The sequence below is a fragment of the Chiloscyllium plagiosum genome, chromosome 24 (genome assembly GCF_004010195.1).
Source record: "Chiloscyllium plagiosum isolate BGI_BamShark_2017 chromosome 24, ASM401019v2, whole genome shotgun sequence".
Lineage (NCBI taxonomy): Eukaryota > Metazoa > Chordata > Chondrichthyes > Orectolobiformes > Hemiscylliidae > Chiloscyllium > Chiloscyllium plagiosum.
Window position 1 is genome coordinate 42,442,779 of NC_057733.1, and position 119,289 is coordinate 42,562,067.

General features: G+C 40.4%; 1 protein-coding gene across 2 annotated transcripts; it reads left to right on the forward strand.

Moving 5' to 3' along the window:
• Positions 1-6,721: 6,721 nt before the first annotated feature.
• On the forward strand, positions 6,722-94,510 carry usp36 (ubiquitin specific peptidase 36). Of its 2 annotated transcripts, none has more exons than XM_043714918.1 (21): positions 6,722-7,353; positions 34,562-34,823; positions 36,767-36,985; positions 47,531-47,641; positions 48,722-48,824; positions 49,558-49,625; positions 52,041-52,111; positions 53,371-53,453; positions 55,083-55,194; positions 55,675-55,815; positions 56,591-56,691; positions 58,325-58,463; positions 63,103-63,696; positions 70,325-70,440; positions 72,157-72,628; positions 73,941-74,071; positions 75,972-76,171; positions 81,148-81,333; positions 84,253-84,365; positions 85,254-85,374; positions 87,803-94,510. In XM_043714918.1, the coding sequence occupies exons 2-20, from the start codon at positions 34,571-34,573 to the stop codon at positions 85,371-85,373; spliced, it is 3,333 nt and encodes a 1,110-aa protein (XP_043570853.1). In that variant the 5' UTR covers positions 6,722-7,353; positions 34,562-34,570; the 3' UTR covers position 85,374; positions 87,803-94,510. The 2 variants fall into 2 exon arrangements, with proteins under 2 accessions (XP_043570853.1, XP_043570852.1); XM_043714917.1 differs by lacking the exon at positions 6,722-7,353 and adding an exon at positions 7,649-7,879.
• Positions 94,511-119,289: the final 24,779 nt, after the last annotated feature.

Below are 119,289 nucleotides of genomic sequence, written 5' to 3' on the forward strand. Positions count from 1 at the left end.
AATGACAAAAAGTAGAGGACCCAGCACCGATCCTTGTGGCACTCCACTGGTCACAGGCCTCCAGTCTGAAAACCAACCCTCCACAACCACCCTCTATCTTCTATCTTTGAGCCAGTTCTGTATCCAAATGGCTAGTTCTCCCTGTATTCCATGAGATCTAATCTTGCTAATCAGTCTCCCATGGGGAACCTTGTCGAACGCCTTACTAAAGTCCATATAGATCACATCTACTGCTCTGCCCTCATCAATCTTCTTTGTTACTTCTTCAAAAAACTCAATCAAGTTTGTGAGACATGATTTCCCATGCATAAAGCCATGTTGATTAGCCCAAATCGTCCTTGCCTCTCCAAATACATGTACATCCTGTCCCTCACGATTCCCTCCAACAACTTGCCCACCACCGAGGTCAGGCTCACCGGTCTATAGTTCCCTGGTTTGTCTCTACCGCCCTTCTTAAACAGTGGCACCACGTTTGCCAACCTCCAGTCTTCCGGCACCTCACCTGTGACTATCGATGATACAAATATCTCAGCAAGAGACCCAGCAATCACCTTTCTAGCTTCCCACAGAGTTCTCGGGTACACATGATCAGGTCCTTCTGGAAGATCAGATCCTCATTTTAAAAGTAGACTCATTTTTGAATCAACTGTGAGGAAATGTTTTCAATTTTTCCAATCATCCCTTTCAGTGATGCTATTACATACTTGTGGAGTAGGTGGGCCTTGAATCGGGGCCTTCCAGTCCAGGTGTGAGGCTCTACCACCGCACTACAAGAGACCCCAATATATATTTTCCATGTCTCCCTTGTCAAGACCATTCATGATCTTGCAGACATCAAACAAGTCACCTCACCCTCTTCAAAGCTGCACTGAAAACCAGCCCAGCCTGCTCAATTTACTCACGCAAAACCACCATGAGTTTCCTCCAGGTGTTTCCACAGTCCAAATATGTGCAGGTTAATGTGTATTGACCGTGCTAAATTACCCATAGTGTCCATGGATGTGCAGACTAGATGAATGAGCCATGGGAAATGCTCAGGTACAGGGATATGGCGGGGGCAGGGGGTGGGTGGGATGCTCTTTGGAGGGTTGGTGCAGTTTCGATTGACTGAATGGCCTGCTTCCACATGAATTTTGGATTCTATGATTTCATCCCACTTACTCTGCATGGTATCCTAGAAACTGCCACAAATAGTTAGTAAGTTTGCAGATAACACCATAATTGGAGGTGTTGTGGACAGCGAAGATGGTTACCTCCGAGTACAACAGGATCTTGATCTGATAGGCCAATGGGCTGAGGAGTAGCAGATGGAGTTTAATTTAGATAAATTTGAGGTGCTGCATATTGGGAAAGCAAATCTTTGCAGGACATATACACTTAATGATAAGGTCCTGAGGAGTGTTGCTGAACAAAGAAACCTTGGAGTGCACGTTCATAGCTCCTTGAAAGTAGATATAATAGTGAAGAAGGTGTTTGGTATGCTTTCCTTTATTGGTCAGATTATTGAGTACAGGAGTTGGGAGGTCATGTTGCGGTTATACAGGACGTTGGTTCGGCCACTTTTGTAATATTGTGTTCAATTCTGGTCTCCTTCCTATCGGAAGGATGTTGTCAAACTTGAAAGGGTTCAGAAAAGATTTAGGTTAGATTACTTACTGTGTGGAAACAGGCCCTTCGGCCCAACAAGTCCACACCGACCCTCCGAAGAGCAACCCACCCAGACCCATTCCCCTACATTTGCCCCTTCACCTAACATTACAGGCAATTTAGCATGGCCAATTCACCTAACCTGCACATTTTTGGACTGTGGGAGGAAACCGGAGCACCCAGAGGAAACCCACGCAGACACGGGGAGAATGTGCAAACTCCACACAGACAGTTGCCTGAGGCTGAGAATTGAACCCAGGTCTCTGGCGCTGTTAGGCAGCAGTGCTAACCACTGTGCCACCATGCTGCCCAAAAAGGATGTTGTCAGGGTTGGGGGATTTGAGCTGTAGGGAGAGGATGAATAGGCTAGAGCTGTTTTCCCTGGAGCGTCGGAGACTGAGGGGTGACCTTGTAGAGGTTTATAAAATCATGAGATTCATGGATAAGATAAATATACAAAGTATTTTCCCTGGGGTGGGGGAGTTCAGAACTAAAGGTTATAGGTTTAGGGTGAGAGGGGAAAAATTTAATCGAGACCTAAGGGGCAACCTTTTCACGCAGAGGGTGGTACTTGTATGGAATGAGCTGCCAGAGGCAGTAGTGGAGGCTGGTACAATTGCAATACAAAAGGAATCTGGATGGGTGTGTGAATAGGAAGGGTTTAGAGGGATATGGCCCAAGTGCTGGCAAATATGACTAGATTAGGTTGGGATATCTGATCAGCATGGATGAGTTGGACTGAAGAGTCTGTTTCTGTGCTGTACATTTCTATGAGTATGAACTCATTCACCTTAGGAATTTGCAACTGCTTTTCCAATTTTGTGTGACATCAGTCTCTGGTTGGTGACTCACATGCAGTAGACCTTTTGGAATTTTGAAAATGTGGTGCCTTTACCACTTGCAGAGCACTGCAGTACTCCTCCTGCAAGGCTGCACTGGAGAGTAGTGGTGTGCTGCCTGCTGTACAATAGTGGGTGGCTGAGGGATCTACGAAGGCAGGATCATAAACCAGACCAACAGCTACAAAATCTGACAAGGGGCAGGATGAGGTAGATGAAAATCAGGAGGTGGTTATCCCTGTCCAGGCTTATGGATCTGACAGAGTCAAGCAGAAGAGGGTGGTTATGGCAGACCAGCTGAGGGGCAAGTGCATACAGTGAAGGTGATTCTTTGCAGGAGGTTGTCATCACCAGAAGCCTGCTAATTCAGAAAAAACTTTCAAGAACAAGGAAAAATCTGTCATTTATATCAGCCATTCTCTGGTGAGCAGCTTCCACAAGACTGAATTCATGACCCGTGGCCTCAGCAAAGTGCATAAACACGCCTTGAGAACTTATTCAAAATCCAAACCTTTCACATTTCTTGTGATCATTATTTTATAAGCTGTTGTGTTGTTTTGGAACTTTGGGGAAAAAAGATCAAAACAATGGCACTTGACAAAAGGCAGCGACGACATGGTCACTGAGGGAGAGAGAGAAAGAAACCTACACTCTTCACTGCCACAGCAGTGAATCTGCACAGTTACTGCCTTTACTGTTTGAGTTCATGTATCTCTGGATTTCGGAGTGCGTCCAGGGAAAATGAACAAACAGTGACATTCACAGTTGACCTTGGAGGAACCGGTGTGGGTGAACTCACAGCACAGGAAGAGATAAGTGCATACTTTTTAATAAGTAAGCTTGCTGTAAGTCTACAGTAGTGGGTGGAATGGGTTTTTTCTTGATGATATGTTTTATTGAGATCTGTCTCATGATTACATTTAAAAATATAAACCATAAGTACTAAGTTAGCTTGGAGCACTGTTTTTTAGAGCAAGAAGACAGTGCTATTTTCTGGGTCTGTAGATTGTGAAGGAGCAAAGATGGTCTTCAGTAGAATGATATGCCCTTCCTTTCGAATGTGAGAGTTTAGGGACAGTTTCCATTTTACTGATGATTATATCTGCAGGAAGTGTCTTTGGTTGCGAATCCTATCGAATTGCATGGATCAATTGCATTGGCAGTTCGAGGCAATGAGGAATTTATAAGAGCTGGGGGTGTGAGGATGGCAGTTATAGGAAGGGAGAAAAGCCGCAGATACAGTCAGGTAGATGGGTTAACTCCACGAAAGGTAGAAGGGGTAGGCAGGTAGTGCAGGAGTCTTCTGAAGCTATCCCCATTTCAAACAAGTATGCTGTTTTGGAAAATGTAGGGGGTGATGGTTTCTCAGGGAATGTAGCACGAACAGCCAAGTTTCTGGTTTCAAGACTAGCTCTAATGTAATGAGTGAGATATTAAAGAGTTAATTTGCTCTGCTGACCTTTAGGAAATGGGATGCCTCTGATTTTCAGGAAGATTGTAAGGAAACCACATTCCCATCTCTTGGCATTCAAAGCCATTTGCATGGCCATTTCCAAGTTATTCAAAAGCCATTTACATTTTCATTCACGATTCAGAAGTCAATAAGAACATTACAGTTGTAATTTGACTACTCCCGGTTGTTACAAAAAACGATTTGCAACAGATTTGACCATTAGGGGATGATTTGCATTACATTGTTTCTGAGGATGAAGTAATCACTGCATTGTGTCTTGAATGGCATGTGACTGTGGGGGAATGGCTGGGTGTTGTCTTACGGGCATTACTAACTGTGATGTAAAGATTTTGTACAAAGGAAGGACTGTTTCCCTTGTTCGGAGTGAACTTCCCTGGGCATGCCTCGCAATCATGGTGTGGAGTGTTCAGGGTTTCTCCAAAGCTTGTTCTGTACTGTGCTTAATAAAATTTGATTGTTGTTCACAGAAGTTGGTGTGTTGCCATTGTGTAAGAATCTCAGGAAAAAGAACTTAATGAGGGATACGTCGGGTTCCAAGCGATAGATTGTGATAGGGGACTCTCTAGTCTGAGGCACAGTCAGACGTTTCTGTGGCCAGCAGTGAAACAGCAGAATGGTGTGTTGCCCATATGGTGTCTGGATCAAGACATCTCAGTGAGGGTGCAGAATGTTGTCAAAGGGGAGAGGTACTAGCAGGAGGTCATTGTCCACATTGGTACCAATGACGTAGGAAGGGAAAAGGATAAGATTCTGAAGGGAGGATATAGAAAGTTAGGCAGGAATTTATAAAGGAGGTCCTCGAGGGTAGTAATGTCTGGATTACTCCCGGTGCTATGAGCTAGCGAGGGTTGGAATCGGAGAATAGAGCAGATGAATGCATTGCTGAGGAGCTGGTGCAGGGGAGAAGGGTTCACATTTTTGGATCATGCAAATCTCTTCTGGGGTAGAAGTAACCTGTACAAGAAGGATAGATTGTACCTGAATTGGAAGGGGACTATTATACTGGCAGGGAGATCTGCTCGGGAGGATCTAAACTAGTAAGGTGGGGGATGGGGGACCCAGGGAAATAGTGAGGAAAGAGATCAATCTGAGACTGGTACAGTTGGGAAAAGAAGCAAATTGAACTGTCAGGGCAGGCAGGAACAACACAGTGAACAAGGTAGGACTGATAAATTAAACTGCATTTACTTCAATGCAAGAAGCCTAACAGGTAAGGCAGATGAACTCAGGGCATGGTAAGGAACTGGGATATCATAGCAATCACAGAAACGTGGCTCAGGGATGGACAGGACTGGCAGCTTCATGTTCCAGGATACAAATGCTACAGGAAGGACAAAAGGAGACAAGTGAGGAGGGGGAGTGGCATTTTTGATAAGGGATAGCATTAAGCTGTACTGCTATCCAGGGAGGTTATTTGGGTTGAACAGAGAAATAAGAAAGGGATGATTTCCTTTTTGAGATTGTATTATTGACCCCCTAATAATCAGCAGGAAATTGAGAACCAAATTTGTAAGGCAATCTCTGTTATCTGTAAAAATAATAGGGTGGTTATAGTCGGGAATTTTAACTTTCTAAACATAGAATGGGACTGCCATAATAGTAAGAGTTTAGATGGGGAGGAATTTGTTAAGTGTGTACAAGACAATTTTCTGATTCAGTATGTGGATGTACTGACGAGAGAAGGTGGTTTGTCTATGGAATGAGCTCCCAGAACAAATGGTGAAGACTGGTACAATTACAGCATTTAAAAGGCACCTGGATGGGTCTATGAATAGGAAGGGTTTAGAGGGATATGGCCCAAGTGCTGACAAATGCGATTAGATTAGGTTGGGTTATCTGGTTGACATGGATGAGTTGGACTGAAGGGAGTGTTTCTGTGTTCTACATCTCTATGACTGCATCAACTTGTAACTTGAGTTAGTGAGATTGGGAAAAGAAAGGTGCCTCTGAAGAGAAAACATTAGCCTCAAAAGTCAAAAAGTAGTCCTCGAGATCACAAGTGGCTTAAATATACTTTTTAAAAACTGCCCAGGTAGCTGGTGAGGTTTTTCTGTCCCAATCGAATGAAGTCTTAAGTGTATTTCGATAAGTTTACCAAGATTTGTTTAAGTAAAATTCTGACAGGGCACTTCAGTACAATGCTTCACATGCCCTGGACAACCACCCTTGCAGGAAATGTCATTTACTGGAGTTTGAGAATAACTAGAGAACGGGCAGGGCTCATTGAGGTTCTTTGTGCAGAGGTGAAAAAATATTGTCATTAAGAATAGTGCCCATCAAATAAGGGGGTATAATGCAGATACATCTGGTTAGGGACAAGGAAATATTGTATGGTATAAACATAGAGAGGAAATTTAAATAAGTTTTGTGTAGGGTTAAAAAATCTTTTAAAGAAGCAATATCGATCAACGTTTAAAATACTCAGCACAAATATAACATGATGTAGTATTAAATAAATAAACATTGTCCAAGAGGTTTATAAAATCATGGGGGGCATGGATAGGGTAAATAGACAAGGTCTTTTCCCTGGGGTGGGGGCATCCAAAATTAGAGGGCACAAGTTGAGGGTGAGGGGGAAAGGTATGAGGCAACTTTTTCACGGAGGGTGGTGCTTGTGTAGAATGGGCTGCTAGAGGAACGTGTAGAGGCTAATATAATTGCAACACTTAAAAGGCATCTGGATGGTTGTCTGAATAGGAAAGGTTTGGACCGATATGGGCTGGGTGCTGGCAAATGAGACTAGATTGGGGTGGGATATCTGGTCGGCATGGATGAGTTGGACCAAACGGTCTGTTTCTGTGCTGTACATCTCTATGACTCAAAGGAATCTGCAAAGAAAGGACTGTCATTTGTATCGTTTATTTGACAACCACAGGACATTTTAGCTGATGAAGTATTTTCGTCAAATCAGGATCGTAAGAATTTTTTCACAATCTCTGGGAGTAGGGAGAGTAAATTTGTGCCATATTTATTCACATTAGTGTGTATTCATGAGACAGGTCTTCAGCAAGGTTGTTTGAAAAGCACAAAATTTGAACATGTAACTGAAGATTTATCCGGCTAAGCTCCTAATTTTTTTAACCACCCCTTTCTCATCAGACTCCACAGATCATATCGAAGCAACTCCGTCACCACGGGTTTTTGTTGTCTCTTGGGACAGACGTGCGCCCATTTTCTAGATATGCCACCCAACAATAATTCTCCTGCTCCTCGGATGCTACCTGACCTGCTGTGTTTTTCTAGCGCCATATCTCCAGCATCTGCAGTCCTCACTTTCACCCATCAATCATTGCTGTTTACTCCTGGCTTTCCCGGATGTCCACCAGCGCAGCTGAGCGCTGAGTCCATGATGTGAAACGGCTCTGCAGCGCTCGCCCCGTTAATTCTGACCAGGTAATCCTGACATTTTGTTTTGCTCCTTCCACTGCAATAGGAAATGAGTAGAGCTGCTGCTGCTGCAGTAGGTGCCTGTCTTTGTAGGTGAAAGCGTTGCTACATTGTAACGCAATGTTGCAGAATGTGGCGGAGAATAGATACACTGAGCGAGCGCGAGGCTTCCCGGCCTGCTGCCGGGACCCGGCCGCCACTGATTGGTCCGGTTTGTGGACTTGAGCTCCATTTGGGCGGGGTGTCCGGCGTACCCTTGTACTGATTGGTCCAGCGCGCTGCCGCTCAAGGAGGGGGCGGGACTGTGTGTGTGTGTGAGAGAGATCGGCGCTTCGCGAGGAAGCGGCTACAAAGTATCCGCCGGCCCAGCCAGGGTTCGCCAGGTCCAGCATCACTGCAGTCTGACTGTTTTGGACTGAAGCCGCCGGCGCGATGGCTAATCTTCACCCTCCCGCCGTCTCTTCGCGCTGTCATTGTGTTTGAGGCTGGAGCGGCTTGTGAAAAGCTTGACCGTGACTTTCACACTTGGCTGGTTAGTGCCGTGTTCCCGGGGCTGAGGGGGTTAGTGGGGTTTAACACGTGCTGGCTTGCTGCATGTCGGAGTCAAGCGTGCGCCTTTCGAGCGATTATGTAAGTCGCCGTCGCGCGTTTCCATCGAAATCAATACATTGCGCCCACAGATTCGTCCTCCAGAATTTGTACTCGTCAGCATTTGATTGTTTATTATTAGTTAGTTATCCGATGACGACGAAACAATCCTTTTATAGTTTTATTTCCCGATTGAGGCACTGAACATTTCTGAAATCGTTCGGCTTTTAGTTGTTTTCGTGTGTGTATTAAGCATATTTTAGGAGTAAGCAACAAAGTTGCAGACCTGTGAAAGACATTTCGAACCATTGGCTAATGGATATTGGTTTTATGTACTTGCACGTGTCGAGAAAGGGTCAAAAACAGCAACGCTCAATTTTTTTTAAAAGGAGCGGCCTACAATCCCGGACTAATCTCTTTTTCCGTTTGGCAAAACCGGTTTTTAAAAACAGAAAGTGCCTTGTTTCTGTTGATTGCACTCATGCACGAGTCAGAAGTTGGTGGGTTTAAGCAGCACGTTAGGCCTTAATTCTGTCGTTTAGATGACACATCAGTACAGCAGTGTGGGAGTTAATGGCAGAGGTGTCATTGACATGAGATATTTAGTTCAGGCTCCCACTAGCCTGTTAAGGTAGACGTGAATGATCCCAATGAACTAAATAATAGTTGGTTCTCAGTGTCTTGGGCAACATTTCACCCTCTATTGTTGCCTTCAAAATAGATTAACTGAGCATTTATCCGATTTATCTTACTGTTGTAAAAATGTTTGAGCAAACAGTACTCCATATTTATAGCTACTCTTCAAAATAATTTAATTGTATTGTGAACTGCTTTTGTTTTGAAATGTTGTTTAACGTTTTTTACATTTACCACTGCCAAGGAAGAAAGATCATTGTTTTCTTAATCACTTGAGTCTTCATATCAGCTTTCAGTAAGAGGAGCTGATTTGTAGAGTTATTAAATCTTGCAGCATGGAACAGACCCTTCGGTCCAACCAGTCAATGCCAACTATGATCCAAAGCTAAACTAGTCCCTCCTGCCTTTTATCCCTCCAAATATTTCTTATTACTGTACTTAGCCAAATGTCTTTTAAATATTGTAACTGTATCCATCACTTTCTCTTGAAGTTCATTCCAGACAAGAACTACTGTGTTTAAAAAAAAAAAATTCCCTCCTGTCATACTTAAATCTTTCTCCTCTCACTTCAAGACTTTTTGTCATATTTTTAAATATCCTAGGGAAAATACTTTGTTTATTTACCATACCCATGTGCTTCATGTTTTTATAAACCTCTGTAAGGTTACCCTTCAACCTCTGATGCTCCAGGGAAAATAGCCCCAGCCTATTTAGCCTCTCCCTATAGCTGAAATCATCCAACCCTGATAACAGCCTTGTAAATCTTTTCTGAACCCTTTCAAGTTTCACAACATCCTTTCTACAGCAGAGAGACCAGAATTGCATGCAGTATTCCAAAAGTGGCCTATCCAATGTCCTGTACAGCTGCAACATGACCTCCCAACCCCTACACTCAATGCACTGGCCAATGAAGGAAAGCTTACCAAATTGCGTCTTCACTATCCTACCTTCCTGCGACTGCACTTGCTCAGTTGATATAAAAGATTGGACCATAAAGCATGTTGGGAACCCCTGTGTCCTTCTGTTTTAATGGTTAATTCTGTGTCATACTGTGTCAGGAGGGCTCCTGGTTTAAACACTCAGCTGGACAGAATAGCTGATCACAGCCAGGATGGTGAAAGGATTTGGCTTCCTCCTGCCCGGTAAGGTAGGGAGGAATGATTGATTTCCATGTTGGTTGGCTCCTCTTAGAAGCTCCCCTACGACCCACCCTCCCATCCTGGCACTTTCCCCTGCCACTGCAGGAACTGTAAAACCTGTGCCCACACCACCTCCCTCACCTCTATCCAAGGCCCTAAAGGAGCCTTCCACATCCATCAAAGTTTTACCTGCACATCCACTAATATCATTTATTGTATCAGTTGCTCCCAATGCGGTCTCCTCTACATTGGGGAGACTGGGCACCTCCTCGCAGAGCGCTTTAGGGAACATCTCCGAGACACCCGCACCAATCAACCAAACCGCCCCGTGGCCCAACATTTCAACTCCCCCTCCCACTCTGCCGAGGAATGGAGGTCCTGGGCCTCTCTAGCTTATCTCTCCACGCTTCAGGCTCACTGCCTTTATTCCTGATGAAGTGCTTTTGCCCGAAACGTCGATTTCGAAGCTCCTTGGATGCTGCCTGAACTGCTGTGCTCTTCCAGCACCACTAATCCAGAATCTGGTTTCCAGCATCTGCAGTCATTGTTTTTACCTAGAAGTGAGAGAGAATGATCCTCAGATATTTGAAGCTGATGCACACAAATGTACAATTGAACCAAACAATATTTACTGCACAGAAAAGGCCATTCTGTCTATCAAGGGAACTCTGCTTTTCTCCACAGATACTTACTGACCCGCTGTGGTTTGCCAGCCTTATACTGTTTTATTTCAGATTTTCCTGTGTTGTCTTTGCTTTGTTTTTCCCCCATTCACCTTAAATCAATGTCATTTGCTTCTTGACTTTCCCACCGATAAACATTTATCTTCAGATACCTCGAGGGTGGCATGGTTGCTCAGTGGTTAGCACTTCTGCTTCACAGTGCCAGGGGCCCAGGTTCAATTCCAGCCTCGGGCGACTGTCTGTGTGGAATTTGCACATTCTCCCCACGTCTGCGCTTTACTCCCACAGCTCCACGATGTGCAGCTTAGGCAAAATTGGCCATGCTAAATTGCCCGTAGTATTCAGGGATGTATAGGTTAGGTGCAGTCAGGGGTAAATATAGGGTGGGGGAATGAGTCTGTGTGGATTACTCTTCGGAAGGTTGGTGTGGACTTGTTGGGCTGAATGGCCTGTTTTCACACTGCAGGGATTCTATGAATTCTCAATACATCAGTCAAATTCCACTTGAACTTCACAGAGAAGAACTACCCAGCTCCCCCCAATGTTTTGATGTACAGTGACTGAAATTGCTCCTTTCTGGACTCATTCTTTCTGTACCTACCCCAATGGCTATTTCTTCTGAAATTTTATTAGGCAGGAATCATTTTCTTCAATGGGGCTGGAGTAAGGGTGGGGGGAGAGAAAGGAAATGCTTTGCAGTTTTTTCATGCAGTTTCGTACTGGAGCTGTGAACCTATATGGCCTTTGCTATTGCCCATGTTTATTGATCTTATTTTTTTTGATCCTTGAAGTGGTACTTGGGAACTGATTTCCTCAATCACTGCAAATATTTACACTGGGTCACTAGGAGTTAAACAGGCTGAGGAGTTCATGGAATATGAGTATCTGGCATGAGGCTGTGTTCAGTTGTTTGTTCCATGTCTTATTCAGTTATTCTCCAGTTGGATTATTTTCATCCTCTGTGACATGTCCTCATACTCTGAAGAATGAGTAGTACCTGATTTATCTGGGATCTTTCATCATTGTTTGAAAAATAACAATGAGTTGTGTGCCCTGATTAAAGTAATGCAAGGCTGAAAAATAAGCTATGACAACACAAATGATTGAACTATATTTCAAAAATGGAGTAGAGCAAATAATTGAAGTCAGCTTTTGTACACTAATATTCCTTCCATTGTTCCTCAATCTCACTGTAATGGGAATGTCATTAAATAATTAATTGAAAATCACACAATACCAGGATATAGTCCAACAGGTTTATTTGGAAGTACAAGCTTTCAGAGCACTACTCCTTCATCAGGCAGCTGTGGGGCAGGATCATAAGACCCAGAATTTATAGCAAAAGATTAGTGTCATGCAACTGAAATGATATGTTGACCAAACCTAGATTGTTGTTAAGCCTTTCATCTTTTAGAATCTACTGCAGATTTCAAGTTGAATAGAAAGACTTGACAGCAAGCTCGGTTTGTTCAATATATTGAATCCGAAAACTTGCACTTCTATATAAACCTGTTGTAACCTGGTGTTGTGGGATTTTTAACTTTGTCCACCCCAGTCCAACGTTGGCATTTCCACATCATCATTAAGTGGTTGATTTCACATACTTTAATTTTTTTCTGGGCACTGTCAATCTAATATAATCATGTATGCTTTATTTTCCATTAATTTCCAGTTTTATTTTTAATATGTTATTTTGTCATTGGGACCCCTCTGCCAGTATCCACTTGAAACGGTTTGCCAAAGGGTGCCGAGACTCACCGAGATGAGTTTTGAGATGAATGTATGGCCTTGACTGAATGTTTTCCTCAGTGTGAGAGCTCAGGAGAGCAATAGTACATGCAAGCACATGCCTGCTCACTCGGTGAATTGCAATATTGGGACACAGCATCATACGTAACTACTACTTTCAAAATGGAATTCAGATTAATCCTGCTTTTGTCAGCAGTTAGTGGTGTTGATTGTGTTAATATGATGATTCTTGATTAAATATTTTTACAATTAGTAATCATTGCTATGTTAAATTTCTGATTTAACACAGTCTAAGGTGTTCACATATTGTATTCAGGCCCTCCATTTGGTAGCTTGATATTTTAATGAAGCAAAATAATTGGAAATTATTAAAGTGAAACAGTTGAATAAATTGTTGAGAGGCTTGTTTTAGCATGTCATTTGTCTCTGGTTCAGGGTGAGATTTATTTCAGATTTGTTCATTACGGATCCCTTCATGACATTTGCTTTGCCTTATCTCAGTTATTGCCTTCACCCTTGTGTCCTAGTTCAAACACTTTGTTCAACTTTCATCTCCTTCAGGGTCAAAGTTCTCCGTTGTCTTGAGCTTTCTGTCTCAGTGGCTGTAAGCAAATGCAAGTCGGTCTTGCGAACTGATTCTCTCCCGATCTCCTATGTCTCTATTCTTTTCTGAGAATCGCCTTAGAATATACTGCATATTGCAGCTGTGAGAAAATGCTTCACAGAGCCTGCAGGCCTGTGAAGAGAGCACAGTTAATGTTTGGGGCCTGATGAATAATCATTGATCTGAAACATTAGCAGTTCTGTTCTTTACAGGTGTCGCCTGACCTCCATATTTCCAGCATTTGTACTCACTCTGTATTTCAGTGCAAGTGTTGGTTTTTTAGGATGAGCTATTTAATCGCCCATTTTGAAAAGCATATTGGAATTTTTAGGAACCAGATATTCAGGGAGCCACAGAAATAGTTGACAGTTTGTTTAAAAGATGTGGAAGATGGGAATGTGTGCAGCTTGAACTGTTGCAGCTGTGGAGCATCATCTCCCCTGAGTCTGAGTGGCTGAATGTGACTTCTCATTTGTTATATGCTTCATTTTGACTGCCAGAGTATTCTTCATTATCCCGAAGGATTCTGTGGGAATTGTGCTTTGTGTGCATTTTGTCGGTCACTGACACATACTTAAGGCAGTTATACTTTATCAGATGTGACGAGAATACACACAAATGATTCCACTTGTGAACAATGGACATTCAAAACCTTAAGGAGACAACTTTGGATCTCACCTGTAATCTAATGTGTCAGTTAAGTATACTGTTACAAATAGACTCTCTTTGATTCTTATAGCACCTCAATCTCTTGTGTTCCTGCTATCTTCTTTTCTTGGTGACTGTTCTTTGACAGATGCTAAAATGGTATCAGTACCCTTTTTGTACTACTTGGAGATGTGAGGTGGTTACTTTAACACTCATGTGGTTGTTGTGGGTCAGCTTAAACTGATTGAATGCTCTGCCTCCATTCATTTTCATTGTTAACAAATATTGGCTGCTTCGTCCAAATAAGTCCCTGCTGCTTGATGTCAAGGTTATTTGCCAACTGTCCACAGTGATTAGTATGATAAATTATGATGTGAAGGAATAAAAGAATTTAGGCTAATTCTGCAAGAACATGCAGAGCATCGAGAGTATTGCTCAGGGGTGGATTGGTTTAATAAGATCTGATTAATGGTCAGTGTTTGATGGAAATAGACAGAAAATGCATATAGGCGATTGAGTTAAATTGACTTTGAGTCTGAAATGAGCAATTACATCGGTTATCGTGTTTCTGGAATTGGTTGAAATTTTCATTCTAAAACTTTGTTTTCGAGTTGATCATGAGCAATTTAATTGGCAAGATAACAGTTTATCAATGTGGAGGATTTCAGCTATAGGGAGGGGTTGAATACGCTGGGGCTGTTTTGCCTGCAGTGTCGGAGGCTGAGGGGTGACCTTATAGAGACTTATAAAATCATGAGGGGCATGGATGGGTATATACAAAGTCTTTCTTCCCTGGGGTTGGGAGTGCACAACCAGAGGGCATAGGTTTTGGGTGAGAGGGGAAAGATATAAAAGAGACCTAAGGGGCAGCTTTTTCACACAGAGGGTGGTACCTGTATGGAATGAGCTGCCAGAGGAAGTGGTGGTGGCTGGTACAATTGCAACATTTTAAGAGGCAATTGCATGGGTATATGAATAGGAAGGGTTCGGAGGGATATGGGCCGGGTGCTGGCAGGTGGGACTAGATTTGGGTTGGGATATCTGGTCGGCGTGGACATGTTGGACTGAAGGGTCTGTTTCCGTGCTGAACATCTCTATAACTCTGTACAATTTGTCGCTTGTTCACATTCACCTTGATTTTAAAAATGTATCCCAGTTTCGTAAGATAACAAGACGGACTCTCTGCAATGCTAAGCATGCTTGTCATCATGGGTCATGGTGTGTTGGGAATTAAGTAGAGGTATTTACACTGTGTGGTATAAAAAACTACTTAAATTGCCCAGATAAGTGTTGGGTTTAATTCTTGAGCTGTGTCTTTTGCAATTGGTTCCTCTGGTAGCCACATGTTTAGTTGTATATGCACTGTTATAGCTGAGTGCTTGGACAAAGTAGGGACATGGTAACGGGTGGAAATTGTACTATGCAAACCGGCATGTGAGGTGCTAGAACCCAAGGACTAAGAAAGAGAAGTAGAAAATATTGGCAGTGAAGAGAAAATATTTTCTCGTGATGTTGATGCACTGAATTGCCTTCAGTGATGTGACCTTATTATGGAGTTTCCTCCAATCCCAACTGCACCTTTTCACCCCACCTAAAGTCTGAAATGTTTGTGATTCTTGCAGTTGTAAAAGTGCCAAGGTTAACTCATTTTCCTTGGCACAGGGAGCAGGAAAGTCCTGTAGAATACCCACTAGTCTGAGGCTCACGATTTTTTGAAATAGAATTTTGGTCATTTTTGTACTGAGTCCCACTAAATTATTAGAGGGACAGTTTTGCTGATGTATTATTTTAATCAACTTGTTCAGCTGTGTTATAGCAAATCTCTGAGGCTAGTCGGACATTAACCTTACCTTCTGGCCTCTAGGTAGGAACAGCACTTCTGTGCAGTAAAAGTTTCAATCTTTGCTTGCACAATAGTGGCTACAAGATGGAGGGCAGACAGAAAATGGTCATGTGTAGTAGGACAGTGACCACCTGTGTTTCTGTCCTTATTTCAGTGAACTCTGTCTCCCACTTTTGTTCTCCACTGTACTTTTAAGATTACGTATGCAGTTCATCTTCGCTTGTTCCATGGGCTGAACATAACAGCCACTCTGGTTGTGAACATCCATCTTGTAGATTTTTCTCATTTACTCATTTCCTCAGTTTCCATAAGCCTGCCTAATATCGGAGATACAACTCCTGCTCCCTTGATTTCCCCATGCCCTTCCACATAAGCATATAACTCCTCTTGATGGCTGCTATACTAAATGATTTCGACTTTGCTGTAAAACTCTCTCTTGCTCTTTCGAAACCTACATTTTGTCCACCACCCATCACGTACATCTTTGTAGTCTCTTACTTCAAGGCCAGTTTTCCAGAATATTGTATTTGAATCATCTGGTACAGGCATTGTGTCATGTTTTTATGATGAATTGATGAGCTAGAATTATTATCAATATCTTCCAGGCCTGTGATCAACCTTCAGGGTTCTTCACCTTATGTGTAGTGGGACAGTTCTTGAGGGGAAACATCCTCTCAACACTTACCTTGCCAAGCTCCTTAGGAAAACAAAACGTTTCAGTGAATGACTTTTCATTCTTCTAAATTCCAATGAGTAAGACTCCCAACCTGTTTAGCCTTTGATCATAAGACAATCTCCCCACACCCCCTCCCCGAAGAAATTCCTCAAATTAAGTGATCTCTTTCCTTAAATAAGGGGAAACCACTCTTAGTACTTCATACATGGCTTCGCCAACATCTCGAACAGCTGATAAGACATCTCGACTCTTAACCATCAAGCCCCATGTCGATTTGAATATAAAGGCTAAAATTAAAAGTCTTCTCCAGCACCCTCAACCCCACCAGTGCTCTCAAAAAGCAATTTATATTGTGTAAGTGGTGGAATTCTCCTGCTTAATTATTTTGAGAAATATGAAAACAAAGAAAATAGGAGCAGGAGTTGGCCATTTGGCCCTTCGAGCCTTCTCCACTGTTCAATATGATCAGGTGACTCAGCCTGTTCCTGTTTACCTGCATATCCTTTGATCCATTTAGCCTTTTTTCTTAAAATTAAACAATGTTTTGGCCTTGAATGCTTTCTCTGGTAGTAAATTCCACAGGCTCACCACTCCCTGGGTGAAGGAATTTCTTCTTGTGAGACAATCTGGGAATTTGTTCAGGGAATGTTGGGAATGACCAAAGCTCGGGACCAAATGCTAGAAAATGGGAATGGAATAGTTGGGTGGTTTTTGACTGGTGAGCGCACAATAAAAGCCCTTTTTTTTTTGTGCTGTAGATCTCTGACTCTATGACTGTATATTTGAACAGTGTCTGATGTGCATTGACTATTCAAAATTTGTTGCTCTAAAAGCATTTATCTTCTTAAATTAGTGATTCTCACGCAAGCAGAAAATGCTGGAGAAATTCAGCAGGTCTAGCAACAGATGTGAATTAGAAACAATGTTTCAAATCTGGTATCACTTTTCAAAACTGGAGTTTCTCAGTTTCTCCAGCATTTCCGGCATCCACGATATTCTACTTTTCATTTCTGAGCTTCTCAAAATGGGGTCTGTGGAGACTTTTGTATAGATTAACCAATGATGCTGCTGTTTTTCTACTGAACATGTAGTAGTTCTTGAGGGATATTTCACAATAACATTGTACAACAATTATTTATAAATAGGATTAATTGTATAATTTATAATGGTTAATGTGGAAGAATGCTTGTTAATTTTTGTGTTGAACACTGTACAATTGCAGTTACCTTCTGGGATGGTTTGTTGATTGATTGGTACAAAAGTAAGTAAATGAATGGTGGCTGGATGGAATGTTTGGTATAATCCAGCAAGGAGTGAGCAGAATATTGTTACGGTTGTGCTCCACAACATGGATTGGCTCTCACCTGAAAGAGGTGGATACATGTCGAAATACACAGAACCACGTGATCATCAGGTGTTGAGCAATAAAAAGTTGATGCATGTTGGAGTGCTTTAGTCTTGAGCTGCTCTCCAGATTTTTGACCCTTTTGAGGGAGGGAAAAAAATAGATTTTAGGCCATTTTAAATTAGATTCACTCCAATGTGGAAACAGGTCATTCGGCCCAACAAGTCTTAATGTAGAATTTTGTGTTGCAAATGTTGGAAATGCTAAGTTGTTAAAATATTCACATAAAATAATCTGAAGCACATCTGTATCTTCACTTTTGAAGTTTTGATGGGAGGAATTGGTGTCCATGATTGATCCACTTGAGAAAGAACCCTTCCACCGAAGCAATCGTGACCTGCTGATTTAAATTGTATCAGTATTCAGAAACATTCTGATACAGTGTGTTTATATCTATCTGGTTAACTCGTCTAAGTTAAGTGGGTGTGGTGCTGCAAATAGATGAGTATGTGTTGACATCAATCATGAAGGACCAAAAATCATGCCATTTGATGTGACAAAGTATTGGCAACTCTCAGCAGATCATACAGCATATGTTATCACTGTCAAGATTAGAGTGGTGATGGAAAAACACGGTGGGAATTGATGAAGGGCTCCTGCCTGAAACGTTGGTTTTCCTGCTCCTCGGATGCTGCCTGACCTCCTGTGCTTTTCCAGCGCCACTCTAATCTAGAGTCTGTTCTCCAGCATCTGCAGTCCTCACTTTCGCCTTTATGTAGACACTGTGTGTAATGGCTGTTTCGGTTATGGTGGCAATGGCTGTTTTGGGACTGTGACACTTTATTTAAAGCTGGAAGATGGCTGGGTGAACAGCTTTTAAGTAAATAGACAAATAACAGTGATGCTCTGAAAAGCAGGAATGGGCTAAAAGGTTAGTGAACGCTGAGATATCAACTTTGTAAAGTATAACACAGGACTGCTTGTGTGCCAAAGAGTATAAACAGCAATTGGTAGACAGCCAAGCGATCCCACAACCAACTGATCAGGCTGAAGCTCTTACTGGAGGAGTGTGGTGTAAAAATTATGTCCCAATACATGTGTGAATCTAACCGGAATGGAGGTGTTGCTTAGTCCCGTGTGAATCTTCTTATCTGTATGTAACCAGAATGGAAGAGTATAAACAGCAATTGGTAGACAGAGCCAAGCGATCCCACAACCAACTGATCAGGCTGAAGTTCTTACTGGAGGAGGAGGCTACACAACCCCAAGATATCACTGCAGGAGTTCCTCAGGGTGGTGTCCTGGGTCCGAGCATCCTAAATCACTTCACATAGATGACTTTCCCTCCATCATAAGGGCAAAAGTGGGGCTATTTGCTGATGATCTCACAATGTTCACCGTTCACAGTTCCTCAGATACTGCAGCAGTTTGCATCCGTATGCAGCAATACTTGGGCAATATCCAGACATGGGCTGATATGTGGTACAAATGTTACATGTTGCGCAAGTACCAGACAATGACCATCTTCAACAAGACTAAATTTAATTATTGCCTTCAGGTGCTTGATGGCATTACCATCTCTGAATCTTCCAATATCAATGCCAGTTAACTAGAAATGGAATTGGACCAGTCACACACACAGTGAGAGTACAAGAATGAATCTGTAGCAACCAACTCTTCAGGCTCCTCAAAGTCTGTCCACCGTGCACAATGCACAAGTGAGGAGTGTGACAGAATACAGGGTGACCCTCCATATTGTTGGAATCGTTTTCCACGGTTTGTTACCCACCATTTACCATGACCCATACATATCACAGGGAACATTCCAGAACCAGAGACCAGGGCTGCAAGGAAGGCAAATTTCCCATTTAAATGAACTGTCTGCGGTTTTGGGCTTCCGTGTTAGGATTTGGAATGAATTCCCCACGGGTTCGGTAGGTACTATTGTACTTGCCCCTTGGCTGGATGAGTGCAACTCCAACAACACTCCTGAAGGTAACATGGTCTAGTTGCCTATTTGATTGGCTCTCCAACAGCATTTATTTCATCTTTCATCGAAACACAGTTCCAGCAGTCCCACCTGCAAGAAGCACGACAATAACTCACCAAGGCTCTTTTGACAGCTCTTTCAAAACTCTGACCTCTACCACCTAAAAGGACAACCGTAGCAGTTCCCCACCAAGCCACGCACCATCCCTTCACTCTCTCTGAGTCAAAGTCCTGGAACATAGTTCCTGAAGCATTGTAGGCGACCCAAAATGCTTTGAGGACTGTTATGGTTCAAGCAACCAGTTCATTCCTGCTTTCTAAATGGCAACCAGGACTAGGCAATAGTAAATCTGGCAAAGTGGAAAGATTATTATGACTTGGGAGTCTGGAATTAGTGGGAAGTAGACGATGGCTATCCTTCTGATAACGTATTGAAAATGAATGCCCGTCCCATAAATTTAATGCTGGAAAGAATAATTACCAGACCAAGCAGGATTACATTAAATTCAATTGTTCTCAGTGGTAGTTTTCTAATTAGTTGTCTAAGTTATTGTGTAAGTATGTTTGACATTTGTACATGTTAAGCAGCAGAGCAAAATTCCTCTTTAAATATACAATTGTGTCGGAAGTGTTTAATTGTTCTATTTTTACCCAAGTATTTTGATGTCATGGTTTAAGATTCTTTTGTTTTTGTGAAACTTGCATTAATTTATGCAAATAATTTCAAAATGCATAAGAAATATTCTTTCACACAGTCCAGTCCAGCATTCAAATCCTAATCCCTCACTCTTCAATGATCCGTTTTTGGACGTAGCAGTGATTGATATGACTTTTTTTTTAATGATGCATGATATATGCATGAATAGAAAACTCTGGAAATGAAAATGCCTTTTTTTCATAAGCTGTACTATTGTAATTTCTATCTAGGGGAGAGGGTTTGTAAGTTAGAAGCAACCCTGACGTACAGCAATAACTGACCTATTGAAACCTGAAAGATAAGACTACTCTTGCATCTTAAAGAAGAGGTTATTCTTTACCCAGTTTTAGGGAACGCACAGAATTTGTGCTGCCATTTGTTTTCACTGAGTTGTCATGTTGTTTGAAAAAACAAATTCAGATTAATGGTATGGTTACGTAGTATTTTTGCCATCCTCTCTGTTGCCAGGTTCCTCTCTGTTTGGAAATGAAGGACAATATTAGGTATTGCTTTAATTTTAAATAATATGAAATTCATCAATATTGAAAGAGCTTCGGGAACAGAAAATACAGGTCATTCTGATATAACGCCGACAGTTGTGTTCGTCTGTAACCTCACGCCACAGAAATCGTGTTGCAGAAGATGGCTAATAGAAAATTGTTGTACCCATTCAGAAAGCTTATGTTATCCAACAGCACCCACAATTCGTAAATCACGTTATAGCCAACTCACACTGAAACGCGCATTATAGCAGAACGACCTATGTCGGATATTGGAGTGAACTAAAAATGAATTGGGCAGGATGCAAATATAATTTGAGTCCAGTACTATTGCAGTCACTTCAGTTAGAACATCAAGAGAATTGGAATTGAATGAAGACCTGGAAAACAGGCTCAGTAAAAATGTCAAATAGCAGTGCACGGTTTAAGTCCTTTAAGCAAATTAATTCAAAATTAAGTCGTTGGGGAGGACACGTTAGCTTTGTCACATGTTAGATGTGTTAGTTAAAGAAACTTGCATGGTGCAGAATCATGCAAGGCAGAAGATGACCTTGAACCAGTTGAGACTGCAGCAACAGAACTACTGAATCTACACTAAACCCACTTTCCAGCACTTGGTCTATAACTTTGAATGTCATGTCATTCAACTATTTTGTAAAGTTTGAGGTTTCCTGCCTCAACTATGATACCAGAATCTATGATTCTAGATTTTCACTACTCTCTGACTGTAAAGGTTTTTCCTCAAATCCCCTCTAAACCTCCTGCCTTTCTCCTTACAATTGTGCCCCCTCATTATTGATCCTTCAGCTAAGGGGAATAGATGTTTTCTAAGTGTAACCCTATCCTGTCCATGCCCTTCAGTCTTATACACTTCTGTTATGTCCCCTCTCAGCCTTCTGTGCACTAAAGGAAACAGCTTGAGCTTATCCAGCCTCGCTTCATAGCTAAAGTGCTCCACCCCAGGCAACCTGTTGGTGAATCACCTCTGCACCCTTTCTAGTTCAATCACATCCGTCTTATAACGTGATGACTAGAACTGCACACAGTACTCCAGCTGAGGACTAACCAAAGCTTTGTACAGATCTAACATGACTCTTTCCTCTTATAATCTATGTCATGACTGATAAAGACAAGTGTCTTTGCCACCTAACTATCCTATTAATTGCTCCTGCTTTTGGGGAATCTGTGAGCAAGCACCCCAAGATCCGTCTGTTCCTCCGAGCTTCCTGGTGTCCTAATTAGATTAGATTAGATTACAGTGTGGAAACAAGCCCTTCGACCCAACAAGTCCACACCGACCCCCCGAAGCGCAACCCACCCGTACCCCTACATTTACCCCTTACCTAACACTACGGGAAATTTAGCATGGTCAATTCACCTGACCTGCACATCTTTGGACTGTGGGAGGAAACCAGAGCACCCGGAGGAAACCCACGCAGACAGGGGGAGAACGTGCAAACTCCACACAGTCAGTCACCTGAGGCGGGAATTGAACCCGGGTCTCTGGCGCTGTGAGGCAGCAGTGCTAGCCACCGTGCCGCCCATATTTCAATATTTCAATAGTTACTCTCTTGGCTTGTTACTTGTTCCAAGCTGCATTGCCTCCCACTGTCTGGGTTAAATTCTGCCTGCCACTGATTTACCATCTGACTAATCTGTCTGTATCCTCCTACATAGTAAGACCTTCTTCCTTAATGTCAACCACCTGACCAATCATTGTGTCATCCACAAACTAACTTGCTATTAATGCCCACGCACGTTCGCAGCACACGTGTGCACACATTCTCGTGCTCACACATTAGCTTCTCTTCTCCATCATTTATATATCACGAACAATAAAGGACCCAGTACTCATCCCTTGAGTGCGCCACTGAACACCAGCTACCAATCACACAAACAGCCTTCTACCACCACCCTGTCTCTAAGACAATTTCGGATCCAACTTGTCAAATTACACTGGATCACCCAAGCATTTGTCTTTTTTTTATGAATCTCCCATTTGGGCCTTGTCAAAGGCTTTGTAGTAATCCGTATCAACCTACCTGCAAAAAGGAGATAGTGAGGATAATGGATGCTGAAGAGTCAGAGTCGATGAAGTGTGGCACTGGAAGAGGCACAGCAGGTCAGGCAGCATCTGAGGAGCAAGAGAGTCAACATTTTGGGCATAACCCTTCATCAGGACTGGTTGTGCCTGAAACGTCGACTCTCTTGCTTCTCAAATGCTGCCTGACCTGCTGTGCCTTTTCCAGTGCCACACTTCATAGATTCAATCTTTCTGCACACCTAGTCACTCAACTCAAATTCAATCAAACTTTATTGGTATGACCTCCCTCTGACAAAGCCATGCTGGCTATATGTGGTGTAAAATTCCAAGCAGTGGAATGTGGTGAAACGGTTAAACATTATGTCCCAATACATGTGTGAATCTAACCGGAATGGAGGTGTTGCTTAGTCCCGTGTGAATCTTCTTATCTGTATGTAACCAGAATGGAATGTGTTTTTTAGCCTTGCTCTGCTCTAACCGAAAATGGAAGGTGTCGCTTAGTCCCGTGTGAATCTTATTATACACCTTCCCATGTGAATCTTCTTATCTGTATGTAACCAGAATGGAATGTGTTTTTTAGCCTTGCTCTGCTCTAACCGAAAATGGAAGGTGTCGCTTAGTCCCGTGTGAATCTTATTATACACCTTCCCATGTGAATCTTCTTATCTGTATGTAACCAGAATGGAGAGGAGCAAGAGAGTCAACATTTTGGGCATAACCCTTCATCAGGACTGGTTGTGCCTGAAACGTTGACTCTCTTGCTTCTCAAATGCTGCCTGACCTGCTGTGTCTTTTCCAGTGCCACACTTCATAGATTCAATCTTTCTGCACACCTAGTCACTCAACTCAAATTCAATCAAACTTTATTGGTATGACCTCCCTCTGACAAAGCCATGCTGGCTATCCCTGATCAAACCTTGCAACTCTAAGGAAATTAATTCTCCCCTTCAGAATTCTCTCCAATTGTTTGCCAACTGCTGATGTGAGACTGTTCAGTAATTCCCAGGTTTATCTTTACCATACTTCTTGGAAAAATGGAGACACATGAGGTGTTTTTCGGTGCTCTGGTAGCTCCTCTGTGGCCAGAGAGGAATTTAAATCTTGGGGTCAGAACCCTTGAAATTTCCTCCCTTATCTCCCATTGCAATCTGGCATACAATTCAGCCAGACCTGGCAAACTGTCCATTTCTAAACCTATCCAATGCCTCTTCACTCCCTGTAACAATTTACTCAAGAACTTCTCAGTCTCTCTTCCTGAATTCTGTACCATCATCCTCCTCTTGCCATACAAAGGCAGGTGTGAAGTTCTTGTTGAAGTTGTGTTCTCTGGCTGCGGGCACAGGTTGCCACCTTGGTCCCTAATGCACCTCACTCTCTCTCCCTGGTTATTCTCTTCTCTTTGATAGAATATCTTGGGGTTCTTCATGATCTCACCTGTCGATCTTTTTATGTGCCCCTTCTTTGCTCTCCTAATTGCTTTCTGAAGTTCCTCCCGCATTTTCTATGTTCCACTGGAATCTATAGTCTTTTAGAGTAATAAAGTCATTGCGCTATACAGCATGGAAACAGACTATTTGGTCCAACTTGTCAATGCTGACCAGATATTCTAAATTAATATAGTACCATTTGCCAGCATTTAGCCCATATCCTGACTTAACCCCTTTCCATTCATATACCCATCCATGTTGTAATTGTACCAGCCACCACCAATTTCTCTGGCAGCTCATTTCAGACATGCACCACCCTCTGCGTGAAAAAGTTGCCCCTGACGTCCCTTTCAAATCTTTCCCCTCTCACCTTGAACTATGCCCTCTAGCTTTGGACTCCCCTACCCCAAGGAAAAGACAGAACATTACAGTGCAGTACAGGCCCTCTGCGCTGACATCTGATGCCCATCTATTATTATCCATAAGCATGTCTAATGCCCATGTAAATGCCCTTAACATCAACGAGTCTACTACTGTTGTGGGTAGGCTGTTCCACATCCCTTCTGCTCTGAGTGAAGAAGCTACCACTGATATGTCCTCAATTAATTACCACTCAATTATGTCCTCTCGTATTAGCCTTCACCATCTGAGGAAAAAGGCTCTTGCTGTCCACCTTATCTAACCCTCTGATTATCTTATACATCTTGATTAAATCACCTCACAACCTTCTTCTCTCTAATGAAAACAGCCTCAGTTTCCTCGTAAGACCTTCCTTCCAGAACAGGCAGCATCCTAATAAGTCTTCTCTGACCTTTTCAAAAGCCAAGTATCCTTCCTATAATATGGTGACCAGAACTGTATGCAGTACCCCAGGTGCGGCCTTACCAGTGTCTTGTATAGCTGAAGCATGACCTCGTGGCTCCGAAACTCCATACCCCTATCAATCAACACACCATATACCTTCTTAACAACCCTATTAACATGGGTGGCAATTTTCAGGGATTTATGCTCCTGGTCACCGAGACTCTCTGTTCATCTACACTGCCAAGAATGTTACCATTAGCCTAGTACTCTGCATTCCTGTTACTACAACAGAAGTGAACTACCTCTTGCTTCTCCGCATTAAGCTGAGTTTGCCACTTCTCTGCATCTAATCTATGTCCTTCTGTAACTCACAACATTCTTCGGCACAATCCATACTCTGCCTACCTTAGTGACATCCCCAAATTTACTAACCCGTCCTATGCCCACATCCATATTGTTGATAAAAATGACAAAAGCAGTGGCCCCAAAACAGATCCTTGATGATGAACATTTCCCATCAACTACCACCCTCTATCTGCTTTCAACTAGCCAATTTCTGATCCAAGCCACTAAATCGCCTTCAATCCCGAAGCTCTGTATTTTGTGCAATAGCCTACCGTATGGAACCTTATCAAACGCCTTACTGAAACCAGTGTACACCATATCAACCGCATTACCTTAATCCACCTGTTAACTTCTCGAAGAACTCAATAAGGTTAATTAGGCATGATCTACCCTTCTCAAAACGTGTTGACTATCCAAGACCTTGGCTATTAACCTGATTCATGCACTTCATGATTTTATGAACCTCCATAAATGTTACCCTTCAGCCTCCAAAACTCCAGAGAAAACAGCTCCAGCCTATTCAGCCTCTCCTTGTAGCGCAAACCCTCTAACCCTGGCAACATCCTTGTAAATCTTTTCTGAACCCTTTTCAAGTTTCACAATATCCTTCCTATATCAGGGAGACCAGAATTGTGCATGGTATTCCAAATGTGCCTGAACCAGTATCCTGTACAGCTGCAACATGACCTCCCAACTCCTACACTCAATGCACTGACCAATAAGGGCAAGCATACCAAACACATTCTTGACTGTACTGTCTACCTGCAACTTCAGGATCAATGAAACTGCACTCCAAGGTCTCTTTGTTCAGCAACACTCCCCAGGACCTTACCAATTCCTGCCCTAATCTGCCTTTCCAAAATTCAGATCCTCTCATTTCTCTAAATTAAAATCTATCTGCCGCTGCTTGGCCTATTGGCTCACCTGATCAACGTCCCATTGTACTGTGAGGTAACGTTCTTTGTTATCCATTACACCTCCAATTTTTGTGTCATCTGCAAAATTACTAACCATACCTCCTGTGTTCATATCCAAGTCATTTATAGAAGTGATGAAAAGCTGTAAACCTAGCACCAATCCTTATGGCACACCACCGGTCACAGGCCTCCAGTGTGAAAAGCAACCCTCCACCTCTGCCCTCTGTCTTCTACCTTCAAGCCAATTCTGAATCTAATGGCGAGTTCTCCCTGTATTCCATGTGGTCTAACACTGCTAACCAGTCTACCATGAGGAACCTTGTTGAATGCCTTACTGAAGTCCATATAGATGAAGTCCACTGCTCTGCTCTCATCAATCCTCTTCGTTACTTCTTCAAAAACTCAATCAAATTAATGAAACATGATTTCCTATGCACAAAGCCATGTTGACTATCCCTAATCAGTTCTTGCCTTTGCAAATACATGTGAATCTTGTCCCCCAGGATTCCCTCCAACAAATTGCTTACCACTGATGTCAGGCTCAGTGGTCTATAGTTGCCTGGCTTTTTCTTACCATCTTTCTTAAATAGTGGCACCACATTAACCAACCTCCAATCTTCCAGCTCCTCATCTGTGGCTATCAGTGATCCAAATATCTCCGCGAGGGCCCCAGCAGTCACTTCCCTAGTTTTGCACACAGTTGTAGGATATGCCTGATCAGGTCCTGGGGAATTATCCACCTTCGGGTGTAGGTTTGCTCAATGAGCTGTAGGTTTGATATCCAGACGTTTCATTACCTGGCTAGGTAACATCATCAGTGGCGACCTCCAAGTGAAGCGAAGCTGTTGTCTCCTGCTTTCTATTTATATGTTTGTCCTGGATGGGGTTCCTGGGGTTTGTGGTGATGTCATTTCCTGTTCGTTTTTTGAGGGGTTGATAGATGGCATCTCGATCTATGTGTTTGTTTATGGCGTTGAGGTTGAAGTGCCAGGCCTGTAGGAATTCTCTGGCATGTCTTTGCTTAGCCTGTCCCAGGATTGATGTGTTCTGTCCTGGGACAGGCTAAGCAAAGACATGCCAGAGAATTCCTACAGGCCTGGCACTCTAATTACAACGCCATAAACAAACACATAGATCTAGATGCCATCTATCAACCCCTCGAAAAAAAGGACAGGAAATGACATCACCACAAACCCCAGGAACCCCATCCAGGAGAAGGGTATAAATAGAAAGCAGGAGACAACAGCTTCGCTTCACTTGGAGGTCGCCACTGATGATACCTAGCCAGGTAATGAAACGTCTGGATATCAAACCAACAGCTCAGCGAGCAAACCTAAACCTCAACCTGAGCTACAAACCTTGCAAAAATTATCCACCTTTTTGTGCACTACCACCTCTTGTAATATCGACATCTATAATACAATCCCAATAAGGTGATCATCCCTTTCTTATTTCTCAGTCCCATCCAAATAACTTCCCTGGATGTACTCCCAGGAATATCCTCCCTCAGTACAGCCATAATCCCTAATCAAAAATGCTGCCCTCCCAGTCCCCAAAATCCTTCCTTTAGCATCTATACCCTGGAACGTTAAGTTGCTAGACCTGTTCATCCCTGAGCCACAGCTCCATTTGTGCCTATTAAAAGCCCCTCTTTTCCTCCTTATCTAATGCTGAATATTTCTAGACATTGAGGATTGTTTTTGAAGACAAGTCACCTCCCTTCCACTGTCCTGTAGATTTCTCACCAGTACCTGTTCCCAGTCTACTTTGGCAAGATACTGTCTTATTTTAATCAAACATGTCTTCCCCAATCCAAAAATAATTTTTCTGTCCGGACTGTCTTTCTCCTTTCCAGTAACAAAACAATTGGTGTTGTGGCCACTATCACTAATGCTCTGCTGCCCCCCAACTCCCCACCCCACTGTGATCTTTCTCAGAATGAGATCAAGCACTGCACTGTCCCATGTTGGACATCCCACATGTTGATACCAAAAGCTCTCCTAAATGCATCTCAAAAAATCTGCTCTCTCTAAAACCTGGATATTAAAGTTGTTTCTTTAGAATTCAGCAAGTAAGTTAGACAACTGTAAATTTCCTTTTATTTGGAAGGACCAAATTGTCATCCTTGTCAGTATCTATGATATGGTCTTGTGGTTTTGTCTGATACTTGAAAACAGCATGTGAATGAATTTCTCTCATTGACTGTTTCTCCCTACCTTCCGTTATCTTTTCAGTGGTCTAATTTGAAAGATACATTTTGGCATCTCAACCCAGTTGCACATGGAACCTCCTGCTTGTGAAGATCTGTTTAGATGCTCTAAACCTTGATGCAAGTTTTTTTAGTTCATGAGAAAATTGTTGGCTTTTTTTTCCTCGGTTGATTTTTGAAGTATGATACTTCTGTCATTTATTGCCTCTTAATCATTAATCTGACTTTGAGAATGTGTATGGGATATGAGCAGATAAGGAAAGATTTAAGTTCTGAGTTTTGTGAAACGAGGTTCAGCTGAGCATGACTCAGATCAGCTAAGAACTTGCAGTTAACAATGGGGTGCTGGAGGCAAAGGTTAATAGGTTAACAAGGTGGAAAATCATTGATTATGTAGAGCCAGAGCCATTTAACATTCATTATGTAAGGTCAGTTTAACAAGGCGAAAAGTATTCATTATTTGAAGTCAGTTACGGTTAAGAACATTCGTTATGTAACAGCAGATGGCTTAATCTTAACAATCAGCGAGTGTCACCCAATCAATATGTATGTTGCATTATCTGAATGCCCCTCCCTTTAAAATGACTATAATTCATGAAGAAACTGCTGTTCCAGAGAGAAGACAGAACTCATGTCCCAGCACACATGGGTGAGCATTCTCTCTCCCTCCAGGGCCTGGAATAAATATGGAGGTAAAACTATACTGTGTCTCTGAGCGTTTTTCTTCGACTGAGGTGGAAAATGGGATGACAACTTGAACATTGCCTCCCTGTATGCTCTTGCTGTTTGTTTTTGATTTGCCAACATTTGAAACCGTCTAGCCTGTGAGATGACTGCTATTCTTAAAGAACTTCTGTGTTCTATATAAAAAGCGAATAGCTTTAAAGGAATTTGATACTTATAAGAATAAATGCAATGCCATTTCAGTGAGCATTGTATCTGGATTAGTTGAAGAATTGGTAATAATGGCTTCTGAGAATGGACCTTGCAAAATTGAAATCAAAGCATTTTATTGAACAGAATTCTACTGTGTAAGAAAGGATATGGTTTTCCTTGTGCATAGTTGTTTATTCTAGAGGTATTATGTCAGTGCAGATTCAGAACTGTAGTGAGCTTCCACAGACAGTAGTGTGATAAATGACTAGATTACCTGTTTCAGTAATGTTGATAGACATGCTGGCCTCTATGACTCTTTGATCTATGCCTCCATATGCTTCAGAGGCCTGGCCAACCCACAGCAGGCACCTCAAAAATACCACACATGTTCCAGCTGTGGTGCTTTTGCTGGTGAAAAAGGGTGACCCTTTTTGTCCTTCATGGGTGTGCCAGTCACTCAAATTCAGCTCTGGTGGGCAGAACATATTCTGATACAACCTGAACTGGATCTTTAAAACAATTGCATTATTCAGAATTTGGTTGTGGTAGGAGATTCCCAGGAAGACATTGGAACTGCAAAAGGATTTTTTCCAAAATTCGTAAAGAAGAGGTCATCCATCTCCAGTAACTCACTCGGACTCTTGACTTGTGACTGACCAAAATGAAGGTTCATTTGGGAAGCTACCTAATACCTCGAGAGAATTTGTATGCCAACGGTGAAGTTGAAGTGTTAGAGAGACTATACAGAGATCCATGCAACTTGCCTACATGACCCTCCAAGGACTACCTGTCCCACATTTGGCAGGGGCTGCAAATCACACATTGAATGAGTCAGGCATCTCATAAACCGATTGGAAGCATGTCGCCCTCAATCCTGGCCAAGAGGGGAAAATTATGCTATAAAGTCACTACAACATTAGTGAAAAATCAGCAAAATGAATTGTCCCACTCTTTTGATTATTGCAAGCGAAGTTCAAGGGCTCAGCAGTTCAGATTTTGAAAAAGCACTTCTGAGTTGGGGATAGATTTTTCCAGAGCTGGATGCAGAAGAGGTTAGAGTATGAAAGATTAAATGGAGAGGAGAAGTTGTTATTCCAGAATGAGATCTGACGATAATTGCCACACAGTTACAGTGGCATTCTTCTTGAGTCAAGGGGTTAAAGATACAACTGGGTGGGGAGGCTTCATTAACAGGCAAGGTGTCATTCACCCACAATGTTGGTGCAGTCATTAACAATAAGTTCATGAGTGCCAAGGGCCCTTGTTCTCCAGTACTTGAGCATCCTGGGGAGCTAAGTATAGAGAGTTGGTAAGATGGGGTGGGTGGCTGCTGGTCTGAGTTAGACAGGAAGGAATTTAGTAAGGCTAACCACCAGAGGGAATACTGTGCAGAAAGGAGTGGATTAGGCAATGTGAGGTTGTTGCTTGTAATGATTAATGTTTAATATCTTCACGAATAGTAACTTTTTTGAACTCCACTGTTGGCTCAGTATGAAAATATTCACACAGCTTTGATTTACTGTACTAAGTGACAAGTTATGTTGCATGTAATTCAAGTCCATGATCTGTTTTATTTATTTGTGGTAAATTGCAGACTGCTGTTGCATCCTGTGCATACCACAGTTGAGAAATTATGTTCTACATATGTACCTTCTTTGTAGTCAGGTCATTTCTCAGACATTCTTCTTATTCAAGACCCTTCTATGTTTTGGAAATACCCTGAACCTGTTATTTATTAAATGATTGAAGTATTAAACTTGCTATTGTAAATATTGGAAGATTTTGAAAATGAGAAATTAATGAAGTTCAGGCAATGACAGTACTGTCTAGATGATTAATTTACAACTTGATGTTACAACCTTTAAATGTAAAAGCAAGAATTTCTTTATTCCTCCTCCAACTCTCCCTGACATGTCAGTCTCTTATTGGTAGTCACCTGTTTGATATGGTTTACCTTGAATCAAGTTATTAAAATTCGTCAACCATTCAATTGTCTTTGCCTCACTTTTTCGATTTGGAAATGATTGAACTATTTCCTCATAGAGTAAAAAATTATTTGTAAGCACTGAGTACTCCTAAACTACATACACCCAGTTTAAACCAAATGCTTAGCTGCTAAATATAAAGAATTTGAACTCTAAGGTCCTAGACTTGCTACCAACATGAAAATCATTTTTTTTTTTGCAGAAGTGTAGGGTCAATTTGGTCTGATGAACCAAGTCAGGTCTGATGAACTTGGTGCATATTTAGTAAAGTGGTCACAATGCTAAACGCCCTCCGGTCATCCTTTTAAGAATGGCTGCTAGCCCTGGTGACAGGTGTTGCATTAATGTGTTACAGCAAACATTAAGTTAACTTCTGTAGGTGACACCTCACTTAGCCATGCTAATTTGTTTTCTCTTTTAAGTACTTCCGTTCCACTTATTTCAATCCTTCTGTGGAAAACCACAGAAGCAGTTAACAAATGTAATGTTTTGTGTGATTATTTTCTCCTTTTTAATACTCACCATTATTTGACTCCACCCCTCTTTTTAGTTAATATAATAAAGAACAACATACAATTTCTTGCTTTTTATCCTCAAAATGTATGTGTTTACCTGACATTGAAATTTATTTATCTTTTTTTCTACAACCGATACCATCGGGGAGAAGGTACAGAAGCCTGAACACACACACCAGCTGGTTTCGAAACAGTTTCTACCCTACTGTTGAAAGAATATGGAATGGACTCTCAAACTCTTAACATTCACCTGTACCTGTGTTTTGTTTTTGCCACTGTTTACCTATTATTTACTTATCTATGCTACTGAACTCTGTGATCTGCGGGATTGCTTGCAAAACAAAGCTTTTCACTGTGCCTTAGTACACATGACAATAAATTCAATTCAATTCAATTTTTTTGGTATCCGATTGACGTCATAAGTTTCTATGATTTCTAAATTGCCGACAACATTTGTAAAATCTGGATTTGTGCAAGCTGACCAGTCAGTCTTTTCATGCAGTCAGAATGAAATGGCTCAATCAAGTGCAAATGTTAATATATTTCTATGTGGGATACATGTTCTCAATCTGATTTGTTTGTCCGGTTAAAAAAAAACATCCATGTTACTGATTTATATTCATCATAATTGCTCTTTATTCCCATCTTCCAAAGAAGCAACAGATCCATTATATTTTAAAATTAATTGTTGTAGCTAATTTTGTGGTTAGTTTCTTAGTTAAAAGTAAATGGTGCTGAATCCTAAAGTAAAAATTGTATGAAAGTTTATTTAATATCTACTTTTTAAAAAAAAGTCACCACAGTCCTACCAGACAAGAGAGCTGGTTTCTCATTAGATAGATAATTGGTGGTGGTTTAAACTGAAGGTCACCATGCCTCGAGGGAGGTCAGGTTGAGAAGGAGATTGCTTCAAAAGACCATAGGAGCATAAATTAGGCCATTAAGCCCATTGAGTCTGCTCTGCCATTCTGTCATGGCTGTTGAGTTGTCAATCCCATGCTCCTGTTTTCTCCCCATAACCCTTGATTCTCTGGAACCTGTCTACCTCAGTGTTAAATATACTCAATGACCCAGCCTCCACACCCTTCTTTTAGATTTTAGATCCCTTCTTTTAGATTACTTAGTGTGGAAACAGGCCCTTCGGCCCAACAAGTCCACACCGACCTGCCGAAGCGCAACCCACCCAAACCCATTCCCCTACACCTAACGCTACAGGCAATTTAGCATGGCCAATTTACCTAACCTGCACACTTTTGGACTGTGGGAGGAAACCGGAGCACACGGAGGAAACCCACGCAGACACTGGGAGAATGAGCAAACTCCACACAGTCAGTCGCCTGAGGCGAGAATTGAACGCGGGTCTCTGGCGCTGTGAGGCAGCAGTGCTAACCACTGTGCCACCGTGCCGCCTTCTGTGGCAATGAATTCCATAGATTCACCACTCTCTGGCCGAAGAGGTTTCTCCTTATCGCCGTTGTAAGAGATCTTCTTTTTACTCTAAGGCTGTGCTCTCTGATCCTAGTCTCTCCTAACAATGGAAACAACTTGCCAACATCCATGCTATCCAGGCCATTGAGTATTCTGTAAGTTTCCATTAGATCTTTCTTACCCCCCCCCCCACCCCATCCTTCTAAACTCTGTTGATTATAGACCCAGAGTCCTCAAACATTCTTCGTGTGTGCCTCAACCATTGCAAGAATTGAACCCACACTTTTGGTGTCACTCTTATGATGTGAGTGCTTTAGAATAATTGAAAAAAATCATGCAATTAAGTATACACAGTAATGTGTCAGACTAGATTTTGAATAATTTTTGGTGTGCATGCTGAGGTAAAGACATTTTAAGTCCATTTTGTAAGTTTTGGTTCAATGAGGGAAAATGATAGTTGTGAAATATGTTTTTGGTAAATTGCCTGGATTGAACTAAATTATTCTGATAGTAAGGGGTGCCTGTGCATAAATTTCCAAACATACAACTTTTTTTGATTAAGTGCGAATGTTTAGATCCTTGGTTCATGAAGAGAAGTCTCATTTTTAAAAATGTTTTGTACCTTTGCACTTTCTGTACTATTTGGTATCTTCTGGACAAAGATGTGCACATTAGATGGACTGGGCATTCTCAATTGCCCTGAAGTGTCCAATGATGTGCAGTCAAAATGGGCTAGCCATGGTAAATATGGAGATATGAGGATAAGGAGGGGCTAGGTTTGGGTGTGATGCTCTTAAGAGGGTTGGTGCAGACTTGATAGGCCGAATGGTGTCTCTCTGCACTGTAGGGATTCTATGATTCTACCTACAAAAAAAATTTAGTTCAGACATTAATGTTTAATGGGGTTGGGGTATCGATCATTTTTCAACACCAAAGCAGAGCACAGTGTAGAATGCAATAGTTTGTGTCTGTATACCAGATAAATGTGGACTGTCTGTTATTTATACACTGTGAAAATTTGCTATCATTCTATTATTACTCTGGTCAAAAGGGAGTCTTATTGAGGAACTGTAGAGCAATATGTTCAATTAAAGTTGATGCAGTATGTCAAAAAAACTTGAAAGGAGAGCTATCTTTTCCATTTTGAGAAGATATTGAGAAATGTGCGACCACTGTCACGAAGATTTAATAAAAGACAAACAGATTAAATTCTTCGCCCTAAATTGGTGCAAGTCGTTATGTCTCCTCCTGACTCCTGTCTGCTGCTCATCTTGGTTAATCTTTGCGTTTCAGCTGCCCTAATTCATAGGCTGGGAAGATATTGCAAAGATGGAGTGCAGTTTCAGTGAAAGATCCTTCTGGAGAAAAATGTTACTTCTCGTTGAAATGAATATTAATTACCAAATTTTAAAAATTAACCTTGCCTCAGCTGAAATACCCTATGTGATAACTTTGGTTTAATGTGGCATTGATATAAAGGGAACAAGGTTAGTTCAACCTTGTATTGATTGGTTCATTATGCTGTTGGTGGAAGATAATTTAGCTCATGATATTTTCTGTATTACAGTTATGCACCATGCCGATAGTAGACAAGTTGAAAGAAGCCCTGAAGTCTGGACGAAAAGATTCTACTGATGAAGGTGACCTTAACAAATTGCTAACCGCTTCAGCAAAGAAGATTCTTCTTGAGAAAATTGAATTTGAGCCTGCCAGCAAGGGCTTTTCCTGTCAACTAGAAAGTCTGAAGAGCAAATATGTCATTTTGAATCCGAAAACCGAAGGTGCAGTTGGCCAGAAAAATGGTTGTTCCACCCCAACCAAAAAACAAGGTATGCATATCCAACATCCTTTATTTGCATTTTATTATCAAGTACACCCCGTGGTTCAGTGGGAGGGGATGGGACGTGTTACTACAGCTTTGTTTTTCTGAAACTGGTGTGAACTGATGATTTTAACACTGACAAATATAACTTCATGTCACTTACAATCATTTTAATAGTGTTAATAAGGAATGTCTCTGAGTAATGAAAAATTAGTATACAATGGCTAAATATTCCCTCTGTCTGTGGTTCTTTTTGTGATCCTTAGCCCTTGCTCATTATATCCTCTTGTTTTGGTTTCACTACATCAAACCTGCCTTTTTCTTGGTTTATCTGAAGGCTAGTCAGTGTCATATTCATTTGTTTGCTTTGTGTACTCTAATTGCCTGCAACCTTCAATAGCAAGCTTGTCCTTTGAAATTGGCGTTTTTATATTTCACGGTGTGTAGAACTCCAAATTAGTTAATCTGTGTCCTGAAATCTAAATTTCCTGGCTGTATTTCTCAATCTTGTACAAAGTTATCTGTAGTTTCACCTATTCCTTGCCTGAGCCCTTGGAAATTCTAACTGGTAGATCCAGTGGTATGGAAGGATAGGAATGCTAAACCTTTCAAAATTTGCACCTGCGGTTTTGCTGTCCTTTTCAGTCAGGTCCCAGCTGCTAATTTGTAATCCTGTATCCCCTGTTTGCAAAATGTATAGCTGGCTCTCCTTTTGTTTCAAGTGTCTTTTCAGTAATTTTTGCAAGTCAACTGCATTTGTGCTTAAATTTCTCAAATATTTCTGTGACATCATCAGCTTCCCCTTGAGCTGATATATTTAGCTTTTATTTTCCACTGGACTCACTCTTATTTTCTTCTGGCTATAATGTGGATCTCATTTTCAAACAAGCAACACATTCACCTTTTGTATTACTCCCAGTTGCTCACTATGGTGATATGTTGATACTGTATGAGTTTTGCATTGCTTGAATGACCACACTTCAGGCTTCAAGGGATAAGAACTTTTCCTTGTTAAATTCTACAGGCTGATTACAAGGGAAGAAGCACTGGTTCACTGCACTCCAGAACCAAGTTCTCTGATGCATTACATGCACGTTCAGATGTATCTGTGAAAATATTCCAAACTGAGACAAACTTATGTAACTTCAGTTCCTAGCTTTACTTTATAGTTTAAGTATATATACAACAGTACAAAAGTTCGTATGTTGGTCATCCATGTTAGCATTTGCTCTGGAAAATGTAAACAACCCATATTTATGCTTCTTAATGATTTCAGAGAAGGATAGCCTTTTTATTTGTTACCTATGACAGAGAGATTGGGTATTATAAAGTTAAGCATCATGTCTTGATATACGTCTTTAAGTTTAACTGATATTTTTGAGGTCTGCTGAGATGCTAAGTTTCCACTTAAAACATGATTTCCAAGGGTGGGATGTGTCTGTATCTAAATATTCAGCACTGTCAACTGGCTAGTTCTTGTACAAGGAGTTTAGACATTGACTTTTGTTACAGTAAAGCTCTCCAATTAATATTTGGAGTTTATGTTTCAAGTCCAGTGACACTTAATGCATTTTCCTAACTATCATCAGTTCTGATGAAGAGTCAGTTGACGTGCAACATTAGCTCTGATTTCTCTGCACAGATGCTGCCAGATGTGCTGAGTGATTGCAGCAATTTCTGTTTTTACTTTGATTTCCAGCATCTGCAGTTCTTTTGGTTTTTATTTACAGATTTAGAGTTGTTCTGTGATTGCAAATTAGACTGTAGCTCAATTTATAAAAACCTACTTTGCTGATTTTAGTTGATGTCAGCTTTCAGATCAGTACTTTTCAGTAGATGTGGAAGTAAAGATAATGTAATCAAAAGTAAGAAATTGGTCAGATATGCAGTTGAGTTTTCACCACTTTCTTTGACCTCAAGTACATTCTGCTTTTATTTGCTTGTTTTCAGTCTATGAAACCAGCAGCACTTCAAATGATGGGATTCCAGCCCCTCAGAAAGTACTGTTTCCAATGGAGAAGTTGTCCATGAAATGGGTCCGTGTGTGCAGAGTTGGTGCTGGACTCCACAACCTGGGAAATACATGTTTCTTGAACTCCACTATACAGTGCTTGACTTACACACCGCCACTGGCCAATTACCTCCTCTCAAAAGAGCACAGCAGGACATGTAAGTTCTACAGTATCTGAGTTCTTTGAAACTTGTGGTATTGCAAGATTCTGATACTCATTTTTATACTTGAAAGCTGATCTTACTCAAGATTTTTGTTGCATAAGCTCAGCAGTGTTTCAGTTATGTTTGTTGCTCATCTTGTTTGTACTGAGCGTATTCATCTCGGAGAAAGTGAGGACTGTAGATGCTGGAGATCAGAGTCAAGTGTGTGGTGCTGGAAAAGCACTGCTGGTCAGGAGAATCGACGTTTTGGGCATAAGGCCTTCATCTGGAATGAGGCTTGGGGGCTGGGGAGGGTTAAGAGATAAATGGGAGGGGGTTGGGCTGGGTGTGCAATAGATAGATGGAGGTGGGGGTACTGGTGATTACATCAGAGAGGAGGGTGGAGCGGATAGGTGGGAAGGAAATGGACAGGTCACGAGGGCGGTGCCGAGTTAAAAGGTTGGATCTAGGATAAGGTGGGGAGGGGGGAAGGGGAAACGAGGAAACTGGTGAAGTCCACGTTGATCCCGTGTGGTTGGAGGGTCTCAAGACAGAAGATTTCCTCCTCTAGGCGTCGGGTGGTTGGGGTTTGTTGATGGAAGAGGCTCAGCACCTGCATGTCCTTGGCACAGTGGGAGGGGACGCTCAAGTGTTTGGCCACAGGGCAGTGGGATTGCTTTGTCCCAGAGATGTTCTGAGGTTGAACATTCATGTTGAGTACAAACCTGAAGTGAAAGTTAAAAAAAGTCATATCTGCTAACAGCTTGTAGAAATTTAGAAAGTGTACTTTGTGAATTGACGTAGTTGGTACTGATGTTGCTGCTGACATAATTGTTCCTGACCTGAGGCAGGAAAGATTTAACTAGATTTGGAATATTTGGTCTTGATGTGAGAGTAGGACTGGTAGGAGGTCGATGGAAAGATGCTGAGTTTGATTCCTTTAAGGAAAGAGGAAAGCTGCCAGAAAATCTGGTGATGTTTTGTACTGACCAGCCAGCACAGCAAGGTTTGAAGCAGGTCGGTCATCTGCCCTGTCAGCTGCAGCTTGTATCATTGCCATGGGAGACCTAAAGGAGATTGAAATAACATCCATAAATTAATTATGAAGTATTCTATTTCACAGCAGCTGATTGAAGACCAAGTGCAAGCTCTGCGTTTTTCCAAATTAATTTGGGTACATGGAAATTGACCTTATTGAGATGGATGTTGATCGCATTGCTTCTCTCAACTTAATCCATGTGAGAATAACTGCAAAATTGAACTTGAAAAAAAAAATTTGGTTTAACACCTGATTGGCTAATTCTCATTTTTAATGGTTTTCAGTAGATTGAATATTTTAGCCTATTTGTTTTCACTTTAATATCATCAAACCCATCAATTTCATTTTCTCAAATTTTTTGTGGGTTTTATATGTAATGTAGACTGTTGTATTTAATTATGAAATCATTTTCTCTTTTAAAATGTGCAGTGTTGGTGTTAGTAACTGGAGGGCAGGTAATGACGTAAGCTGGAGCAGAGAATAGACTTCAGCATTTTTGTTTTTCATGCAGGTTAATATTTCACTTTATGCTGACAAACTGTTTTTGTGTTTTGAATTGACTGACCAATAAGATTATTAGGGGTCAGCTCAGTTGATTGGATGGACAGTTTGCAATGTACGGTAATGGCAACAGCATAAGTTCCAATTCCCACACCGACTGAGGCAATAATGAAAGTTCCAACTTCTCAACCTCTCCCCTGGCCTGAGGTGTTGTGGCTCTTAGGTTAAACCACAACCAACTGTCTCTCTAATAAGGGAGCAGTCCCATGATTCAGTTGGACTGTGGCGACTTTACATTCACCTTCCACTCCCAATGTCACTGCATCCTTCAATGTTACAGTTAGTAGTAGTTTGAAGGTGATGAGCTCAGTGGACTATTCAGTAAACCTTCATCACATTGATTCAACACATCCTGTTCTCAATAATGGTATCATGATGATCTTTCCATTGGGCCCTTCTAATTTTGGCAAAGTGGGCCTAGCTCCTTGTGGTTGCTGATCCCATTGCAAAACAAGAAATAAATTTGTAATCTCAAGCATAATCTAATCCAATGTCTGTCAGAGCTGTATTTAAACAAATATAGTTACGTTTGAGACCTATTTCCAAGTTGTTGAGACACAGCGCCTTAACCCAGGTGTGTTATTGTCTTGCGTGTTCTATTCCCTGAATGTAACTCGTCGACCTTGATCAAAAATTGTCAGAATTTGCACTTTGGTAAAATTAATGAGTTTTCATTTACAGGCAAGCCTATTCATTGCTAAGTTCACAATTAGATCAAGGCTCTGATTTATTCATGTGTACGTTGGCCTAAAATATCAGGTACACATTGTGATATCACAAACAGTAGTACAAATGTAGGAAAGGCTGGATTCTGTTGCTTTTTTATGCAGTATGGATGGGCCATAACTAAGTTTAAACTAGTTAGTTCCACTTTTTTATGATTACACCACTGTTTATTAAAAATAAATAGTTCAATGTAAATGTTTTCATTCATACAAATTTGTGATCTGGAAAGTAGGGGTATGGAGAAAATTACCACCACCAACCTTCCTGCAGCTTGGAGGTTGTGTGACCTTGGTGTGTGAGACTGAAGTGTATTCATTAAGTAGCAGCACATTCTGCAATGTTCAGCACTAGAAACTGGCACGGTTCTGTACTGGGATGTTAGTCTGAAATGTAGCAAAAGCAGGTTGATGCTGCATGCAGAACTTGTCCTGAGGCTGTACATGCATTTGGCAACCAACAGTGGATCCATATAAAAAGAAACTAGCTACAGTGTTGACTTTGTTATCTTCTTCTCTGACTGTACAGCTTACAAACTGTCCATTTCCCAGTGCTCTAATTCAAAAATAAAGCCTGTTAGAAGACAGATGGAACATAGAAAAAAGGAGTACATTGAGCAAAGATTGCTTTGGAAGTTCTTTGCAGGTTTAATGGATTGTTTGTTGATTTAGGATGAGAGTGAAGGCAAAGTAAACCTTTTTACACCATACTGACTGGTCTGTGTAAACAGTATTTTGTCCACTATACTCCATCTTGGGGAGCTGTTCAACACTGGGGAAGTAGCAATGCAGTATAGATTAACATAATGAATATGTTAATAAACATTTTGATACTTTTTAATCATGAGAGAACTTTGGCAGTGAGCGGGTGGAGTGTGTGGATAGATGAGAAAGAGAGAGAGAGAGAGAGAGGGAAGACAGGGAAGGAGAAAAGCTGGTCATGGGGACCATGAATCTGTTAAACTGGGTTGGCTATGCTGAAAGCAGCCCCATGTCACATCAGAACATGGCATGTAGAGGTTGGTAAAAAAACATGCAATGAGGTTTTCAGACTCTATATTGGACTCTGTAATGAGTCTCAGAGGCCGTAGGGTCTCCAAGTGGAAAATGAGATGCCTTTTGTCTCATTTGTGCTGAGCCTTTCTGGAGCACTGCAGCAGGCCTGAGCTAGAAATGCTGGTGTGTTGTGGTAAACAGGGTAATGAAGAAACCATCTGGTATACTTGCCTTTATTGGTCATTGCATTGTGTGTAGGATTTGGGAGGTCAAGTTGCTGGTGTACAGGACATTGGTTAGGCCACTTTTCGAATACTGCGTTCACTTTTCTAATCTCCCTGCTATAGGAAATATGTTGTGAAAAACTTGAAAGGATTCAGCAAAGATGTACAAAGATGTTGCCAGGGTTGGAGAGGCTGAATAGGCTGGGGCTAATTTTCCCTGGAGCTTCAGAGGCTGAGGGGTGACCTTTATAGAGGTTTTAAAAAATCATAAGGGGCATGGATAGAGTGAATAGTCAAGGTCTTTTCCCAGGGTAGAGGAGTCCAAAACAAGAGGGCATAGGTTTTAAGGTGAGGGGCAAGATGTAAAAGGGACCTAGGAGCAACTTTTTCACGCAGAGGGTGGTATGTGTATGGAATGAGCTGCCAGAGGAAATGGTGAAGGCTGGTACAATTACAACATTTTAAGAGGCATCAGAATAGATAGATGAATGAAGAGGTTTTAGAGAGATGTGGGCCAAATGCTGGCAAATGATAGATTAATTTAGGATATCTGGTCAGCACGGATGAGTAAGAATGAAGAATATGTTTCTGTGCTGCACATCTGACTCGAAGTCACAGGCATCTGGAAGCTCAGGGCTTTTACAGAACATAATGGAAAATGTCTCAGGATTGGATGCTTGACAATGTACTATTTGTAATTGTAATAAGTGCCCTAGATTCAGAAACACAAAAATCCCTGCCTTCCCCTTCATTTTTTGTTTATGCATCATTGCCCTTTGTTGAGAAGGGCACTGCTTGTCACTGGCCACTCTGGTGTTTCCTTTCTTCTGGGTGGTGGAATACAAATAAAGATTTATGCACTTGTTCACTGTATCCAACACCTGCACACACACGGCACGGGTGCCGGGGAAAAATAAGCACTACCGCTGTTAGGAAGTAGTGTGGGGGAAAATGGAAAAAAAACACAGGAGTGTGAGAGGTTCTGTCCACTCTGAGAGCTGGCTCTGAGGGAGCTGGATCAGTGTGTGATACTCATCATTGTTGTGTTAAGGAGGGGGAACTGACTTCTGAACTGCCCTGGACCACACAGTGCGTAAAACAAAAGAGAAAAATAAATAAACAGAAAGTGGTCAAATTAGCAGCTGATTCCAAGTTATGGGGTGCACAGGAGACAGACATAATACAATGAATTGGAGGAAACAAACACAACCTCTATGCACGCTAACTTACATTGCTGTCAGTGTGATTCTGTTATTTAAAAACTTTTGTCTTTGTTTTCAAATTCCTTTATAACCCACTTGATGAAAACGTTTTCTGCCTCGAAATTGTGACAAATTGAGTTCACTCTGGGGAAACTGAGATTGTCCATTTTGAACCTGAAATGACATTCTTATTCTTTTGCATAAAAAAAGGACGAGGAGCTGTGCAGCAGCAAATGGTTTCAGGTATTTCTGTATACAAATCACTAAAAGTTAAAACACAGTAATGAAAATAATTGTTAGGGCAAGCGAAATGTAACTTGGAATACAATAGAAAAGTTATACTTCAGTTGTATAAAACCTTACTTAGACTTCAGTTTTGGGCACCACGTTTCAAGCAAGGTATATTTGACTTTGGACAGTGTGCCATATCAATTCACGAGATGAAATCGATGTCGAAAGGTGTTAAATTGTGAATATGGCATCTTTAAGTTTCATCGAGTCATACAGCACGGAAACAGACCCTTCGGTTCAACCAGTCCACACGACCATAATCCCAAACTATCTGCCTGTATTGGCCCATATCCCTCCAAACGTTTCTTAGTTATGTACTTATCTAAATACCTCTTAAATATTGTAACTGTATCTGCATCCAGATACAGATCTGGTGGGGGGGGGCGGTGGTTTAAAAAGTTGCATCTCGTGTTCTGATCAGACCTTGAATGATGTTCCATTTTTGGTTGCCATTGACAATTGTCTGGTAGGATGTTTGTTTACTTGTTTCTTCATACTTTTAAAAATCTTTTTGACTGACATTTGCATTAAATCTTGGTAATCTAGGAATAGGATTTTTGAATTTATCAATGCCAGAGTTTAAATGTGAAATCTCTCTTTTATACAGAGTCATAGTCATAGAGATGTACAGCATGGAAACAGACCCTTCGGTCCAATCTGTCCATGCCGACCAGATATCCCAACCCGATCTAGTCCCACCTGCCAGCACCCGGCCCATATCCCTCCAAACCCTCCCTATTCATATACCCATCTAAATGCCTTTTAAATGTTGCAATTGTACCAGCCTCCACCATTTCCTCTGGCAGCTCATTCCATACACGTACTACCCTCTGTGTGAAAAAGTTGCCCCTTAGGTCTCTTTTATATCTTTTCCCCCCTCACCCTAAACCTGTGCCCTCGCGTTCTGGATTCCCCGACTCCAGGGAAAAGTCTTTGTCTATTTATCCTATCCATGGCCGTCACGATTTTGTAAACCTCTGCAAGGTCACCCCTCAGCCTCCGACGCTCCAGGGAAAACTGCTTCAGCCTGTTCAACCTCTCTCTATAGCTCAAATCCTCCAACCCTGGCGACATCCTTGTAAATCTTTTCTGAACCCTTTCAAGTTTCAACATCCTTCTGATAGGAAGGAGACCAGAATTGCACGCAATATTCCACTAGTGGCCTAACCAATGTCCTGTACAGCCGCAACATGACCTCTCAATTCCTGTACTCAATACTCTGACCAATAAAAGAAAGCATACCAAATGCCGCCTTCACTGTCTTATCTACCTGCGACTCTACTTTCAAGGAGCTATGAACCTGCACTCCAAAGTCTCTTTGTTCAGCAGCACTCTCCAGGACCTTACCATTAAGTGTATAAGTCCTGCTAAGATTGGCTTTCTCATATGCTGATGTATTTTCAGAACATCAAAGTAGCAAGACAGTTCAATTCAGTTTTAAGTTTCGTTCTTAGAAATATGATTTATCCAAAAATAATTGTTCTCTTCTGCCGCAGTGAACTAAGGTAATTGTGCTGTATTTCATTTTTGACTACATATTAATCACTTATCATGGATGTACTCGGAGGACTTTTGGATCAAAGCCTAAAGCAAGTTCTTGAGTTTTTTTTGAGCTCATCACACTGAGAGATATTGCTCCTTGGGAATTGGACATTTTTAATCTTTATGTTGGCTCTGAGTTGTGCTGATTGTGAGAGTTCTTGAAGCACAAGCTTTGCATGGCTGTTTGATGACCTTGAGTAAACTTGACAAGCTTCCTAAGGCTGGCACTAGGGAGCACCCACTTGGGGCCTTCTGATGGGTAAATTTGGTAAAGCCAAATCTTGTTTCAGACTCCTGTCACTCCCACGTTGAGTTAAACACTAGTCGATTATTCTGAGCTTTTTCTGAATAAAATACTCCAACATCTAAAGTGCAACCCACCATGCTAGTGTACTTTTAAAATGCTTTCCACACTTCATTTTATGTTTGAACAGTAATACTCACTTCAAATTCCTCAAACCCATTCATCTCGGACCTTTTTGTCTGTTGACTCTACTTTCTTTCCATCAATTAGACTGAATTTAATAAAAACTGAAAGAACTGTGTTGAAAGTCGCACAACACTAGGTTATAGTCCAAGAGGTTTATTTGGAAGCACCAGTTTTCGGAGCGCTGCTCCTTCATCAGGTGGTTGAGTATAAGATCATAAGACACAGAATTTATAGCAAAAGCTTACAGTGTGATGTAACTGAAATTAAATATTGAGAAAAACCTGGATTGTTTGTTAAGTCTCTCATCTTTCAGAATGACCATATTGGTTTCAGTTCTTTAATATGTAAATCCCAAAACTTCTTTTAAAGTTACATTCTCAAGTGAACTTTTAACAGTCGAAAGAACCCTGGATGCCGTAAATCAGAAACTGCTGGTAAAGCTCAGCAGGTGTGGTAGCATCTGGTACTGCCAGACCAAACTTAAATTCTGGCTTCAACAGTAAAAGGATTACAATCCTTTCTTCCTGAAGTGTATATTGCCTGTTAGGAAAGGAGTCAGTGACTGGCTGTCGATGATTACTTTACTTTTCCATCATTTTGTTAATGCAACATTTCTGCCATTGCTGATGTCTGCCTGTGTGACATGAATCAAATTATAGCACAGTTATAATGCACGAATAAATTATTTGGCCTGTCACATTGGTGATGATTATCTGAAAGAGCGTTTCCCATGTCCCACTCCCCTGCCTTTTCTCTGCATCCTTGCAAATTATTTTCTTTCTCATATTTATCCAAATCTCTTTCGGATACCCTTTATCGAATCTATCTCCATCACTCACTCAACTTTCAGAATTTCGATCATTTCACTGCATGGGTCAAAAACCTTGCATCTTCTATTCCCTTCTGTCAGTATGAGCAGTAGCTGTCAATGTCCTCTGTCCAAATCCTCTCATAATTTTGACATCCTATTTAAAATCTCTTCTCAAGGGAAAAAAGTTCACCTTTCTCCAGTCTGTCCACAGCTTAAGTTCTTCCCTTGGAAGCATTCTTGTGAATTCCTTTTGCACCCTCTGTAATCTTTGATTTCTAATCCTTTAATGTTGGATAAATTAGGATTTCTTTAAGCTTATAGCACAGGTGGCTGTTGTGGTTTTTTGGTGTAGACTTGAAACGCTGATGATACGATTCTAATTTCCTCTCCCAAATTTCTTTGAAAACTGATGAGAACTCTGCAACCCTATCATGCTGAAATCTGTACTGAGCACTTATCATTGTAGTTTTGTCTTTTCCAAATCTTGTTCCCACTTTCAAAATTGCTGAACTGTGTTCTTCCCTTAGTTCCTTTATAGGAAGGGACTGAAACACTGTGTTTTAAGTCACCTTTGAGCTCAAAATCTTACAACATTTTCTTCACTGATCAATAATGGACAGTGAACAATTACTGCAACCAGGCCAAAACATACCACGGAAGATTGTGTGTTTTCACCAGACCCATCCCCATTGACCTACACTTGTTGACCGCTGTTTCCCAAAATGTCTAATTTGAAATCTTCGTGATCATCCTCAAAAAGTTAAATAAACAAACAAATATAGCAGTAAGTTTTAGTTTTGGAGGGATACCGTTGAAATTAGGATAGCTGCACTAACCCTGTATCAAACATAAGGTTCTTATTGCCACGTTATAGAAAGGATGTCGACGCTCAGGACAGAATGCAGAGAGGATGTACCAGAAATGACCAGGTTGAACATTGGGGAAGGAGTGACAGGCTGTGTCTTTTCTGTGTTGAAAAGACCAGCCTGAGCAGTGACCTAACGGATGGCTTTCAAATGCTGACAGATTTGGGTAGAGCAGATCGAGAGAGAATGTTTCTCTAATTGGTATCGACATAACTGTAAGCAATCAATGTAATATAGTCTGGAAGAAGTCTAAGGAAATTTGGAAGGAACTTGCTTATACAGAGTGCAAATGTGAATGTTGCCACAGATTGATGTAAGCAAATAGTGTAGATGTATTTTAAAAGGAAGATGGAAAGGTCAGAGAAGGAAGGGAATAGAGGATTACGGTAACAGATTTGAGGAGACTTGAGTGGAATACGAATGGCAGTGTGGACTCTTCGTAGAAGAACCTATTTCTATGCTGGATATCTTATGTATGTATGTCACCCTCCGGTCCATTGCTTTGCATTTCTCTATCACTGCAGTCTGCTAAACCCAAATATCCTCTCCCAGTTGTCTGATTTTAAATTAGATTGTCCAACCTTGCCTGCCCTTCCCTGACACACCCTCCACCCTCCACCCCAAGTGATAGACTGAAGAGAGTTTTAGGTTAGATGAGATTACATTACAGTGTGGAAACGGGCCCTTCGGCCCAACAAGTCCACATCGACCCGCCGAAGCGCAACCCACCCATACCCCTACATTTACCCCTTACCTAACACTACGGGCAATTTAGTATGGCCAATTCACCTGACCTGCACATCTTTGGACTGTGGGAGGAAACCAGCGCACCCGGAGGAAACCCACGCAGACACTGGGAGAACGTGCAAACTCCACACAGTCAGTCGCCTGAGGCAGGAATTGAACCCGGGTCTCTGACGCTGTGAGGCAGCAGTGCTAACCACTGTGCCACCGTGCTGCCCACAAAGCCATCTGAGCCATCATCTCAGTCCTTATCTCTGGAAGTCTCTCCCTAAATGACAGTCACTGTTCTCTTTTTATATTTGAAATTAAACAAAACATCCTATACCCTCTCCTCTTAATTCTATTCAGTGACTCATTATCCACTCTTCTTGGTAAACATAGCTAGCAGCTGTAATGGACCATTCAGCCCCTCAAATCTGTTCAGTCATGCTTGCATTGATTGCTAGATCTGATTGTAACTGTTTAAATCCACACTCCTGTCTTCCTTGATAACCATACATGCTTGCTAAATAAGGGTGCAATGTTTTTCATGATAGTATCTTCAGAATATTTTGTACGATTAAGGTGTTTTATAAGTTTGTGTAATTGTTGCCATCAAACTCTGGTGTCTGAGTTGAAACTCATGCAAAAATAAATGTTTGAGAAGGTCCACTGTATTTTCTATCCCATGTACTGACCATTGAATGTGGCTAGCTGGTCAGCAGTTATTGGCTGTCCCTAGCTACCCTTGAACTGAATGGCTTGCTGGGCCATTTCAAGGTGCAGTTGAGAGTCAACCACATGGCTGTGAGTCTGGAGTCGCATGTAGGCCAGATTAAGTGGGGAAGGCAAATTTCCTTCCCTCAAAGACATGAGTGAACCAGATGAATTTTTATAACATTCGGCAGTGATTTCATAATTATCAGTAGATTCTTAACTCCAATCTTTTTTTATTGAATTCAAATTCCATCATCCATTGTGGTGAGATTTGAACCTGGGTCCTCAGAATGTTAGCTGAGTTTCTGGATGAATGCTCCTGTAATAATACTACTTGGCCATTACCTTCCTCCTGAATCGATTTGATTGAGAAACACTTAGTTATTTGCAAGCTGTTGACATAAAATTCTTACCTGTGTTCAATTTATTGTTGCAGGTCCCCAGACTGGATTTTGTATGATCTGCATCATGCAGAACCATTTGATACAGGCCTTTGCCAACAGTGGAAATGCTATCAAACCATTATCATTCATTCGTGAACTAAAAAGTAAGTTATTAAGTGTTAATTACTGCAATCAGTTCTCTGAATCCAGTGGCATATTGTAGAGAAATAATTTGCAGTTCATTTGACTGAAAAATATTTAAGGTGACATTTATTCCAATCTGTTACACCTTTGCTAGGATTCCTTAGATTCCATACAGTGTGGAAACAGGCCCTTCAGCCCAACAAGTCCACACCGACACTCCAAAGAGCAACCCACCCAGACCCATTCCCTTACATTTATCCCTGCACCTAACACTACGGGCAATTTAGCATGATCATGTCCTCAGAAATTTTGTTGTACTTTGTCAATGAATAATTTATTTGAGATCAGATTAACAAATAACTGATATAATTTCCAATTTATTGGAATAAGGCTAGGGCAGTCAGCCCTTTAAAACTGTTCCTGCTTTCAGTCAAACCTTGCAAATCTGCATCTACCTTTGTTCCTCCGCTTGTCCAACAAAGATCTATCTATCTCCATTTTGAAATTTTAAACTGACTTGGCCTCAATTGATTTTTGAGGAAGAAATTGATCAAGCAATAAAATTGCTGAACACCGGTATAATGCTGGGATTTCACTCTGACAGCAGTACTTAGACAAGCGGCACTGGTCAAGTGAATTTCTGATGAAGGGCTTTTGCCCGAAACGTCAATTTTTCCTACTCCTTGGATGCTGCCTAACCTGCTGTGCTTTTCCAGCACCACTCTGATCTAAACTCTGGTTTCCAGCATCTGCAGTCCTCACTTTTGCCTAAGTGAATTTCTGAGATTACTGATGATGCTTAAATACTGTTTAACTGCTATGTAGCCTTAACCAACATTGATTCTGTGTAGTGCACTCAATTATAGCTTACTGACTTTCCATTCCCTGTTAGAATCAGGCTGCACTAAATACCATTATGTTTCTCCGTCTCTTCGGCACACTGCAGTTGGTTTGGCTCGGCTCACACAGATCTGTTCTTAATGTATTTGCATGAAAATAACTTGCAGATACACCGGACTTGGATTTAAAATGGCCTCTAAGTTTGTGTAGTTGATGTAATACAAGGCATGTGTTGCTATAATTGCTCCTGTTAATTTCAGAAATAGCAAGACATTTTCGCTTCGGGAATCAAGAGGACGCACACGAGTTTCTGAGATACACAATTGATGCCATGCAGAAGGCCTGTCTGAATGGTTGTACCAAGTAGGTTTATTTTACTTTCTTTTATTAAGTATTTGGGGTGGAGGCTAATACACTTTGTACTTGTGAAGAATTGGAAACAAACACTTTCTTTCTTTGGTGTAGGTTATCTGTTTTAATGAGTGAATTAGAAAAATGGATTCACTCTTTTGTTGCTAATTGAATTAGTGTTTTCTGAGGCTCAGACCAGTAAATAAGTACTGCTGAGGATAACGTCTGTGAAATATGTTGACTCTGTTTCTGCCTCTACAAATGCTGCCAGATTGTCTAAGTTTCTGTCTTCTGTTTTTGTTTGAGGTCTCGAACATGTGCACTATTTTGTTTTTTATGTGGCATATTTCTTTCTTGTTTCCTTACTTTTACGAACACCTTAATTGAGAATACTTTGTTTCTTCAAGTTGTATGTCACAACTCACCAAATACTACTCGTTACGTCTTTCAAGTCTGAAACATCATATGAAACCTGCTATATTGTACAAATAAGTTAGCTGTTCTAGTTCATAATAAACTTCTGTGCACCAGAGGGAAGATTGTGGCTGAAATGCAGTGTATTTCTCACTACTTGGTTCAGTGAAATGCAGTTGGGATACAAAATAGTTTAATGCAAAAATAATAGGCTCCCCATGTCAATGTAGCAGTGCTTCGTATGCACATATGTACAGACATCATGTCTGTTCAATATAATTCTGATGTAATCGTGCAATTCTTTTTTCCTTTTGTCCTTCATGCTTTGAAGGTTAGACCGACAAACACAAGCTACTTCATTGGTACATCAAATTTTCGGAGGATATCTTCGATCTAGGGGTAAGTAGACTGGAAAGATTTTACCCTTTCACACGTAATCAACAAGTTTTAGAATATACTGAAAAATCAAGCAGAGTTATTGAATATTTCATGTGTAATTAATTGAGGTATTGCTCATGGGCAAAAGAATGTCTGGCATTTGTTGACTCCCTTGCTTCTTAACCAAATACTTTTCAAAGAACTTCCTATTTTCAGACTTCTGTTCCTTAGAAAAATATTTATTGAGAAAAAGAGCAGCTGCAAGGATTTAACAGTCGATTTATCCTCTCCGATGTATCCCAAGTGTCTCGATTATGTAAAATGATGATCGAGAGAATATTTAACAATAAATCATTTTTGTTGGATGAATAATTTAAGGGATATTACCCCTAATGAGACACATCCTGGTTTTATTCACTCAAAGTATCTGAAGCTAACAAATTGTGGTTTTGTAATTAGAAAAACAAATTCATGATTTATTTTTTCCAAATACCTTCAGCCACTAAAGGCCACCAGCCAATGTTTGCAATGAAATACCATTCACAATTTATTTCCACTGCTGCAATCTGAACAACAGTAAGAGAAAATAATAGAATTGATGAAAAACGTTAACGGGTGATGCTCTCCATTTCATGCTTTTTTTTAAACCATGTTTATAGGTCATTTGTGATCATAACAATCAGAAATGCAGCAGACAAAACTCGCTGCTCATTTCAGTAGGGAGGGTACAGTCGAGAACTTAGACAATTTTTTTTAAAATGGTAATAGTACTTAGCATGTTTGAGTTCATTATTATGGTAACAAAAATTAAAGCTGTGATAATTTATTATTTGCCATTAAAAATTTGAGCTTATTGATCTTAGAAAAGGCTACACTTCATCTCAAGCAGATGGAACAAGCCACAGTCTGGTATTCCTTGGCAGGCTGAAGCAGACATAGTGCAGATTTGTGTGCAAATTGACAATTAAAAATAGTGATGGTAATCAAATTGAGTGCACTTCCCAACACCATTAAATATACAGAAGAAATTCCTGGTAGCAGAGTGAATCAGTGCTACATTGTCCAGCAATAAATTACTAGCAAATGTTCAGAAGTTCCAGTAAAAAGAATTCATTGTTTCAGCTAAACCTTTAAGATGCAGAGCAGAAGTGGAGCAGATTATCCAACTGGTCCTGTGTACATGTAGAAGTAGGCAGAGTCGTGAGAGCAAATCATTGTGCCGGTGCTTTTAACTGAGGCATGATAGGGCACAGGAGGGTAATGTTAATTAAAAGAGAATGCAATTTCACTTAAAAATCATAGAAACTCTACACTAGAAGCAGGCCATTCATCCCATCGAGACCAGAATGACCCTCTGAACAACATTCCACCCAGACCCTGTCTCCTACCCTATCCCTGTAAAGCTGCATGTCCCATGGCTAATCCAACTCGCCTGCACATCCCTGGACACTATATGGGCAATTTAGCATCGCCAATCCACCTCACCTGCACATGTTCAGATTGTGGAAGGAAACCCATATGGACACGGAGAATTTGCATTATTACACCCAGATAGTTAGATTCACACATGTATTGGGACATAATTTTTAACCGTTTCACCACACCTGCACATGTTCAGATTGTGGAAGGAAACCCATATGGACACGGAGAATTTGCATTATTACACCCAGATAGTCATTTGAGGCTGGAATCGAACCTGGGCCCCTGGCACAGTGAGACAACACTGCTAATCACTGAGCCACCCTGCTGCCCTTGGAGAGGTTGATTGTTGCTTTTAAATATTCTGTGCTCAAATATCAAACTGAGAAAAGTTTCAAGTAGTTCTGCAGGGAGGAATAATTTAGCTACCTCTGTGGACTTTGTACTAATTGGGAAATATAGTTTCTTGGCCACTAAACTTTTAAGAAGGATTGCCAGTTTCAGGTAATTTTGTTCTTTTTACTGGATGGAGTTTGTTTGTGGGATAGTTAGGATAATTGGAAGCTTTTAAATGCAATTCAAAGTGTTGACTTAAAAGTTAATAAAATTCAGCACCAAGTTTTGACCCTAATCATTGTGGCTATCTATGATTCAGTTTTACAAAAAATAGCACAAGTGGGAGATTAAAGATAATTCAGTTTTCCAGCATAATTATATTAACAATATTTCTTTTTCTCCCTTTTATATATCTGGTCTGTTTCTGTGTTTTAAGATGGTGCTGGAGAATGGTGATATTATCCAACACTTTTGGCTGTACCTGTAACATAGATGTAACAAATACACGTGACAAAAGAATTAACAAATCTTAGGAAAAGTTTGGGTTGAGAAGGTAAAGCAGAGCAGTTGTGAAACTGAAAGAATCCTATCAAAGTGAAGTATTTTTCCCCAGTTTGGATGAATATTCGTTAATAACTGTAATATTTTTGTCTTGACCTCTTCCCCTTTCTGCACCCAAAGTTAAATGTTCCGTGTGCAAGAGTGTGTCGGATACATACGACCCTTATTTGGATATTGCACTTGAAATAAGGGTAAGTGTACTTTTCTTACAAGGAACCTTCAGGTATCTCATGAAGTGCTCTGAGTGTGAATAAAGGCATCAGCCCCACTTGTATGGTGCAAAGTCCCCTGCTCCTGTAGGTAGTAAACTTGGAGGCAGGAAGAGGATTTTATTTGGTAGGGTGATGATGTATTGAAACCCTGCCCTCTCTTCACCTCCACCAGAGTTGAGTTCAGGAAAGGAAGGCCCATTGTCCTTCTGCCATTTTGATAACCACTTGAGGACATTGACCTTGTGTCACCATGCACTGAGTAGCTCAGGGAGGTAGGCAGGGTTGAACCATCAAGGAACTGTCCCTGGAGCAGGGATGTGCCTGTCACCAATCATGGTCTGTAGTTCTGGATTAGAGCTTTTCTTTTAATTCACTGGGGCATGGTTATCGTTGGCTAGCCAGCAGTTGCTGCCCATCCCTAGCTGCCCTTGAACTGAGCGGCTTGCTAGGCTATTTCAGAATGCATTTGAGTGTCAGCCACATTGCTAGGAGTCTGGAGTCCCATGTCAACCTGACCAGGTGAGGATGGCGGACTTTCTTCCTTGCAGGACGTTAGTGAGCCATTTGGATTTTCCTGACAATCGGCAATGGTTTTGTGGTCATCAGTAGATCCTTAATTCAGATTTTCTAAATTATTGAATTCGAATTTTATCCATCTATCATGGTGAAATCTGAATGCAGAGCATTAGCTGAGTTTCTGGATTAATAGTACCACTAGGCCATCGTCTCCCATGTGTGTACAAGTGCATATTGGTACAGCAACTTTTAACTGAGTGAATTGTGACACGCGCATTCACACACAAATAATATAAATGAAATGTGAGGCAGTGACTATTTGTGTTGTTCGTGCTTTTTATCTATTCTTCTGTTTCACGCAAACATGCTTCCAAGCATTTTAACTAATATTGCTGAAATCCACTGAATACACACAAGACGCAAGACACCAGACAAGTTGTAGTATCTCTTGAGTATGTTATGTAGAATAGAATACTACCACTATAGAATGTGTTAAGCAGTAACACAGGTAGATACTCGAGAGTGTAGTCTCCACATACTTTCTTTGGGCCATTGCTACTATTTTAAAGGTGTAGGTTCTGTGATAGTATCGTGATTAATAACAGTTGCTGCTTGGAGCATATATATATAAAGTAATGTTTGCTTGAATTTTGTTTCTAGAAGTAAATAGTTGTTCTATTACTTTTTTCGTCTTGACTCTTTTGCAATTTGTCTCTCCTCAGCAAGCACCTAATATTGTCAGAGCCCTTGAGCTCTTTGTGAAACCTGATTTTCTCAGCGGTGAGAATGCTTACATGTGTGCAAAGTAAGTAGTTTTCTAAATGTTTTGCACCTGTTCTGTAGATTTTCTTGAAGATTTGGGTCCCAGCTTCAATATTTAGCTTCAGCTAGTCATATGATGGGGTGGTAATTAATTATAATTTCTCTGGAGCTCAAGTTCATTCCTGATCACCACATTAGGCAATCACATGGAATTTGGATAGGTCAAGGTTTGGCCTTAATGCCAAAATAGCTGATTTGGGAGGCAAAATGTTGAGAAATATTTATTCGATAAACCTCTGAAGCTATTACACTGGTGACTTAGTGACCTGTCTTCACCTGTGCTACTTTTGGTCTTGTCTTGAAATTTAACTCACTTTCAGTGCAGAATTTGTTGATTTTAATGCATGTGTCATTGTCCAGCATGTTTTCTGCTGGTAGCAACACATGCCCTTCAGGAAAAGGTATTTTACCCAGCTTCAATATTTTGAGGTGAGAGATTTTAAAAAAGACACAGGCAAATGTTTTATAAAGAGAGTGGTTCACATGTGGAATGATAATTACACGAATAGGGAAAGTTTAGAGGGATGTGGGCCAGGAGCAGGCAGGTGGGACGACTTTAGTTCGGATTTATGTTAGGCATGGATTGGTTGGACAAAAGGGTCTGTTTCTGTGCTATGTGATATGACATTCTGTCATCCTTACAATGGGAGTGTTTTCATCTGCTTACTCCCCACACATTTGTTCCTCTGGTTCCTCTCCTACTATGTGCCATTCCTGACCAGATGGTGGCATACCTGCTCCGCAAGCTGTGGTGCTTTTGAAACTGACCAGTCAACCCCCTGTGTGTCCAGGTCACTGGTTCAGCCCTCTGCATTAATACGACCTCTTGTGTGCAGCAAAGTTTCATATAGTTGGTTCCAAGGATACACCCTTTTTACCTCACTATTTGGTTATTGCAGAGGCCGTTATGCTTTGTAAAAGGTAGTGTCCAGTCTAGCAGTGGAGAAATAAATTTAGGAACAAATATTTGCAAGTAATTACAGTTAGGTGAATTTAGTAAAATGCAGTGAGTAAAATAGGTTTTAAAGAAATATTATAAAATTAAAACCTCTGGGAATCCAGAAGTATGAGGCTCCCAGAATATGGAGTTGGTTATGAGGGAAGAGAGGTTTGACAAGCGAGGATTCTATCCATTGGGGATTTGAGGTGTAAGACCTGACCTGGTTGAAACCTGTAAATTCCTGGGAATGTTGACAGGTATATATTTCCTCTTGGATGAGAATGTAAAATTTGGGGTCACAGTTGAATAATATGGAGTCACTCATTTAAGATGGGGATGAGGAGTAATTTTGAGTGAGGGTTCATGAGTCTTTGGAACTCTGTTCCTCCAAGGGTGATGTTGGTTTGAATATTTTTCAGGTAGAGATAGCTCGTTTCTTAGTGAGCAATTGGGTGAAAGGTTATATTGGTAGGAAAGGGGAATGTGGTGATTGAGGTTACAATTACCAACCATGATTGGATTGAATGTGGAGCAGAATTGAGAAAAACTGCCTGTCCTCCTGATTCATCTATATTACCATTTTTCATGCAGTGGACGACAAAAATATCTCTGATTTTGCTTTAACTGCTTTGAAAGGACAATTGTGACTCCAACAAATAACTCTTTATTTAGGTGCAAGAAGAAGGTTCCAGCTACCAAGCGCTTTTCCATTCACAGAGCTTCAAATGTGTTGACCCTTTCCCTGAAACGATTTGCAAACTTTAGTGGTGGTAAAATCACAAAGGTGAAATAATTTTTTTTTTTCAGTTTGCTATTGGGAATTTTCAGTGGCCATTTAGTCTTGTTATTCTGTAAAATATATTTGTCTTTCTGTAGCATAATCCTTCAATGTGTAATTCATTGCTGTATGAGGTAGCTTTTGCATCCCATTCACAAGAAATTAACATTTGCTGTTGCAAGATTTCTGCACAGTTGCTGTGCAGAATTTCAAAAGAGCAGGTATTTTTGTGCTGGAGGTAAAACAGCAATTGCAAATTTTGCAGCTGTTTAAAAACCATTCAATAGCAATCATTTAAATAAAAGAAAAATTCTTGCTAATCAGTCCTCCTCACATAAAATCTATGAACCTCTTAATGAGCTGATGTGGGTTATGTAGCAATTTGCTTGAGTATTTAATTATATTTTGTCCATTTTAATGTAGATTTTACATTAGGAAATAACTATGAAAACTTGATTATATTTTTGACTGTTGGTATTTTAATAGGATGTTGGTTACCCTGAATATTTGAATGTACGTCCATACATGTCCCAAAGTAATGGCGAGCCAGTCAATTATGGATTGTATGCAGTTCTGGTGCATTCTGGATATAGTTGTCATGCTGGACACTACTACTGTTACGTCAAGGTGAGAATTGCACAGTTAATCAACTCATTAAAAACATGAACCAAAATTGCTCTCCTGTTTGAAACATTGGAAATTCTTATCGAACTGGCTTGAGTTTGTCCACAGTCACCTTTGTGTAGCAATTTGTTTATATCAATTCAGTTTATCAAACAGCCCCTTACTAACTATTGGAGTGGTAACCCAAACTTGCTTTCTTATTCGCAACTGATTTGACTGAGAGGAGAAAACCACATCCAGGATTCTGGCTCTCCAGTTATTTTGTTAGAGGTTGATTCAGAAAAATTGATCTTAAATATATAGTAATGTATTAAGTTTTAAAATTGTTTTACACCATAGTTAGTCTTAAATATCAAATAATTGTAAAGTTAAATGTTGATGCTTTTGAATGCATCTACCTTTATTGACACCTTAGTTATTTAAAATGTAAAGCAAGTACACATCGACTTCTCTGAAGAATGTGGACAGGCTAAAAGTGTGATTCTTCTACACAACGAGGTCATATTTTGCTATAAATTTTGTACTTCCTTATTTCCAAGAATATATTTCCAGCATTTTTTGGTTTTGATAAACCATCTTCAGTGAAATTATAGATGTTTGTTGATCTAATTATACAAAGAGTGCAATTTTCTTCTTGATCAAATGGAATATCCATCATAAGATTAAATGTAACTAGATATTGGGGCAAAAAAAATCAGTTGAGCAAACTTTACTAACAATAAGTATTTGAGATAACAATTTATCCATGACTTCAGTGTTAGCTGTTACTTTTTTTCAGGCCAGTAATGGGCAGTGGTATCAGATGAATGACTCAATGGTTCATTGTAGCAATATCAAGGTGGTACTGAATCAACAGGCTTATGTACTTTTCTACTTGAGGTGGGTGTTAGTAAATGCATTTCCTTGTTTATTTTATCTTTCTTTCTCATAGTTTTTTGAAAACTATTTATAAATTTGATTTTCGGTATGTGTGTAATGTGACAAAGCTGTTCCTTTAACAAGGTTATGTTGTCCATGGTTTATTTTTTCAGAGGGGTCATGAAAGACCCAGACTCGAAAAAATCTTAAGTTAAAGGGTTTCAGGGCCAGTTTGATACTGCCTCAGACAACAGGCTTTCAAGTTTTGGAAATAAAACACTTGGGGAGTGGCCAGCTCTCCCATCTCAGCTTTACTCTGGTTTGGTTTGGGTTTTAGTAATAGTGTTGAAAAAGAAGCAGGTTCAGGTTGGTTCTCTCTCTCGTGCTCTCTCTCGTGTTTTCAGATAGGATAAGTTATTCTATATTCTGTTTTTTGTTTGTGTTTTATTTGGTAATTTTGTAAATAAATTCTGTTTTGTTTAAACTAAATGGTATAACCACCTGCATCCCTCCTGGAATATCCACTTGCATCTGCTTAAAACAACTAACAACGTTATGGTCTGGGCTACCTCCTTGAAACGTTTTGAGGGGTCTGGCCTTGTCCATAACAGTACAAACAAAGTCATCACCTGAAGTTCATCCTTAGTACAGTAGCTTGAGGTCAAGTTGAGACATTGATAATGAACAAACATTTACTTGAGAGACTTCAACAATTTGGAGAGGAAGCTATGAGAGATTAATTAGTGCCCAAAAACAGAGTAACTGGGTCTTGCAAAATGATTAGATATCAGAAAATATTCAAGTGGAGAGAAGGGAGGCATTGTGAATTATTCAATTTTATGAAAGGGAAGATAAGTTACACGTTACATAAGTATTTCATCTTTACTCCTCTCTTTGGCCTTCTGCATTCCTTACTCAAGTGTTTTTCACTGTAGCCTTTCACTTCATGCATTGTTGAGTTCTTGGTCTTAGTTTGATAACAAACAGAAAGGAAGTTAGATAGAAGACTCATCTTCAGCATCAAAGGCTTATCTCTGTTCTCACAGCAATTCATAATGTGATCAGCCATGATCGAATGACCAATCGATGGTCCAAATGACCAAATTCTGCTCTATATCTTGTGGTCTTTATGGATTGTGAGAGCAGGCCTATGTTTGTTGTGTGTGTATAAACGAGGGATAAACCCAGTAGTTTGTATACTCAGAATCCAGGGCAAATGATGAACACTGAGAGATGATAATGTCTGGTTGATACAGGGCTCATACCTTCTCTCTTACTATTTTCTACCTTTTGGTTTCTTGTATGGTTGTGTGGTTTCAAGTTTTAATTGAGAAGAGTGTAATTGGCCACTATTGTATACTGTAAGTCATATAAGACATTTAAAATAAATGTTGTGTAATTAATCTTGAGATAATAAATTTGCCTGCATAATTGATAATTAAATTAAATTAAAATGAACCATTACCCTATTTCATATTTAATAATCAATGGTTATTCATTGTGTACTTAATGTGTTGCATATGAAATTTTCAACCAACTCTTAATTGACCTAAATAGCAAAACGCGTTTGTTTATTTTATATTTTGGGGTTTTTTAAAATGTCAATTGTAAAATTGTGCAATATTATTGTGGATTTTTTTTGTTTCACCTGAAGAATGCCAAACTCCAAGAGCAGTGTTGATGATGCACCTAAGCAGAACATGATGCTGGCCCTTGCCAAAACGAGCAATGGCACAACCATACCCAAGAAACCCACAATGAATGGATATTTGAGTTCACCTCAGATGACAAAGGTCAGCTTGTTAATCGTATCGTTAACAGCTTGTTATATTTTAAGAAATGCTGAAATCCACTCATGCGTAATTGTGCAAGAACAAGAGAACATGGCACTGGAACCATAGTGGTGGGAGAGCAATCATTGACACATTGGACAAATGACCAGCTTTAATGATGTAAAGGTGCCAGTGTTGGACTGGCCTGGACAAAGTTTTAAAAAAAAGTCACGCAACGCCAGGTTATAGTCCAACAGGTTTATTTGAAAGCACGAGCTTTCTATCTAATGAAGGAGCAGTGTTCCGAAAGCTAGTACTTCCAAATAAACCTGTTGGACTATAACCTGGTGTTGTGATTTTCAGCTTTAAAAGCATCAAATATAACTACTTCTAGGTATTTCTTGAAAAAGGCTATTGCAGTTCAAATATATTCTAGAACATTGGTCTCAATTTCCATATTAAGGTGTTCTTCCACAAGCAAGTCCACTTGAACAGAAACGTGATTGCTTTACCTACAAAAACAATTGGAGGTAGTAGATTGCACAGTGCAACTTATTCTCCTGGTAAATCTTGGAAATAATTGGCCAGATTTTTAGCAGAGTGGCAATCTCATGTAGGTTGCCACTCTGTCCTTTTTTTTTTAAGGACAAAGAGAACTCCATATTTCAGATAGGATATTCCGCTGGGGACCCCTTCAGAACCTGTCAAACGTACCTCCATTCTGGAGCATGAGGGGTGAGGAGTGAGTCCAATGTGAAGAGGGGAGAGGTATTATTGGGTCCTGCTGCAATTTAGGACTGCCGGGTGTAAGCAGGGAAGATTGGGTCGGGTGGCAGGGAAAGGGTGTTCTCCAGAACCGAGCTGTCTAATCCACTTGGGGAAAGGGGAGGGTAAGGGAGTTTTGTCAGGTCCAGTGGCAAGTTGCATCAGGTCCCACGAGGAAAAGTGGATGTCTGGTCAGTCTGAGGGAGGTGTAGTTTGGGTTTGTGAGGTAAGTTAGATATTAGATTTGTAGTTAGTTGAACGTAGTCTAGGAAATTAATCATTAACTTTTTATGAGTAATTATTTACTTAATTTCAACAGAACCCCTCAGATTCTCCAATTTAACTGGATACTTTGAGAGGGCTCTAAGTGTAGGGGAATTTCCAGGTCAGTTTTCCAGACAATCCATTTTGGAGTCTGCTTTGAGGTGGGTTCTGCAAGGTCCTCATGCACAGCACCCACCTATGCCAAAATAACGATTATCTGACCATTGGAAAATCCAAACCAATAATCTCTTGCTATATTCAATTCTTGTGGAAAATAAATTCTGGATTTGAATATCTCGGATGACAACTTCCAATCAGGTTTATTAACCAGCAAAAATTATCATGATTAAATGTCAAAACAGTTTGATAAAATACAGTTGATTAATTAAGACACAATTTGTTAAGAGCAATCTTTCGATTTCAGATAAACTCAGTTTAGACAGAATGAGGTGAAGTTTCTACTTGAAATTAGATATTTATGGAGTATTCCACCATCCCAGCTCATAATTGTCTGCTGGAGCAGATAATCAATCAAGACAGCTCAGAGGTTTTTATGAAAAGTTATGCATTTATTTGCTTGGATTTGAACTCTTCGCTGAGATAAAGGAAGGTCTCCGTCTTCCATAACTGAAATAATCCATTGTACAAATACTGAAAGCACTGACGCTTTATAGATTTTCTTGGTTTAGGTTGTATCTGAAGCAACACTGCACTCCAAAGAAGATCATTTATTTTAATACCCAGAAGCATAGAATTATTAAGCTGCAGACGGAGACCATTCAGCCAATCATGGTTGCACCAGCTCCCTTACAGACTGAGTGCTGATCTTCTATCTTGACTCTGTAAAACTGTACATTGTTCCTATTCAAATAATTATATAATCCTTTCATTATTGCCTTGATTGAACCTTTCTTCAAGGCAATACACTCAGCTCTCTCTCACTCAAAAGTTTTTCTCCTATCACATTTGCTTCTTTCACAAGTTGGTTTGAATCTGTGCCCTCCTGCTCTCTATCCTTTTCCAAGTGGGAACAGCCCCTCACCACCCCTCCTCTTTCTCTTCCCCCGCCCCATTAAAAAAAGTTCCACTTTTCCAATTTATCCTCAACTGAGATTTCTTCGCCTTGGAACTGACCTTATAAATCCACTTCTCCATTCACATTCTTCCTGAAATGTGGTGCCCATAATTGTACTGATGTGTAATTTGTCATATACAAGATCAACATATATCCTGCCACATTTTAATAACTTGTATGCATCAAGGTTTCTCTACTTAAGATTAGGTTCCCTACAATGTGGAAACAGGCCCTTCCAGACTTCCAACCAGTCCACACCGATCCTCCGAAGAGTAACCCACCCAGACCCATTTCCCTCTGACTAATGCACCTAACACTATGGGCAATTTAGCACGGCCAGTTCACCTGACCTGCACATCTTTGGACTGTGGGAAGAAACTGGAGCACCAGGAGGAAACCCACGCAGACACTTGGGAGAATGTGCAAACTCCACACAGACAGTCACCCAAGGCTGGAATCGAATCTGGGACCCTGGTGCTGTGAGGCAGCAGTGCCAACCACTGAGCTACTGTGCTGCCCTACTCTGCACAGTTTTCAGAATAGTGCACTTTATTTTACACTGTCTATCCATGTTCTTTCTCGAAAAATATATCACCTCTTGTTTCTCCAGATTGAACTCCCCACTCCAGCAGCTTTTCATGTCCTTTTAAAATACTAGACTGCCCTGCTGAACACCTCCAAGTTTTATATCATCTGCACACTTTGAAATTCTCCCATGCATTTCAAGATCTAGGAAATCAATGTAGATCAAGAAGAGGAAGAGCCCCCCAATACTAATTGCTGTGAAATTCCACTACAAACTTTCCTCCAGCCTGTAAAATATCCATAAACCATTACTCTGTTCTCTATCACTTAGCTAACCTTCTATTGCTGATGGTGTTGCCCTGTTTAGTCTGATATCCAACATTTTTTCCTGTATAAGCCTGTGTATCAAAATCCTTTAAATAAGCTGATCCTCTGTACCAAGGGGCTTCTGTAGGATTTTTTTTTTTTAAAAAACTCTTGGGCAATGTTATTACTTAATGGCCAGACTTCACTGTAAACCCGTACTACTTGAACATTCTATCAACAAAGTAATTCGCTGACAGAATGAATAAATTATTGTTAAATACATTATTGTAATTTATATTATGTTCATGAAGACCATATGGAACAAGCAGTAGCAAAATTCAGTAAATTAGATGTTGAAATTCCATTAAGCATTGAAAAAATAGATTACTTTGAAAGCAGACAGATCTCTCTATCATAGGCATTTGAACAAATGTATTTGAATTTTGTTATAGCTCTTAGAGTCTAGGACTAAAATTGGACTTTTTCACTTGAACGTTATCTTGGAAGGTATTACATGGATTGATTTGTTTGTTTTCTCACTTTGTGTCTTGAAGCCATTGAATACTGCTGGCTCATGGGACCGGATTTTCAATCTTGGGTTGGGAAAACCTCTGTGTCAGATGGGGATTCCAACCCTGCACTCTGCCATCAGCATGCAGTTGACTTTTTTTTTTGCTTGAATTGGCCAGTTAGAAGCATTGGAAGTCTCCCTTAAAGGCCTCATGGGGGCATTTGAAGTTGAAGGGTCAACAGGAGGATGTTTCTGATGCACCTGATCCTTGGAGGTAAAGGAGAGGGGCATTCTTCCATCTGTGGCGCCTCTTTAGCACTACTTTTTTTAAGAAAAGATAGCGATTGCCTTGCTACCACTGTAGAAGGGGATGGCTTCAGTAGTTTGTTCTCTCGTCACAGGTGGGCAGTAGGTGAAGGGGAGTGGGTGGGTGACTGGTGAAAGTCTGCCTGGAATTTGTGGTTGTGAAATAAACCAATTGATTGGTATGTGGTATTCCCTGAGTAAAAAACTCCCTGTTGGACAAAATACTAACTGTCTTACGTTGATGGACTGTTTTGATCTCCTCCGTAAGTGGAAACATACCTGAATTTTGTTCAGACCCTTTACAATCTTAAAGACGACTACCAGATACTATGCTGGCTTTATCTTCTCTTAACAAAAGTCTGTTGAATCTTTCTTGAGAGATATGACCTTCCAGTGTTGCTTTAGGGATGTGCTTATGCAATTCTACTAGTATCTTCATAACCTTTTTGAAAGGTTCTACTCCACTCCCAGGTGTGCTCTAATTAAAATAGCTCCTCTGCCTTTCATTTTGAATCCTCTTGATATGAGCCCGATGCTTGATGTACCATTTTTAAGATCATTTTCACATGTTGCTACTTTGAGATTTGTTTTTATACCATGAGGTGGTTTTGCTTCTCCATCCGCTTTAATATTTCATTTTCAAAGGAGTTTGTAGCCTCCTTATCTTTCCTGCCAAAATGTACCATCTCACTTATCCATACTGCTGTTTAATTGTGATTTTAATGCACACTGTGTTTTTTAATGTTCCCTTGTACCTTATCACAGATTTTGTTTGTGTTAAACGTCCCGTATGACACACTTTGGTGTCATGTTAATTTTTGGAATGTTAGTTCTATTTCCTAGGATCCACATGGTTTGTGAAGATGACATATTGGCACATGTGTAACTGGATTGTATTTGTTCTGTAGAAACCGGAGTCTCTGCAAGCCAAGTTGCAAGCTTCTGCAAGTGTTGGCGTGCCAGTCCCAAGAAACAGCACTAACCAGTCACCCAAGCTTCCAGTGAAACCAACATATGCACCAACCTTCATAGATGAGTCATTGAAGAGGTTTAAAAAATCTTTACCTCAGCTGCAACCAAAATCTTCTCAGGGCCAGTCAGCAAACAGTTCAAGTAGCAGCAGAACATCAGTAACAGAAAATGCAAAGGTGACTCCACTAGAAAGCAAGGAATTACCTACATCTACCTCATTCAAGTCGCTGTTAACTGGTGGATCTGAGCATAAAGGGAAAGAAGGCATCCATAACCAGCAGAAAGATTTTGGCAGTCCGAAACATGGTTTCAACGGGAGCAATGTTGCAAAAAATGGATTGAATAACCAACACTCTGAGCCCGAAGAGTCGGATTCAGAATCTCAAACACACAGCTCAGCTAATGAGAGGACTGAGAGTAGTGCTGAGGATCAGGGAGTGTCCAAAATAAAGCCCCAGCTGCTTGCGGAAGAGCAGTCCAGCACAATGTCACCACCTCCAGCTAAGAGGCTTGCACTGTCAGCCAAAAAGGTGGGTGTGTGTTGTGGGGTGCAGGAATTGTTATGTATCTAAATATTTACATGTTGGGAGTTGGTTAGCTCATTTGGCCGAACCGCTGGTTTGCAATGTCAAGTGATGCTAACAGCATGGCTTCACTTCCCAAGCTGGCTGAGATCATTATGAAGGTCCTGTCTTTTCAATCTCACCCTGCAACTGTGGAATGGTGATCACCAGGTTAAACTCATTGCCAATTATCTTTCTCACTCTCCCCACCAGAGTGCAGCCCCATGGTCCTTTGGGACTGTAGTGGCTTTATATAATGATCTCACATTGCATTGTTTGCAAGGTAGACCCATACATGAGCATTTAATAATACCAGTTATGAGTTTGTACTTCTGTGTTAGTGCATGCTGGTGATAGTACTTAATTAAATTTCAGTAGTTAGGAAAAGGTTTTTTTTAACTTACAGCTTTTTGTTGAAAAATAAATGCCTTTACTTGCAAGCATTTGCAGGTTTGATAGCGCTAAGAATTTAAATAAATAAAATTAGTTACTAGTATATATTGTTGTCCACATCTCTTCACCAGAGGCGGCATACATACATTAATACCATAACTCTTCTGACAAAGGCAGTTTTTACAATCTATCCATTATCTTAAAACCTCATCCTTTTGTCATATTGTTAATTCTAATCACTTATTACCAAAAACTCCTTCCTTTTTACCGTTTTATACTTTATGCCTTGTATGTTCATTATTATCATTTGAATGTGGATTAGCTTTGCGATTTCTATTAAAAAATGAATGTCTTGGCTGGCTCAATCCTCCCATCTCCCCCTTTAAGTGAATACCACTTGGTCTTATTTAAAGCCTCCCTCACTGTTAAAGATTGAATTTGAAGGTAACTTTGTAAGAGACAGTTGCATGTGCTTGTTGATGTCATCACGAATGTCTTCCTGTTGTTGAAAGCTGGTATTTAATTTCATTGCTGAAGTTCACAAATCTTAGTGAGGTTTGATTCTTTGGATAGTGATAATGAACATGCTAATGCAACGTTTGTGAAGGTTTGTAGCTCAGGTTGAGGTTTAGGGTGTAGGTTTGCTCACTGAGCTGTAGGTTTGATATCCAGACGTTTCATTACCTGGCTAGGTAACATCATCAGTGGCGACCTCCAAGTGAAGCGAAGCTGTTGTCTCCTGCTTTCTATTGATATGTTTGTCCTGGATGGGGTTCCTGGGGTTTGTGGTGATGTCATTTCCTGTTTGTTTTTGAGGGGTTGATGGGTGGTATCTAGATCTATGTGTTTGTTTATGGTGTTGTGGTTGGAGTGCCAGGCCTCTAGGAATTCTCTGGCATGTCTTTGCTTAGCCTGTCCCAGGATAGATGTGTTGTCCCAGTCGAAATGGTGTTTTTTTTCATCCGTGTGTAGGGCTACGAGGGAGAGAGGGTCGTGTCTTTTTGTGGCTAGCTGGTGTTCATGCATCCTGGTGGCTAACTTTCTTCCTGTTTGTCCTACATAGTGTTTGTGGCAGTCCTTGCATGGAATTTTGTAGATAACGTTGGTTTTGTCAGAAATGACAGCCAGACGACTAAGACCCCTCACACAAACCCACCAACACTCTCAAATAAAAACTAACAAACTTAAAAGACCCAATACAATCCATGGACAAAACTAACGTCATCTACAAAATTCCATGCAAGGACTGCTACAAACATTACGTAGGACAAACAGGAAGAAAGTTAGCCACCAGAATACACAAACACCAGCTAGCCACAAAAAGACACGACCCTCTCTCCCTCGTAGCCCTATATACGGATGAAAAAAACCATTTCGACTGGGACAACACATCTGTCCTGGGACAGGCTAAGCAAAGACATGCCAGAGAATTCCTAGAGGCCTGGCACTCCAATCACAACGCCATAAACAAACACACAGATCTAGATACCATTTATCAACCTCTCAGAAAACGAACAGGAAATGACATCACCACAAACCCCAGGAGCCCCATCCAGGACAAACACATAAATAGAAAGCAGGAGACAACAGCTTCGCTTCACTTGGAGGTTGCCACTGATGTTACCTAGCCAGATAATGAAACGTCTGGATATCAAACCTACAGCTCAGTGAGCAAACCTACACCGTAAACCTCAACCTGAGCTACAAACCTTCACAAACCTTGCAAAAATAAATGTTCATAAAGACAAATTAATGATCTGGTTAAGAGGTTGGTTGGGTGTAGAAGACAGACAGTATGAATAATATGTAAATGCTATCTAAATCTTCAAATATTTGTTATATTTATTAATGATTTAAGATAGAAAGATACCTTTTCAAGTTTGCCAATGACATAAAGATCATTGGTATCATAAGCTGCGAAGATGGAAACAGAACACTATAAAATTACAATTATACATTAAATGTGTGGGGGAAAATGTGGTAGGCAGATTTCAATACAGATAAGTATACAGTCATCTTTTGTGCAGCAAAAGAAATAGATCAGCACATCATTTAAATGATGAAAAGCTAGGAACAATGAAACTCCAAAGAGCTATTGAGTTATTTATTTATTGTCACATATATCTAGAAAGACAGTCAAATTTGTTTTTTTGCCACAATACAGCACCATTTTCAGTTACAAAATAATAAAAAGAAATTACATGAATAGAGTTTATCTTCTGTACAAGGGTCTTAAAGTACATCTCCAGGGTTTCTGCTGGGTCTCTGCAAGCTGTCCCAGGGTGTAGATGTGTGAATATAGGAGATGTAGGAGTTCATGAACTTAGATCAGTAACCTGTAGGAGTCAAGTACAAAACCATCTAAAAGACCGAAGGAATGCTAACCTTTAACTACAAAACTAGAACACATAGTGGAGGATATTTTGATACAGTTAAATCAGTTAAAACAAACATTAAAACATACAGTTAAATCAACAAAATCAGAGGCTAAGTATTAAATGCCCCATTTGATGTATTTTCAGCAAGGGTGTTATTAAAATTCATTCAGAGAATGCGGACTTCAGTGTTTGGGGCAACTTTTATTACTAATTTTTAATTACCCTTGAGAAGATGGTGATTATGTAAAATAGGGCAGGCATCCAGCTTTCCAACCACTCCTAAACTCAACCCATAACAGAGATTGTGGTCTACTGACCATATAAATAAACAATTATGGATCAAATGATTTGATATCATTTGATTTGATGAGATCCATTTTTGCCACATGTACCATGACACAGTGAAAAGTATTGTTGTGCGTGCTATTCAGGCAGGCCATATCTTACGTAAGTACATTAAGCTCAGAATGCAGAATATTGTGTTACAGCTACAGGGAGGGTGCAGAGAGAGAACAACTTTAATATTTCAGAGATCCATTCAGAAGTCTGATAAGAGCAGAGAAGAAGCTGTGCCTGAATCTATTAGTAAGTTTTCAAACTTTTATCTCTTCTGCCCGACAGAAGAGGGTGGAACAGACGGGGTGGTGTCTTTGATTATTTTTTGAAATTTTTTAAATTATTATTTCCACGCTGTATGACTTTATGAATCTAAAATAGATCTCATGGAGTAGAATTTGGTTAAACCCTGTGGAAACCTGTAGAATGACATAGACCCAGAATAAGGATTTTAAATAAGAATGGAGAAATCCAAGTTGATTGAAGATCAGGAGAAATTTGGCAATGCTGCTGAGTAAATATTCCCAATTATCGAGATAAAAGAACCATTTCAAGATGGTGGCAGCAAAGTAGCAGTACAGAGTGTGGGCTCCTCAGCCCAGGAGTCCATATTTCATCTACTCCATTCATTTTTACAATATTTTCTTTTCTTTCTCTGTTTTTAATGTTTCCAATCAGTATAATTAATATCAAAGCTCATCTGACCTTCATTTAACAGCTTCAGTTGAGTGCTCCTCCTGATCCAGCGACAAGGTGGTTACTGGCAGTCTGCAGCAGTGTACTCTCCCAGCATGGTGGTCTCGGCCCTGCGGAGTGGTCTCCTGACAGAGCGGTTTTGTCCCAGTGCGGTGGTCTCGTTGGTGGTCCGTCTTAATCTTCACCGAACACTTCTGGGCCAGTGCTCCAACCGCCTGGCGTGGCGTTCTTGCTCAGTAATGTCAGTCTTGTCCTGGTGGTGTTTTCTTCAGTGGATGTTTCCAGCTCAGTGATCTGACTGCCTGGCATCTTTCGTTCAGGAGTGGTGATCTTGGTGGTGCTCTGTTTCGGTGGTGTCTTTTTGGCCCAGTGTTCCCGGCATTTTGATTTCATTCTAGCATGATGTTCTCATCATGGATTGATGGTTCTCATTCCAGCTGCATTGTCTCTTGTTCGGCTTCCTCTGAGACTAGGAGCTGTTAAATAGACTTTGATGAACTTTTGTCTTAAATTTACTTTTATTGTTACTTATGAATTTATTTATAACTCTCGTCATTAATGCAGTCATTAATGGTAGGGAAACTTATAATACCTTTTTTTGTAAAGGAACACATACATCTCCCCACCCCCACCCTCCTCTAGCTTATCTCTCCATGCTCCAGGCTCACTGCCTTTATTCCTGATGAAGGACTTTTGCCCGAAACGTCGATTTCGAAGCTCCTTGGAGGCTGCCTGCACTGCTGTGCTCTTCCAGCACCACTAATCCAGTATTCAATTCAGTATCCTGTTCTTGCTTTCTGTCGTAGAGAACTACACCGTGCTGTTGGTGAAGAAATTTATCCTCCTCTCAGTCCTAAATAGTCTTCCCAAATCCTTTGATTGTGACATCTGGTCCCCAGTAATTGGAAACATCCTGTCTTTACCCTATCAGAGCTTTATAAGTTTCAATGTGATTCCCCTTATCCTTCTCAACTCCAGTGAATATCACCCTAACCGATCCTATCTCTCTTCCTATGTCAGTCTTGCCACCCTGGGATCAGTTTTTTTTGCACTTCCTCCATAGCCAGAACATCCATCCTTAGATAAGGAGACCAGAACTGCACCGCTACTCCAGGTGTTATCTCTTAATTATAGCAAGACGTTTGTGCTTCTGTTCTCGAATCCTCGAGCTATGAAGGCAAACATGTCTTTTGCGTTCTTCACCCCTGCTGCACCTACATGCTTGCTTTCTGCAGCTGGTCTGCAAGGATACCTAGGTTTTGTTGCATCTCCACCTTTCCCAATCTGTTGCCATTCAGATAATCTGCCTTCCTGCTTTTGCTGCTAAATGGATAATCTCACATTCATCCACATTAAATTTGATCTGCCATGCAGTTGCCCACTCATCCAACTTGTCCAAATTACAATGAAGCATCTGTACATCCTCCCACCGGCTTTGTGTCATAAAAAGGTAGGGTAGCAAGACACACACATGGGAAATTTGGAAGATAATGGACATGTTGAGCCAAACTATTTCAATGTTGTAATGTTCTAATTTTGCAAAAAGAATTGATCCTGGTATTTAAAGCATATGACTGCTGTATGGAAATGCTTCCGAAAATCTAGAGCAAACTCTGTCCCTTGAGAATGAAACAAAAATATTTTTGTTCACTGGTGTCAAAACATCAACAGTTGAAGTTCAGGTTTCTATACTTAACTGAACAATGACTGAAGGAATGTTTTGTTTCTCTTGTAAAGTCTTGCTGTGGAAGTTATCATTGATTTTCAACACTAACTCTTTGCAGTCGTATAGTTCATTTTGTTCTTGAGCCATTGCATTATTTAACTTAATGTGATATTCCAGTGTTTTGCCTTGAGCATCTCCAGCCTCTCTGATTTGGGGATGAGACTGCCAGAAATTTTGTTTTAACACCTCTTCCTTAAGCTGTTAATTTGTGCTTGACACCATTTCACCAGCATTTGCAACCCTCCTTTAATTTACCCAAATAATCAGGCCACATCTGTATGCAGAATTGTGTCAGTAGGTTATTGGATGAGGATGAATGTCACCTTTTCCAGAATCTGTGTACCTTTCCAGTGAAACTTAATGACATTGAGGGTGTACAGGAACTTTCTTTTAGACTCCACCCCCTCTCTGACAAGAACACTAATTCTCATCATTGTTCCTGTAATCTCCAAACCTGGATAGCTGATAAAACAGAGGCCACAATTGAACACTTGTCCTTCATGATCTGCGAACTTGGGCTACTCACAACCTGTGTGCACCAATCTGGCAACACACTGCTCATTAAACAAAATTTTCATCTTTTGCTAATGGGTCATGTTGTATTGGACCTAGTTCAAGATATGACGGCAATTAAATGTTACATCAAATTAAATGTCTCTGGTCAATTGCACATGAGGTTTGATAGATTATCTTTTTGCCAGAGCATTTAATTTGGCATTAATCTGTGGAGGATAAGATCTTGTATAGAAGTACAAAAGCTGTTTATGCGATCTGTTCACTTTGTTTATAACTAATGCTGACAAACTTGTGCTAGTATGCTTATTTTTCTAATTTTGTTCTTTGTTCATGTCTGGTATTTCTGGTCTAAAACTATAAATGTTCTTTCCTGGTCAGTAACTGGAAACTGTTTTGACTTTTTCTTGTCTATTGTTTTCCTACTTCGCTTCCCTAGCTGTCTAATCATGGAAACTTTTTTGATTCTTCTTTGCCATTCCCTCTTTTATATTTTCTGCACTCATGGATACTTTTTAGACCACCAAGTTTTTATTTATGTCAATAACTGCAGGCCATCTACAGCTGGAAGGTGACAGAAAATGAACCATATTCCCCATCACTATCATCAGTCCACAAAGCAAAATTAATGAAAAAAGGCCACATTTTTTCTTCTGCAAACAAAACTAGGTAAGAGAAATTTTTACTGCTCATTGAATAAAGCTTCCATCATTTAAAGTAAAGCAGTGCCAATGGACAAGGCTGCAAGTGGTTTTAATGAATTATTCCAATGAAACCACTTGATTCATTAGTTGTTCTTACTTGAGAAGGACACATGTATCTGCTCTTTCTTTAGATAACAACTATATAGTGCTTTCAATGCACAAAGACATGCCAAGGTGCTTCACAGAAGTGTGATTAGATGAGAATTAACAGGCAAGCAAGGAAAACAACGTAAGCAGATAATGCTAGAAATACCCAGCCAATCAGGTGGCTTCTTTGAAGGGAGATGTAGGCTCAGAAGCTGTTGGAATGTAAGACAGTGTGCATATGGTTTTCTCAAAGAATTGATCTTCAGGAGGCTTTTTTATAAAAGAAAGTCAAGCGGGGTGAAGAGTTGTGTAGAAATTTATGGCTGGAATTATAGAGCTTCATCACCAATGGTGAGACAAAGACTGATTTAATTATACTTTTCACAGACGTAGACTGTAAAGTACATTGGCATATTAAGTGTTTTCAAGTATATTTAACTTTTGTAATATAGCTGCCAACTTCACCACAGGAAGCTGTAGTGACAGCAGTGTAGCAGTGACCAGATAATCTGCTTTTTGTTAGATGTTGGCAGGAATAACTCTCTTGCTCGTCTTCAGATTAGTGATGAGGCATGCTACATATCTCATGCCAACATCTGGCTTAACATCTATCTATAAGACAGCACCAGCAGAGCAGCACTTGTTGAGTATAGGACTGGGATTTCATCTTGGAATGTTTTTCATCTTGGAATGTTGTGCTCGAGCTCTGGAATGGGACTTGTATTTGCGACCTGACACACATGCGAGTGTATCACAGCTGATCTTGGGAGAAGTTTATACAAGAGCTGAAGGGATGAAGACTTATTGGCAAAGTTGTTTTTGCAGGGTTTGCTAAGGTTAGGGGTAGAGAGGAGGACTTGAATGCAACAAAAGACCTGTGACCATTGTATATCATTAATGCATTCTAGTAAAGAATGAAATTTGGGCAACTTCATATTGAGTGACTCTATGTTCATAGAAACTGGTTTAAAATAACATAATGAAAGTACAGAACATTAAGACTATATTACAAAAAATAAGTTTTGTTGCATTTTCTGGCAACTGTTTTTACATTGGCAGGCCTAAGAAGTTTCTGTATTTCTTATGATCTGAATAAGGTTGTGCGTTTTATGAGATTTTATTTACTTAAGTTTCCAAAAAGCTGATTTCTGATATGATTTACTAGTGACAGATAATACTAATGAGAATAAAAACAAAATTAATTTTCAGCATATTTACCATGTGTTTAAGGCCTATATGTCCATTTTAGTGCAAGTTGCACATTCGCAAGAAGAAACAATTCCACATGTAGAGAAAGAAATGGTTTTAAAAGTTTGCTGATACCTTCTTAAGTACAGTTAGGGTTGGATGATAGATGCTGGCCTTGCCAGTGATGTCCATATCACATGAACAGGTGTAAATTGAATATTTTGGTTATTATAGCTGTTTAGGCACTGAGTGAGTATGGTTGAGAACCATTATGACACAGGAGACCTTTTGACTCATGGTGCCTTGAGAGCATTCCCCTTGTTGGAACATTTTAAGAAAATGGTGCCATGAAATTAAGAACAAATTCCATGAAATAAAATTCTTAATTTTGTCTTTTTCCTTTCAGGACTTTTCCATCTACTCCCAAAGTGCAGATTTCCAAACACACAGGATTTAGTTCTCCATCTAAAATCTCCAAGAAGTCATGTAGTTCTAGTTTTTCTCAGTCGCAGATGCGATCATTGGAAGCCATGGAAGCAGCTTGGCAGCCTGCTCCCCTAATAAATGACAGCGCTACCTCATTGGGAAATCATTCTTTATCTGGTCAAGGTATTAGTAAAACGTGCACTTCCAGGACTGATCTATCAGATAAGACACACACACGCTGCATTGACCGGTCCGTGGAGCCAAGGGACAGCAGTGAGAGACCTAAGAAGAAACGTAAACATTTGAAAAGAGTTGCAGTTTCCTTTGATTCTGAATCATTCAGCCAGACAACATGTGATGATGCTGCCAAGACTGATGGTAGAGAGAAAATTAAAAGAAAGAAAAAGCGACATGAGAAAGCGGAGAATGATGGTGTATGTGACCAGTTACAGGTAGGTTATTGGACCTTCCAAAATTGAGTCAGTATTAGTTTCACTGTTACTAAAGGAACAGTGAGAAAGTGTTCTTTCTCTGTAAACTTCCTGTTAGAGCTATATTGCAGCTAATTCATGTTCTTTGAGATGAACCAGTCTTACAAATGTCATCATGGTCAGCCTGCTTCAGTGGTTGGCTGTTCCTCGATCAGGTATTAAATGTCAGCTTTTCCCTGCACTTACTGTATAGAACTGGATGCAACCAAAATAAGGAGGTATGTGGGATGACTCCTTGCTCCATCATTCCTTTCTCTCATTCTTCTTGGCAAGGGCTATGGTTCATCACCACCAATCTTTCTACTAGTCTATATTTTGTCTTTGCCCCGGTCCTCCCCAAAGACAGACAGATACACACGCAAACACACACAAGCGCACGGAACGATGGATAGTTTTATGTCCCATCACCCCCTAAGACCACTGGCATTTCGACCTTGCAACTGATTTGGAAAATGTTACTCTATAGCAGCGAGGGATTGAAGTGCTCGATTTCTTTTTATATCAATTCTGAGTAGGAGAGTTCTCCAAATGTTCAAAGTTGCGACAAAGTGGATCAATACTGCCAGTTATTCAGCCTACTAAGAGCAGTTTTACTGTAATCATAAAAATTTTACTGTTGTATCTGGAGCACCAATATATTAATTAATGCAGATTACTGCATTAAGTTAAATTATATCTTATTAAGCCAGTTTTATATGTCAACTTTGTCTGATACTGGTTATTTTATGTTATATTTATTCAATTATAAGCAGATGTTTGACATTGACAGGGGTTTGTTCCTATAAATAAGAGCAGAATAAAACTATCTTCGTTGAGCTAGTACTGTGATTTCTAAATATGCATTTCTAAAAACTGACTTCAGTTCTATCCTTCACCATCTGATTGTCTGGTCTGATGCATTGTTATTTTGAACAAGACTTTTAAAAGACAGTTTCTTAAGCTGTCTTCATGGTAAGAAATATACAGGGCATCCTTGATTTATAAACATCATCTCATACAGGGATGTAATTTTAAAGATCTGACATCCGAACATTTCCTATGCTTACTCATTGCTCCTTTATATTGTCCTGCATTGTGATCCGACTTGAGTGCAAAGTGACTTGTGAGTAGACTGGAGTGGAATCCACTCAATACAGTGGCTGTTTGTATCAAGTAGTGAAATTTGTTTTACTCTCATCACATTGTCATTGCTTAAAACGCTTCAGTCATTTCAGTGTAAAGGATTTAACATGATTCATTGAAATGATGACTGAACTGGGATGATTTATTGCAGGAGGAATCCGTTAAAGGCAACGTTTCACCTGAAGGGTTGATCCCAAAGAAACTGAAGAAAAAAAGGAAGAAGCATAAAAAATACACAGAAGTGTTTGAAGTAAACGACCCTACTGAATCTGCTGTGGAAAAGTACGTAAATATGACGTTTCACGATTTGGTGCAGTAGTGATTATTTTAGATACCCTGAGTCAGTGTCTCTCTCGTGGGCAGTTATTTGTCACTTTTAGCTCTTGAAAACTTGAGTTCAACATACTTACGTAAAACCATAACTAATTTTGCCATAGCAACCTTAAATTCCAGGAGTGTTTGAATAGATGGCCTGGAATGGCACAAAAATTTCCTTAATGCAGTTCACGTAGGCATTACCTTCTGAGTCCAGTCCTCATTGTGAATCTCGGCAGAAGACACTGCTGCCATGAGACCAAAGAATGTCATTTTCTAATTTTGAGTCATTGGTAAAGTTTACCATCGTGTTTATTCAAGAGTAAGAAACACCTCACCCCAGCAGCAGGAAAACCCAGCTTTAATAATATTTCTTTTGTAATCCATGTGCTGAATGTTAAAGTAACAATGAGAGTTATAGACACAGTTAATGTTCCCGAGCATATGGCATTTGAAGATGAGGGGATACATTTTTAAGGTGAGAGGTTTAAAAAAAGATAAGAGGGACACTTTTATTTTACACAAGGGCTGGTTTATGTGTGGAATGAACTTCCTGAGGAAATAGTGGATGTGGGTACAATTACAACATTTAAAAGATATTTAGATAAGTACATAAATAGGAATGGTTTGGAGGGATGGGAGCCAGGAGCAGACAGGTGGGACTAGTTTAGTTTGGGATCATGTTCCGTATGGGCTGGTTTCCATGCTGTATGACTCTGATTTCATAAACAGCTGCTTACTGATGTAATATTCCTTCTCTCAGTGGAAACCATGAATATATTTTCAGTGTCACAACTACTTATAATGTCAGAAAATTATTATCTTCTTTCATCATTAAAGAAATATGCATGGGTATTTTCACACTTGCTAATTTCTCAGAGCAGTGGAAATTTTTCATCCCATGTGTTTTGCCATACCAGAAAATAACACCTAAAGGCTAGTATTTTATAGTGATCAGGAATCATAAAATCTCAACAGTGTGGAAACAGGCCCTTTAGCCCAACAAGTCCATACTGACCCTCCGAAGAGTATCCCACCCAAACCCACTTCCCTATCCTATTACTCTACATTTTACTCCTGACTAATACACCTAACCTACACGTCCTTGAACACTATGGGTAATTTAGCATGGCACATCACCTAACCTGCACATCTTTGGGATTGTGTGAGGAAACCATAACACCCAGAGGGAACCCACACAGATACTGGGAGAATGTGCAAACTCTACACACAGTCGCATGAGGCTGGAATCGAACCTGGGTCCCTGATGCTGTGAGGCAGCAGTACTAGCCGCAGAGCCACCGTGCAGTGGAAACTCTCGTTCAGATAACTCCACAAAGGCCAGTATTCCTTCACTAAGTCATCCTTTTATTTACATATTTATAGTACATAATACCTACCCAGCGAGCACCAAGCTGGCTCCGAGAATGACATTCCTGTTTGTCTGTCTGCCAGGACTCTCTGATTGGAACTGTTAACCAGGTCCAATGAGGAAACTCCTAGTCAATGAGGTCCACTTGGCTGACTTCATTTCAATCACTACACTAATTAAGTTCTTTGCCCAGCAGAATTTAAGGCCAGCTAACTCCTCCCACAACTTGCCCACGTGATGTGCTCTGACTTGGTGCAAACTGAGAGTGGAAGATTTGGATTTTACATTTGTGTGTATCTCCACTGTTTATTGGATAAATTTACTAAGACCTGGGCAGTCCAGAGTCCTAACTGTAGAAAAGCTCAATTATTTTAATGAGTCAAACTCTGCATAGTGAAAATTAAGTGGTGAGAAAATGACAGTACTTTTACAGAAATGCAGTTCAGTGTTTGACATCAATACAAGAGACCTGTATTAATCAATGTTACTTTACAGTTGCTCAGGATGGAATGAACCGGAATGTGAAGAACTGGAAAGGTCTAAAGGACTGGAACCACAAAAGAAAAATTTGGAGATGAAAGAGAGCCAAAAATGCGAGAAAAAACACAGGAAACGAAAGAGAAGCATGAGTTCAGATGATTGTACAAATTCAGACCCTCCAGTGGATCAGACTGTCAGAAATCAAAATCTGCAAGGTACAATATTTCTTACGAGGTCTAGGTCTTTAAAGTTTCCTTCAAAAAAGAAACAGTAAACTGCTTTCATAATAATAAGGCATGATATAGGCATCCCTGTGAATTTTTCTCGTTGAATTTATATTTTGTTTTTAGTTAATATTTCACAAGACTCTTCTTGTGTACTGCAGTTGCTATTTAGCTACAACAAATGCCATTGATTTTATCTTCAAAAATAAACATTTGAAATACCTTTTGTCCCTTTGAAGCATTTCGATGTAGGAATGTGAAATCTGCTCATTACAGCAATGCTTTACAAGAATGGTCCATCAGCTCATACCCTCAGCCTTTAGGACTGTACAATGGCTTAGTGGTTCACACTGCTGTCTCACAGCACAAGGGACCCACGTTCGATTCCCCACTCAGGTGACTGTTCGTGTGGAGTTTGAACATTCTCTCATATTTGCATGGGTTTCCTCCCATCATCCAAAGGTGTCCAGGTTAGGCGGATTGGCCATGTTAGATTGCCTATAATGTCCAGGGATGTGCAGGGCTAGGTGGATTAGCTATGGGAAATGCAGGGTTAGGATAGGTGGATGGGTCTGGGTGGGATGCTGTTCGGAGAGCTGGTGTGGACTTGATGGGCTGAATAGCCTACTTCCACGCTGTATGATTCAATGATCACGTTTCCTGTTGTTGGGGCATATTGTATTATTGGTGATACTATTCTCAACTGCATTGTATTTTCTTGCGAGTTTTTGCAGCCAAAATATTTCAATTGTACCCATAATTTGCTGCGTACGAAAAAATTTCTTGTCTTTAGAAATAGTAATAGCAGAGGTCAACTATAGTACTTCACAACCCTATTCCACTGTTCAGCAGAGTCATGATCTGTCTCATGTAACTGCACTTTCCTGCCCATTTCTGTTTACTTTCCCCTGCTTCACCAAGGCCTCAAGCATACCTTCCAGATGAAGCAGTGCTTTATCTGCGCTCTACCCAATCTCGTCTACAGTATTTGCTGGTCAGAATATAATCTCCTCTACGTTGAGGAAGTGCAGCACGGACTGGGTGATTTCTTTGCAGTACAGGACAGTACGTGCTGTCCTCCAATAAAAAAAGACCCTGAGCTTCCGGTTGCCTGCCCCTTTAACAGAATCAAAGTGTGGCGCTGGAGAAGCATAGCAGGTTAGGCAGCATCTGAAGAGCGGGAGAGGCAATGTTTCGGACATAAGCTCTTCATGAATGTGGAGGGGAAGGGGGCTGAGAAAAATATAGTGGGGGTGGGGCTGGGGGGGGCGAAGGTAGCTGGGAAGGTGATAGGTGAATGCAATTGGGGGGTAATTGTGATAGGTCGGATGGAAGGGTGGAGCGGATAGGTAGGAAGGAAGGAAGATGGACAGTCAAGACGGCGGTGCCAAGTTGAAGGGTTGGTTCTGGATGAGGTGGGGGAGGGGGGGGGGAAGAGGGGAAATTTGGGAACTAGTGAAGTCGATGTTGATGCCGTGTGGTTGAAGGGTCCCAAGACGGAAGACAAGGGATTCTTCCTCCAGTCGTCAGGTGGCTTGGATTTAACTTTGCCATGTTTGACACACCACCCTGTTCCCTGGCCAACATCTTTGTCTCAGGCTTGCTGCAGTGCTCCAGCAGCCCCATGCAAGCTGAAAGAGCAGCACCTTATTTTCTACCTGGGAACTCTGCAGCCTTCTGGACTTAATATCAAATTCAACAATTTCAAGCTTGAGCACCTTCTTCTATGTCACATTTCAGCTCTTGTCATCATGTGGGCTGCTACCACACACAACCCATTGTCAGCTAATAATAGTCCCTGTTATAGCTATTCATTCTGTCCTTCATCTACTCCTTTCCAACTGTTTCTCTTTCTTTTTGGGCTCTATCTCACTTTCATTTACTCCCCATCCCTTCACCCATCCTGTCTTCTGCATAAATGCCAACCCTTTCCGAGCAACCATCAGATCTGAAGAAGGGTGACTGTTCCTGAAATGTTAAATCTGATTTCTCTCCACATGCTGCCAGATCTCCTTAGATTTTCCAGCAATTTCTGTTTCTGATGTCCACCATCCGCAGTTCTCTCGTTTTTTTGCCATAATTATCTTGGTGTGCAAAAATCTCCTCTCAAACATACTCAATGACCGAGCATAACAGCAGAGTTGAGAATTACAAGCATTTGTAACATGCAAGTGAATAAATTGCTTCCTGTCTTAATCCTTGATGGCTTAGCTGTTTATCTAGGAGTCCTGAAGAAGGGTTACACTCGAAATGTTGACTACTCCATCTCCTGATGCTTTCTGGCTTGCTGTGTTCCTCCAGCCTCCTGTTTCTCTAATGCTTCTGACGCTCATAATTGGTGCTCCACCTGATAGAAAGTAATATTTCAATTCATGTAACAACTTGCATGACCAGCATACATCTCAAAGTGCAACCTTTGAAGTGTACCAATGATGGTCATGCAAGAAACAGCCCACAGCGTGCAGACAGCAAGCTCCCACAGACAAATGCGATAATGACCATAGAGGTCTCCAGGATCGAAACAGACCCTTCGGTACAACTTGCCCATGCTGCCCAGTTTTCACAATTTAAAGTAGTCCCAGATAATCCATTCAAGTGATGTGTATTGAGGGATAAAAATCATCCAGGATAATTTCCCTGATTTTTATTAAGGTATTGAAGCATTATGCCTGCCTGAGGGGAGCCCTGCTATTGGTTATGCATTTTACCTGAAAGACAGCATCTCTGACAATGGCGCCCATTCTTGTTAATGGAGTGTCAAACTAGCTGCTTTTTGTATGAGTCCTGTGGGATTTGAATCCACAATGGTATGAAGCAAAAAGAGAATTTGGAGAAATTCAGCATCTGCTGAGAGATAACAAAGCATTTTAAGTCCAGTGAGCCTTGTTTAGAACTGGTAGTAGCTGAGAGAAGCTGGTATGTATGCTGAAGACAGGGTGGGCTGGAAGGAGAGAGTGGATAGGTGCTGGGGGAGGTGGTTGCAGGGGTAGTGAGTGGATTGGTGGAACGGTGCCAGAAAGAGAGAGAATGTTAGTTTGACAGAAAAAGGATAGATGATAATATACCATGAAGAATGAAGAGCTCATAATGGGGGTCATGCCAACATGATGGGGACCATTGATCTGAGTTGGGTTCGAATGTTAGCAACTGATATAAGGGAAAGAGCCTCTTGGCATTTTCTCTGCCAAGCCCTTTATATATTTTTATTGAGAGAGAATCATTGAGTCACTCCAGTGCAGAAGCAGGCAAGTCAGCCCAGTGAATCCACACCAACCCCCAAAGAGCATCCCACCCAGACTGTATCCCCCACTCCCCTATCCCTGTCACCCTGCATTTCCCATGGCTAATCCACATAATTTCCACATCGCTGGGCAATTGTCCATGGCCAGTCTACCTAACCTGCACATCTTTGGATTGTGGGAGAAAAACCAGAGCACCCAGAGGAAGGCCACGCAGACATGTGGAGAATGTGCAAATTCCACACAGACAGTCAGTCACACTTGATTCTTCGAAGTCCAAGTCCAAGTTTCCACTTTATCTCTTCCCTTTGAATGGTGTGAATTCAAATGATGGATAGTCCCCATTACAGTTGATTTAAGTTAAAGACTGCACTTGATCCCAGTAAAGCAGGTTTGTTCCTTCACCAGGCTCAGGCCTCAGTTCATTTACCCCATTGTACAGTTTTGGCCTGGGCTGTGTTTGTTATCCTTATTTCTTAAATATATTGGATATATCCCGTTGCAGCAATAATTTCATGTTATGATTTTTCTTTTCTTTTCCTTTCCTTAAGGCCTGTGTAGACTTGAAACTGCAAGGCTAAACATATCTGGCAGATAACTAGAAAGTTTGTTGATTCATAACTGAGTCTTTGTGCTTCATCTAATCAGGAGGCTAGAGGAAAGCATTTGCAATTGAGTCAAGTGCATGATTAGGGGAATGAGGGAGTGGGCCAATTGATAAGGAATTAATTATGGGTATGAGTTTTTGTAATCATCTTCCATTCCACCTTCCAATCCTCCCTTCTGTAAAAACGTCTGTTGTTTGCATTTGAATCCCACCTTCACCTTGTGAATTCCTGACATCATTGTGTGGCACTAACACTGTGCTGATTGGGACAAACTTCGAATGGATCCAGCAGTCAAAACTGGGCAGATTTAAAACCGGTGTCGAAGAATTACTTCTCAAAATGTCGTGAACCTGTGGAATTCACTAACCAGGCTATGGTGGACATTGGGGCACTGAATAAATCTGAGGAGGCGACGGACAGATTTTTAATTAGTAATGGGTTAAAGAGTTATGGGGAGCAGGTAGGAAAGTGGAGTTGAGGCTGAGAAGAGATCGGCCAAGATGGTTTTCAGTGGCGGAGTAGGCTTGAGAGGCTAAATTGCCTACTCCTGCTCCTCGTTCGTATGTTCTACGGAAAATGGACTGCAGTGGTTCCAGAAGCCACGTCAGCAACACCTTCTCAAGGGCAACTATGGGTTGGTAATAAATGTCGACCCCAGCCAGTGATGTCCACATCCCATGAATTAATTTTTCTAAAATAATCCTATGTGATGTCCTGAGACCGACATTCGACCTTTTTCTTCGCTAACTTGGATGGCTGTTAGAGTAATGAGAATAATTTCTCTTAGTTTATCCTTATATATTTAAATGCCACTTTAATCAATGTGTTGTATAGCCTTGAAGCCTGTGCAAAGGAATCTTGATTATCCAAAGGACACGGCCAGGGAATATTTCGTTCAGTTAATTGAATGCCAGATAACACAGTTGGCCCAGCATCGGGACCTTGCAATCTTGTTCGGATAGTCCAAACTTCAGTTAATCGAATGCTGGAGAATCGAGGTTCCTCTGTACAGAACAAGATTGCAGCCGAGGATTATAGTGGAGCTTTGGCGCAAATCAAATAACCTTGCATTGGAACAGATTGTTACTTCATTAACATTGCCTGCTATTCTCTGTTCAAGTCCCAGTGTTCATGTGGGACAGCCAGATAACAGAAGGGTATAAACGCTCTGAAAAGCATTCCAGTGAGGAGAGACCTGCACCTGCTGTCACACCCATTGCAAGCTTAGCCTGGGATGGGAAGAAGCAATCCAGTGTCGTTCAAGAGCTTTTAAAACACTCAAGCAACAAGGCATATGGAACTGAAGGTAGGAAAAAGTAACTCATTTGAAGCTATTTTGTTGCTTTGGAGTCTCCTGTCTTGGTAGTACTGTAAATTCATTTACCACTAGTAAATGATAACTGTAGGCATGTGCTGAAGTCTCAGTAAAGTACTACGTGAATTGCGTTCAATATTTTGTTAGTTTGATGTTTCTTGAAAACTTGTGCTTTCTGTTAACCTAATGGTAGTCGTGGAAGCGATTAGCTGCTGTATATAGATTAGTCGAGTTTGGTAGTGTGTGTGGTCATCTTGAGATTATTCTTAGTTCAGCATTTCCTTAATGATGTACACTCAGCGTGTGGTCTGTACAGTACGAAGGACATTTACAGCACAGGAACAGGCCCTTCGGCTCTGCAAGCCTGCGCTGATCCAGATCCTCTATCTAAACCTGCTGCCTATTTTCTAAACTTCTGTATCCCTTTGCTCTCTGCCCATTCATGTATCTGTCTAGATACATCTTAAATGACATCATTGTTCCCGCCCCTAGCACCTCGACTGGCAATGCATTCTAGGCACCCACCACCATCTGCGTGAAGAACTTTCCCCGTATATCTCCCCGAAACTTTTCCCATCACTTTGAAATCATGGCCCCTAGTATTTGAGTCCTCCACTTTTGGGGGGGGGAAAAAGTTTCTTGCTATCCACCCTGTCTACACCTCTCATGATTTTGTAGGCCTCCATCATGTCCCCCCTCAAACACCTCCTTTCCAATGAAAATAATCCTAATCTACTCAACCTCTCTTCATAGCTAGTGCCCTCCATACCAGGCAACATCCTGGTGAACCGCCTCTGCACTCTCTCCAAAGCATCCACATCCTTTTCGTAATGTGGCGACCAGAACTATATGCAGTATTCCAAATGTGGCTGGACCAAAGTCTTATACAACTGTAACATGATCTACCAACCCTTTTATATTCAATACCCTGTCTGATGAAGGAAAGCATGCCGTATGCTGCCTTGACCACATTGCACTGACCTGCATTGCCACCTTCAGAAACAATGGACTTGAACGCCCAGATCTCTCTCTATTTCAATTTTCCCCAGGACTTTTCTGTTTACTGTATAGTTTGGTCTTGAGTTGTGTCTTCCAAAATGCATCATCTCATATTTGTCCTGATTGAATTCCATCTGCCATTTCTCTTGTCCAACTCTCCAGTCTGTCTTTTTCTGCTGTATTTTTTGACAGTCCCCTTCACTACCTGCTCCTCCATTAATCTTAGTGTCATCTGCAAACTTGCTAATGAGGCACCCTACACCTTCCTCCAAATCATTTATGTATATCACAAACAACAATGGTCCCAGCACGGATCCCTGTGGGACATCACTGGTTGCAGTTCTCTATTTTGAGAAGCTCCATTCCACTTTTACTCTTTGTCTCGTGTTGCCCAACCAGTTCTCTATCCATCTAGTTAGAATACCCTGGACCCATGCAATGCCACTCCTTCATCAGCCTACCATGGGGAACCTTATCAAACCCTTTACTGAAGTCCATGTATATGACATCTACATCCCTGCCCTCATCAATCAACTTTGTCACCTTTTCAAATAACTCTATTAGATTTGTAAGACATGACCTTCCTTGCACAAAACCATGCTGCCCATCACTGATAAGCTGGTTTTCTTCCAAGTATGTATATATCCTATCCCTTATTAGCTTCTCCAGTAGTTTCCATACCACAAACGTCAGGCTCACTGGTCTGTAATTACCTGGATTATCCCTGCTACCCTTCTTAAATAAGGGGACAACATTAGCAGTTCTCCAGTACTCTGGGACGTCCCCTGTGTTCAAAAATGCTACAAAAATGTCTGTTAAAGCACCAGCTATTTCCACTCTTGCTTCCCTCAGAAACCTGGGATAGATCCCATCTGGACCTGGGGACTTGTCCACCTTTAATGCTTTTTCGAATACATAACAGTTCCTCCCTCCTTATGCAGACTTGACCTAAAGTAATCAAAGATCTATCCCTAACCTCAATATCTGCCACCTCCCTCTCCTTGGTGAATACCGATGAAAAGTACTCATTAAGAATCTCACCCGTTTTCTCTGACTGCCCACATATCTTTCCTCCTTTGACCTTGAGTGGGCCAATCCTTTCCCTAGTTACCCTCTTGCTCCTTATATATGAGTAAAAGGGTAATGTCCCCTTGTTTAAGAAGGGTAGCAGGGATAATCCAGGTAATTACAGACCTGTGAGCCTGACGTCTGTGGTATGGAAACTCCCTTTGCAATTGAATCCCCTATGACTATCGCCCTTCTACTCTTTTTCCGGCTTTTCTGAACAGCAGAGCCAGCTACAGTGCCATGAACTTGGCTACTGCTGCCTTCTCTTGGTGAGCCATCTCTCCTGGCACAATCCTGCTGTTTCTCTACCTTTTGGTCACCTATTCCTTTTCTCCCTCGGCAATTCTAATCTGCAGTGTGACCAATTCACTACATGTGCTATCTACGACCCCCCTCGGCATCGAGTATGCTGCAAAGTGAGTCCTTCCGCAGCTCCAGAGCCGTTAGACGGTCTAACAAGAGCTGCAACTGGACACACTTCTTGCACGTGAAGGAGCCAGGGACATCAGCTGTGTCCCTGAGCTCCCACGTTGAGCAAGAGGAGCATAACACAGTTAGCATTACTCTTCAGGATTTCTCCATCATTTGATCTTTTGCATCACCACTGATTTAGCTGACTACTTACAGATTTGAGTATGAATACTTTATAGTCCTGAGGGATCTTTCAAAGAAGTGTTTGAGATAGTTACAGATCAGCAAGTGCGTTTTTTCCCCCCTGTATACATTAATTGACAGACATGATACAAAAATGATTAGTCGGCACTTTCATTCTTCCCAGCCTGTATTTTTAAATGCTTAAGACTAAAATATCATGAACCTTTCCATTGACAACTCTGTTTTTAGTGCTGACTTGGGGTGGAGCAGTGTCGGCTGTTAGCCAAGATGCTGAATATGACACAAAACAGGCAGAAGATGCAGTTGTTGATGAATGGGATGAAGAATTTGACAGGGGGAAGGTAAGAGTTTATCTGAGAATTTGTCAGTAGATAATTGAATTCCAGTATGTAAGACTATTCAGATTTCATAAAACTGGGTGCAGATTAAACGTTGGCAATTTCTGACTTCTGTCTAATCTTTCCTCTCCCTGGCAACCCCATCTCAAAATGCATTGACTTCCCACAATCGTTCTGTCTAATCATTCCACCTGACGATCTGTTGCCTGAATTGAAGTTGACGAGTGGCTCCCAATTGCAGAAAAATAAAACTCCAATAATAGAAACAGCTGACCTTTTGCCACAGAATGATTGGGAGTGCAACAACTGCACAATCAAACTGTTGTTTCCTGCAGTTCACCTTTTCCCCATCAGTTAAACACAGTAGTATCATGGAATGCTTAAAGCAAGTGCCCCAGAATTGAGCACTTCATATTTGTCACTCATCTTATTCAGCGTGACTCTGTGCTGGAAGTTGAGAAACATTTTGCTTTTTGATTTGGGACTCTACCCTGGAGCAATTCAGAGGCACTTAGTTTGCACTCCACTGCTGAGCCTGTGTGCCTCTCTGAATAAACAAAATAAGGTCACAAATCAATATTCGAAACATAGAACATTACAGCACAGTACAGGCCCTTCAGCCCTCGATATTGCACCGACCTGTGGAACTAATTTGAAGCCCATCTAACCTACACTATTCCATTCTTGTCTATACGCCAATCTAATGATCTTTTAAATGCCCTTAAAGTTAGCGAGTCTACTACTGTTGCAGGCAGTGCGTTCCACACCCCTACTACTCTGAGTAAAGTGGAAGTCATCTCAAAGGTCCACCAAGATCACTGGAGAGAGGTTTTGCTTTTGTCTATTATTGGTACTGCCTGCAATGCTGATGTAAGCATTTTATGTTTTCAGGTTAAAAAATTAAAGGGACTTAAAAGAGAGAGGAAAAGAAACTTCAATGCTTTCCAGCAAATGCAAAACAGAAGGAATTTTTGGTCTACTACTCATTCAGTGAAGTTTTCCAGGTTTTAAAGTAAGTATTGATGCTGTTTCACTGTGTTTTACCACATGTGAACAAAGACCAGCAATGTGACATTTTTCCATTGTTACCATCAATGATTCACATCCTGGATGTAATGAGTTAATTCAGACCAAAGCTGCTCCCTTATCTCCTCAAAGCGTGTGTCCCCACAAAATTGAGTACTCAAAATGCGCTCATTTTCCAATGCAACAAATCTCAAAAACGTGTCACCCCATTCTGTTTGTGAGGAGGGGGAGGCAAGGTATAGCAAAGTTTCTGCTTGAAACTTCTCAACCCTGATCTTGGGAGCACCTTTCATTATTTCTGCAATGTCCTCCACCCTTAAACCTCCTGCATCCAAGCCCTCCTGTATAGCAAGCTTTTCATCATTACTGCATGAACAATTGTGTCTACAGCTGTTCAGGCCTAAAACCTTTATTCCACCAGATGCGTTTGTTGGTAATGCCACCTCTCGGTGAAGCATGCAGTGACACTTGATGATAACCTGAAAATGTTAATCATGTCCTTCCACAAACTAATGGTGACACTTAAGCTATCTAAACATATTCTTCTCCCTCCTTATTGTAGGAACAAAAAAATTGTTGTGAATGTACACTTTCATTAAACATATATAAGCAACAGTATAAACAAACTTTGTTTTGAGTGTTTCTAAAAGTCTCCTTCGAACAAACATTTCTTCATCACATGCCATCATGGTGGCCAGTTTTAATAGTGGTCCCCATCTCCAGCATTGGGAACATTATCTGCATTCCTTTCTTAAACCCCTTTGCTTTCTATCTCTCTATCATCTTTAAGATGATTCCTAAAATCTGTCCCTTTGACCAAGTCTTGATGTTATCTGATGCAATGTGGTGTCATATTTTGCTTGATAATAGCTTTCAAACACCCTTATTTGTTTTGCTGTGCTGAAGGGGCTATATAAAGCCGTTGTTGCAATTTGGGCAAACAGACTTGTTTTTCACTAGAATGTAGCTTACTGCTTCCTACATAACTGTGTTTGTGACTGTGAATATATGTGGGTGACTAGGAATATACCTGTGGCATTTTTAAATTGAATATACCACAGTAATACAGTGAAGTTGCCTAAGGGAGAACCCACAGAGGAAAAGAGTGCTTTCAGCTTCAGAGTGCGGAGGTGTTGGTGTCGGACTGGGGTGGACAAAGTTTAAAAATCACACAACACCAGGTTATAGTCCAACAGATTTATTTGGAAGCACTAGCTTTTGGAGTGCTGCTCCTTCTTCAGGTAGCTGTGGAGCAGGATCATTAGACATAGAATTTATAGCAAAAGATTATAGTGTCATGCAATTGAAATGATATTTTGAACAAACTTAGAATGCTCTCTCGATTTGTTCAATATATCTTTTCAGTTACATGACACTGTAATCTTTTGCTATAAACTCTTTGTCTAATGATCCAGCTCCACAGTGACCTGATGAAGGAGCGGTGCGCTGAAAGCTAATATTTCCAAATAAACCTGTTGGACTATAACCTGGTGTAGAGTGATTTTTAACTTCAGTCCCAGAGTGCACTCTTGAAAGAAAATGTATGCTATCTTTTTTAAAAAAAAATTTGGTATCGATAACAATGTGACCGTCTCTTCCATCAGGGGAACATTGGATTATGTTCAACTCCCAATTATTGGATGACCTAATGTACCTTCTCTTCCTGATTCTCTCAAGTTGTTGTTTGCAAATGCCTGAATGTGTCCTAGATTCTAGGTGTTGGAGTTTTTACATTTGTGTGTCTTTTTTATTTGTACTTGTCGGGTTCAATTCCCGACTCAGGCGACTGACTGTGTCGAGTTTGCACATTCTCCCCGTGTCTGCGTGGGTTTCCTCCGGGTGCTCTGGTTTCCTCCCACAGTCCAAAGATGTGCACGTCAGGTGAATTGGTCATGCTAAATTGCCCGTAGTATTAGGTAAAGGGATAAATGTACGGGGAATGGGTGGGTTACGCCTCGGCGGGTCGGTGTGGACTTATTGGGCCGAAGGGCCTGTTTCCACACTGTAAGTAATCTAATCTAATTCTCTGAAGGTTTGCTCATGTTAATCAATTTTGTCAGATAACAATGAAAAAGGCTGTCATCAATTCTATGCGACAAATAAATAGTAAATAACTGCAGTTCTTTTCAGATTGGTACATTTATGAAATTGTCAGACAGTTTGTTAAATCCTGATGAAAGCTTATTTCAGTTACATAATTTCTGTATTTAAGTAATTGTGACAATAAGCAATAAATATTTTAATATCTAAATTGCATATTTATGTTAACGATTAAGTTGCAGAATAATAGGTATTGCATAATGTAGTTATTTTGGGATAGTTAAAGGAAAATGTTTAGAATGTTAAAAAAAGTTTCAAAGTAACACAAATTAGTCATGTCTTTATGTACTTAATATCTTTGCTTACTTTTGCAGAGGAACACAGAGTTCAGTTAGTTGAACATGTCCACAGGCAGAAGCAATGCTAAGAACTTTTAAGCGATGCAGACCTACGTTCAGTGTCTTTGGTTTGAACAATAAGACTGATGCTGAAGCAATTTGTGGTGGCCAGCAACCCATACTAAGATGTCTGGAGGAGAGGCTCAATGGTTGCAGTGTGAGACTAAACCAGCCATGAACTGAGGATCTGCAATTGAGTATGGATTACATTTCTAGAATTCTTTGAAACTCATCGCGTCCAAAGCAAAAACTTGATTCAGAAGTCCATAGAAATGCAGTATGTTAGATTGTTTCTGGTTTATGTGACAAAATGCAAAATTGCATTGCCAGTTTATTAATTTTCTCTTGCCCTTGGAGGAATGAAAACGGAAGTCCTAAATTGCACGGTAGCAGCTAGTCATGATATTCAGTTGCATTACTCCATGTTGTGTGCATTTTGACCAATTGGTCATGGGAAAAATGTCCCATTTTATTATAGATACATTCAGATTCAACTGATGATCAAACATAAGAAGTAACAAGCTAAATCCCTGCATTGTGGAAGTTCTGCACTGTTATCTGCTTCTGTTAACTGGCTATTTTATACCTGTTTAGTTGAATATATAGTTTTATATACAGCGCAAGATTCAAGCATTTCCATCATTTATATTGAATTGTGTCAACGTTTACCTAACCCCATTTAGCTAAATGTTTCCTCTGTAGCTGCCATTTTTCCTTTTTGTTTTGCCTTGCATCTCTTCTGCTGAATCGTTGAAGTAAAAAATATATTTTCCCTCTTTGTTTTGCATTGCATGCCATTTCCAAGCAATTAAAGATGATTAGCCTGCTCTCTTCAGCCCCCCCCCCCCCCCCCCCCCCCCCTCCAGGTGTCCCAGTTCACAATTTAGTTTCTTATTCGATTAGTCTGCAGTTTCACTTTATTTAATGTATCAGGTATTGAATCTGCTTGACAGTTCGTAAAATAAGTGCCTATAAAATGGATATCATTTGGTTGACCTTTAGAGAACAGTAAGGAATTAGCTGTGATTAACATGCAGCATTTTGAGTTTGCCAAAATGCTGCATGTTAGCATTAATTTCCTTTTGCGCAATATTAAGAAAAAATGATCTGTTAGGTGTCAAAACAGTGTTCTCTCTGTTTCCAGGAAACTTGTTAGAATAAGGTTCTGAATGTCAAGATTAGTTGTTTAGAAAATCAACTTTTCCAGTGTCATATTATTGCTATTGGGGATAATGGACACCTCCAAACGTTTAGTTCTCAACCTGTGTATTAGGATAGTTTCAATTCCATTTAATCATACTTCTACAGTGTGTATATTCATTACTGAAGGTACTTGCTATTTTTCCCAGCAGAGTACTCTTAACTGAAACTGTGTAGAATTGGTACTCTGAATAGAAACCAGACACTGGGAACAGTCAGTACACATTAAAATGTAACTGTATATGTTGATCAATGATTTAGTGAGAATGTACAGAACCTGCTGCTTTACAGGGCTTCAATTTAGGGTTTGGCTTCCCTTTGCTTCAAATCTTCAGCTCTTTAAACCAAGACTCATTACCTTTCATTAAATAATAATTTCCTGTAAAATACCTGTGTTTAGGTGCTTTAGGATATTAGAAGAAAGAAATTATCATTATACTGATGTGAAATATGTTAATATTTAAAAAAAAAGGTGGAGTTAGAATTTAACAATACTTTCCTGTGGAAAAGTGTATTTTCTAATGTTTAACTTATCAAGAGTTTACGTTTTGTTTGTTAAAAAAAATGTATTTTAAGAAGTTACAGATTGAAGTGCCACCTAAGTTCATATCTTGTTTAAACTGTATTGAAAGGATTTAAATGTGTTTTCAGAATTCTGAGCAAGTAAAGGTAATCTGCTAGTGTTAATATTTGAGCAACATAATTGAATTTAGTTCAATGGAATGTTATTTAGGTTTCCAGTATCAACTAAAATGACTTGTTAAAATCAAATTTATGTGGTTAACTGGTTAGTTATTTTTTTGCAAAGAGGACATTCAAGGCTACAAAGCTATTATTGAACTTTACTGACATCAGGCTGAACTCAATTACAATTCTGAGGCATATCATTTTGGGGGTAAAGGCAATGTCTGCTAACTTGAATGTATTTTGCTTTCTTTGATTCTGTAACATAATTTTGTATTAATTTGCATAGCACTCAATGGTAAACATATGCCTCCATTGAGCTAAAATTCAAAGAGAGACATTTCATGGTTAAATCAGATATACATATTGCTTCAAATAAATTTCAGTTAGGAGTCCAACCAGTGTTTCAGTGTTCAGATTTGTGCTTTTCGCAGTAATGGCTCTGTTAAAAAATATACTTCAATGTTAACTGTTAGACTCTCAATAGAAATAGTAAATGGAATTATTGAAACTGAAGCACAGCAGCATCTATATGTATGTAAACCATTTTTTAGTTTGCCTTTTACCCATGGTCTTACATCGATATTTATTCTTGTTAAAAGCCATGAATGGTCGAGTTTACATCAGAAGTGAAATAATCTGTTTAGCTGAGAATATTATATTTTTAAAAAATTTATTGTCTATTTTTCATCTGCAGGCCAGGCTTTTTCATTTTATGAAGTAACGGTTGCATATCAATTAATTATTAGTATTAATTTTGAGTTATAAGGCTTGGTCTCCAGTCTGTCATTACTAACTACGCAAAGTGGTTCACTATGCTGGATGCTGAAAGTTGCTGTGTTGAAGTTCAAAAATTTAATCGTGGCTCCTGCAATTTTATGTTTGGATGCCGCTGCTTCTAAAGGATTTGTTAAATGGTGGGGAATACTTGATGCATTTTCTTTCTTTGTGTGAATCAGTGAGCATTCTAGTGTTGTGACCTGACTAAAGCAGTCAGCCTCTCTCACACTCACTCCCATCCTCACTCTCACTCTCACTCTCACACTGTCTTCCCTTCTCATCCACAATCTGGGTTAATAAGACTATTATTCATTTGTAATTTTGTTCTGATAAGTTTGCTTTGTGTACATTCATCTAAACGTTAAGCTGAAAATCACTGTGTAAATTGGCACTAGGACCAGAAATTAGTTTTGAAATATTGTCTAAAGTAATAAGATGGACTGAAGCTGTGTTGCATGGGTCAGTTTTGTTTCCCTTTTCCTTTTGAAAATTATTTTTATATTTACAGGACTGAAATGTTTTATTTGACAATTATTTATTATGTTAAAATGTAGAAGCAGTGAAACTGGTGGGTGAGGAGAGTTTATGATCTGTCATTCAAGACCTTGAGAGTGCTCATGAATAGCCAGAATCACAGAAGAAGGCCATTCAGTCCATTGTATCTGCATTACTCTCCAAATTAGAATCATGACTTGGTGCCATTCTCTTGCCTTTTCCGCATATGTTTAAATATTTTCTGTTCATCTAATGCCCTCTTCAATGCCTCAGTAGAACTTGCCTCCACTACACTTTGCATCCCAAATCTGAACCATTTGTTTTTTTTTATCCCATCACATTTGCTTCTTTCTAAATTTACTTTCTGTGCTTTGTCATTCCCTATCCTTTTATGAGTGGGAGCAATCTCTGTACCTCTTCTAAACAGCCCCCTCGTGATTTTTAAACCTGCCACCTATCTTCATTGCTGTTGTTGCTGTAAAGGAAGCAGTGACAACCTCTCCAATGTATCCTCAAAACTCAGTTTCTCATCCCTAAAGTCATTTTTGTAAATCTCTTGTGCAATCTCCCTCTTCAATGCCTTCACATCCTCCTTATAGTTTTGCACCCAGAATTGTAATCCAAGCAAGACCGAATCGAGGGTTGTAACAACTTCCAGGATTACCGCCTTGCTTTTTTTTTCGATTAATAAAACCCAGGGTACTATATACTTCATTAATTGTTCACCCTACCTGTCCTGCCTCCTTCAATGCTCTGTGCGCACACATATCCAGATCCCTCTGCTCCTGCATTACTTTAGATTTGGGCCCTTTTTGTTTTATATTGCTATCCATATTTTTAATAAAATGCATCTCCTCACCTTCTCTGCAATGAATTTCAGCTGACATTATCTGTCCAGCTTATCAAAATTGTTTTGAAGCTTTGTCAACCTCACAGTTTGGTACAGCATTCCAATGAATCCTATTCCCCAACATTATTCCCCTTGCCCCAAAAGTTTACCTCCCTGAAATGTTCATTTGCTTTGCCATTTGAAAACATTGTTGATCTATGCTTTACACCAAAGTCATAGGTGGCAAGTTTCAGATCATTGCCATCTGCTTTGTTTAAAAAGATTTCTTCTTCAGTGTGGTTTGTCTCCATTATTTCGAATGCCTCTATACCTCTTGCACTTCCTTTGCTTCAAACAGACCAAACCTATTTCTCCAATCTCATCTTGTAGCTAAAAATTCTTCATCCTTGGAACCATTCAAGCAAATCTCCTCTTAAGTGACAACGCACACTTGCAAAGTATGGTGACCAGAAATGGGTATTAATCTCTAGTCGTGACCTACAATCAAAACTTTATAAAGGTTTAGGATAACTTCTCTGCTTTTATGTAAGATACCTCTGTTTACGAATTCCTAGATCCCATCTGCTTTGCTGATGACACTCTTAATTACTCCTGCCACCTTCAGGCATGTCCCCTGTTTCTGCCCTCCCCAGGGTTCCTCTCCACGGTTCAGCAATGTAATCACTTGGTTATGTGTAGCGTAGCTCGAATACTAATGTGCATCCCTGTTTAACCAGTCTTAATGTTCAAGTCCACTATTTAAATGCTTCTTGCACAGAGCTGCCAAAGTTGGAGAATAGAAATTGGACTATGTACTCCAGAGATTAAGTAGAGAGCTATTGTACTTGTTTGTAACTTTCTGCCTTCTGCTGCTACCCCCTCCCACCTTACCAAACAGCCCAACACAAATTAAAAGCCAAGTGTGGAACAAACTCAGCAATTTGGAAGAAAAACCATGGACCTGAAATATTAACTCTGTTTCTCTATCCACAATGCTGCCAGATCTGTTGCATTACTTCTGCACTTTGTTTTTATTTCAGAATTCCACCATCTGCAGTAGTTTTATAGTTGTTTCAACATGAACTAACTTTTTTCAAATTTGTTTAGCATCAGTAACAGTGGTTTGTATTGACTGTGTCATATACATCATAGAAATAGACCATCTGTAGTATTTGTTTCAGATAAACCAAAATAACCTTGTATGGACTGTCCCATTCTTGATTCACTCAGTGCAATATTGCTTTTATGCTGAGAGTTTCTGTGCTTCAACTTGAAGCAGACAAAACTGAATTGGATGTTGTTTACATTACTGGTTAAAAGTTCTTTCTGTTTCAGTCACAAATAAACCAAATAGCTAAGTTAGAATTGTGCTTTCCTAAAATTGAATTTGTAGTGCAAAATTTAATTGTCATATCCCTTAAATGAAGGGGCTCCAAATGGAAGAGTGAGAACTATAAACAACCCAGCTCCCTTCCAAAAAATAACTTAGGTCAAGATAAAGATCTATTTTTACATTTAGACATTGATATCTCATTTATAAAATCAGGTTTAGGCATAGTGTTACCAAGTTTTAATTTGTAGTTTCATTATGCTCTGTTATCAAGCACTCCTGAAGATGCATGTGATTTCTATTGCCACTAAGATTTCCACCACATAGGTCTCATATTGGTAAATAAATCAATGAACTGTTTTTAAACTGTGTTCCCACTGTCCCCAAACCTGTTCTGCTCACTGTTGAATATTGAAATGACGAAGGGTTGCGAACATAGTACAAAGTTAAAGCAGAATTGTTTTCTAGACCAATTAATTTTAATCCTTTTGTACAGAAATTATTTATCACTGGAATGTAATGTCCAATATTGAATATCCATCATCATAAAATGTTTGTATGAAAATGTTGCCGATCTTCTGACCTGAAAGAGATCTATTTCTTTATAAAGTACCAAGTTGCAACTTTAGTTTTTGGTGTTCGATTCTGGACTGTATAGAAAATGCTGATCTAATACCAGAATTAGTATTGAATATCCTGTGCTTCCAATAAGCTTAAAGCTAAAAAGTGTGATGATCTCCTTTAATGTATTTCTATGTAGTTGCCATGGTTTCCATTGCGTCTGACCCAGTCTGAAAGCTGTTTGGATTGGCAGCTGTTAGTTATCAGTAGTTAGTTTAAAAGACTATACTTAAACTGTATATGGGTCAAATTATTGACTAACATCAATGCAGTTAACATAGGCCACTGTTTCAGCATTTCAGGCTCTGATCATATGTCTGTTACTGTGAATTATCTGCAATATATATCTACTTTGGTATTCTGATTTTCCTTGTAATCTTGATGGTTTTGAACACTTTATTGTCTGAAGATTTCTCCTTCTGATTGTGTTTAGTCTTGACATTGTGTTTTTTGCCTTTTATTGATAAATTGTCTCTTGAAAATGCGTACAATAATGTTGTCTCTGTTGTGACATGGATAAAATATATGCACATTTACATAGATTTCCTGTGTTTTCATCACTTTTTAAAATTAAATGTTAAACCATTTGTTCTGATAATTGCATGCTTTATCCCCAACATCCTCATTGCTTTCATCATGACTTTGAAACAACCTCACCACTTTTGGTAGTCTGCGACAATTTTGATCCATAGACCTTTTGGAGAATGAACCAAAATGCATAGTCTCAAAGGGGAATGTAGTCACTATTTGAAATCTGACTGTAAGTAAAACTAATAAATTTTTACCTTTCCATTGAGTTTGAATTAAAATTTAATTCTTTAAAATTTGGCTCCATACACTGTTCATTGAAAAGATTTTTAAATGTTAGAAAATAAATTGTTTTAACTGAGGCTAAAACGTTAAAGCACTCAATATTCAGCTGTTAGTTCACCTGTTGATCTATCCGTTACAACAATGGCACAGTATAATTTATCAAGTACAGTCTGTGTACAAAATTATTAGCTTAACTTTGTTTTTTTTAGTGGCCACCTTAAGAATTCGCAATCCTGTGACAGACATGATGAAAGAGACAGTGTACCAGCAACCTTAAGCAGGCATTTAACAAAGCAACATTTTCTTGCCTTATTTTCCACTCAATACTTAAAATATGGTTAGATTGGTGGAACAAGATGATGCCCTAACAGTATTCCTGAGCAGTGCTGATATTTGTCCTGCTAAATTCTCTGGGTGGACTCAGTCACTTACCAGTTTTCCTGGAGAGAAGGAAGCTTTCTTAAAACTGTCACACTTGTTAAATTTCTGATCTCCAATGCATGAGAGAGGGTTCATCTTTGTCTGTTGCGGACCCATTGATTGTTATATTGCAGATCTCTTAAACAATCTTGTGATCTACTGGAGCTCTGCTATTTGGATTCAAGAGCAGGTAAAGAATGGGCAATAGATCCTGGTCTTGTTCGCAATGAACATATCCTGTGATTGATTTCAAAACTTCACTTGCTCTTGTGAATATCATGTTATGAATAAGTTATTGAATATATGCAAGTTTGCAGTTTTCGCTACAATTCTGATGTTTTTAATGAATGAGTGAACTTTAAATCAGAAAGAAATTTCTTTACGATAAACTGTTTGACCTCTGCAGTTTGGATTATAATTCTGCAAAGAAGTTTTTCTGGTCCAGCAAATATGCCCATTGTTTAATATGCTTTTTTAAGTGTTGTATCAATATTCAAGATGGTGCTGCAAAGTTGATTGAAGATGCATTGTTTTGGAGCACTTAAGAATTAACAAACAAAAACCACAAAAGAGGAATCTGAGGTACATTGGAAACCAATAAGTTTGAGTTGTGATGGAAAGCTAACCCTTGATATCAAAACAAAATTTGACTCAGTGGAGTTCACAAGACGTCAGTGTTTAGGACCCTTGCTCTTCTTGATGTGTCTTCATGAGCTAAACTTTTGTATACATTGCACAAGTTAAAATTTGTAAATGATCTGAAGTTGTGTGAACAATGAGGGAGATGGTGCAGAATTTCAAAAGAGCGTATTCAATAGTCGGTGGACAAGTACTGGATGAAATTTAGAGACATAAGACATGATTCATTTTGGTAGGAAAAGTAGGAGGAAGTAATATAAAAGGAAAGATACACTCTTTAGAATTGTAACAGCAAAGGGACCTTGGTACCAATTTCTGTTTTTCAGCGATGTAACAACTTTGACTTTTGTTAATTAAAGATACAAAGTACAATAGCAAGGAGATTATGCTGAACCTCTTACAGAACGTCAGTTTGGCCTCACCTGGTGTATCATGCCACACTTCAAAAAGGATGGCAACCATTCAAGAAGGTATGTAAAACAATTTGTGACAATAGTGTGTAAAATTCAGAACTGTTAGCAGATAAGACGGAGGTGTGATTTGAAAGAGGTATTCAAAATCATGAGGGGTCTGGAGAGAGTTAATAAGGAACAGCTTCCCATTGGGAGTATGAAACGAGGACAGAAGTTTGTGATGGGCAAAAAAAAAACGATGCCAGGTGGAAAATCATCTTCATATAGAGATTGACTAAGACTTGGGGAATGTGCTGCCCATGTGTGTGATGAAGCATTCAATGGAAGCATTTTGGGTAGTATTGGATTATTAACTGAAAAGGAAGAATGTGTAGGGCTACAAGGAAAACTCTGGATCATGCTACTAAGGAAGTCACTCTATCAGAGCCAGCACACTGACAGTGGGTCAAATAGCCTCTTTATTTACTAGCACAAATCTAAACTACACAATTTAGAGTTATGTGCAAGAAAGGAAGAAGTTGTCATCATCGGAAGCCAAACATTATTGCAGGAGTTACTCGAGTCGTGCCATTGAGTCAATCATATTCAACTGGTTTGAAGGCCACCTTCCCTGCACATAATGTCCGATGTGCTGCTGTTTTGATTATATGACATTCATCATTCACAACTTAGCTACTGAAGCAGTCTGCCTCTATATTTTGCAAGACCTGGACAATGTTTGGCTTGAACTAATTCCTGGCAAGCACCATTAGAGCCACATAAGTACCAGAAAGAAGCTAAATATCTCTGCAATTCAATGGTAATACCATTGCTGTTTTCCCCCTATATCAACATCCTGGGAAACACTATTAATTGGACCAGCCAAAGGTCGTTCCAAGAGCAGCTCAGTGGGATTTTTTTTAATACGAATGCATTTTCATAATATTGTTTGGAAACTTAACCTCAAATATTATTGGGAAGTGGGCTGTTGTAGTTTTCAGTTCTGTAAGGGTCGGAGACTTTTTGGAAAAAAAATTAAGTTCAAAAAAAGCTTTTCTGTGATTCAAGTTAAGTGCCCCTTCAGCCATCTGCTCACCTAATAGCTAGTGTTTACTGAGAGAAACTGACAAATACAGAAAAGACCGAAGACCAAGTTGAGTTCAGAAGAAAAGATCCATTCGAGACAGTTTTTAGTTCAGGCTATCAGAGCTGAAAAGCAATATTTGAGAAACTTAAAAGCAGTTAGTCACAGAAAAGCCAGTGTTAGCCTGTCTGTGAGTCTTGAGGAGGGACAGTAGTGGTGAGATTCACATCAGGGACTTTCTGCACATTCTCCAGAAGAGAAACTCTTGGACCTTGTCAGTTCAGTAACAACTTTTAAACTGATGATTGAAGTAATACTTGACTGGGGTCGCGTGTCTGCAATGGGTACTGCTGGAAATGAGAGTTAAATCTTTGTTTTTGTGATTTATGTGTGGGTATTTCAAAATTTTAGTTTTGTTTTTTCTTTTGTGTAATAAACTATGTTTGTTCATTAGCAGTATATTGACAGTTTCATGTGCATACATTCAGTGTCTGACCATTATGCCAAATAAAACTTTAGATCTATCGAGTTAAGTTTCACTTTGGGATCTGAGTTGTCCAGTATTTCCATTAGCTGGCGTCATAACTCCAGTAGTTCAGCTCAACCCCTCAAAGCCTGCTTCATCATCTGCAAGGCATAACTCACAAAGGAATGTTGGAACACTCCATTGCTTGAATGACAGTTACAGCACCACACAACAAACTCAACTCAGTACAAAGTACCATACTTGACTCTCACCCATTCAATATTCAATCTCTGCACCACCAATGTACGGTGGTAACTGTGTACCAGCGTGTAAGAGATGCACTGCAGCAATTCTTCAAGCTTCCTTTGACGACTGCTTACAAATCAATTAATCTAAACCAAGAAACTAAAGGTGGCAGACATGCACCCACAATCACCTGATGAAGGAGCAACACTCTGAAAGCAAGTGCTTCCAAATAAACTTGTTGGACTGTAACCTGATGTGTGACTTTTAACTTTGAATTATTTCACTGTTTTATGGGGTTGAATGGTTATACTGCGGGGCCATGGCTATGCACAGTTCCTGCATCTTTGGTTCCAAACATCTTTTTATGGAGATAAGAATTAGACTTTAAGATCTGGATGTTTTTCTTGATTTTGTTCTTTATTTCTGCTGGTTTTTCAAAAGAAATTCTCGTTTGTAACCTAGATGGTGGCAGAGAATGCTGACTTTGTACACTTTTCACTGTGGACTTATGTAATCATATACTTGAGTACACGTGACAATTAAAAATCTAATTCTAGGTTTCAATTTCCTTCAATTCAAAGGAGCATTCCTATACTTGAAATGGAGACAGAAGCATTGAGTGTCCGGTGTGATTACTCAGGAATTGAAGGGAGCTAGGCAAGTGAAGGTGATGTTGCTGAAAAAGAAGGGACAGGATGGAGGAGGAGCAGCAAAGAAAACAGATGGTGAGGGTACCCAGAGGCAAAGAGATTGATAATGGGAGTACAGGAAATATGTAAGTGGGTGTTCCTGTATTTAGACCCTAGTCTGACTTCTATTTGCAGTGCAGTGATGCAACCATAAGGTGGTGAAACTGCACAATGCAAACAGGTTGTAAAATGCTTTAATCTGATGCATCGGTGGTTCAGTGGTTGCCCCTGCTGCCTCACAGTACCAGGGTCCCAGGTTCGATTACAGCCTGTTTCTACACTGTAGATAATCTAATCTAATCCTCTATGATACCCCCTCCTGCCTTTTGTAATAAGGGAAAAATCGAACTTCTTATCTATCATGCAACACCAGGTTATAGTCCAACAGGTTTAATTAACTTTGTACATCCCAGTCCAACACCGGCATCTCCAAATCTTATCTGTCATGTGTATTTTGAGTTGCAGTGTAATAAAGTGTTTAAAAGTAGGTTTACATTCAATCTTGCTTTCTATTCTTGAGAAAAAACATGCTAGTTTCGGGCTGAAAGAGGGTGGTGCATGTATGGTATGAGCTGCTAGAGGAAGTGTTGGAGGCTAATACAATTACAACATTTAAAAGGCATTATGATGGGTATATGGTAAGGAAAGGTTTAGAGGGATATGGGCCAAGTGCTGGCAATGGGACTAGATTAGGTTAGGATATCTGATCGGCATGGACGAGTTGGACTGAATGGTCTGTCTCCGTGCTGTACATCTCTGACTTGAAAAGCAAAATTGATTGCAGTTTGCCACCGAGATAGGTAAATTACTGATCACCTAAAGTTAGGCTTTACTGAATTTGTCAATTCTGAGGGATCAACAAACATGCTTGTGTATTCTAGTGGGTAACAGTCTTGTTTCAAGTCCAGTAAATTCAGAGTTGAGGTCCCAGTGCACAAAATGCATGTATTGAGGAAGTGTAACTGAATTGATGTCTTTTGAGTGGTATGCCAATTGTCTCCATCTGCCCTCTGGTGGATGTAAAAATAATTCCCAAAACATCCTTTTGAGGAGCAGGGACATTATCCCAGTGTCCTGGCCATTATTTATCCCTCAATTAAAAATACAAAAAAAAGTTTTAATCATGTTTTTATTGCTATTTGTGGAAACTTGCTGTGTGCAAATTGACCATTGTGTTCTACATATGGCACTCTAACAGTTCAATGTTACCGAATTGTCTGATTGTACGGCTTCACAAGAATGCAGGTTTTTTTAAAATCCCCAATCCACAGATAGGACAAGGTAAACTGGGGATACGAAGAAATGGAGTAGAACTCCCTCAAAGTGGCTACGCAAATAGATAGGGTGGTAAAGAAGGCATTGGCATACTTACCTTTATTATTCTGAGTTGTGTGCAAGAATCTGGATGTCATGTTGCAGCTTTATAAGACTTTGGTTAGGCCACACTTAGAGGATTGTGTTCAGTTCTTGTCGCCAGGAACTGAACAGGAAGGGTGTGGAGAGGGTGGAGAAGAGGTTTACCAGGATGCTGCCTGGATTAGAATGTATGAGGTATAAGGAGAAGCTAGAAAAACACAGGTTGTTTAATCTGGAGTGGCAGAGGCTGAGGGGAGACTTGATAGAAATCTATAAAATTCTGAGATGCAGAGAGAAGATTGACAGTCAAATCTCTTTCCCAGAGTTGAAATGTTTGAAACTAGGCCGGGGTGGGGGGGAACATGCATTTGAGGTGGGAGGGGGAAAGTTCAAAAGAGATGTGAGGGGCAAGTTTTTTATTTGAGTGGTAGGAGTCTAGAACACACTGCCAGGGATCCTGGTGGAGGTAGATATAGGGGAAATTATAGGACTTTTCGATAAACACATGAGGATACAAGTAATGGAAGAATATGGGCCTAGGCAGGCGAAAGGAGTTAATTTACTTTAGTGTCATGTTTGGTGCAACATCGTGGGCCAGTGGGCTCGTTCCTGTGTTCTATTGTTCTATGTTCTAATTCTCAACTGGTTGTTGACTGAAATTCAGTAGCTTTTTTGTATGTATATGTATTTATAGATTTTTATTTATAATGTAAATATAAATATTCATAAATATTAAACTTTGTTTGGACTTTAGAGAAAAGTAACTTTTTTTCTCCTAAAATGTGAAGAAAAATATACATGCAGAAATCGTATCTATAAAATACTAAAGTGTTGACAGGTGTAGTAGGTTGGAGTGCAATGGAATAATAGTTTCTTTGTTAACACCAATGTTTCCCACGGGCTTAATTTTTCTTTGCATATAAGTAAGTAGTTCATCTGGAAAATAAGCTAATGGCTAATTACCTGGGTTATTTTTCTATTCTATTGATGTGCAAAACACTTGTATATTTCTTACTAGCTTTCTCATGTATTCTAATGTCATTAACCCTACTTTTTAGTCAGTCTTCATCTTGTATGCTCTGTCCAATCTTTTCACCTACCACTGCTCTTACAGAAGTCTACACTTTCAATTTGATATTAACTTTCACTTTCTTTGTTGGCCACAGCTGGTGCATCTTCCTATAAAGTCTGTCTTTCTCACTAGAACGTATTTTTGCTCTGTGTTATTAAATATCTCCTTAAATGTTTGCCATTGCATCTGGGCTAACCTGACCCTGAACCTAATTTGTCAGTTTACCTTTTTATTTATTCGTGGGATGTGTGTGTCACTGCTTAGGCCATCATTTATTGCCCATCCCTAATGGCCCAGAGTGTAGTTGAGAGTCAACCGCATTGCTCTGGGTCTGGAGTCACACGTAAGTCAGATCAGGTAAGGATAGCAGTTTCCTCCCCTAAAAGGCATTAGTGAACCAAATGGATTTTTCTAGCCATTGACAATAGATTCATGGTCAACATTAGACTTTTAATTCCAAACTTCCTTTATTGAATTCAGTGCAGAATTTGAACCCAGGTCCCCAGAAAGTTATCAGGTTCTCTGTATTTACAGTCCAGCAATAATACCACTAGGCCATAACCTCCCTCTCTTGAGCCTACTCTTGCCTTCATAGTTTTGTGTTTGCCTTATTTAATTTTAAAAATACCAGTCTTTGACTCCATCTTCTGGTCCTCTAAATGAATGCAAAATTCAATCCTGTCATGGTCAAAGCCTGATAAGACACGATCAGATCTCTTAAAGCCTGCTCTTTGGTAGGCTCTAGAACATGGTACTGTAAGAAACAGTTTTAAAAATACCATAAACACATTTTCCAGGCTACTTTTGCCAATTTGATTCTGCAAAACCATTTTGCATATTCAAATCTCTGTCATTTATTGCTGCATCTTTTTCATAAATTTGCAATTTTTCATCCTGTATGTCCATTCTATAGTGTGCTTACTGCTGGGGTGCCTGTTGTTGAAGTCGACTATTTCCTACCTTTAATATTTCTTGTCTGTACCCAAACTGATGCAGTTGTTTAGAACGAACTTAATCTGTTATTCCAATGTCATCCTTAACAGAGCTACCCCTCCACCTTTTTCCTTGTTCGCGTCCTTCTGAAACTGTCCAGTTGACTGTAGAAGTAGATTTTATTTTGTTCAAGGGATGTGGCTGTTGCTGCCTAAGGCAGCATTTATTACCCATCCCTAATTGCCCTGGAGAACATAGTGGTAAACGGTTGTCTTAAAACTTCTGCCATCCCTCAGTTGTAGGAACACCCACAGGGCTGCTGGGAAGAATGTTCCAGGATTTTGACCTCACAATTATGAAGGAGTGATGATGTACCTACAATTCAGGATGATGTGTGGCTTGAAGGGAACTTGCAGATGGAGGTGGTCCCATGCATCTGTTACACTTGTAAGTGATTACATTTGCAGGTTTGGGGGTTGCTTGACCATTCTTGATGAGTTACTGCCTCGCATCTTATAGCTGCTACATGTTAATGTGCATCAGTAGTGAAGGAAATTGATGCTGAAGTTGGTGAATGATGTGCCAATCAAGTCTATAATAAAACCAGCAACTACAGATACTGGAAATCTGAAACAAAAACAGAGATTGCTGGCGAAGCTCAGCAGGTCTGGCAGTATCTGTGGGAAGAACTGAAGAAGTTCTTCCAACAGTTCAGGTCTGATGAAGAGCCACCAGACCCAAAATGGTAACTCTGCTTTTTTCCACAGATGCTGCCAGACTTGCTGACTTCTCCAGCAATTTCTGTTTTTGTACCAATTGAGCCTGTTTTTTTTGTCTGAATGGTATCCAGCTTTTGTTGTTGTTGTTGGAGCTGCATTCATCGAGGCAAGTGGAGAATATTTTATCACACTCTGCTTGTGCTTTGTAGATGGTGGACAGGACTGATTTTTGGGAGGCGAGGAAATGAGTTACACACCATAGAATTGTGAGCCCTGACCTTCTCAGTGTTAATATGGCTAATCCGCTTTCTGATGAATAGTAAAGTTCAGGAAGTTCATCACTTATCAGTGATACTCAAGTGATTACTTTAATGTTATTCAATAGAACTGAGTGCCGACTGAAAAACTGACATTTTAGAAAGGTTTGATATAATGCCTGAAATCCAAGCTTGTTTTTAATAAAACTTTATCTTTTTATTGATCTGATTTTCAGCCTCTTCTCATCAGAGAGTTTGTGTCGTGCTGTTACTTTGTGCAAATTGCAAACATTTTGTTAAATATGCTTTTTTAATATTTTAATTAAAAATGTTGAAAAAGTAAAATGCAGTAAGGAAACAATGACTAACACCATCCTCATGCTGCCAACAGATCGGGAGAATCCTGCACAAAGGTCATTTGATCTGTTTCAGCTCATAACCTAAAATGACATTCATGTCTCCCATTGCAACATCCTATGCTTTCTTAAATGTGGAATGATATTTTTCTCAATTGTTCAAATTGGGAGTCCATTGAAAACACTGGAGAATTTCTTGATATCAGGCCGCGTTTCTGATTTTTGGAACGTGTATCTCAACATCCTACACTCTCTATCTTGAAGAAACGTTCCATGTTTAGCTTTTCCATGTCATTAACAATAATAGCAGGTCATGTTTTAAACCTTTTTGGAAACAGCAATGTCAATGCTTTTTCCGTCCTACCCTGAAAATTACACCACCTGGTAAAAGGGATTTTACTGCTACTTCTGCACGTTGTTTTCTATGTTCAAATTATCCTTGTGTTTTTAAAACCAGATATGGATGCAGTACTCAAGATGTGGCTGACAGTATTAATCTGTTTGATCATAACTTCCCCTCATTTGTATTCTGATTTTGTGACTGTATAGTTTCTTTGGTTTTCTTGAATTGTTGCTTTGTGTTGGCAGAACACAGTGAGTCTAGCAAATTGCCAACATGTTACAACTTCCCCCAAAGTTAATTTGAAACCACTTATCCAGAATAATGTTTTCCAGTTTCCCCTTTCGGCCCAAGTCCACTCTGACCCTCCGAGTATCCCACTCAGACCCATCACCCTATTACTCGACATTTCCCCTGACTAATGCACCTAACGTACACATTCCTGAACACTATGGGCAATTTAATTCAACTAACCTGTACATCTTTGGACTGTGGGAGGAAATTGGACCAAGCCCACACAGACATCGGGAGAACATGCAAACTCCACACAGACAGTCACTTGAGACGAGAATCGAACCCGGGTCCCTGGCACTGTGAAGTAGCAGTGCTAACCACTGAGCCACCGTGCCACCCAACTGCATTAGCTTTCATCTGCCCTATTTCAGCCTGGATATGTCTTTTTTTCCCCCCTCCTAATCTAAACCCTTGATATTGTATAGAACTTTTTAACGTGATAAAACTTCCTGGAGCATTTCCTATGAGGGTTGTATACTGAAGTTTGACGTTGAGGCACACGAGATATTAACATAGGTGAGCAGAGGAGAATTTTGAAGCTTAGGACCTAGGCACCTGAAATCGTTGTAGGTGGACAATTAATTTGCAAGAGGATGGAAGGAATGCAGTCGAGACTTCTGATCATTATGTCACTTGAGGAATTTAAGGAGAGCTGAGGCCCGTACATTAAAATAGAGAAAATGCCACACCAGGAGATGATGCAAGTCAGTGAGCAGATGGGCAATGGCTATGTGGAGCTTGTTGTCAGTTAGGATACAGGCAAGCAGCAGAGCTTTTGGTTAATTCTAGTTTACAAGGAACAGGAACAAACAACAAGAATAGGCCACTTGGTCCTTCGAGCCGGAACCACCATTCAACAAGATCATGGCTGATTTGTTTCTTAACCTCAATACTACATTCCTGTACACCACTGACTATCTTTCACCCCTTTAATAATTGAGAATCTATCTGGCTCTGTCTTGAAAATATTCGCAGATGCCGCTTCTACTGTGTTTTGAGGAAGGGAATTCCAAAGAGACTCAATCCACAATGTTTGTGGAAGATGGACGTTTACTTGCACTGTAACATCCATACATCAGCAAACTTGACTGCTGGTCTAATGCTTATTAGCTTCCATCTCCCACTGGTTAATTCATCAATTACAAACAGAATTAGTTCTGTTTATAATTATATGGTAATTGCAAGGAAAGATTTCTCTTTTTTTTGGTATTACCCCATCATTTTGTAGGCATGCATTTTCAGGACACCTGCTGTGGTTAAAACAAAAAAAACATTTGCATACACATTTGAAATATATAATTATAATTTGCTATAGCTATAATTAGTTTCTTTAATTAAAACTTGTGTAGCACCTGCGTCACTAAAGTATCTGTTATGACAGCTTCACATTATTTTAATGTTTTTGGCTGGATGCAGATTTCACCCAAATAACAGTTTTTAAAGCTTTAACATTTTGAATTCTTCAGTGTTGCACTGCTTTGCTCCATTAATTTCCTAAAACCTTTGCCTTATTAGGAAATAGAACAGTTTTCAACCTTCTTGCAGACAACATCTGAAAGACCAGAAAAACACAGCTGTTTCACCTGTATAGATTTCTGGGCACATTGCAGGGTTATCTGATGTCAAATGTGTGATATTCTGGTGGTATGCAAACACGTGAGGCTCTGAAGTGGGGAACAGATCTGTCACGTCAGGGCTGTGCACTGTCATTTTCCATGGTTGGATTTCTGGTGTCAGTGTTAAACGTACTGGCATACGTGAGGGCAGATGAGCTGAAAATGTGTTGCTGGAAAAGTGCAGCAGGTCTGGCAGCATCCAAGAAGCAGGAGAATCGACGTTTTGGGCATGAGCCCTTCTTCAGGAATGAGGAGAGGTGCTACACAAGTTTTATTTGCCTTTGGGCAATTAGGGATGGGCAATAAATGCCGGCCTCGTCCCATGAATGAATTTTTTTAACTGAAAAAGACATTGAAGAACAGCATTCAAATACTATTTTGTAATGGGAGGGATGTTACAATCTGACTTGTCAACCAACAATATCATGCATGATGATGGGAAGCAGTTAATAAAGTTCAATAGATCTATGACTAGTTGCTGATTTCTAAGCACCCTTCTTCCCCACCCTTCCCAACCCATCTAATTTCTCTGGTGCTTCATTCCCTAAGAGTTCAACCTTGTTTCCTTAACCATTTCATTTTGTTGGGGGTGGTCTTTTCCTTTAATCAGAATAATATATAGTTGGCAAAGAGGCAGTGAGTGCCAGATGACAGCATCCAGAATTTAACAAGTACGCAGACGAAGCAATTGCATATCAAGTAAAAGCTTCAGTGAAGTGAAAACTGATTCAGGTGTATGTTAAGTGCTTGCAAGTTTGAGGCTATAAAAGGCCTTTACTCTGGAAATACTTCAACTTGAGTAGATCATATCTTGACTGCACACATGGGAGGTTTTTATTGTTTGCACCCAGCAAGTTGGTTTAGTCACTAAAATTCATCCAGTACTGTGTTAAAAACAGAGTTATAATTTGAATTTGAGATAGGATCCCAGACAGCACATAGCCACAATTGGCTTTTTTGGCAGACTCAATGTGTCAAAAGCCAATGCCTGTTCCTTAAGTAGCCAAACTCTTTGGTTTAATTTGTCATTAGTATCAAAATAGTTTTGAGATGGGTGTCAGTGCGATATCAGTGAGACCAGGAGGAGGGCTGAATATATCAAGAGAGACTGGGATTCTAGCAACCCATGCCCATAATGAAAAACACTAGAGCAAGCTGCCTTCGGACCCGCCCCCTCCCTCCCCAACCCATCACCCCCATTCCTTGTCCTGTGACAATCTCCGGGAAGCAGGGAATTGATTCTCTACTGAGTCCTTGTTGTCACTCACTTGCTAACGATTGTCCACCAAAGACATTGTGTACCACTGGCCATGGGCTCTGTGGGTCATTTTGTGGCTGCCCCAATTCGAGAGCCACGTTGCTGACTGCACATTATTTCTGGAAGTGAAGTTGGTCCATGTACTCAACCACTGGTATTCCTTTCTCAGGCTCCTTTTTACTGTGCTTCCTCTTGCCTTCTGATATCCTTGAAAAATTGTGTCCTTTCTCACAGGGGGTTCGTCCAAATCAGTTCTTTCTGACTGAAGGTCACCTGTGCATTGCCACCGATGCTGCGCTTTCGGAGGTAAGCCTTCACAGATTCTTGGAACTGTTTCCTTTGTCATCCTCTTGTTCAAATGTCTACCTTGAGCTGGCTGCAGAAGATTTGTTTTGGCGTTTGGACTTCAGGCGCCATAACCTTGCGGTCGGCACCGCGGAGTTAATTTTGAATGATCGTGATCGCTGTGGGTTCTATTAGCTCTTTCAAACTTTGTGGAAGCTGAGTGATCGAGTCTGTTTAAAGCTATGGGGATCAATTCGCTCAGTTGGCTGGTTTGCAGTGCAGAGTGATGCCACCAGTGTGAGTTCACTTCCTGCTTTTGCTGTGGTTCATATGAAAGATCCAGCTTCTCAACCTCTCCTGTCCTCTGAGGTGTGGTGACCCTCGGATTAAAGCACCATGAGTTGTCTGTCTCTAATGAGAGAGCATGCCCTTTAGCTTTATTGGCTCCTTCAAGGACTCTGTTGTTAGTGTGCCTGCCCTTCCAGTGAATGGAGAGAATCCATCTCAAATAACTTTCATGATGCTTTTCTCTGGCCTTGAGTATGGTTTCTACAGGTAGTCCAAGTTTTTGATCCATATAAAACAGTTGGCAGATGATTGCTTCGTAGAACATGAACGTGCAGTGCAGGCCCTGTGAAACTAATCTGAAACCCATCTAACCTACACTATTCCAATCTCGTCCATATGCCTATACAATGACCATTTAAATGCCTGTAAATTTGGTAATTCTACTACTGTTGCAGGCAGAGTATTCCACACCCCTACTACTCTGAGTAAAGAAACTACCTCTGATATCTGTCCTATATCTATCGTCCCTCAATTTAAAGCTATGTCTGATCATGCTAGCCATCACCATCCAAGGAAATAGGCTCTCACTATCCACCCGATCTAATCCATGATTTATCTTGTATGACTCAATTAAGTCACCTCTTAACCTCCCTCTCTCTAATGAAAACAGCCTCCAGTCCTTCAACCTTTCCTCATAAGACTTTCCCTCCATACCAGGCAACATTCTCGTAAACTTCCTCTGAACACTCTCCAAAGCTTCCACATCCTTCCTATAATGCGGTGACCAGGAATGTACGCAGTACTCCAAGTGCAGCCGCACCAGAGTTTTGTACAGCTGCAACATGAACTCCTGGTTCTAAAATTCAATCCCTCTACTAATAAAAGCTACCACACCATATGTCTCCTTAATAGTCCTATCAACCTGGGTGGCAACTTTCAGGGATCTATGTACACGGACACAGAGATCTGTCTGCTCATCCACACTACCAAGAATCTTACCATTCACCCAGTACTCTGCATTCCTGTTTCTCCTTCCAAAGTGAATTGTTTCTCACTTTTCTGCATTAAACTCCATTTGCCACCTCTCAGACCAGCTCTGCAGCTTATCTATGTTCCGCTGTAATCTACAACATCCATTGGCGCTATCCACAACTGCAGCAACCTTCATGTCGTCTGCAAATTTATTAACCCATCCTTCTATGCTCTCATCCAGGTCAATTATAAAAATGACAAATAACAGTGGACCCAAAACAGATCCTTGTGGTACATCACTAGTAACTGAGCTCCAGGATGAATATATCCCATCAACCACCACCCTTTGTCTTTTTTCAGCGAGCCAATTTATGATCCAAACCATTAAATCACCCTCAATCCCATGCCTCCATATTTTGTGCAGTAGCCTACCGTGGGGAACCTTATCAAACACCTTACTGAAATTCACATGAACAGCCTTACCCTCATCCACCTGTTTGGTCACCTTCTCAAAGAACTCAATAACGTTTGTGAAGCATGACCGACCCTTCTCAAAATCATGTTGACGATCTCCAATCAACTTATTCCTCTCTGGGTGATTATAAATCCTATCTCTTATAACCTTTTCCAACACCTTTACCCACAACTGAAGTAAGGCTCACTGGTCTATAATTACCAGGGTTGTCTCTACTCCCCTTGAACAAGGGAACCACATTTGCTATCCTCCAGTCTTCTGGTACTAGTCCTGTAGACAATGACAACATAAAGATCAAAGGCTTGGCAGTCTCCTTCCTGGCTTCCCAGAGAATCAGAGGATAAATCCCATCCGGTCCAGGGGATTTTGTATATTTTCACTCTTTCCAGAATTGCTAATACCACCACTTTGTGAACCTCAATCCCATCTAGTCGAGTAGCCTGTATCTCAGTATTTTTCTTGACAACATTATCTTCTTCCAGTGTGAATACTGCTGAAAAATATTAATTTATCACTTCCTCTATATACTCTGGCTCCATGCACAACTTCCCACTACTGTCCTTGATTACTTCTAATCTTCTCTTGTCATTCTCTTTATCCCTTACATACCTAAATAAAGCTTTAGGGTTTTCCCTGATGCTATCTGCCAACAACTCTTCATGTCCCTTCCTTGCTCGTCTTAGCACTCTCTTTCGGTCTTTCCTGGCTACCTTGTAACTCTCAATTGCCCTAACTGAGCCTTCACATCTCATCCTAACAAAAGCCACCTCCTTCCTCTTGACAAGAGATTCAGCTTCCTTAGTAAACGATGGCTCCTGCGCTTGAGAACTATCTCCCTGCCTGTCATGTACATACTTATCAACAGCATGCAGTAGCTGTTCCTTGAATAAGCTCCACATTTCTATTGTGCCACTCCCCTGCATTTCCTTCCCCATCCTATGCATCCTAAATATTGCCAAATCGCATCGTAATTGCCTTTCCCCCGGTGTAGCTCTTGCCTTCTGGTGTATACCTATCCCTTTCCATCACTAAAGTAAACACCACTGAATTGTGGTCACTATCACCAAAGTGCTCACCGACCTCCAAATTTAACATCTGGCAGGGTTCATTACACAGTACCAAACCTAATGTGGCCTTGCCCTTGTTGGCTTGTCTACATACTGTGTTAGGAAACCCTCCTGCACACAATGGACAAAAACTGTACTTGAACTACAGTATTCCCAGTAAATATTTGGGAAGTTGAAGTCCCTCGTAACAACTACCCTGTCACTTTTAGTCCTATCAAAAATCATCTTTGTTATCCTTTCCACTACATCTCGAACTATTATGAGGCCTATAGAAAACTCCCAACAGGTTGACCTCTCCTTTCCTGTTTCTAATCTCTATTTTACCTGATGATGAGTCCTCAAACATTCTTTCTGCAGCCATAATACTGTCCTTGACTAACAATGTCACACCCCCACCTCATTTAACATCTTCTCTGTTCTTACTGAATGAGATATAGGTAAGCTGGTGGCGATGGCAGTCTCCCTGACATTTCTCTTTTTTTTTATCCCAGATTTTCAAGAGAACAGTTAATGGAGATGGCAGGTAAACTCTGTTGCTCCAAGTTTGAAAATCTCTTCTGGAATGAGATATAGCATTATAGATAAGAATCTTAGTATCAATGCAGATGTCACAGTCAACAATAGAATCATGGCTGTTGTGAATGAACTGGAACTTGTCCTGGGTGAATTGGTAAAGGACTTGACCAATTGTCAAGATTGAAGTGGAGACCAATTCTTTGGTATGCTCCTGTAAAGGTATTAGGTGAAGCTTGTAAATTATTTTCCAAGTGGAGATGACACACTCACCTGTAAACTGAAGTTCCATGAACAGTGTCAGTGTTGTTTTCATCTTGTTTTTCAACCGGTTGAGGTTGGAAAGTGTCTACTGGGAAGCTCATTCTTAACAAAATGAGGAATGCTGGTGATAAAGATGGGGGCAATGACACATTCCTGCTTGATTCTTCTCTTGACCTCAGCACTCTGTCATATTACCATCAGTGCAGACTGTCATTGACACCTTGTTGTGAAGGAGTTGGCGATGTTGATGAAATTCACTGGACAGCTGGCCATTGACAGGATCTTCCAAAGTACTTCATGATTGATTGAGTCAAAAGCTTTGGTCAGGTTATGAAGGCCGTGTAGTGTATTAGTGTTGGTCCAGTGGGCGGCACAGTGGTTAGCACTGCTGCCTCACACAGCACCAGAGACCCGGGTTCAGTTCCCGCCTCAGGCGACTGACTGTGTGGAGTTTGCACGTTCTCCCCGTGTCTGCGTGGGTTTCCTCCGGGTGCTCTGGTTTCCTCCCACAGTCCAAAGATGTGCAGGTCAGGTGAATTGCTAAATTGTCCGTAGTGTTAGGTAAGGGGTAAATGTAGGGGTATGGGTGGGTTGCGCTTCGGCGGGGCAGTGTGGACTTGTTGGGCCGAAGGGCCTGCTTCCACACTGTAAGTAATCTAATCTAATCTAATCTAATCTAATTTCTCTTGGAGTCAGCGAGCAGTGAAAATCATGTCCATAATTTCATGGTTTGTTCGGAAGTCACACTGGTTTTCAGGAAGGAATTCTTCTGAGGCTGAGAGAAGGAGCCAAATGAGGGTTCAGGCGATGATCTTCCTGACTGTGGGAAGTTGGGAGATTCCTCTGTCATTCCCACAGTCATTGTTGTCTCCTTGAAGCTGGTGGCAATGGCAGTATCCCTGAGATTTCTTTTCTGTCCCACATTTTCAAGAAACCAGTTGATGGAGATGGCAGGTAAGCTCTGTTCAGAGTTTGAAAATCTTTCCTGGAATCTTGTCCATTTCTGCAGCTTTTCCATGCTTTGAGAGTTAAATGGAGGCTTTGACTTCTGCCAAACTAGGTGGGAGTGATGTTGGAGGATATCCTGAAACACGACCTCATCTATGACTGTTTCACAGGTCAAGAGTCCCTTGAGCTATTCTCTTTATTGAAGGTTGATGTTTTCTTTCCCTCTTGGAAGAGGGCCATCCTTACTCTGATGCCAAGGGTACTGGGTCTGTACATTGCCTTGATGGCAATGAACAAACCCTGGGTATTATGCCTTTGAGCAAGAAGTTGCAGCTCCTTTAGCTTTCAGAGTCCACCATTGGTTCTTGATTTCTCTCGTTCTTCTTTGAAACTTCACTTTTGCTGTTTGGTGAGTTTTCCTCTTTGCTGCATTGGTGGTGTTTCACCTGGCATGGAGACCTTCCTCTTCATGTCAATGGGGACTTGGATAATGGCATTCTTGTCGCTTCCTAGTCTTGTAGCTGATTGGTTTCTTCACAGTAGGTGATGATGATGACTGTCTTCACCTCTTCCCAATTTTCCTCTGCTCCTTTTGAAATGAATGCTTTGGAGATTTTGGTGAAGACATTGTTGGACGATCACTAATCTGCCTGGCTCTTGAAGCCGTTCAACATGAACGTTTTTCTGAACTTTTACTTCATCTTTTAGTGTGGGAATGCCATTGCAAATCAGCAGACATGCAGTCCCTGACGGAAGATAGAGCTAGTGGCAAAAGAACCTCAACATCTGGCGGTCTCTCTACTGCTGTAGTCTCCATCCACTTTGATTGAAATTACATGGGTATGGTCCACCTGAATTGTCCTTGGGGACCTGTTTTGGACTGCACTTTGGTTCCATCCCTCCAATCTTACTGTCATCACCTGACCTTGTCCAGGGGTCCAAATGGCATCACTCAAGATCAACAGAACACTCGAGCCTCTCCACCACATCACGGTGACAATCCACAAAGAGACCTCTGGTGAGTGTTTGTTATTTAACTTAAGGAATTTCAACTTGCATATGTTAAACACTTATTTAAGGACTAAAATTTTCAGCACAGTCAAGAATATTCAAAATTTCGTCATTACCTGGGGAAATTGGGGGTGGCCATTGTTGAGATGGCCTTCATTTTAAACTGTGCAGGGGGCACTGTTCTGGCAAGTCTTGAGCAGTAGAAAAGGCTTTGAACTAAGAAGTGGAGGTGCAGGATTGTGAAAGTGGTGATGTGATAAATTGACAAGTAAGAACAAAGCAAGTGAACAGAATAGCAAGAAGGGAAATAATATTCACAGCACAGCAGAGTGCAAACCAAAACATGTGCAAAACATAAGATTAGATTCTGCAAACATAATAAAAAGACACTATTTATTGCTCTGTATGAAAATATATTCACCATCTACAATAAAATGGTTGAATTGGCAATTTGATTAGAAACAAATGTGCATGTTCTGATAGCCATTACAGAGATCTGACTGTATGATAAAATCTGGGACCTGAATGTTCAAGGATAACTTATATTTTGAAAGCATGGGAAGTCATAAAAAGGTGGAGTATTTCTCTTAATTAAAGCGACATTAGTTGTACAACAATATCAACTCCTGAAATAATTTTATAATAGTAAAGGTGGGAAATCACTTGTGGGAGTCCTTTATAGGCTCCTATAAATAACTACTCTAGTATACTGGAAGGAGCAATGCAGGTTTGTGAGAAAGGAATGGTGATAATCGTGGGTGATTCCTTCAAATCTCTATGTGATGAAAATTAGTTTGGCAGAGATAATGTTGAAGATGTATTAATGGTGATTTTGTGACAGTTTCTTGAAGCCCAGCAACGAGCAGGCTATTCTGGAGCTGATGATTTGTAATAAGACATCAATATATACAGCCTCTCAGTATCTACCCTGGCAAAAACCCTGAAAATCTTACCATTCTTTTGGTATCTCTTATCCTTCTAAACTCCAGTGAGTACAAGTCTAATTTACTCAATCTGTCATTTTTAAAAAAAAAACCCAGCATACCCATTGAGCTTTCCCTTGGCTGCCTTCAATGCCAGGATACCTACCATTATAACTGGATCAAAATTGTTCACAGTATCCCAGTTATGGTCTAACTAGTGCCTTGTATAGTTTTAGTAAGACCTCCCCATTTATACTCTAGTCCCTTTTGAATTAAAGGTAAACCATCCATTTACCTTTCTTACTACCCACTGAATGTGTGATTAATGCTAAGAACTTCAAATTCTTCTACACTGCAGCTTTCTGCTGTCTTTCTCCATTTCAATAATAGCTCTGCTATTCTTCATAACCAAGTACACAACCTTATTCCTCACAATTATATTCTATCCACCAAGTTTTGCTCCCTTACCTCACCTATCTATGTTCCTCTTTAGTGTCTTTGTGTCATTCCCATCACCTATTCACCTGAAAGCTTGGCAGTAGAACATTCACTTTTCTCATTCAAAGAACAAAGAAACTTACAGCACAGGAACAGGTCTTTCGCCCTCCAGGCCTGTGCTGATCCAGATCCTCTATCCAAACCTGCTGCCTATTTTCTTAGGATCTGTATCCCTTTGCTCCCTGCCCATTCATGTGTCTGTCTAGATACATCTTAAATGAAGTTATCATTCCCGCCTCTACCACCTCCGCTGGCAACATGTTCCAGGCACCCACCACCCTCTGCATAAAGAACTTTCCACACATATCTCCTCTCAACTTTTCCCCTCTCATTTTGAACTCGTGACCCCTAGTAAGTGAGTGCCCGCTCTGGGAAAAAGCTTCTTGCTATCCACCCTGTCTGTACCCCTCAAGATTTTGTAGACCTCAATCAGGTCCCCCCTCAACTTCCATCTTTCTAATGAAAATAATCCTAATCTCCTCAACCTCTCTTCATAGTCAGTGCCCTCCATACCAGGCGACATCCTAGCGAACCTCCTCTGCACCCTTTCCAAAGCATCCACATCGTTTGGTAATGTGGTGACCAGAACTATACAAATGTGACTGAACCAAAGTCCTTTACAACTGTAACATGATTCAATTCGTGAATTTATATGATAAATAATTGTGACCTCAGCACTGATCCATGTGCCACTCCACTAGATGCAAGTTGCCATCCTGACAATGCCACATTTATCTCAATTCTCCAAATTATAATTGCTAGTCACACTTCTATATGCTAATTTGCTACCCCCAACATTATGGGTGTTTCCTTTTAATTAGCCTTATGCACACTACTTTATCATATGCCTTTATCAAACCCTCGTTTATTACATATACTGATTTTTCCCTTTTATCTGTTCTACTTGATACCTCTTCAAAAAATACTCATAAATTAGTCAGACATGATTTCCCCTTCATGAAGCCATACTGACTCTGCTTGAGTACAATATGATTTTCTAAATTTTCTGCTATTATATCCTTTTATAATCAACTCCAAAATGTTCCCAATGACTGAAGTTATTGCCAGTGATCTCTTTGTATCTTAAAATCATTTATTTGCTCACATATTAAAGTACAAATTTAGCTCAAGAGGCAGTTCAGAAAATGTATTCATTCAAGAGTTTCCAAAATTGAGATGAGCTGGGAGAGGTTGGACTTGTAACCATTCAAGTTTAGCATAATGAATTGCGATCATAAAGTCCTGAGAAGACCCGTCAGGCTGGATATTTAAAGATGTTTCCCTTTGTCAGAGAGATAGGAACTGGCGTGCAGGTTTGAAAAGTAAAGGGCAATAGAAAGATTCTTTCTTCATTATACAGCACGTGAGAACATTCATTTTAGAGCTGATGTGGGTTGGGAATGAGTGAAATTGTTTCTGTTTCCAAACATGAATGCTTTATTGTGGAATGAACAATCCAGGCTCATGATAGATGAGGCCAGGAAATCAAGGAGTTGCATTTAAATGTTTTATTGTAATGTCTTGAGTGCGTCTGTGGTGAGTTACTTGGAAGTGCATATCTGTTTGATCGACAGCCTTAGCTCTTATGCTGATTGGAGTCATACCTGGCAAATAGGAAGATGGTCGTGGTTGGTGGAGGTCAGTCATTTCAGCTCCTGGACATCTCTACAGGAGTTCCTCATGGTAGTGTCCTTAACCTGACCTTCCCTCCATCAGAAGTGGGGATGTTCTCCGATGATTGCAGTGTTCAGTACCATTCAGGACTGAATGATACTGAAGTAGCCAGTGTTCAAATGCAACATGATCTGGATAATATTCAGGAATGGGCTGACAATGGCAAGTATCATTTATGCCACACAAATGCCAGGCTATGACCATTTCTAATAAGCATTGATCTAATCACTGCCCCTTAACATGTAATGCTGTTACCGTCATTGAATTCCCCCATTCTCAACATGTTGGGGTTACTATTGACCAGAAATTCAACTGGATTCACTAGATAAATATAGTGACTTACAAAAGTGAGGCTAGAAATTTTGTGGTGAGTAACTCCCCAAAGCCTGTCTCTCATCTACAAGGCACAAGTCAGGAGTGTGATCGAATATTCCCCGCTTGCCTGGATGGGTGCAGCTCCAACAACACGTAAGTTTGACACCATCCAGGACAAAGCAGCCTGCTTGATTGGCACCATGAACATTCACTTCCTTCACCACAAGCGCTCAGAAGCAGCAGTGTGTACGATCTACAAGATGCACTGCAGAAATTCACCAAAGATGTTTAGATGCACCTTGCAAACCATAACCAATTCCACCTCAAAGGTCAAGGGCAGCAGATACATGGACTGCCACCACCTGCAATTTTCCCTCCCAGCCGCTCACCATCTTCACTTGAAAACATATTGCCATTCCTTCATTGTTGCTGGGTAAAAATCCTGGAATTCTCTTCCTAAGGAAGTTGTGGGTCAACCTACAGTGCACAGACTGCAGCTGTTCAAGATTTTATTTTATTTAATGCTGTCATGTGTACCAAGGTACAGTAAAAAGTGTCTTACATGCAGAAATGACTTAGCCTCCATCAGAAGTGGGGATGTTCTCCAATGATTGCAGTGTTCAGCACCATTCAGGACTGAATGATACTGAAGCAATTCTATACAAATGCATCAGAGTAACAGAACAGAGTGCAGGATACAATGTTACAGCTGCTGAGAAGGTGCAGAGCGATAGCAACATTTATCATTTAAAGCTATCCATTTAAAGGTTTGGTAACAGTGGAGTGGAAGCCGTTCTTGAATCTATTTGTATGTGGATACAAACTTTTATATCTTTTGCCTGATTGAAGAGGGTGGAACAAAGTATAACTGAGGTGGGAGGGGTCTTTTTTAGATTATGTTGGTTGCTTTCCCAATGCAGTTGGAAGTATAGATGAAGTCGCTGGATGGGAGGCTGGTTTGCGTGTTCACGACTCTGTCGTTTCTTTTGAACTTGGGGAAGAGCACTTACCATACTGAGGCTACGTTTTGTGGTGTATCTATAAAAATTTGTAAGCATCTTTATGGACATGCCAAGTTTTCTTAACCCCCTGAGGAAGTAGAGATGTTGTTGTGCTTTCTTGACTGTGGTGTCAACATTGGTGGACCAAGATAGATTGTTGGTGATGCTCTCCACCTCAGCACCACTGATACAGACAGGGGCATGCCCTCAACTCCATTTCCTGAAATCAATGACCAGCTTCTTCATTTTGCTGACTTTGATGGAGAGATTCTTTTCTTTACACCATGCCATTAAGCACTCAATCTCTTTCCTGTATTCTATCTCCTGGTAATTTGAGTGTTGTCATCAGCAAACTTGTAAATGGAGTGGGTGTGGAATTTGGCCCCACAATTGTGTATAAGGAGTATAGTAGGGGATTGGGTATGCAGCCTTGCAGGGCGTCGGTGTTGAGGATTATTGTGGAGGAAGTGTTGTTGCGTATCCTTAAAGACTGCACTCTGTTGGTCAGGATGTCGAGAATCCAGTTAAAGAGGTGGAAAAGCCGAGACCTAGGTCCCAGAGTCTGCAGATGAGTTTGTTTGGAATTATGGTGTTGAAGAGAGAGCTGTAGTCAATAAATAGGAGCTTGATATCAGTATCCTTGTTGCCTTGATATTCCAGAGATGAGTCTAGGGCCAGGGAGATGGTAACTGTTGCATCAGTGGGCAAATTGCAAAGTATCAATGCAGTCTGGGAGGCCGGAGTTAATGAGAGCCGTGACCAACCTCTTGGTGCACTTCATAGTTATGGAGGTCAGAGCCACCGTATGGCAGCCCTTGAGACATGCTTCATGATTTTCTTTGGCACTCAGATGATGGCAGTCATCTTGAAGCAGATGAGGACTTCAGATAATAGTAACGTGAGGAAGATGTCAATGAATAAAAGCACGGGATCTGAATGCATGACTTGGGACTCTATCTGGGACAGTTTCTTTCCATGCATTCACTCTTAAGGCCCATCTAGAGTATGTGGCAGTGACCGAGGGTACAGCTGCATCTAAGACCGATGGGACAGGTAATATCATTTCAGTGCCCTTCTGTTCAAAGCAAGAGTAGAATGCATTGAGATCATCGGTTAGGGATATCCTGTTGCCTCCAAATCTGTTTGACTTTGCTTTTAGCCCATTATGTCAAGTACACGCTTACTAATGAAGTCTGTAACAGTGGCAAACTCGCAGTTCATTATCCCTTTCTCAAGGGCAATTGGGGATGGGCAATAAATGACGTCAGCCAGTGACATCCACAGCTCGTGAGTGAATTTAAAAAGTTCTAGATTCCTTGAATCTTACTGAGCAGAATAGCTGTCTAATTTTCTTTTTTGGTGTCAGTGGTTGAAGGTGAAATTTGGATGAGGGCTCCATTCTTAAAGTTAGAAAGTGTCAGAGGCTGAGGGGTGACCTTTTAGAAGTTGATAAAATCATGAGGGGCGTAGATTAGTTGGCTGGTCAAGGTCTCTTCCCCAGAGTAGGAGAGTCTGAAACTAGAGAGCATAGGTTTAAGGTGAGAGGGGAAGAATTTAAAAGGGACCTAAGTGATGTTTTTTATGCAGAAGCTGGTGTGAACATTTAATGGCACCTGCGTAAATGAATAGGAACGGCTTAGAAAGATATAGGCCAAATACTGACAAATGGGATTGGATTAATTTAGAATATCTGGTCGGCATGAAGAAGTTGGACCGAATGGTCTGTCTCTGTGCTGTACATCTCAATGACTCTAGACCACATCTTAAAGTGGCCATCTGACCAAAGCTGTTGACATTTTTTAAGAATGACATCTTCAGTAATGCAACTCCAATCCATTACTGTGCTTCCCCAGGACCTGATCAGGCGTACCCTGGTACTTGTGGGAAGCTACAGAAGTGTTTGCTGGGCCTCTTGCGGAGATATTTGTAACATCAATAGTCACAGGTGAGGTGGCGGAAGACTGGAGGTTGGCTAATGTGGTGCCACTGTTTAAGAAGGATGGTAAGGACAAGCCAGCGAACTATAGACCGGTGAGCCTGATGTCGGTGGTGGGCAAGTTGTTGGAGGGAATCCAGGATGTACATATATTTGGAAAGGCATGGACTGATTAGGGATAGTCAACATGGCTTTGTACGTGGGAAATCATGTCTCACAAACTTGATTGAGTTTTTTGAAGAAGTAACAAAGAGGATTGATGAGGGCAGAGCGGAAGACGTGATCTATATGGACTTCAGTAAGGTGTTCGGCAAGGTTCCCCATGGGAGACTGATTAGCAAGGTTAGATCTCATGGAATACAGGGAGAACTAGCCATTTGGATACAGAACTGGCTCAAAAGTAG

Bases quoted from the DNA above. Each gene is read 5' to 3' on its own strand.
- usp36 (XM_043714918.1), top strand. From the start codon at position 34,571: ATGCCGATAGTAGACAAGTTGAAAGAAGCCCTGAAGTCTGGACGAAAA. The intron at 49,626-52,040 runs GTAAGTAGACTG...CTGCACCCAAAG, and splicing joins AGGATATCTTCGATCTAGGG to TTAAATGTTCCGTGTGCAAG. The intron at 63,697-70,324 runs GTGGGTGTGTGT...CAATAACTGCAG, and splicing joins TTGCACTGTCAGCCAAAAAG to GCCATCTACAGCTGGAAGGT.